Below are 144,179 nucleotides of genomic sequence, written 5' to 3' on the forward strand. Positions count from 1 at the left end.
TAACTAAAAGACGCCCTGGACATGGCTCTGTTTCAGGCTGGTCAAAGATTGCTGATAAGAGCAGCAGTAAACAATCGAATAACCACATTACTAGAACAACGGCAGCCATGTATGCAGAAACAATGGAAAGCATATGCTACAGGAAGGCACAGACATTTTCTCATACATTACACAGAAGCTAACATGTTGAGATCCACTTGGACCTTTTTAAAGGATTTCTATTCGAATAAGACAAAACTCTAGCTTTTCAGGATTTAAAATATCTGAGAGTGCTGTTTCTCTCAGTCACTGGGACAAAAAGAGTTCATCAGTATCACAGACGAACAGAATGGCTGAGGTTGGAAGGGACCTCTGGAGGTCATCCAGTCCAACTCCCCTGCTAAGCAGGGTGACCAGGATCATGTCCAGGCAAGTTTTGAGTATTTCCAGAGAAGGAAACTCTACAGTTTCTGTGGGCAACCTGTTCCGGTGCTCTGTCACCCTCACAGCAAATTGTACTGTCTCACTGTTTTGAAAAGTGTGTCTGCAGAAAGGCTATGGCTAAGTCAAATTTTATTTTTCAGACCATTTCACCTGTTCTTTTCCAATGCTAGAAAGCTAATTGACAGCTAAGATGAATTTTGGCGTCTCAAGACTTTTATGCATGAGGAAGTAAAATGTTTTGCACAAGGAAATGAACAGAATGTTATTTGTGTTCAAAGAATAACACATAATGCAGAAAGTAACACTTAGATCAAGAATGAGATGAGAATATGATTTATAAATCTTACATCAACCTGTCTTTGTCTGTGTGTGTGTGTGCGTGCATGTATACATACACAAACCTGTATGTCCACATATGTATTCACCTCTAATTATGTAATACTTCTGGTTTACAATCTACAGTATTACAGAGCTGCAGGGTATAACTTAAAGAAAACAGCTTCCCAAAATAAAAAATAATGGAACACTACACCTTGAAATATTACTATTAGCAATTTTATTCCCTTTCATTATTTTCCCCACCCTCTTCTTTTGAAAGACCACATTTTAAACATGTAAAACAGGTCCTACAGTAGATGCACAACTGACTTTTGCCACATAGACAGTGGGGGACAGGCACATATTTACAAGACAGATATTCAGAGGATATAGGGCATATTTTATAGGTTAGAATACATGCAGTATTATCAGAGATAAATGCAAGATGACGAATCTAGCTGTAGACAACATGAAACTCGGACAATATGTAAGATACTGACCTCTTACACTTGCAATGAGTTATGAGTGCTGTCCGTTAGCAGCAGGTACCTTCAACTTGCTTGGACAGAACTATTGGTAAAAACTGAGTGGCAGGTGGTAGATGTCCAGAACTGGACAGTAAGACAGTGAGCAAAAACATGGACTGTGGCAAGAGTGATGAAACACAGACTGCCAGCAATTTTTCTCTCTCACTTGCAGACTGATGTGTCTAGCTATAGCTCAGATGAAGGTGTTGAGATCCAGCATATGAGTGAGATCTCTGCAGATCCTCTCAGTTATGTGGCATTAAAATGTGTATTCATGAATATTCTCAGTGGAAGGGACAATATTATTTTGTGTAAGGCAAATAACTTCATTGGTAAGTAGCTTCTTTCTTTGTTTTGTTTTTTGGACTGTGCATAGGTAAGGAGCAAACAATATGGTTTAGGTCTTTGTCGGGCAAAGAGTGTCATTAACACTGTAAACACAGACAGCAATTACACCTGTATTTTTTCCCATTCCGGGGAGTACTTTCGTTCTACTCATGTTTCTTGTGTGTGTTGTGAGAGTAGACTGCCAATAATTAATGTTTTATTCATTTTTATTTAGAGAGGATGTACTCCATGGCCTAGGAAGTGTGGCTATCTATTACAGGCCAACATCTTTGGAGATGACTCAACCTAACAACATATCAGAAAAAAAATATTTTTCAGGTTCAGTTTGTCCTTTTCTTGTTTCTGACATGCTTAATCACTGCATCAAAGAAAGGTCCTGACTGCACATGAAGTTCTAAGAAAGGTCCTGAATGTGCACAATGGTCTATCTGATAATCTTACAGCTTTAGAGTATGATTAAATATTGAAGCATCTTTCCTTTGCATGAAGAAATAGGGTATTCACCATGGCAAGAAAGGCAGATAATAATTGATAAAGAAAATAAATTTGTATCACCTAGTTCATTTGAGTAAGATGTAAGAATACTAGAATAAGAGTAGAAGAAAGCAAGTGAGGCTGATTTCATCGTATGGTGTGACTCAACGAAGGTAAGTGAAGGTAAAAGAGATCTGTGGGTAGCATTATAAATTGGTGTTTTCTGTTTAATTCAGGTCCTGAGCTAAGTTCCAGATTCACTAATATGTCTTTGCTAATTCCACATCACTGCTTGATCCCTGTCTTGCCAATCTACATACAGAAGTCTGTCTTTTCATACTCTTTTTCCAAAACTAACAGCCTTGGAAAGTACTAATTCAGGCAAATACTTAATATTTTACAGTGAGTTTAATGAACAAGTGTGCAGGGAATGCAGAGGAAAAACAGTCTTTCAGACTAGCTTTCTTCTGGAATATGGTTACTGAACATGTGTTTTCTTTCAAGACTCTGGAGGAAGTGCAGCATTTCTGTTTTCACTTCTTGTATCTTTAACCCCCTGAGTGCAAGGATTCATTTTTAACCTTCTGATTGAAATTTCAATTGCATTTCCAGGTTACTAAACAGGAAACATGGCTTGTAGCTATATTAGAATGATCTTTTTAGGATCATCTTTTTTAGGTAAAGAGGTGTGACTGGATGTAAGCATCACTTCCTGACTTATGACGATCATTTTAAAACTCACAGTAAGGAAGAGAATATAAATCTAGCACACAGAGTCTGTTTGTTTGAGGCGCTGAGGACTATACTATACTGCTAAGAATTGGAATTAGCAGTAATGTTCCAAGAGTATGCCCAGGGAGTTATGTGAAGTTAAGGCTACATTGTAGAAAAAGAAAAGAGAAGAGAATAATATTTCCTTCAAAAGGAGCTGAGCTAAGTTCACAAACAAGCAGATTCCTCCATATTTCTACACACTGAACTGAAACAGCTGAAGGAGCCAAAAAAGGACCATTCTTAGAGGAGATTCCTCCTACATGTATTAGTTCAGCCTTCTGGATATGTAGGGAAATGTGGAGTCTCATTCCCTCAAAACAAACAAACAAACAAACAAACAAACAAATATATATGTATAATTGCCTGAAGGAGTTTGTTTTCCACTTTTTTTTTTTTTTTTTTTTTTTTTAAAGAGATTACCAAATCCTAATGGTGAGTGTCAAATCTTATTGCTGAATGTTACTATGAAGCTAGAAGCAAGAGCATGAGCATTGAATTTTAACTATTTGTAGTTGGCCTTTGGGTAAGAAATGCAGTTTCAGATAAAAGGAATGGAATGGCAAGAGAAGAAAGGTAGCAAAGGTTGACTTAGCAGCCATGGCTGCCCCACTCTTCTGAGAGGATTACTAGAGGATCCATCAGGAAGGAAGTCTAATGCTTTTTCATCTGTAGCTAGTGTTGTGGTACATGCCTTTAGAAGGGCACCAGCTAAAATCAAACACAAAAGAAGAAGGCTTCCCCATATATCATCCATTAGCAATTCCTTTGAGCACTCCAGAAACCATGAAACTCCTGGTTCCCTTTTTAGGAATCTGTACTCAGCAATCAATGCAATGCATACCAAGTGTTGTAGTGCATGCTCCTAACTGACAAGGTACTAACATGACTATAGCCAACCTTGTTAAAGGGTGCAAACACAACGAATAACATGCTTTCAAGAAAAAAAAAAGAAAAAATTAAAAAAAAAAAGTCTGGTAAGTGAAGATTTTCTATCAACCTGTCTCGAGTAAAACTAATAAAAATAAAATCTGGCAAAAATCAAAACATGTGGTCTGTTTTGCTGTCAGTTTTAAAACAGCTGACCATCATAGTAAGTACCATTATAAATGCTATCCAGTTTCTTTGTCATTAGGGTATATTGTACTTTTTGTCATTGCTGTCACAGGCATGAGTTATTTCAGATTTACAGGAGAAGGACATTGGACCCTGTGTCTGACTTCAATTTACTTAACTAATTTTAACTAATTTAACTAACTTTAACTAATTTTCCTGTTAGAGGTCAGTCAGTCAATTATGTGTGGTTGTTAGCTCTGATACACAAATACTGTCAAGTTCAGTTCTCTGTGTGTATATAACACAGTTATGTTGCCATATAAGGCAGTATACGGTATTCTCTTTTGAAGGTATATGCAAATGACCTCTTAATTATAGGTGCATCAAGGGTATATATAGGCCACTAAGTGACTTTTTGTGTGAGATATAAATGAACAGACATAGAAAGCAAGTGAAATTCCTACTGTCCAATGTGTATTACCTGAGATCACTTCAGAAGCTGCAAAAAAGATGCATTCCCTTAAGACCAGACAGCTCACTTCTGCTTATAATTTACATAACATTTGCATTCAGATCTCCAGGGATCATATTTTTCTGTTTCAGACTGTGGAGTACAAGCATCTTACCAAGTATTTATAACTTGAAATCACATTCACTCCTTTTGTCTTTATGGGATAAATCTTAATTGCATTCAAGCCCAAACCACTTGATTGTTCAAACAGCTTTCATGCTGGCTCACACATCATTTCAAATGTGTTGAGCCAACTGGCTAATCAATTATTGAGATTCTAGTTTTAGTTTTAATATGGTGGAAATATTTGTGGATTTTTTCATTTTGTTCTCTTCTGTTTACTTTTTCTCCTCTTTCCTAACCAGTATTCTCTTTAATCCATTTTCCTACCTTTGAACATTCCCTCTAATCCTGGACCATGCAAGGTCCACATTGCTGGGCACTTTGTCTTTACTAATCTCCTCTGTTGCTATATTCCAAGTACAATGCAGGTTTTCAGGCTGCTCACTTCACTATATCCAGACTTAATCATATACTTACGATGTGGCCAGGAATTAGGATAAGAACCAGCATTGCAAACAGCATAATTTTACAAGTAATGAGATTTTAGTGCATTAACCTTGAACTAGAACCTTCAAGAGTTGAGTCTTATTGTTCTGTGGACCACTTCCTCCACACTGATCAGGTGGCACAATGCATTGGATCTGGATGTTCTTCTATATTATATACAGAGTTGGACAGACTATACTACTTGAAGTGGACAGTGCACACAGCAAGACAATGTAATATTACCATTGCTGTTGATTTTCACTCAGGATATGTACAGAGGCTTCAGATTTCAAAATAAGATGTAAAGTAAACACAAGGAGGTGGACATATACAACTAATGAATGGCACAGAGAAGTGGGGCCAAAGTCAAATACGATTCTTACTAGGGAAAACAGCCTTGAAATAATAAGACGCTGACTAGTGGACAAAAGCCACAGGTGCAAAAGTAAGGCCCATGTTTTATTCTTAACCTGGAACATGGCGAAAAATAATTCTTCCTCCCCCTTTTTAAACATCATTTAGAAATTTAAAATACATCTTTTAAATCATGGTTGGATATACAATATTTTATGTCAGACATTTTGACTGTGTATGTTGTAAAATAAACATACTTCTTAAACGTTCTTTTTTTTTTAATTGTTTTTGTTTTTGTTTCTGTTTCTTTACCATATTTTATTTATTAACATCAAAAAATGCCTAGTAATTTTCAATATTTATGCTTTTTAAATTAAGCCCATTTTCTCATTTGTTAATACTAGAAACCACACCCTGGGCTAATTTTTTGTGCTACAATATATAGCACAGGCATTTGTTCAAAATCAAAAAACGTAACTTCCACATTTAGTAAATAAATAGTGAACCTTAAATGTAATAAATCATCTTGTATAGACTGTCTTTTACTGACTCTTTCAACACAACTAAAAAGACAACTGACAAAATGCAGAGATGGATATTACTACCCAAAAGTAAGTAGTTCTTACATATGAGAAAGAGAAAACAAAAGTGAAAAAATCTATCTTACTATATACGTTGACTTTATCTGAAAGCCTAATTTCTTTGGTAATAATTCAGCCACCTAATAAAAGTTTTTCTTTAAAACTTGAAACTTTAGATAGTTCATCAGCTGATAGAGACTGTCTTAGCTTCAGTGAAAGCAAAGCCAGTTTCTGTAATCAGCAGATCTGTCCCTTTTGTCTAATAATATTATAGATGAATCTACATTTAACTTTTAATGCTAACACTTTAAAGAGATCTAATAACATTTTTACAGGGCAGTAGGACAGGTGGGGATGTCTTTATTGCAATCCATGACAATTCATAGCATATGGCTTAGAAGGAACATATATACTAACATTTACTCTCCATCCTTACACTTGGTCTCATAAAGATATGACCATTGCCTACAGCCTTGGCATGGTTTCTTAATGGCTTTTCCAAGAGCTGTTTGAAAGTGTTAAATGGTGAGATATCTCTATGATATTAAAAATCAGCTGAGTAAACGGTTGTATGAAGGAATGTATAAACTATGAAAATAATTCAGGTTTTTATTATTGCTTTTCTTTGTTTTGATATTGTTTAGAAAATGTTTTGAGAGATTTTAATTACACTATACTCTATGTTGAAGTTATGACCTGACTAAATTCAATAGGTGGCATTCTGTGACAGAGAAATATGTATTAGAATTGTAAATACCAAACAAAAGTGTACCAAACAAGCTTCTCTGACAGCATGTTACTTTTCATGGAGTCTACTGGCTTGATTCTTCCCTTATTCATACTTACAATAACGTAAACACTGGTTTGTATTGATCTACACCTGGAACAAGACACATTCACAGTTTTAAAATGGCAAAATATTCCAGATGCCACAAAGGAGAAGAAAAAAATTGTTTGTTTTATTTTGAGGACCAGCTACAAAGAGTACTGATGCAATCTATACAGTTTCCTGATTAATGCTGCATGCATTGATACATATAAGAACAATATTTCTTGCACCAATACTGCTAAGTATTTGACTTGCATGTCTGCACTGTTACAAAAGCTCATAATGCCGTGACCAAATTGAACTTTTTTTTTTTTTTTTTAAATAACATGACCACTTGCATTTTAAATATCTAATTATCAGTATGATTTTTGTCTTCCTGGACATGTCACTGGAAGTGTTTTAAGAGGTAGCTTTGCAGTTTGAAGTTAAGTGAAGTGGTTTTAAATAGCAAAGTATGCAAGCAAATGAAAGTGAAATCTAAAACTTTCATACAGTATTTTCTAAATCTCTGCCACTCTTTTTCCATGTTTGATTTCTGCCATCAGAGCACTCTGATAAGCATTGAGAATCTGAAGCCTTTGCACCATCAAACAGTAGAGCTCACATTTTACAAATAAATAAATAAACAGTAAATGGCTTTTTCCGGTTACATCAACACCTGTGTTCTTGTGTCAGGAAGCCGAAGTCCTACCAGACCTCCACATACTAGAACAGTAGAAGCAAGGAGAATAGGGATTGCTTTGGTGATACCAACAAGGGAACCAAATATTAAGTTTCCAAGTACAGCTGCTGCTTTGCATAGCGCATTCAAAAAACCAAAGCCTGTTGCCCTAGAAGAAAAAACAGAATAAAGTTAAAATGAATGTAAGAGTAAAAACCTTTGAAACAAATCCTCAGTGGGAATAAATCAGTATAGTCCTCTATTTTAAAGTGAATTTATTACAAGGATTCTGTACTTGATCTTTATAATGTGAAATCAAAACTCTACTGTAACAGCATTTTATTGAGACAAATTCATTCTGCTAACTTGGGGACAAAAATATGAAATGAATAAGTGAACAGGCGAGTTTGTACTTTCACACAACGACAAAGGACCTACAAACAGAAATTCAATAACATTTAAAATGGTGGATCAGTAGAGAGGAGGTGAGAAATCTTTCAAGAGCTACATAGTGATATCAGGAGGTCACCAAAATAAAAGGATGAGCATCATGGGGTACTGAATAAAAATTGTTTTCTTACAGATGATATGCATGTTCAATGCTTTCTCAAAAGGGTTATAAGACCTTTAATAATTACAAATGTCTGTCTCTTAGCGTCAAAGAGAATGAGGCTTTAAAAACAAAAAACAAAAAAGACCCTGCTTCATGCAGAAGAGATACCTAAGAAACTTCAGACAAAAGGGATTGCCAATAGAAAACACAATACGAGCAACTCAGAGGTGCTTATGCTTTGTGGAGGTATTATTTTAGAGGTCTAATTTTTGGTAGCGAGCACATAGATGTACTATGCAAACTGCTACCCTTTTAATTAAATGTGTTTTGACGTGACAGTATGATTCATAATTGCAAGAAAAATAATTGTCCTAAAAAAAGTGTCCTAAAAAAATCGTCTGTAAAATGGCAAAGTCTTTAACATTTCCCAAATCTCTAGGAAGTGAAAGGGAGAATAACTGTTTGAAGCTCACACTGTGCTCACTGGGACAAAATAATAAGAATCACAATGATATAAACTTCTTTTCAGAACAAACAATTTTTTTTATTGTTAATATTAATTATTGCCATTAGAAGGAAAAAGTTCCCCAGTCCAAACAGAAAGAATTGACAGAGAAACTAATGGACTGGGTGACTAAGAGGTTACTTAGTTATTGTAGTGAAATTCTTTGTAAAGGAATGGAAGGTCCTATACTCATATACAGTCTGTACTCAAAAGTAACTATGATGAACTTCTGCTACTGTAGCTCATAGAATTATAGAATTGTTTGAGTTGAATGGACCTTAAAGATCACCTAGTTCCAACTTCTCTGTCACTTGGAGGGATGCCACCCAGGTGATCAGGTAGTCCTGGGCCTCATCCAACCTGTTTTTGAACATTTCCAGGGATAGGGCATCCACAGCTTCTCTGGGCAACCTCTTCCAGTGACACACCACCCTCTGAGTAAAGAATTTCCTCCTAATCTCTAACCTAAATCTGCATTCTACCTTGTCTGACTGAGCAAAAAGTTGCCCTCCGTCTTTTATATAAGCCCTATTTAAGTATATAAAACTGCAATAAGATGGCCCTGGAGCCTTCTTTTCAGACCCGAGCCCTCTCAGCCTTTCTTCATAGGAGAGGTGCTCCAGCCCTCTGATTAACTTCATAGCCCTCCTCTGAACCCATTCTAATAAACCCACATCCTTCTTGTGCTGGGAGCCCCTGGATACACTGCTCCAAGTGGGGCCTCACAAAAATAGAACAGAGGGGGACAAACCCCTCCCTTGACCTCTTTCGATGCAGCCTAGGATTCTTAAAAGTATCCCAGAGAATCAACCTAAAGTAAGCAGACTTTATCCCAAATGACAACAAGGTTACAACTGAGAGGTTTCTCAAGGTTTTTCACAGAATTATTTTTATTTTGAAAAAGAAAGCCTAACAAGGGAGAAGACCCTCTACCTCAGGCAAACAATGGATGTAGCCACAGCCCACAGTGTCACTAGTTTATGTTTTCTTCTGCAAATCCAGTCACTGCATCTTAAGAGAATTGATCAGTCAGTCCCTTTGGTGTCCTACATCTAAGTCATATCTCCTGGGAAAGTTAAAATATCCTGTGTAGAAGAGCTCACCAGCATATTGGGGTTAGTAGCACTAGCCATGTCCTGAATTTACACAGAATCACAGAATTTCTAGGTTGGAAGAGGATGCTGTTGGCCTTCTTGGCCACCTTAGCACACTGCTGGCTAATATTCAGCCAACTATCAACCATCACTCCCAGGTCCTTCTCTGCCTGGCAGCTCTCCAACCACTCATCTCCCAGCCTGTAGCTCTGCTTGGGGTTGTTGCGCCCCAGGTGCAGGACCCGGCACTTGGCCTTGTTAAACTTCATGCAGTTGACCTCAGCCCATCAGTGCAGCCTATCCAGATCCTCCTGCAGAGCCTTCCTACACTCAAGCAGATCGACACACGCACCTAGCTTGGTGTCATCTGCAAACTTACTGAGGGTGCAAACATTTATTTATGTGATATGCTGTACTTCAGAATTGTACTGGTCCTGTTATATTTGAGGATGCTGCACCAAAGGAATAATGAAGGTGGATTGGTACCCTTCTGGTCTATTTCCATATATTTCTGGCCCTAGTTTGTTCTTAGATGCTGAAATCTAGTTAATCAACAGGGTCAACTTCAGAATCATTTGAAGTAATGGTATAAAGTAATGTTTATTTTTTGAGTAAACATAATTCCTTTTTGTGCAATATGTTGTACCCATGCAGATACTGCATGAAAAGAAACATTAATAATATCTAGGGAAGGAGAGGCAGGTCATTGGGATAGCAGAGCAGAAACTACACAGGAAATGAGCTGGGGAAAAAAAATAATAGCAAAAGGGTCTCTAATATGCCTCCTGAATGGTCAAATGGCTACTTTTTTTCTATGTTTGATTAAACCTGCATTACTTACGTAATACTCAGGGCCTAAAAAGGTAAACTTGCACATGGAGGTGAATATCTTCAAAACGACATGCTCTGCTGCCTGATGATGCAGACCAGTGAGGTCTGTCTGAGAGTGCACTGCTGAGAGCACCAGAGGAGGGACCTTTGGAAGAGTTGCTTGAGAGCCTTCCTGTCAGGGAAACATTTGCAGTAATTCCTTGAAAATGTTTCCTCAGAAGAGGACTGATTAACTTTTAGGAAGACTTTTGGAGAAATCCAGCCAAAGAAGGACTGAGAAATGTACTGAAGGAAGTAGCAAAGAGCCATCCTACTGGAGTAATTTTTCAAAGTCTGTGGTCAAGTGTCTACCACAGACAGATTTGTACTACCAGGCAGACTAAGCTGAGCATCAGAAGTGTACCTGTAAAAAACTGACCAGAATGTGAAAAAGGTCCTGACAGGGAAGACTGATACATAGCCATGCAATATATATGTTGCAATACGCAAACATGAGAGCAGAGTCTAATAAAACCTTTGCTGCAGTTTTTGGGAAAGTGCTAATGTACTGGAAGTCTGCAAATGATCAAGGACTTACAATGTGCCATCTCAGGATCACAAATGAGTTAAGTGAAAAAAAACACAGAAGTGCAAGGCCATTACTAAATACACTGATCTACACTAAGTTCATCAGTTACTGGGCAAAACACTGGCATAAGAATATCTTTCTGACTGTCAAAAATCTTTGGCAATAATTGTCAAGAAAGTCAGTAGAAAGAACCCCTTGTTCTTTTAGAGGATGTCAATAAACCCTTTGGGCAAATCAGTAAGACAGTCCTGGTGAATCACTGTGGGCTTGCCTTAAAGACAACAAAACAAAACGAAATAGAAAAAGCTATAGAATTTAGTATTAATAGGAAAAAATATTGAAGTCCTATAAAAGTGCCAGGTCTCACAGAAAGCTGAGTGTTAAAGAAAAAGAATTTTCCCAGTATTTTACTACTGGTGCTAGGAAACCTGTGACAAAGAAAAATACCGAGCTTCCTTTCACCCAAGTCTCACATAACAAATGGCAAGAATCCAAATGGTTAAAAATAAAGGGATTATCCAGGCCTTTAGATTAAATGCGCTTATTTCCTAGTTGCCAAATATGCTCCTTCTTAGACCAGGTGCTTGTGTTCTTAAATAAAGTAGTTCGGGTCCACTTTTGTGTTGCTTATGGAGCACCTACCTCATAACTTCATTTTCATGCTGTAGAGTTCTACTGAATGTGTAACACAGTCATTTGATATCCCTCTTGCCAGACCTAGTGCTAAACTAGCAGCACTTTACAAAAGACTCTGAGTAAAATTTTTGTGGGTTTTGATGACTTGCAAATCCTATGAAAACAGTAAGTTTCTGAATGTGCTATGGATAATTTTCTAATCGCCTGAGGATTAATTTTTCTAATCCTCCTTTTCAAAAATAAATACACAGGTCATAGTCTTGCCAATTACACCATATAATGTGCAAGTAAAATCAAAGAATGTGCCTTCCTGCCTTAGACTTGCTTGAGAAACTTCATAGGTGTGGTATTTCATGCCTTTAAAACACCAGCATGCAATTTCAGCAAAGTGCAGTTGAACTGCATCCACAGGATGGCAGTAGAAAATAGCTGCCAGAAAGTCTGCTATAAGTTGATGACTGCTGTTATGACTCAAACGACTAGAATACTTCTCTTCTGACAGCCACAACAATAAAAAGTTGGATTTAAGATAACCTATGAATAGGTTTTATTACTCTCGGGACTCAGAAAGAGGAGGAGAAGATAAATATAATGAACTGAAGATAGGTGACTTAATTCTTAATTATGACCAAACCTTTATGAACTTCTTTCAAAGGTATGAAAAAAGGCAAAACAGAATGAAATCATTTTATAGCACACCTTGAATTCTAAATATTCCTGGCCATGTTTCAAACCCTGATGCCTGGCAGCCTTAGCAAAACTGAAGAATTGTTGGTTATCTGATGTAATCTGATTTTGATTTACTCTGCGGGAGATACAAGGATTCCACTTTCTGCTTATTTGGCTTATTTGTTGTAACCATTGTTTGACAAGAGTCTTGGCTTATAAAGTCAATTCTTCCCAAGTTAGCTCACAAGAAGACACTTAATACTTATAGAAATGTAAAAATTCCATTTAAATGTCATACAAATCTCCTGTTACTTTTTTTTTTTTTTTTTCCAGAGAATTTTAAATCTCTTCTATTCATATTTGTATTACAGGCATAGCTAGAAAATTATGCAATGTTGTTTCAGGTCCCTTTGGCACAAAAATTACAACACAATCTGTAATTACATCATCATACAATATATTTTTTTCCACATTACTCTGCCAATGCACAGAACAAAGGCAGCTTGAGGGATCAAGCATGATGTAGTGAAGGAAACTTGGTTTCCCTCATGTTGCAGAATTTGGAAGGTACACAGATGGGATTGGGACTGCAAGATGAAAAAGCAGAGTCTCATGATTAAGCTAGTTGAATGCTGTCAGAAGAACAGTTACAAACCCCATTCCCATAACAGAATTTCTATATGATGCTAGCAAGTCATTTAAGCTAACTAAATAGTCATTAAGTATGTAATTCACATTTTATGTCTGCTCAGCTTAGCACCTTCAGGTTTGTGTCATTGAAGTGCTGAGCAGGGGAATTTATATTTTTAGCCCATTCCCTCTTCTGAAATTCTCAGTGATTGGGTTTCCAGGTCCCACATGAAATAAATCAGGCACCTAACATCATTTTTGACAACATTATCATTTTCCTCAGTGCCTTAATTCCTGCATCACCTCCTTCCAAAGAACAGCTCTGAAAATACAGAAAGTTTTTGAGAGTAGAAAATCACTCTATAAACACTCAAAAATGTTCACAAGATTATTAATAATTCTTCTTTAGAGGAGAGCTTTCAAATACATGAAATAATTTGGTTTGGCTCTCAAGAGGGCCACAACTGACCAAAAACTTCTCAGAACCTGCTGACTGTTGAGCATTCCAGAATCACACAAGCCATTAAGAAGATAGACAAAAGCCGAGATAAACGGTAAGGACAAAAGATGAGATAATACTAGTATTTATTATTATTATTAATTATTATTATTATTATTATTTTGTATTATAGAACAGGATTAAATTACTGGTTTATTAGAAATGAGCTTACTTATAACTGCTCATCATCAGTGTCCTTTAAAATCTTTGTATTGAAAAGTAAGTAATAAATTAAATACTGTTTTACAATGATTATTCATTACTAAATGTTTTATGTGAAAGACTGAAACATACCTATAACCAGGATTTGTAATGTATTTTCTACTTTCTAATGCAACTTCCTCTCCCTGAAAACCACTTGACATGTATACAGTCTCCAACATGTCTTATTTTATTAGTTCCACAGATTAACTCAGGTTTTCTAAAGAACATTTAGATAAAAAAAAAAAAAAAAAAAAAAAAAAAGTGACAATGGCATAAAATATAGAATTCTAGAATCATCCAGGTTGGAAAACACATATGACTTAGCAAGTCCCACCACTAAACTATGTCTCTCAGTATCATGCCTACATGTCTCTTAAACACCTCCAGGGATGGGGACTCCATGACTTCCTGGGAAACCTTTTTCAACAAATTATTCCTAATGTCCAATCTAAACCTCTCCTGATGCAACATGAGGTGATTTCCTTGCATCCTATTACTTGTCACCCAAGAAAAAGAGATGAACGTTCTCGTTGCTGCAACGACACCCTCCTCACTGCAACTTCCTTTCAGGTAGTTGTAGACAGAGCTGTCTCCAATCAGTTTCCTTTTCTCTAGACAAAGCAATTCCAATTCCCTGAGATACTCCTTGTAAGTCTTGGTTTTAGTCCCATTATCAGCTTTCTACTTATCAAGAATTTAGGACAAGCTACAGAATTACTGCAAATACAGATATTAGATTGTTAAATAAATTTATAAAATTTATAAATAATGAGGTGATTTTGAATGCATTTGAAGCCCAAATCTGTTAAGATTTTGAAGCAACCTTACCTCTGCCCTGTGGGCAGCTAATGAAGAGGAAACCAGAATGTGTCCTGTGTATCACATACACCATGCATTTCCAAGTTTCTCACCACACCCCTACCTGACAGAAAGCCAGTATGATTTTCCAAAAATAACCTGGGGTACGACTTATGAAACACTTTCTGTATTACCCTGCAAATTACTGGCAAAGCCCCAGCAGTTTGGCTATTGGCTAGATTCCAAGGGGAGTTTTGTGGTAGGAAAAGGAGGGGCTGCGCAGCCTGATCTCTTGTGCGTGTTAGTATGAACTGGCCTCCTTACACACACATTTCTTTCAGCCCAGACTCTAGCTTCTATTTGCTGCTCATTTCACTCATTTCACTTCTATTTGTGGTCATTTCACGGGTGAGTAAGCAAAAATTATTTATTGGAATAATAAAAGAATGATGCACCTTTGCCTCAACCTTAAAAATTATGGGAAGGAACAAACTTCCAGAATTATAATCCCAAAAGTCAAAAAGTGGCTATGATGGAACCAGAACTTTTGGAAAACTCATCTTTAGTATATGCCAGCAATGTTTGTCCTGAACTAAGATGACTTGACCAATCAGGCTGTTTACATAGATAATATGAAATGACAAGTTCTCTATCTGAGTTGTTGCAAAAATACCCTAAAAATTCAGCTGCAAGTACATTTTTCTAATTTGGTTCCATAGTTATTATTGCATGCATATTTTTTTTTTTTTTTAAGAAAAAAAGAAAAATTTTCTACAATCTCATAGTTACCAGAAACTACTAAAAAAATATTAGCTGCAAATATGGATACCCTAAAACAGATATCAGTAGCATACTGATAATTTAATCATTCCTAGTGATGATTTTTTTTCATTAACACCGATGGGTTTTCCAATTATTTTTTTCTTAAAACAAAACAAAAACAAACAAACAAACAAACAATAACAACAACAAAAAACAAAAACAGTGACTAGTACATTCAGGAATGTCAATAGAATAACTACTTAGAAAGGACATTTATTAGAATTATATCATAGCATTTGATTGACGGAATAATTCTTGCCAGAAGATTTCTGAGGTGTAATAAAAACTGTAGTGCTTAAACCTTAGTGCTTTAGATTCATGAGTAGCTTAGTATGGTTATGTTGATATAACCACAACAATGGATATAACCACAACAGTTTACTCTGTAAAGAAGCACTTATTTAAAAAATAATAATATGAAAAGAAAGCATATTCAACCAGTCTACTGTCTTTCTGTCTTAATGGACAGTACCAAATTTAGTTGAATCTGTGTCCAAAAACTAAGACTTTACAGCCAGTCATCAGACATTTATAAAATTCTGGACCTTTTTTTTTTATTTCTTATGCCACTGGGTGGCATAAGAAATAGCACTGTGATAGAGAAGAGACACTCCATACCTTAGAGAGAACAGGGCAGTTTTACTGTTTTTTTTAGAGAGAAAGAGAGAGAGAGAGGAGAGAGAGAGAGAGAAAGAGAGAGAGAGAGAGAGACAGAGAAAGAAAGAGAGAGAAAGAGAGAAAGAAAGAGAGAAAGAGAGAAAGAGAGAAAGAAAGAAAGAGAGAGAGAGAGAGAGACAGAGAAAGAAAGAGAGAGAAAGAGAGAAAGAAAGAGAGAAAGAGAGAAAGAGAGAAAGAGAGAGAGAGAGACAGAGAGAGAGAAAGAAAGAGAGAAAGAAAGAAAGAGAAAGAAAGAGAGAAAGAGAGAAAGAGAGAGAGAAAGAGAAGAAAGAGAAGAAAGAGAGAGAGAGAGAAAGAAAGAGAGAAAGAGAAAGAGAGAAAGAAAGAGAGAGAGAGAAAGAGAGAAAGAGCGAAAGAGCGAAAGAGAGAAAGAGAGAAAGAGAAAGAGAGAAAGAGAGAGAGAAAGAGAGAGAGAGAGAGAGAGAGAGAAAGAAAGAAAGAAAGAAAGAAAGAAAGAAAGAAAGAAAGAAAGAAAGAAAGAAAGAAAGAAAGAAAGAAAGAAAGAAAGAAAGAAAGAAAGAAAGAGAAAGAAAAGAGAAAGGGAAAAAAAAGAAAGGGAAAAAGAGGGAGGGAGAGAAGGAAGGAAGGAAGGAAGGAAGGAAGGAAGGAAGGAAGGAAGGAAGGAAGGAAGGAAGGAAGGAAGGAAGGAAGGAAGGAAAAAAAAAAAAAAAAAGAAGATACAAGTCTATTCAATAGGTTGTGGCTTTTATGATTTTACCTCTGACATATTGCTGTTGAACTACACTTCTTCCTTCTGTTAATTCAGTGGCATAAAGTCATCATTGGAGAGTATCTTAACATTAGAGGAAAAATGTCTTCTAGCAGCAGTGCTTGCAGGACATCAAAGCTGCCCAGAGCATCTTTGCAGAAAGGGTCAGGAGCAATGCCTGAGACACTTATGTATCTGTTTAATGTAGATACTAGTCTATGTATGATGCTAGTCTGTATGTACAGACTCCTAGTGACCCTGCATACAAACTTGCTGCAGGCTGAATAACAGCTCAGTGTGGTTCAAGCCCTAAATCTCTTATAACAGATGCTGTTGAGCTCCAGAGAGTGATTTTCATTATCATCTCTACCATTCCATGAACAAGAGACAAATGCAACAATTTTTCTATTTTTGGACCAAATTCATAACTAATAGCTAGCTGCACTAGGGGAAACCCCAAAATATTCTATTACTATTTTCAACTATTTTCAGAAAAAATGATAATTTTCATTGTTTTAAATAAGAGCAGCAGTTATAACTTTTTTTTTTTTTTTTTTCCTTTTCATATGAAACTACATTAGTGTTATTTTCCTGATTAGGTGATATTTGACAAGAAAGATAAACCCAAGAGGTTAAAAAAATCTCTCTCTCTCTTTTTTTTTTTTTTTTCCTTGCTATTCTTAAGACAAACTGTGAGTACAGCTCACCTAAAACTTCACTATTTCTGTAAACAATACAGCATTAATTATTTCTATTACCATATCTGGTGGTACAGAGAGATGGAGTCAAAAAAATTAATAGAGATGTATCTGCACATACCTTCTGTCTGTAGGATACAACTCCACAGTAATGACATCAAGAGAGTTCCAAGCTGAGATGGTGAGACCGTTGTAGAGGCACAGCATACCTATCATCATGGATTCACTGGTCCCAAACCACAGGAAAAAACAGCTTATGCCAGAAAGAACCATGGAACCACCTATGCAAGAGTCAGACAAAATGAGTGCTAAGTGAGGCTGAATTTAAAAGAATGATTGCTGTTTGTTTTGTCTAACATTTCTATTCACACAGTGAAACAAAATAAGTCGCCCATATACTTGAGTTAAAAAATGAAGAGATATTCTTTGCCGGTAGACCATTCAGGCAGACAAATGTTAGAAGGCTATTGAGGAAAAAATGTAATTCCTTTATATTCTTTATGGATATACCATAAAGTATTAAGCTGGAACCCTTTCTGAACTCCCAAAAGAAACTGCAAGGAAAACTATCCCTGTTCTTCCTCAACATCTGAATTACATGAAACTCATTCATATAATGTGGTAATAAGAACATGGAGTAGGAAATGTATTTATATACAGTTTCCTAGAAAATGAATATAATGGACTATATTTAGCTACTTAAGTAAAACAAAAACCTATCTGTCTTTGCTGATAATCCACAGTAGGTGTCTTTCAGCTGTGTTACCTTGCAAAATAGATAGCAGGCAAAGGACTGCTAACTTTTCCTAGGAGATACTCTAGTAGCTGAGGATCACCTGCACACATCCCACTCTCTTTCTTTTTTTTTTTATAGAAAGAGAAGAAGAGAGAGAGAAAGAGAGAGAGAAAGAAAGAAAAAGAAAGAAGAAAGAAAGGAAGAAAAAGAAAGAAAGAAAGAACATTTTTTTTTCTCTTTTTTTTTTTTTTTTTTTCTGTTTTAAAGTGAAGTCCATACCTAACATTGTTAAACGTCCAATTCTATCCATCAGAAGAGCAGACACAATGTTCCCTGGTAACACTGCCAAAGTTCCCAGAAAATTAACGAAATAAATCCAGTAGGCACTGTAGTCATCATCAAAAGAAATTTGGCATCCTGTCCTGATGTGGAAAAATGTGCAATTTATAAAATCACTGTCAACAAATTTATATTGCTCGAGATCTGTGGAAAGAAGAAAAAGTAAGATTTCAGCTAACAGTTGACTCCATGTGCAGGTTTTGATTAAAACTTTTGAAGTTTATGCAATCTTGATGACAACTAGGAGCTTTTACTGCTTCATAAACAGCACTAATTATTGCTTTTACTTCTGATAGCCTTTTATCTTAAGAGAAAAATATGTGAAGGCTATAATAAAGAGCAACTAAGACATCAAATAAAGCAGATTATATTAATGTATTTCAGCTCTATTTGGATCCTATTTGGTTCAAACCTCTCATATCAGGCTTGTTGTGCACTGGATTTCTGCAAGTTTTTATCAGCCAGCATTGCTGTTGTTCCTATGGTTCCTATGTCTTGCTCGGTGTTAGGCTTTTTTTTTTTTTTTTTGACTTGTTTTTAGTTATTTCCATACCAGAGAGCCTTTCAGATGAGACTGTTGATCATGCTCAGCTTGACTTCCTTTAAAGGGAAATGTTCACACAGAATTCAGAATTCAGATTAATTTATTTTCATTTCTGAGCAGACTGCAAGCAGTCTTCAGCTCAGTTCAAGTCTGAAAAAATATACTAAGAAATGTATCTGACCCAGTGTTTAGAAATGCAATAAGTTGTTTTTTTTTTTTTACTAAACTTTTCACCAATTGTGAGTTCTGTAAACTCAGTGTCTGTTTTAATATTTATCATTAAAGCACAAATAATCACAGATATATCTTCCATTTTTTATAATTACGCATCTAATCATTTTGAAAATTATCAGTCAGATCTTGCTAGGATCTGGTATGATATTGGCACCAATGTATCTTGACAATGGTGACATTTTCATGCATTCATTATTAAAAAGGGATGCAGATGAATTACTATATGTAACAGTCCAGACTGTTCTATTTCAAATAACATTTTAGAGATCTCTCCTTATACTTTCCCCCTTATTTCTGTTTCTTCCATCAGCCTTAAAGTCATTTCTCAGGAATATTGAAAGCTGGACATTGCTTGTTATGTATAGCCTAACTCTGTAACTAATATGGTTATTTCAGTTACAGCAAAGAAGTAAAAAGTGCTGTATCTCTCTGGACACAATCTTAGTTTACATTGTTTTAAAATGAAAGAAAACAAACAAACAAACAAAAAACAATAACAATGACATAAACAAACCAGGTCTTCTGCTTAAACATGTGAAAGCACAAATTCCTATTTCTGGTAAAATACTTAGTAGATTGGGAATGATTATAGATGAGGAAGCATGAATCTTGAACTTACCTCCTATGTCTATGTAAGAAGAATAGAATAGTCCCATTTAGACCAAATTAAAATACACCTAATTAAAGCAACCAATTTCTCATCTCAAGACTGAATATCTTTAGGGATGATTTAAATGAAAGAAACATTTATTATCTGAGTTAATACTAGGCCTGCAGTATCTCAAATGGAAGAGTGATCCTTTCTCTTCTCTGGTATTACATCGTTGATTTTATAGATTTGTGTTCCCTTGAAGAAGGCTTCCTGTATGCTTCATTAGAAATTCAGAATCTATAATCAGTTGACAACAGTCAGATGATAACATGCAGATGCAAAATTGGTACTCAGGAATTTTCATGTAATACCTGTGTTGTAGAAGGTGGTATTCACAAAAGTGCAGTTCCTGAAGTATGTGTTCAGTGAAGTAATGTCTTCAAACACACAATTCTTAAAAAGGGAATCTTCAAAGGTTACTGATTTAAACTTCATCATAATAAACCTGTAAAATACAAATAATTTCTGTAACTCTACTTTCACAGGTTAGAAACAGCAACAGGTCAAGCTGATAAATCTTTATAGTTTTATTTAGTATGCTGAAGAACCTCAACCACAGAAACAGTGATCACTTAAGGACATTCCAGAGACATAACCAATGATACTATTTCTGTGGTAATATTTCAGTTATTACTTGTCTTTAATCATCAACCAAAAACAACGTCATAACATCCATGGAATAGCCTTGTAAAATGACCAGAACTCATAATTTGACATTACAGTCATAAATTGAGAGCTCAGACACCAGGAACCCAGCCTCTTGGAACAAAGAATCACCTGCTGGTACCAACAAGCTGGAAAGAAAGAATTTTTCAAAGAATGTTTATTTGTCCATATGAAAACACACTGGGCACTGTGTCAGGCTCAAATTCAAAAGAAACTTCTTGAAGATTTTAAAAATGATTTTTTAGTTGTTTTTACCATTATCACAACACTTACATTGGCAGTTATACAGCTAGGTATCAAACAGGAAGAATGTTTTTTTTCTAGCCCTGTGTTTGTGGATGCAATTGCAAATACTGTGTACATAAAATGTGCACAAATGAATTGTCATTAACTTTTCTTATTTTTGAACATCTTTATTCCTACTGACTTTTATTTAATTCCTAGGTCTTTGATCATGGCTGTCAATGAAGTCATTCATAGAAAAGGTTAAGGACAAAGTATATTACTAGCAGTAATTTTCTACCTCAACATTACTAGGCTAAAGCAATATTGTAAACTCTTTCCACTGTGCTCTTAACACAGATATCATTATGCTAACAACAACAACAAGGAAAAGACACATTTAAATAATAAATTTAAATAAATAAATAAACAAATATAACCAAAACAATGAATAAATGAATTTTAAAATATATAAAAATAAAATTAATAAAACAGCAATTTTGTGATGTTTCACCATTTGAGATTTCACATAAGGGTATGGAAAAAAAAAAAAAAGCTGTAACTAAAGAAGGGCAGTTTTGCTGGCAGACTGCATACAAAAGGAATAACTCTTTGGAAAGTAGTGCTTTAATTGCTACATGCCAATAAGAACTATTAAAATGGCAAAGCCTTCCAAACACAGATTGGCTCTACTCTGATCAAACCTGATATGTTTAGCTGCTTATTTTTCTTATACAGGACTGTTAGTAGGAATAGAAACACACAAAAATATGCTATATTTCAAATAGTAGAAATTATTCTCTCAGCAACACAGTTGATAGAATCACATCTTTATGAGAAAGTAGAACAAATGCTAATTATATTTATCATAAGAAAAGAATTACTAGCTAATGAATTCTTTTCCTGTATTGGCAATAATAATAATAATAATAATAATAATAATAATAATAATAATAATAATAATAATAATAATATGGTGTCCTCAGCCCATTAATTTTAGTTACTATATCATTTCTCATTTCTGACAGTCTCTGATTAAAATCAGGCTGGTGTTCTGTGTCAACGCATTATCATTTTTCATATAACACTCCCCATTTTAAAAAGTACTTCAATTTCAGAGCAGAGCAAAGAACATTTAGCAATTGGATTAGTCAGTTGTAATAGAAAAGGCAGACTATATTTACTAAATTCTCCTGATGCACTTTTCACCTTTGAACAGGAAATATGTTGTGACTAGATTAAAAATGGTATTGCAGTGATTTGAATTTAAACCCAACAGAAATGTAATGAAGTATAAAGTGAAGTATTAATGTATCTTCCAGTTAAGAAAAAACATGAAGGAAACAGTGAAACTAGGGGTGAGTGAAGTATTGAAACATTTGTCTAAGAAGAATATCAAAAGAGTTGATATTACTACAGAAAGTATTTTGTGAATCTCAAATAACTCCTAGAGGCCTATTGAATGTGCATATTTGAAAGTATTTTAGACTATATTAGTGTTAGACTTAGTGTTTTGCAGTAATTTTCAGTTCACTTTGATAAAATCTTGGTTGACAGAATATAAAACGTCTAAAACATATTGACAGTAAGTGGTTCTTTGCTTTTAGGAGAACATCTGTCTCCTGAAAATAAATTTACCTGGGAAGCAATAGCTAGTTTAAAAATGACAAAACTGCTCATTTTTTTGTCAATCCATAAACTGTGTCAAAGCTCAAGTTCATAGAATCATAGAGTCATTAAGGTTGGAAAAGACCTCCAAGATTATCTGGTCCAACTGTCCCCCAACCACCAGTATTACCCACTAAACCGTGTGGCTTAGTACCAAATCCAACCTTTTCTTAAACACCTTCAGGGACAGTGACTCCACCACCTCCCCAGGCAACCTGTTCCAGTGCCTAACCAACCAATGTTCACACGCAAGAGACCTGTATTACCAAAATCATTGATTTTGTTCACTTAGATATATGTATTCATATGGAAATAATAATAAATTATCACAATGTTATTCAGGAGACAATTCAGACCATTGTTCTCGATATCTCTTAAGAGAAACCAGACACCCAAAGCAGTTCTTAGTTTTTCCTTTAGTTATCTATTTATCTGTAAAATTCTAGCTAGGAACTTAATACATCTGCATTCATTAAAAAACATGATTGATATTGCCAAGGTGTTGTTTTCTTTTTTTAGAGCTCTTTGTACTTTTTGTTGACTCATGGTAGCATTTCACTTTTATATTTCCATGACCCTGTCCTTTCAATGTCTCACATTTTTATTGAAGTGTATTAAATAAATGCAAAGAAAAAAAAAAAAAAAAAAAAGAACACATAGATGAAAGTCCATCCTTCCTCAACCCCCTGCAATGTTATGGCATACACTGAGTCTGTTTGTATCCCACTGTGGAAAGAAGGATCATTATTTTGGACTTTTAGATATTTTTTTCAGGTGGGAAGTAGTGTTTGCATAAGGAATTTGGAACTGAGGCCACCAGGGCATATATAAGTCCACTTCTGCAGGGCACAATTCAACATTGAGTCATGACAAATTAAATTGAGGATAGAAACAAATTGCCATGGGGAAAAAAAAAAAAAGGCACAAAACCATACAAACTAACAAATCAACACTTATCCATTAATAGTTAATAGGGTAAAATATTAGATTATTAGGACTTGCTTGAACACATGCATTTATTTATTTCAGCCCCATCAGGATATTAGTACATCTCTAAACCTGTCATTGATGTATTCTCCATTGCTGTGAATTTGATTTTCCAATGTGAAGTTGAAGACGAAATGTGAAACCTCCTCATTGCGGAAATGTTTCACTCGGGACGCGTACTCATCTGACTGCAGATGCTTAATGACATCAGGAAACCAGACAGATAAGCCATAGTAGCTGTCAAAAACAGAAAATGCACAGTCACATCATGGGGCTTGTCACAGCAAGGCCATAGCAGTACCTGTCTCCAGCTCCCCACAGCCTTGCCCTCCCTAGCCACAGGCTTGATGTCTCGGCCTGTCCCTGTCCCTGTCCCCCATCGGCATCCCTGTCCCAAAGGGTGGTGCCCATATTTGCCCTGCTCCTGGCTGGGGTGCTAGTACAGGCCCAGATGCCAGGCCCTGCCCTGAAGGATGCAAGGAAGACCTGTGGCACCCAGACATGAAGAATGGATCTCTTCCTAGATGGCAGACTGTGGGAGCTGCAAAGAAATCTTTTCTAATGCCTGCTTTAAACTTTGCCTTTAAATGCAGACAGGTAGACTAACACATTCTAAACAGAGTATAAGTTAAGTCTAATTTGAAGACTTCCAGAATATGAGCTTCTGTTCAAGTTAAGGCAAATAGAGCACCAAGTTCATATTTTTAATATGGTGAGGCAAGAACATGTTCTCTGTATTTCCCAGTTGCTGGTATAAAAATACTAGAAGACACCTACACCAGAAGATGCTGGTATTCTGAACCAGTTATTTCTGAGTGATGCTTGTAGCCAAGAATAGACTAAATGATAAATACTATACTTGTGTGTAAGTATACTGAATAAAACTTTTCCAAAGAGAAATGATAATCATACTGAAAGAGATTTGCATGCAGATGATTCTTCTCTCTGTCAAGTCCATCAAAAATGGTTTAGGATCTCAAGAAATCTTACCCAAAAGACAGGGTGAACCACACAGCTGTAAGTTTGATGGTATTATCCTTCACTGGGTAGTTGAAACATCTCATGAAAGTCAACCAAATCTGAAAATTGTTAGGAAATAAATTTATTTTAAATTGTATTTTGAAAAGTTTTGCCAAATGACACAAGGTTTTTGATTCTGATTTGCTTGCTTCTTTAGGGAATCAGAGAGAGAGAGAGAGAGCAGGCCATCTCCTTGATATAGACCTAATAGCTGTATTTTTTATACAAGTCTATTAGCCTTTGACTATAACCAGGTTGTGCACATTCTCTACCTTCCTTGTTTCTTTTCATTGTGTCCATTAATTAATATGTACTCTGACTACATAAAAATTTCATCTTCTCTAGGCAACGTCATTTCACTTTCTCAGATAAATCAGCTGAAGTCTTTCCTAGAAGTGTTTCCTTCTCTCTTCCCAGTATTACACAGCCTTGAGTTTAGATGGATCTTATTCCACAATTCAACAGGGAGTTGTGCAGTATAAGCCATCATAATCTATAACGGGCAGAAATTGGTACTTTATGAGGAAAAGCTGGGACTACCGTCAGGTCAGAGATGCTACAACAGAGCTGACCAAGAATGGTATCTCCACACCCTCACCCCTTTCCCACACATTGAAGACAAGAGACCATATGTCCTAGGAAATTTTAGCATACATCATGCAACAGGGAGACTCTGGCCCAGTGGCTAGTCCAGTGTAATAACAAGGATGTGAAACAACCAAGTTGTGGTTCCTTTAAAGCTGCCGTAGTAACAAAGCCAAAACTTAACATTTCCATATTCAGCTTCTCCATTTTTGAACAAACAAGTTTAAAAGTAGACACTTTCACTTTTGTTTTATCTTTCATAAAAAAGAGAACATTTTTCCAAGAAAATCAATTTTGATTGGAAATATGTGGCAAAACTTATTTTACAACACAGTTTTATTTGTTGTTTGTTGTTGGTGGTTTTTGTTTGTTTGCTTGTTTGCCAGATTTTTAACAGCTGTGAAAACCTTCTTTTGACGTGTTTAGTGTTGGTGAGGTTTTTTGTTTGTTTTTCATCATGAATAAGCTTTAGCTCAATTTTCATTGAACAGCTTGAAGGTACTGCATAATTTTTGATTTTACAAAAAAAGGAAAAAAAAAAAAAAAAAAAAAAAAGATGTGGAGCAAAGTCCCAGTGAACTTGTCTTAATCCCTTTAAAATATCTCTGAAGTAGTTTTCCAGTAAAACATTTGACATCTAATGACAAGACATGCAGATTCAATGCCTTGTAAAGGTTATACTGACATTCATTTACACATGTTATTCATTACTTTACGATTTGCAGGTAAAGTGATAATTTTTAATCTCTGCATGTGTCACCTCTTTACAATGGTAGATATCAATACGTATTCTCAGTACAAACTGTATTGTGGTGCTTGGGCATATGGCTGTATAACTGTCAATCATTACTTGTGTAAATGCTAATGCAACATTTTTCTCCTCAGAAGTTGAAACCAACTGTCTGTGATTCACCTGCACCTCTTTTGCTCAAAAACTAGGTTCTTACACTGGTTCTTGAATCTTCCAGTTGCATAGCCAAAGTAGCATTGCAATTATCGTCATCATGAGCTCAATAAATCCATCCCATTTTTGAATGCTTATTAAAAAAAAGTAATTGCAGAACAGAGATGTTTTTACTTACACCATATAGCTCTGTGCGAATTCTAACTAAACACCTTCTGTACCAAGTTCCTGTATCGCTCTCTATTTCTATGAGCTCATCTATCTGCTTTGGAGTTTTGATTCTGTTAACCTAGAAATAAAAACAAAAGAGCAAATAATTGCACTTTCTTGAAGCATTCAGCTGCATATTATGACATATTAGAAACTTTTAATAAATACCGTAACTAAAAATGAACAGGTATTAAACCTCTGTCTAAATTATGAACGTTTAATATCTGAAGGAATATAAACACTTTAATAACAAAGTTCATTACGGAGGCAACTGTATTGAAAAAACTCTACTTTCAAATCATGTGGGAAATCCATTTCTTATGCACAAAACAAGCTGATACTGTCAGGTTTTGCTCAAATGCTGCTGTACTCATCTCTAATGCCACAAATGATAAAACATTATTTAAAACCTCAGTTAAGTATGTCCAGAGTTTCCTTCCTTCCTTCCTTCCTTCCTTCCTTCCTTCCTTCCTTCCTTCCTTCCTTCCTTCCTTCCTTCCTTCCTTCCTTCCTTCCTTCCTTCCTTCCTTCCTTCCTTCCTTCCTTCCTTCCTTCTCTCTCTCTCTTTCTCTCTTTCTCTCTTTCTCTCTTTCTCTCTTTCTCTCTTTCTCTCTTTCTCTCTTTCTCTCTCTCTCTTTCTCTCTTTCTCTCTTTCTCTCTTCCTTTCTCTATTTCTTTCTTTTCTGACTTCCTATCACCACATTATTGACAGACTATTGATTAAAAATACAATAATGACAATAGTAGCATTTGAAATGTCAAGAATTAATAGCTAAATAACATTTTTCTTCTTCTTTCTTGTAGCAATAGACAGGGAATCTCCTTGTGTTTTGGATGTAGATTTAAACTATCTTTTTTAATGAGGAGAGAAAAAAAAATAGGTGAAATGATCTGGAACTACAACACATTATTGCTGTTATGAACGATCATCTACTTCATCTAAAGTGAAATGAGATAAACAGATATAAAGGAAAAATATGGAAATACCAGTGACGGAGAGGGTGATGTTGTATATTTTGCAAGTTATCACTTGCACAATAGTGTGTGGCAGAACAAGAATGTGCTGTATGGTCTTCTTAGCTCCTTCAGGACCTGATAAACATACCACTTTGTATGCTTTTGGTTTCCTCTCTCTGAATTATACCAAAAGGCAGTGTATTCATCCACAGTTTATTTAAAAAGATGACAAATAGAAAGAGAATGAAAAGGTAATAAGTAAAATGGAGAACTGGACTGACCCATAAAGAAGGAACAGTCCATGCCTTCAATGTTTGGCTGCTGCTGTTTCTGAAAGTAGCAATAGCTCCCGTTTTTGCGTAACAAACTGAGCACACCACTATCCATATATGTATCAGAGTGGACTACAGGGAAATAGGCAATAGTAGCATTGATGGCAAAGTCTAGTTTTCAGCCCACTGCTTTTACAAATATATCCTGTTTATGGAAGACCAGCAGCCGCATCACATTAACAGAAAAAAAAAAAATAAATTAAAGAGAAAAGCCCAATAAATAGTTTTATCTGACTGCCTTCATTTTTTTAACTACTAAAGCTTACTGTCTTGAGAAAATGTATCAAAAGCCTGTAACCTTATAATACCTCTTCCAACAGCACAATCCTGTTCACATCATTTGATTTTACACTTTTTTTTTTTTTAATGAAATGTGTTCTGTGAAAGATGATTGAGATTTCCAGCTGAGTCCTCCAAGATCATTTAAAACCTTGTACTTACAGACAACCTCACATATGCCACACTTTTGAGCATAAAGGACATGTTTTTTGAATCATGTTGTGTGAGCAGGCACCACTCTTGTTGCCTGAGCTGCAACCTTTTGAGCTGCAACCTTTTAATTGTCTTGGCCACCTGGCTTGTTTGGAGCTGTGGAGGTTGGGCAATCACATATGTCCAGGACCACTGCATGTGACTGGGGACAAAAAGCGGATGGCTTTGATAGACCTTTAACATAATAAAGGTCCTATTGAACCAGGACAATGGTCCATCTGGACCATGCAAATTTAGCTGTCAATATATGAAAAAAAAAAAAAAAAAGTATTTAAATGAAAAGGGAACCTCTGTTTAATTTCTGCTTAATAGCAATGGCTAGAAATATGTGATATCTAAGGTTTTAAAAAATCAAGGCATGTAAAAGAAAACATTTGCAGAAAAAAAATATTTTTAGTACATAGCAATGAAAATGGACAGAATTTTGGTTTTATGTGTAATTTCTTATTTTATTTATTTATTTATTCATTTTTAACTTTAACATTTAAACTAATTGATCAAATGCATGTATATAGTTTAAGGACACAGAAAGGTAATTAACCATGTACATAAATGTTCAACATGAGTAGTCCCATAGTAGAAGATACTATCATTTTACATTAAGTCTGTTACTGCCACTGCTTTCAGAAGATGTATTCAAAAGTATTAAGAGCCATCACCTCCACAATTCTGTCACTAGAATACATCCACTTTGGAGTTTCTAACTCTTAAATGAATGATTCATCAATTGTTTCATTTTCTATTCGGTAGTTTTGAATAAAAAATCCTCAATAAAATGACTAATAAGAATAAATTTGACTTGGAAAGAAAGCTTCTAGGGTAAGATTATATCAATATAATTAGGAAAATATATCAAATAAAAGTACATTGAAACTATACTAATAACAGAGAAAAAGTTATATCAGCTGTAGAAGCAGAAAGAATACTATCAAAGTATATCTGTTTGATGTAACTAGTAACACAAAGCAGAGGAAATTATTAATACTTAAATGACAGAATGTTACTGGCAGACACCAGCTGAAGCCGTAGGGCACAGGAGAGCTAAGCGAGTAAATTACTGGAACAAAAGTCACAATATCCAGTTCTAACTTAAATGGCTTAAATGAGAGGAGGAGAGGAGTGTGTCCTAAACAGAATATGCAAAAGTGTTTTTTGTTTGTTTGTTTGTTCGTTTTATTTTTTTTTTTCTTCTTTTTTTTTTACACTGTGGACTTAGTAAGATAAAGTGTTAATATTGTCCAATGTATTTGCAATCATATTACCACAATTTTACATTAGGGAGCATAGGGACTTCTATCAACATGTACCCTTGACATACAATGCACTATTTCTAATCTTTCAGGTGTCATGTTTGCTCAATGTTCATGGCAGAAGCTGGCAAAAATCACCAAATAGTTCTGTCATGCTTTATTCATGGGTGAAAATTTAACAAAAATAGCTATAAATAAACCACTGAGTTTAACATGGTTCAGTGCTACCTTTTAAGAACCACAGAGACAAAGACTTGTTAGATCACTGTTTTCTTCTTTGCGGCTGCATTTGGATGTGAATATGTCAAGCTGATGTGAGACTACAGTAAATTATTTCTCATATCTGTAATCTTAGCTAATTTCTGTCTTCCCAGTGCCTAAACTAATGTCATAGGTGGACAGAAACTATGCTATAGCTAACTGTCCAATAAATCAATGAAAATCCATGCTGGCAGAAGAAAACCAAAAGGTGACAGGGAGCAGCAGTACTTTGGACAGCAGCTCAGATCAGCATGAATCGACTGTGAAATTACACTGTAATCGTACAATATGAGTAAAGGCAAATCCCTTTACTTATAAATGAAATTAAAATAAATAAGTAAATAAATAAAATGAACTCATAGAATCATAGAATGGTTTGGGTTCAAAGGGACATTAAGGATCATGTAACTTTACCCCCCTGCCATACTCAGGGACACCTCCCACTAGACCAGGTTGCCCAAAGCCCCATCCAACCTGGCTTTGAACACTCCCAGGGATGGGCTGTCCACAGCTTCTCTGGGCAACCTGCTCCAGTGACTCAGCACCCTCCAAGTGAATAATTTCCTCCTTATATCTACTATAAACCTACCCTCTTTTACTTTAAAGTCATTCCCCCTTGTCCTAGCCCTACAGTGCCTGACAAGAGTCCCTCCCCTGCTTTCCTGCAGGCCCCCTTTAAGTACTGGAAAGTGCTCTAAGGTCTCCCTGGTGCCTTTTCTTCTCCAAAGTGATCAAACCCAACTCTCTCAGCCTGTCTTCATAAGTGAGGTGCTCCAGACCCTTATTCTCTTTGTGGTCCTCCTCTGGGCTCATTCTAACACTTCCATGTCCTTCTTGTTTTGGGAGCCCCAGAACTGAATGCAATACTCCAGGTGGGGTCTCACGAGGGCAAAGGAGAGGGGGGTGATAACCTAAATAATATTATTATTGTTGTATATTATTAGGGTTATGTTACTGGTATACCAGTAAATTAAGCTCTAAGTGCTAACCAGCCTTCCTTCAGGCTGAATTTTGTAGCAAGATCAAGAACTACAAAATTCAGCCTGAAGGAAGGCTGGTTTAACAAAGAATGTTAAAAACAATAAATAAATAAACATAGGCAATGGAAACTACATCTCAAACAATAAGTTGCAGTTCTCAGTGGAATAAAATTATATGGTCAGATATTCCTTAGACTGCCTGCAAAAGTGGAACCTATAAGAAGATATTTAATTGAGTTATATATGTATTAGTGCAAAAAAAAAAAAAAAAAAAAAAAAAAAGTCCAAGGAAGAGGAATAAAATCCCACATATGGTTCTGAGGGGTAACAAGAGTACCAGCATTCCCATGGCACAGCACAAACTGGAAAGGGAAGCAAGATTTCAAAACAAACAAAAAAAAATTGTATATTCTTTATAAATAATAATATATACATAATAAATAAATAATATAAATAATAAATAAATAATAATACAAGAAAAAGTCTCAGCTGAAGACAAAATTTCTCTTCCAAATAGAAACAATCCTTCAGTATAATATGGCCTTATCTTTTGAATTGCAAGGTAACAAGAAGATGCGGTTTAGCTTGCAAGATATTGTGAGAAAATTAAATGTATGTAAAATTAATATTTAGTTTAAATGAAAATAAATTATTAAAATTATCATTTTAATGATGATTGGATCATTATTTTTTTGTATTTTTTATGATAATTTCAAAAGCTTTGAAGACAAAACCTTAACTAACTTAGACTTCTACTTGTGTTTTCTGAAGTAAACTTAAAAAATAGAGCTGGAGTTTATTGATTATCTCCATGCAACAGAGAAAATTATCACACTATAGGTTTGTATGCTCAAGGATATGATGGCCAAAGCTTGAATATGCTGGTCAAAGCATATTCAAAAATATGCAAAAAAAAAGCATATTTCAAAAAATATCGTAAAATTTGCTCAATATATAGCAATTTCAGTAGGATTTTAATTCTTATATGTAGGTATTTATAGTGCAAATGATTTGTTTTGTCATGCGGAGTAATAATAATGATTGTTTAAGTGCTCAAGATCTCACCAGTCAGCAATGCAGCTGATGTGCTAAGTGTGCTAAGTTTTAAGAGTAATACTCACTGTGAAGACTTTCTCAGGCTGACCCCGAGCTCGCATGTTTGTGTCATGAATTTGCTTGAGTATCATCCAAGCTTCATCATGTTTTCCAACCTAAAAGTTGGATGAAAGTATTTAAACAAAACATATATTCAGATAGTTACTGAACAATTTTAAAACATATGTAACGATCGTATACAGATGTCATGATGTATAATATTAAGTAAATAATTAAAATTATTTAGTAATTTTAACACCTTCTCCCCCTCCCCCCCCCCCCAAAAAAAAATAAATAAAAGAAAAATTTTTGAAAGTTATACCTCCAACAAAAAACGTGGACTTTCTGGCATAAAGGTGAGGGCTACCACAGAAGAGACACAGGGCAGTGCACAGACGATCACAAATACTCGCCAACTGTGAAACTGATAAGCAGATCCCATGCTGAAACTCCATCCTATGAAAGAAGAAATTCAAGAAATGATGTATTCCCACAAATATCAATGATTTCAGAAAGAGTCTTATGCTTTGAATTTCAGTCTCTTGCATATGAGTAGTCATTCTGGAAAATGTTTGTAGTATGCATCATGAAAGTATTTGTCTAGCTTCTTGGCAACACCTGTATAAAGGTAATTACATGAAACAAACATGGACACCACCATCACACATAACACTAAACATAGGAATAAATAGTTTTGTTTGAATACTGGAAGAAGGGAGAATTTAAAGTCTCATAAATACTAAGAAGATCTACTTTATGGAATTTTACAACTCTGCAAATGCTGCATCAGTGTGTCTGTTAAATGGAAGACTAAAAAATCCATGAAAAAATCTATCATCTTTCACCAACACTGACAAAATCAAAATGTAAGTGGCTTCTTCAAGTCCTTCTCTTAGAATCTATTTTAAGTATTAATGAATACTGGGTATTGAATTCTAATATCAAATCATTAGAAATCAACAGGAAAGGAAGAAACAAAAATGTGAGAAAAGCATTCAGGCAACAATGCAGTCAAGTCTACAGCAGCATGCTTTTAGACTGCTAGTAGGAGAAAAACTAAAACAAGAATACCTCATAATCTCTATGCTCTTGGACCTTCTTTAGAAAAGCATCCTGTAACACAGCACTGTGTTACTGGCATATGATTTACATCTGACCTATTTATTTATTTATTTATTTATTTATTTATTTATTTATTTTTGTCAAGATGTTTCTGAATTAGAGTTTGCATTCTATTAGTTGTGTTTATTGTTGAGGTCATTGTTTCCTTAATGTGTGGATGATTGGTATTTCAGAGTTTTGAAAGTTGTTTTTATTTGGATATTCACTGTGCTATTTCATAAAAATGAATATTGTAGGAATATTAATTAGTTATCTATTACATTACAAGATACAAGTAGAATTTCAAGGTTTGCAATTCTGTCCTTATCATTAGCTTTTTCTATAAGGAGTTAATTTCTGTACTCTTCATAACAGTGTCTTGTAATATAGTACAACATATAAGACATTTACAGTGCCTAATTTCTATTTTCATCTTGTTCCACGGTACTATACCATTCAACTCTGTTGAATGTAAATTGCCCTCAACCCTCATTGCATAACTGGAAAAAAAATATGTTAAAATGCAGGGTTGGTAGTTCAGCTTTTAAATAAAATATCTGACTGGGTGTTGTTATGATGAGACTATTGAAATTATAGAATTTTAAGAAAACAAACAAACAAAAAATCTTAAGAAAAAGTAAAATATGATTTGGGTAGTTATTTGGCCTTTCATTCTGGCTTCAATACAGCAAAATATTTCAAGCAACATTTTGAAGAAAATATCATTAAAAGCAGAGTAGTAGATAATAGTAACAATAATAATTTAAGTGGTTGTCAGAAGAAAATTAAAACCTGGCTAATGAAGATCCTGATGCTGGATTCATGTGAAATATTTCTTTGCTACCTGATTTTTCTGGATAAAATACACATGAAATCAAATATTTCTACATGTCACTAAACAACTAATACGACATAGCACCAAACATCCTATTAAAAATTTCTTCAAATGAGGTATTAATCTTTTAAACACTCAGTACATTTTGGAATTTAAATATCTCAAGCCATGGATTATAAATAGATGTTATAAATACATACATACATACATACATTCATACATACGTATGCATTCTGCTATTAAAGTACTTATATGTTACAATATGAAAACTCATTATGTATTTTTGCCCTACATCAACAGCTCTGTGAAAATGAGTTGTAGAATTGGGAACCTCTTTTCTCATTTCCTTCATATTTTCTGTATTTCAGAAGTAATGTCAGCTTGCTTTATGGACCCATTTAGCCCTGAGATCTTTATCCCAGAGAGACAGGGGTAAAATTGGTGGCAGTATTGGGAATAATTTTTGAATGACGTGTTATTTTTTTATAAGGTTCCAGATAACTATACTTTCCCCCTTGGAAATTGCCTTCAGCAAAAAGATGTCTACAATTTTAAGCTAAATTTGATGTTAATTTTAATTCCAAAATAGAAATATGAATGAAAACTCAAGACTAAAAACAAAACAAAACCTGAAAAGGTGTAAAAGGGCATTTAAAAAGTACTGACTTACAAAAACTTCCAATCCTATAGAATTTCAATCCTATAGAATTGTGTAACTTAAATAGTACAGGCATACTTTTCATCCATAGTGGGAAAAGGAAGAAAATAAATTAGGAAAAACTTAGGGTGAGATAATGAGGCCATTAGAAAATATAACTGTGTTTTGGGTATTGTGTACACATTGTATCATAATAATTAGAAATATACTCTTCATTATATATTTTAAAGTATAATACAAAACCACCTGATATAGAATTTTCAAAACTGTTTCCTTTTATTTTGGTTAACTTTCAGTCAGACCAATCAGAGAGCAGTTCCACCAGCTAATTTCACCAGAAATGAGATAAAGAAAACACGATTTCATCTTTTAGAACAAGACAGTCAGAATACTGGCAGCTCTTGTCATTTGAGACTGTCCCAAAAATAAATACAGGCATAACTATATTTACACAATCTGCCTTTTATCACTATGGCTTGTGTTTTGTGTGATTTAACTGCTCAAATATTACTTCTGTGTTAAAAGATTTTAAGCTGGCTTTATACCTGTTGTAAAACAACAGCAATATCTTGTGCTTTGTAGCCAGAAAAAATTATGGTAATAATTTATTTTAAAGTGTGATTTATTAATGTAAGTGAACCATACTACCCTTAATTAAAAGCAACAACTGCACTGTTCATCCTGTTGTCATCCTCACAACCTGCAAATATATTTTTTTGTTCCTCAAAATGTCCAAGAGCTTGTTAAGTGAAATGTTCATTATGGTTTCTGTTGCTCTTATTACATCTTTTAACACTGTATTAGCTGATGCAATTAATCTCACAATTTATTATGTTTGCTGAATTAATGATAACAGTGATTATGAGAATTACAAGAATTTGTAGAAAAAGCACCAGCTGTAACACAGCTTTCTTAAGCTTGCTTTCCTCTCTGTTCCACCACCCCATGATCAGCAAAACAAACATATATTTTAAATGCAGAGTAAGTTTAGATTTATTCTTATGTTTACCATCCCACTCTCCTAGATCATGAGCTAATCTAGAAAATGGAGACATTAGAGTAGTTCTGAATTTAGCTCTTAAAGTAGCTCTCATTCCCACTATTTGTAAGTCTTGAAACCAGATGGAAGTGTGTTCTTGGCTGTTTGCCTCTCCTTTCCCTGATTTATGACACAATAGCAAAGATGGAGGAACTCCACTCAGTACTCAGACGCATTCAGTGCACTGCACAGCAGCCCTTGAGCTCTGAGCCCAGAGCTCAGCTTCACCCTTGTTCCCTGGCTATGCTTTATTCCATAGGTATTAATTTTGAAATAGAACTCTTGCCTTTCATTTGATTAGAGTATTAATTTTGAAAACAGTGCCAAGCTCCGATGTTTTATGAATTGCTGAAACACTTGGCCCAAATGCATCTTGGGAACAATTCACTGTAGAGTGACATGAAATCTGCAATAATACAAAGCCACTGCAGCAGCCTTCTTGCTGAATATTCTCACTGTACTGATTACTTGAAGAGACCAAGCTAATCACAGACACGGCAATTACTGATTACAGAGCCACAGCAGCATGTAGCAGAGCAAAAGTAAAATGTGCCAAGATGCTACCTATATACAACCACCAATTTATGTGTTAAGTTTAATGTCAACAATATCTTCCTGCCAACAAAGAATTTCTTCTACTCCATTGTCATAATAAGTGAAAAGGATATTACGAATAGATTCTTGCTCCAAACTAAAGAAAGAACAACTCTGTAATAGACTTTCTGAATATACATAGAAGTAAACCTGTGCACATTAAGCTGAATTCTATCAACGTATGTTACCTAAGAAACAGCAGGTATTTTCAAGGCCACCTACCATTTACAGTGGTTAGGTGATGATTGAGTCCACCTTATGAGAGCAGACTAAGGGATATAGTTTGCTTAACTTTTCAAGATGAGAGCTGAAAGGGAACTTAGTTCTCTACGGGTCAATAAAGTGCAATGTAGGCAATGAAAAAAAAAAAGGGGGTGGGGGGGGAGGAGGAGAGCAGAAGGGCAGATGCTTACAGTATCTGTACAAATACTGACAGGCAAAGAGAAGTTTCCTAAATATGAGAAAAATAAAGTTGTGGAGCATCTTTCAAAGATACTTATACGGGCAAAGAAATCCTAAATTAATATAGGGATTTTATGTCATGGTTAGCTAAAGTCTGATCAGTCATAATACTAATTTTCATTAGTCAGAAGGTAGGAGTTAGAGAAATTTGATGACAATGACAGAAATCATCAAAAGCCAAGTTTGCATAAACTCTTGACTTTTGGTACAGAGGAGTAAAGCAAGAACATCCCTAAAATTAGGGCTAGAGGAGAAACATAGACAACGAATTTACAGGAATTCATATTCTACGTAGATTCTTCTGCAGAATCCTTTCTATGACTTTATAATATTATTTCTGTTCACTGATCACCTCTCAGTTCTATTGCCTCATTTTTTTATCTTTTGAATTTGAGACTTTTCCAGTAAATGTGTGATTGATTTAGCATGCCACTTGGTGGCACTGCTACAGCACCTAGTACAATAATCACTTAAAAAATCTGCACAAATAGTTCTCTTATTAAATGTTCGCTTTTGTTGTTGTTGTTTGTTTATTTTGTTTTGGTTGCTGTTGTTTGTTTTTCTTTGTTGAGTATTTACAAATTCTAAGCCAAATCAAAATTATAAGGTGAACTAGAATTTTTTGCAGATGGCAGAACTGAAATGCACTGTTACTGAATTTACATTTAGTATGTCCTGACATTACTAACTTTAACTGCGAATGACGTCTAGGATTGAATCCATGTATCTTCGCGGTACTGATTGGAATAATGGTAAAACATCACCGAAACTGAAGAAAGCAAGTTCAGGTAAGTTATACACCTTAGGAATCTCAGTTAGACACTTTTAGGAACCTGGGTGAAATATATGGTTTCTAACAAAAACAGAAATAATTCTCTCAAAATTATTCTGTAAGTATATTGATGTGAAATTCTGGCAATATAAAATAGAACTCTTGCCTTTCATTTGATCAGATTATTAATATAACATGGGAAAGGCATATTTTTAGTCTGTATGGATAGATATTCTTTAAATCCACTGGCTCAGCAAATAATTTTGGCAGAAGAATTCTGAAAGTAAAGTAACTAAAGTGTGTCAGGCCATGATTGAGTTACCTTGACTGAGATGCATCTAGAAGACTGTTTAATTCTCATCCACATCTGCCTGGCTCTCCTGTCAATGCTATTAGTCCTTGAGAGCCATAAGGATCAACAGTTCAATGAAAAAAAGAAAGTAATGTTGTTAAACAAATGTATTTTATGACATATTAAACTTAGACTTGGACTGCTGTCACTTAAGACTGTGATTAAAAGGAAGAAGGCATTTTCTAAAGACACATTTCCACAGAGGATGAGACTGTCAAGCAATGACATTCTTCACTTGCCTGTGCTAGCATCTGAAAACCTGAGATTATCAGGCCTCCAATCTCTCTGGTAACATTAGTCTGCCATTTAGACAAGCCCCAGGTCAGCTACAAGCAGTGCTGACCTCACCTAGAAAATCATCTGCTGTCCAATAACAAAAGACACAAGTTCTCTATCCATTGTATGGTACTGTAGGCCTCTACAGAATTATAGAAATCACAGAATAGCTTGGGTGAAAAAGACCTTAAATATCATCTAATGCCAACACCTTGCCATGGGTGTGGACACCTCCCACTAGATCAAGTTGCTCAAAGTCCCATCCAACGTGGGGCTTGAACACTTCCAGGGATGGGGCACCCACAGCTTCTTTGGGAAACCTGCTCCCGTGCCTCACCATGGTAAAGAATTTCCTTCTTATATCTACTCTAAACCTACTCTCTTTTAGTTTAGTCATTTCTCTTTGCCTTATCCCTACAATCCTGGACAAAGAGTCTCTCCCCAGCTTTTCTGTAGGTACCCTACATATGTCAGTCTTTCACTTATATACGTGTGTGTGTGCAGAACATGGACCTATGAATGGACTAATTTTCTGTTTCTCTGCTATGGAAATGATAGCATACCTGATGCAATAAACATTTAAACACTTGAAAACAAAACACAAACAAAAACACTTTTTAGTCAGAATATCTAACAAGGGGGGAGGGAGGGGAGAGCAAGGGTGGTGGTGGTGGAGATGGACAAGGATCCAAAGGAAGCACTGCACATGTGGATTGCAACGGTCTGTCTGAAATCTAAATTTCCCTTGTCCCAAGTGGATCAAGGTGCTGTGACTCACAGGAAAAAATAAAGACAAGAAATTCATCTCTGAAAAGGGAATTAGTTTTGCCTCTTCTGTACTTAATAAGTGAGAAAAGTAGGAAAACAATAGGATTCCTGTGCACTTTTCAGAGATGGACAAATTAACCTTTTCCTCATATAAAGCAGTGCTGCAACAAATAGATTTTAATGGTTATCTGTACAAAACAAAAAAAAAAATTGTTGAAGAGAGGGAAAAAAATATCTTGAGTAACTGTACTTTACCGGGAATGTTCTGGATTTAATGGCAGCTGTAAGAGTCAACTGATAGCAAAACAGCTGACATGAGATGAAGATTTCTGACCTTCTTACATTATTTTATACAGAAACATACAACTTTTTTTACTCACTTCAGTTAATCTCGAACACTCCACTGTTCCTAACATCATCCAATTACATGACAAATTATTGGCAATCTGTAGAGTTTTATTGTGCTTTTGTATGTCTATTTATATGCTTCAACATTGTCCTATATAAAACAGAAACAGTAGCATTTACACAGGTTAAATACTAACTCAGTGCTGGAAACTCTCAGGAAAACTGAAGAAGCACAAAAACGAGACGAAAAATATCAGAGCCAAAATATACTTAGGTTGGTAGAAGACTGTACTGTCCAAATTCAGAAAGAAAGACATGGCTATGGGATGCAGGGCCTTTATCCCATGTAGGATCTACCCAAGGGTACTGAAGGAGCTGGCAGAACTGCTCAGCAAGCCACTTGCAATAATTTATCAGTACTCCTGGGTCTCTAGTGAATGTGGAGCTCATCTATAAGAAGGGCAGGAAAGAAGATCTGGGGAATTCCAGGCCTGTCAGTCTGACAGTCGATGCCAGGAAATGTCATGGAGCAGATAATCTTGGGTACTATCACATGGCACATACAAGACAACCAAGTGACCAGGCCCAGTCAGAGTAGGTTTCTGAAAGGTAGGTCCTGCCTGACTAACAGAGTCTTCTTCTATGAAAGTGTGTCCCACTTATTGGTTGAGGAAAAGGCTATGGATGTTGTTTACTGGGACTTTAGCAAGGCATTTGGTGTTGTTTCACACAGCATTCTCCTGGAGAAACTGATTGCTTCTAGCTTGGACAGGTGTATGACTCTCTCGTTAAAAATCTGGATGGATGGCCAGGACCAAAGGAACATTATCAATGGAATTAAATGTCACTGGTCACAAGTGGTATTCTCCAAAGCTCGGTATTGGCACTAGTTTTATTTAACATATTTATCAATGATCTTGATGAAAGAATTGAGTTAGCCCTCAGTAAGTATGCAGATGACACTGAGTTGCATGGAAATGTTAGCTTACTTGAAGGTAGAAGATTGTGCAGAAGGACGGAATAACCTAGGTCAATGGGCAATGTACAGTAGTATGATATTTCACAGGGCATAAATGCCAGGTACTAAATTTGGGTCGTAAAAATCCAAAGGAATGATATATGCTTGGGGAGGACTGGCTGGAAAGTTGTCTGGCAGAAAAAGACCTCATAGTGTTGGTCAACAGCCATCTGAACATGAGCCAGCTGTGTGCCCAGGGGACCAGGAAGGTCTATGGCATCTTAGCCTACATCAGAAATTGTGTGGCCAGTAAGAACAGGGAAGTGATCCTCCCTCTGTACTCAGCTCTGGTGAGGCCACACCTTGAGCACTCGGTTCATCTGGGGCCCCTCACCACAGGGAAGACATCACATTGCTGGAATGCATTCAGAGAATAGCAATGAAAATGGTGAAGGGACTAGAAAAGAAGAGTTAATGAGGAGTTGCTGAGGGAACTGTGGCTGTTTAGCCTGAAGTAAAGGAGGCTGAGGGGAGACCTCAGTGCTGTCTACAACTACCTGATAGGAGGTTGCAGCAAGGAGGGTGTTGGTCCCTTTTCTCAAGTGAGAAGTGATAGGATAAGGAAATGGACTTGCATTACACCAGGTGATGTTTAGATTAGATGTTAGGAAGAATTTCTTCATGCAAAGGCATTGAAACAGGCTTCCCAGGGAAGTGATGGTGTTACCATCCACAGAGGTATTTAAAAGACTTGGGCACTTAAGGACATAGTTTATTGGTGAACTTTGTAGCGTTAGGTGATGGTTGGACTTGATGATCTTCTGAGTCTTTTCCAACTTAAATGACTCTATGATTCTATGATTTTATGGCAAGAAGAAAGAGAAATATAAACATTAAATTTGCACAAAACAGCCCACACTGTTTCTTGATATATTTGCACTTCTTTCAAAAGGGGTTTAGGGTTGTTTTATGTTATCTGTTTGGTCCCAGAAAGTTTCTCAGCTAAAGTGAGATCATCACACAGAGCTTTTCTAGATAGATAACTTAATTTAAGTTACTCATCTCATCCCATCCATCAAGACGATACTTCAGGAAAAGGAAAAAAGGATACCCCAGCTAAGCAGTGGAGAGAACCTTGAAGTTCCCTACTTCTGTTTGTTCATCTTTGGTTGCTTAGAATTTTCTCTTTCCATATTACAGAGAAATAATGGAAATACACTTTCCAAAGTTGCACTGCAGTAAATTTCTCCACCTGGCCACCATCATGCAAGACTCTGTTTTGCATCTTAACAAGTGTGAATACAAAACACCTTATAGGGCTAGAATTTATTCAATCTCAAAGCATTTCTATACAGAAGTGAAGTGGTTAGACTTTGGTCACCACTAATACTGTTGGCTCTGTCCTGAGTCATCCTACCAGACTTTGGATGCTTAAGCATTCAAGGCCACTTAGCATGGGGTTTTGAGCAACCTGGTCTAGTGGGAGGTGTCCCTGCCCATGGCAGTGGGGTTGGAATTATTTAACTATTAAATATTTAAAGTCCCTTCCAACCCAACCCACTCAATGATTCTGTTATCAGGAATCAAGCTTGAATAATTTCTGTTAAGTCTTCATTCTGAAAGCAAATATCATTATGGTCCTTGGAAAGAGCATATGTACTCACTGATTACAGTCTGTGGATAATAAAACTAGTTTTTCAAAATATTCTAGGGGAACCTGTAATTTTCTGCTTAGATCGTAAATCAGATGTTTCTAAAACTTTCAAATCACTAGTAATTCTCTTAAAACCTGTTAATTGCATGTTTCTGAAATTTAAAATGAGAAATACTATTTTTCTCTTGAAATCATTAAGTAAGTAAGTATGCATTTTCCAGGTTATAATGTGCGTGTGCATCCCTTATGTGCACTTATTTCCCCTATTCAGAGAAAAGTGCTTGAAAATACTAGAAATTAATGTAGATCGACACAGGTCAAATTTTGCTCACAGTTCAGATACAAAGCATGAAAAGAGCTGTGATGCATAATCAAAAGGACAAGTATTGAATTTTCCTATACATTCCTGTAAATTATTGTTTTTATCAGATTTCTGTATTTAAATTGGCTTTGGATAATGTCCTTTCAATTTAAGCTTTTATGTAGAGCTACATCTACTTAAAAATAGAGATAGTAGCATTCATGTGGTACTCTCTTCAGTCACGTGGAAACCAATCCTTGCTATGACTGCTTTAATCTAAGATTCTTCCATACGTAGTGTTGGGATTTGCAATCCTCCCAATGTTCTATTAGTACTATGACTCCATAGTACTCTGGAGAATAGAAATAAAGAAAAGAAAAGAAAAAGAAAACAAAAACAAAACAACAACAGAAGAACAAAACAAAACAAGACAAAAAATAAAACAAAAAATATAGCTGGGATGCAGTAGATGAGTGGTTTGCAACCTTCATGAATTTTTCAAATGGATGTGCAGAGTTCTATATATAACTATGTTTATTTGTCTTAATTTTATGTATTTGTCTTAACTATTTTAACAGGCATATCACCTAGAAGCTGTCTATGAACTGCCTGTTACTGAAAAGCACAGCTATAGCTGATAGCATGTAGAAAGAAAACTAAATCAAAGAATGATCTAAGAATTTTCTTAGCTTAACAACCAGATAAACAGAGAATACAAAAATTGAAGTATATTTTTCTAATATGAGTAAGATCTAGTCAACGGTTATGCTGCATTTACCTTATGGTTCAAATCAGAATGGAGGCTGAATAACTGGAAAGATGATGCTCTAATTAGGCAGATGTTAAACAAAACAAAACAAAGCAGACAAAACAGAATGGACCACCAAGGGTTAATATTGTGCTGATACCACCAAAAATCTCATTACAAGCACTGTGGCACATAATTGATCTGGCTATTTGGCTGACTGAGTCTGTGACCCCAGAGATTTATATACTCACGTTGTTCTGTGAAGTCCTTGCTTGAGTGTGGCTCTGTGCAGCTGCTCACTTTACAACCCGCTATGTGTATTTGAGTGTGGCTCTGTGCAGGCACTTTACAACCCACAGAACAGACAAAGAGGTAAAATCTGCTACACATGTCTCTGAAAACAGCCTGGGCAACTTCAATATTGAATCTCTCTTGTAGCTTACAATCTTGTCTTTCTAAGAAGAAAAGGCCATATCAGGCTTTCCAGAGACCACAGATCAAGCAGATTCAACTAATGTTAAAAAGAAAAGGGGGTCAGCACATTTAAAAGAAGCTGCTGTCAGAGCTTAAAAATACGGTGTTCATTATACATTCTGAGACTATTCAATCAAATGGCAATGGAAAGTGTTTCAAATTTTGTTTGTATGACCTCATTTTTGATTTCTTGTTAAGATACCTCTCTGTAATCTTCAGCACATACTTAGATTTTTCCACTATTTTATTTTGCTACACCTAATAATAATTGATAAATTTATTGCATAAGAGGTTTGAAACATCTGTTTGGCCAGTGCTAGTAAGTATTGTAAAATCAAATCAACAGAAGATATGGTTTTATAAGTTGACAATGTAAAATTGTTAAATGCCTTGTGAAGTCGTCATTATGAACTGACTCTGAGATTTTTGCCTGTGACAGACAATGTAGCTGAATGGTGACTTTTTGACCAATATGACCAATGGTGGCCAATATGCAAAACAGTTCTAATAATCTCTACATGTTTTTGCATAGTGCCATCCATACCCAGTCAATAGCTCTAAGCTCAAAAAAATGTGGTGAAACATTATGGTTTTAAATATGCCTTTGGTTGGTGTGTGCAATCACTGAGAAAAATATTATTCAAAACTTGGCGTTACTTTACTGTGGAGTTGTAAAAACTGTCATTAAGTTAAACATTATATTTAGTTTGAGAAGTTGTTGCAGACACTGTTAACAGCAGCTGTTAAATGTGGACGCTAATTTAAAATGTAAGTGCTCCAGTCCTGGTCTGGGACTTCCAGTGATTTATGTGCATCAGGACTAAGGATATTTAAACAATGGGCTCATGGTGAGCAAGAAAAGAGAAGCAATTAATCAAAAAAGACAATCAGAAAAAAAAAAAAAAAAGACTATAAAAGACTGCAGTTTATGAAAAGACAATGGGTCTTATTTATCTAGTCTAACTTTTACAGACAAAGCAATCATTGAAATGCTGGAACATTTTCTGAAGAGGGGAAGGATCATTTACCAGTGACATGCATTACACCTCTTGTATTCTGCTGCAGTGTAACAACACAGCATCCACACAATTCAAAAAACTCTTTCAAAATATAACCCTACTATATTCTGTTTGCCTATGAAGTTTTGGCAAGAAAAATCTTTGTTTTTCAAGGGCACTTCAGTGCTGTGATTGCAGTCATTCACATTTCCTATTTTTCTATTTAATGTATGTATTATTACCTTTTATTTTTTTAATTACAAACAAATAAAAAAGGAACAATGTCTTATTACTAAAAGAGAGGAAGTTTATGTCATCTAATAATGTGATCCCATGTGCATTTTCAGAATTTTCTTCTAATCTGACAGCAACCAATTAAACAGCTGATAACTGACTACATGGAGTCTTTCTGTACCTACTATGAACAATGTAAGACCTACATTCAAACTTTGATCTGATGATCTGATACTTCTACACAAATATTATTTGCCCTCATAAATTAAATAGTAATGATGTCCAATTATAGTCTAGCCCAGATGTCCAAAGTCAAGAGGAGATTTTTGCCTATGGAGCCAGCTGAAATATTTAAAATATGGTTATCAACAGAATCACACAGAATCACAGAATCACAGAATTTCCTAGGTTGGAAGAGACCTCAAGGTCATCGAGTCCAACCTCCAACCTAACGCTAACAGCCCTCCACTAAACCATATCCCTAATCAAGCAAAATATAATATATTAAAAATCAGAGCATTGTATTGCATTTTTTTTGTTTGTTTTATAAAACTCTATGACTTCCTTACAAAGTCTAGAATTCTCAGAGATCATGAAAAAGTCAGATGTTTTCAGATTATGTCAGACTGAAATGCACAAGATTCCTCTCTGCCTGACAGGGTGAGGGTGGAATTTAACAGCCTTACTTTGATATCTTTAGCTGTGATTCCTGTCTTTTTTCTTATATGGTACTACTACCTTACAAAAGAGCTGGATGGTGGAGAAAACATTTAATTCCCCAAAACAAGTAGGTCTTGTACTCTAGAAAGGGAACAAGGTAATACAGACTCAAAAAACAAGAGAGGAATCAAGGGAGGTAAAAATCTTCTCACCTCAGTCAGTACCAATGCTGAGGAGTTGAGGTAGTGAGTTGACAGTCCTCACTACCAAATCTTGCTGTTTCTCTTTGATAATTTTGTAGTATTTTCTGATGGCATACTTGGAAAACATAAAAATACATGTTTGTTAGGACTCCCACAAATGCTATACGGGAAACAGAGAAGGTTTTTTTCCCTTATTTTTGTATGGATCCCTACCATAAAAATATGAGCAGAAAGAATAGAATTAGATGCTCTATTCAGGTTTTCATATATTTATATATTCACAAATGTTCCTTGATGGCATTATTTTCAGTGAAGTAGTTGTGATTTCCAAAAACAGTATTTAGTATTTTTCTTTGAGAAGACATATAAACATAATTCCCGAAAATGAATTGAAATGCCTTTCTGCAGTTGATTATATTATTAATAAATGAAACTTCACTGTAAATTGAAAAATGATCTTCCAGTTGCATATAAAACCCACAGACAGAATATATTATTGAAGAGAAAAGAAACTGTTGCTAAAAGGACAATCACTAACCTAGTCAGAGCAAACAGTTCTCTGAGCCAGACGAATAATAAGGAAGTATGGTGAACAAATTTGTACTGCTGTATTGTGTTAAAGACAAAATGAATATATTTAGGAACCTGAATAATCATAGAGCAAGACCAACAATCACTTCTTTTGCCCATTTGTACAAATTATGTGAATTTTTCTTCTGTTGTAGACTGATATGTTATGCATCCAATTTGCAGAAAGAACAATGAAAGCTGTTTGTCTTTATCATATAAAAAATAAATAAATTGAACAATAGAAATCTTATCAGAGCTAGCACCTCATTAATTTCGCAAAAGGAAAAGCAAGGATTACGTCTAATACGATAGACATTTCTATACTACTGTAGTTACTGGTCAGACTTTTAGGGCAGTTTCATTAATTTCAAGTCATCTTTCTTAATTTGTAATCAAGGCCAATTCATTGTATGAAATAAGTTTTAGCAAAATCTAGGCTGAGAAGATGCTGTTGTTTTATTTTCTTAAGAATGACTGACTGTAATTATGGCTTCTTTGGAAAATGATTTTTATGGCATAGATAGTGATGTTAACGGATGAGGTTTGTTCATCTGTCTGCTAGTTCTTCCAGGAAAAACGTTTAAAGCCATTAACCTACTTTCTTTAAATTTGACAGGAAGAAATAGCCTCAAAAATTACTGCATTCCCCAATGCTGCATGAAATATGCTGCCAGGCAGCAAGGACGGACCCTGTCAGTGCAGGGAGAAAAAGGCTCAAGTCAGTGGTCCACACACACTGAATGCCATGACTGCACTGTTGCCACACCACCAGCTCTGGCACTAACACAAGTCTGACCTGAGCCCAAAGGTGCTACCTCCTTCCTAAGGGCAGCTAAGCCGAAGAGGTGAACACAGAGGTGAACATGGTGAGTGCATGGAAAGTTGCAACTCTATTCAGCACTGGTGAGGCCACACCTGGAGTTCTGTGTCCAGTTCTGCCTTCCCCCTCTCCACCCTCCACCCTCCCCCCCCCAACTCCCCAGTACAATATGGCCATACTGGAAAGAGTCAGTCCAATATAATGCAACGAAGATGCTGAAGGGACTTGAACACCTACCCGATAAGGAAAGGCTGAGAGAGATGGGATTGTTCAGCCTGGAGAAGAGGAGGCTTGGGGGGGATCTTATCTACATCTATAAATATCTGAAGGGACAGTGAAAGAGGATAGAACCAGGCTCTTTTCAGTAGTGCCCAGTGCCCAGGTACAAACTGGAACTCAAGAAGTTCTGTCCTGAACACTGATGAAGTACTTGTGCAGATGACTGAGTGCAGGAACAGGCTGCCCAGAGAGGTTGTGGAGCATCTCCTTAGACATCTTTAAAAACCATCTGAACATAGTCACGGGCAGCATGCTCTGAGTGTCCCTGCTTGAACAGGGCGTTCAACCAGATGATCCCCAGAGGTTCTTTCCAGCCTAACACATTCTGTGATTCTGTGATATCTCTTGTAAAGGATATAGGGGAGGAGTGGAGAGAAAGGAGCTAGCCAATTTAACTGAAACATGGGCAGAAACCACTAGGAAACTAGGCTTTGTTACTTTCCAGCTCACAAAACATCTTGTTAGTTTTCTTACTGAACCTCCAGATAAACAAATTTTCTCTTTCACAGACAACCTAAACAGCCCAGCAAAAGGTTATATTTGAAGCTCACTAATGAGAATCCTTAGTGCTCATTAAGTAGATGTGCTAAAAGCTACTTAAGCTTCTAACACGTGTGAATATAAACATTTAAATGACCATATCAAACCCTGCATTAGGGCACAGAAAATAGCAAACTGATAAACAAAGTGATTTGTTTTGCTTTCCTAGCTGGATTTGCATAAGCAGCTGTTCCAAATTCTGCTGTGTTCTGCCATTCTTGTTGCTTTTAGAGATTAAGATTTTTTTTCAGTATATGCATTTAGTATAATCTAATTTCATAGGATTTTTTCAAACAGAGAGCTATTCATAAGTAGGAGTTGATAAATCAAGTTAACTTTAAAACTGCCTTGTACCCACTTTAATTAACTTCGATTTTAAAAGTATAGATATAGTTTCAGCCTGCAGGATACAAAATTAATGGAAAAGCACTAAGTATGGGGGAAGTACAGCGCATTGGGGATCATTTTGACTCTAGTGGAATACTAAGCAGATCAACAGATGTTGCATTATATACTACATGCCTTTATGTCTGATTTATTCCATTTGTGCAGCATTACAGTCTCATAGCAAATGCAGATTCAAAATTAGCAAAGCTCCAGCATCTTTTAAAACTCAGAAGTGTTTTCCACTGGCTAATGTGGAAATAGATTCACAGATTCTTAAGACAGAATTTGTATCACAAAGTCAGTTGTATGAAGAAGGTAAAATTGAAGAGACGCTCTTTGTTTTAAAATTTGGATTTTTCTTCTGAGTTAAAAAAACAAACAAACAAACAAAAATGCTTATATATTGATTTAAAATTCTGCAGATGCATTATTGCATTCACAGGCTTTCTACTACTGAGAAAAGACACAGGAACCTATTCCCCAAGCCATCTTCTTTGGCATCTCTTTGTTTTGGACTACTAATAAAAGTCAGAGATCTTCTGCAGAGAAGAGATCCTATGCAAAGAACAGAAACTACTGCATAACAGAGAAAGGAGTCTTGGTATCAGCTTTTTCCAGAACAGCTGCTGCTATGGCTTGGTTTTGTTCCGACCTATCATGAAAAGGTAGAGTAAGAGGGAAAGGTTTGAGAAGGTTATTTTTTTTTCTTTTAACTAAGTGTCCAGAATTTTTAATATAGAAAAAGATGGACTTTTTCACTTATTTTTGAGTCAGTGCGGGTTTATTCAAGATTTATTCAGCAGAAAAACCCTCTTTCTCTCTTGGAGCCGCCAGTTAAAAAATTTGGCAAACAGGCAGTTCCCTACTTGTGTTGGAATGTCAAATGTTGCTCTTTTATTAGTAAGTAAATAAATAAAAAATCTATTTTATTGCATTTAATTTCTGAGGTTCTTTCCTTTTTTTTCTTTTTTTGTTGTTTTCTTCATTTTCCTTCTTCCATACCCTCTGGATCAACAGTATCCATTTAATTGTTCTATGAAAACAGGGGTGGATGGTACCTTGAGGGGGATATTTAGAGTATCCATTTACGCCAGATTAGAACAAATGATGGCCCCTACAATATTGTCAGAATACATTTCACTGATACTTTCTTAAAGTCTTTTCTTAAACACTTAGAGTGACTGAGATTTTAATATTCCACAGGAGTTTCAGTCAGATGCTTTACTAATAGACAACTAGAAAGCTGGTTTTGTTTTTTATACTACCTCTCCTTTAAAGAAATTTCAGCTCATTACTTTTTGTCTTATCACCTATGAGTCATTCATTCCTTTTTCCCTTTGCAGCTAATCATGTTTTCTCCTATTTGCCTTCTGCAAGATTAGAGAAGACATCACTGGTACACCTCTTGCATGTCTAAATCAGCTATGACATCCTATTTCAGCACGTTCCAGCTTTGAACAAACATAACTATTTTTCCTATTTCCAGTTCACATTAATCAGATGTTGATGTACAATGGACTACAGTAAATCATCTCTGTAGATGTGACTACAGAGTATATTTTTCTCCCTAGATGTTTTGGCTGCAGTCACTGCAGTAATGCAGCAATATGAAATCAGTCAAGCGTGGCTCATTTTGTTATAAATCATGCAAGTACATTCTATTTTTTGATTGGACAGGTGCACTGCATCAGAGATGGTCAAGTTCCCCTTTGCAGACTACAACAGAGGAAAGGTGAAAGAAGGAACTTCCTCCTTTATTGGAAGATCCTTTGTTGAAGACAAAACCATGATTTTATAATACATTTACAATGTTCTCTGCAACTTGCTCCTGATAAAATGCTGGGAGCTGAAGAAAACACTGATGAAACAGGTATGAGAGAAACCAAGCTGTTTCTCTAATGTTCAGACCCACATCTAATGCATATTTTGGAATTCAGAAATGCTACAATAAATATCTGAAAAGCAGCAATATCTATAAAGTAAGAGCCACTTATTTACAGCACAATCATCAGCTTTGACACATTGAAGTTTATAGATTTCAACAGACAAAGTTGTTTTACAGGTATAAATCTCAATGTGGCGAATAGTTGTTTTTTTTTTCTTGCTTTTTTTTTTTTTTTTTTTTCTGTGTGTGTGTGCGTGTGTGTACAGACAAGTAACAATGAAGTTAAACTTTAATTTTTTCAAAGTAGTCAATAATTTGCTGTACTCATCCAGGTATACTCCCAAATACTTAATTAGAAATGAACCCAAAGAATACCCAAATTCATGGGTTATTTTTGAAGAAAAAAGAAAATGTTGCCCATACAAGTTACCTAGCAAAAAAGGTGGCTTGGTAAGCTCCCCCCAGCATTTCCATTCCCTTGGAAATAAATGCTGAAAAGAAGGAACATCTCTGTTTTTTCTTATATTATCTAAAGTACATACCATATAACATTTCAATACTGGATAACGATCTTGGAATTCACCTTGGAATAAATATTACAACAGAAGAGTTTCAACTTATTCATCAGTGACTTGGATGAAGGGACAGAGTGCAACCTCAGCAAGTTTGCTGACGATACAAAGCTTGGCATATTGGCTGAGACACCAGAGGCCTGTGCGGCCATTCAGTGGGATCTGGACAGGCTGGAGAGCTGGGCAGAGAAGAACCTCATGAGGTTCAATGAGGGCCAGTGCAGGGTCCTGCACCTAGGGAAGAATAACTCCAAGCACCAGTAGAGGCTGGGGGCTGACCTTCTGAGCAGCTCTGTAGAGAGGGACCTGGGAGACATGGTGGACAGCAGGCTGACCATGAGCCAGCACTGTGCCCTTGTAGCCAAGAAGGCCAATGGAATCCTAGCTTGCATCAGAAGTGTGGAGAGCAGGTCAAGAGAGGTGATTCTCCTTCTCTAATTAGCTCTGGTGATGCCACACCTGGAAAACTCTGTGCAGTTGTGGGCTTACCAGTACAAGAGGGATGTAGAGCTTCTAGAGAGGGTCCAGCATAGAGCCATGAAGATGATTAAGGGATTGGAGAATCTGTCTTTTAAGGAGAGACCAAGCAAGCCAGGACTGTTTAGCCTAGAGAAGAAGAGATTGATGAGAGGGGATCTTATCAATCTCTATAAATAAGTGAGGGGACAATGTAAAGAGGATGTGGCCAAACGCTTCTCAGTGGTCATTAGTGATATAGGACAAGGGGTAATAGGTATAATTTGAACCACATGCACTGACATTTGTCTTCTCTTAAAGCGAGGAGTCCAGCAGGCTAGACTGAAATCTCTGCACATCCATTATTGCAGTTGCCACTTCTCAGAAGGATCCAGATCTGTTCATCAGAAGTGCAAGAAGCTGCATGGTCACTAAGATCTTTTTGTTTTTATTGCTATTCAAGCATTTGCATGCCCTATAATTCCACAGGGGCTATATAACACTGGAACTGTTTTTTTATCCCAATAACACTGCTTCCATATGTCACTGACTAACCCTCAATCCCCTAGAAAGATTGAAGAAGGGAGTCAAAAGATTTTCTTTCTTCATTGCCAATGAATAATTTTAGTCCATCATATCCTCAGTTTAGTTTTATGCTGGCAGGTTGATTCTTCCATTACCACTGCCTGGTGCTGTGCATGCTGTGAGCTGCACATTGAGACTTTAGATCATCCACATTGTAGTAGCATCCAGCTCTGCCTACCTTCTAGTCTGTTTTATTACAATATTGTTCACAACAGCTTCATACATAAGGGGTGTTTATTGTAGTTTTAAGTGTGTGCTCACCATTTTTAACTCCACCTGGATGACAGAAGAACAAAGCAAGTACGACAGTAGAAAATATTATAGAAGTTACTGTAATACACCTATCAAAAAGATGATAAAATATCTTTTCAATTGTCAGTAATGTTAATCTCCTCAGGTGAGGAGATCTGCTTCACCTCCACAATCTTTGCTATGAACAAAGATATTTTTCAGACCACTTCACAAGCCATTGACTCAAAACAAAATAGATTTGTCCAGTATAGTAACAATTACATTCAACTTGAAATAAATGCTATTTATGGACTCCCGTGCCCATGCAAAGACTTTTCAGTATCAGTACAGCTATGAATGTTCAACAGGTCTCCAGCCGTGAGACAGTAGATGTTAGAATTTTATTACACTTAACTTTTGAGACTTAACTTTTTTCCTATCTAAACTAAATCCCAGTTCCTGCCATTTAAACTAATTTAAATATATTGACAAAAGAAAAGTAAAAGGCAAAGATCTTCAGAGTAAAGTAGGAGCAAATGTATTTTATAATATAGGAAAAGAAAACATTTTTTTTTTTTAATATGAGAGATAATTAAGTATTTTATGTATAGAAGTTACAGTTAAACTTCTGAATTCAATGTTCTACGAGTCTTAGGTTTGAGTCCCTAATTTGAAGACTTCTGTGTATGCATTTTTTAGATCTATGTTACTGTAAAACAGTGATTCTCTACAAATTAAATATATATCTTTATATAATTTATATATATAAATTGCTATGCTTATAGAATTTATATTTATTGTATATTTTTAATATGCTTGATTATATATATCAAGTATTCTGCAAAAATCTGCTTTCTGAATTTAATAAAAATCTAGTGAATGGAGTAGAGATACTTATTCTCTTTCATTCACAGGACAGGTTATCCGTTCTTTGCAGATGCAATGGAAATATTTGCTGAACACTTTATTTTTTTTTCCTGCTTACACCTAAGGAGAAACATTACAATTAGAAAAGAAATCTTACATTCTGAACTTAAATTCTTATTTCTTAGATTTCTTGTTTCACTTCTTTCTCCTCCAAATTTGTGTTTCCAGAATGGTGCTAAATACCTTTCTTACAAACACAAGTGGCTAATCCTTGTTAAGTAAAATAAAAATAAAAATAAAAATAAAAATAAAAATAAAAATAAAAATAAAAATAAAAATAAAAAATTCTACTTATGAAAAATGAATGGTCAGATGTTAGGTATTTAGACACTGATCTAAATAAAATGTATAATCTAAAGAATTATATCTGAGTTTTTGCACTGAGTGTTAGAAAGTTGTTTCCTATTTTCTTGATTCTGTATTATTAATAGAGTAATTTCATAGACTTTTAGTGGATAATTTACACTAATTTAATTGGAATTTGAATGATATCTCTCTCAGATCATACATGAAAACTGCTTGATATTGTTGTCTCCCCTCTCCCCAGTAAACACCAGAAGTGAGGGGCTAGCATGTGAGAAAACATATCCTGAACTCATCCCAAATACATAGAAAGACAATTTAGAAAGACAACTGTAAAGAGAGTTTTTGGGGCTAAGGATTTATGAAAGTAATTAGACCCATGTTGGTATTGCGCCCTTAGACCAGCATGAGGTTTTAATAGTTGTTTACTCTTCAAATGAAAAATCCCATGTGTTTCAAATCCTGTTTTTATTAGGACTTTATGACCTTAGTCAGTAGTGTAATCCAGGTTCTCCACTACAGAGGGCTGAATTTACAAATTAATCAGGTGGTGAATACTGTTGCTCTTGCACATATATGCTTGCAAATCTAGCTCCTAGCTAACTGGTTGTAGACATTTCCGTCAAGCTGTAAAATGCAACTAGTAATTAGATTTACTTGCTTTTACTAAGTAAAAACTAGTAACAATTAATGTTGATGAAGGCCCCTTCCCATAATTTAGAAATGTACTCAAAATATTATGAACATTTGATTAGCTTTGCTGATGTTTAAAACAGCAAAAGCAAATGACATTATTTTACAAACGCTATTAAAAAAAAAAAAAAAAAAAAAAAAAAAAAAGGAAAAAACAACTCATTTATACATGCTGCTGCTTCCTTCTAATTGCTGTCACATAATCCCTTGGCTCCTGAGCTTGAAATGTAAACTGCTGTTTACGTGCAGCAACCTTGATACCTGCGCCATCCTGGTCAGACACCCCATTATCTCCACTTCTCTGCCTTCCAATCTAGGTCATGTGTTTGCTCTCTTATTCAGTAATAAGATCTATAAATCAGTGAAGTCAACAGTTGTCTGTTGCTAAGCAAAAAATAAATAAATAAAAAATATAGGGAATTTTTCTGGTGTTTATGAAGTCAGAAAAGGATCCTCATATATGCCAAACATAAAACTGCACAGAATACCAAAACTAATAGCATAAATAAACTGAAAGCTTTACCCAACATCCCCTGGTTTTATTTTGGAGATATGACACAATAAAATACTAACCTTTTTTTTAAAATAAAATAACATCATGTATGGTAGGCAACATACTTTTTCAGAGAACTGCTAATTATATATATATATATAATTTTTTTTTTCAATGAAGGGATAAAATTGGCTAGGAAAACTTGGATGAATCCTTGGTTCCTATGCTTGAATGAAGAAATAAAAAGTGTAATGAAAGGGTAATATATCACTATTGGGATTTTACACTGAAATATGATCTCTCACTGTTAAGATTTTTCATTGTTTGGAAAATGAATATTTTAAAAAACATTGTGATAATGTATTTGATGCATTTGACAGTCTTGGAAGTAATCCACTTTGAATCATTATGCTAAATTTAAAGTTGCACTTGCAAAATGGTTTATAAAATGGTAATTATCCTTCCTATCAAGCCTGACCTACGTTGTGCATAAAGCCATCTATTTGCAGCAGCCTAGTCTGGGACTTTGTTAATTGGCTGCAATTAGAAGTGTTTCTCTGCAGATGTTTCTTCTAATAGATTATCTATGACCTCAACTCTTCTTTCAAGAACCCTGAGCAAGTCTGCATCCATTTTCAATTTTTAAACAGAAGCCAACAGCCATAGACTTAAAGAAGCTCTGAAACTTGCTTGCCTTCCAGATAAAACTAATCTTCCAGTATGTAGTCACTGCAGCACTACATCATCCTGATTCTTCTCAGGCTTTAGTCACTCCCATGTTGTTTGAATAGAAACAGATAAACTGTAACATGTAGGGAATGTAGACTTCATTTTCTCACAATAATAATAATAATAATAATAATAATAATAATAATAATAATAATAATAATAATAATAATAATAATAATAATAATAATAATAATAATAATAATAATAATAATAATAAATAAATCTTCAACAGGTGAAATAGTATAGCTTCACTGCCTGCCTTGGAGCTAGATACATGTAATGTATATCAGCTGCAAATCTGGGACTTTTTGAAGTACTTTAACAGAGAAAGGAAACAAAAAAATAAAAAATGAGTCTATACTGCTGATCTGGTACTTTTCCATTCATTTACAATAATTCCACTATGCTCAATGGCAGCTTATTGCTCTTCAATAGATAAAACTTCATTTATTGTCTTTGAGTAATTTCAGTGTTCAGCTAGGGAAATCGAACTCTTGTTTGCTCCTCAAGTGAGATCAGAATTTCCTGTGCACTATGAACCTTAGAAATAAGTGGATGCTTTGTTTATAATTATGTTTTGCTTCCTGGCCAGTGGAGATATGAATGATGAGAAGGACTGAAAGTGGTTTGGAGAAAAAGATATCTCGTTGCGTAATTTTGGCAAAATAATCATGTGGAAACCATGTAGAATTTCTAAAGGAGAAAATGGTCTTAAAGGAGTCCTCATGAATTCACTTGATACAAATGGTGAAATGACCAGAGCCTGCATTAACCTCTCCTGGAGTGTTTGCAGAAGGGTACAGTATTGTGTTAATGTATCCTCCCTAGTTCCAGAGCAGCATTTGCCCTGGGAACACTTGGCAGTGCCTGTAAACTCAGCATGCAATCATGAAAATGAAGCAGTTTATGACTGGTCCTGAGCAGAACAATCCCACACTTGTGCCAGGCAGTAAGACACAGACTTTAACCTTGACAACATAAAGAAGAGGTCTAATTTAAAGGAAAAATAATTATGAAAGACCTCATTCAAACCTATAAATATATTCTGATTAATTTTTCCAAAATCATGGGTAAGCTTATTTCTTTTCCTATGGGAAAGAATTGTGTCTGTTGTTTATAGCTTCCTTTTTTAGCCCTCCCTTTGGCTATTATGTCTTTTTTTCATATACTGCAAGGAGAGTGATTTATATGACTAAAGCTGAAGAATACAGTCTTTTAAAGTTGTTTTTTGTGTTATTCTGTCTGAAGTGATTTCCTAGATACTTTTGCAGGAATACACACACACAACACCAAAACAGCACAGCATGTGGTTTTTTTGTTTGTTTTTGTTTTTTGTTTGTTTGTTTGTTTTTTTTTCTGATACTTGTCCACTGCTAAAGAAAGAAGAAAATTATTCCCTTACGTGTCACTACTTTAATGTAAAGCTGTGTATTGTTATTCATTGAGATATATTGCCATGTGACATTTTTGAAAGCACCTCAGTAAAGGCTGTAGAGTTATTTATGAAATCTATGGTCAAATTATTCAAATCAATCTGTCATAATGTTTGTATTTTCCCCTGAAATATAAAGAAAATAAAAATATAAAGGAAAGAAAAAAAAAAAAGGCACCTAGAACAACCGACTAATCAAATATATATATATCTCCACATCATGCCTTGCCAGATAAGATTCCTCTCTGATTTCAGGAATTCAAAGCCAAAAGGCAAGGATAAAGACAGAGATTCAGGCTGTATGTCCAGTCTAAAATTAGTTTTCATGCTACAGTCTAGATATTTGATTAGTGTGTATGGTTATAATTTATTTCTGGGTCTTACTGTCTGTTAAATGTTCCAATCACTTTGGGCAAACCTTCTGAATTTTTCCTCTTTTGCATAATCCAACTTCAATAAATATCAACGCCTAGCTTAAGAAAACTGCTCTGCATGCTAGCTAACTCATGATGTTGCTCTATTTGTTTTGAAGAATGCCATCGACAAGTGCTTACAGAGCCTGATTTTTAAAAAACACTGCGCAGTCTCAGCCACCCTGGAGACCCATGAGCACTTAACTCTTCAAAACACAAGCCCAGGAGACTGATTCAAACCTGTATCTCTGTAAGTTTGACTATGTCAGGGCAGTAAAGAGTTATTTTGCAAAGCAGTATATATCTCATGTTCATATAATTTCAATCACTGTAAGCTTTTTGTCTTATTTGCATTCATTCATCCCTACAGTATTTATTATGTGCACTTTTTTTGATTTCTGTATTCCTACATCATTAAGAAGATCCACTAAGAACATTCAATATGGTTTTATATTTAGAAGTGCCACCACAAACATTAAGATGATCCTTACACTTTTTTCTCAAGAGTGTATAATTGACAATTAATTTCTGTTTCAAATAAATAAACAAAAAAGCTGCAGAACTTTTCTACTCAACATTTTAAAAACTATCTTCTTTAATTTCTTTAATTTATCCATGTCACTTATTTTCTCCAGTTTAAAAAAAAATACCAGTAACCATAGAATCATAGACTTACAGGATCATAGAAAGGTTTGGGCTAGAACAGACCTTAAAGGTCATCTAATTTTGCACACACACACACACACCCATCATAGGCAGGGATACATTCCACTCTCCCAGGTTACTCATACTTCTATTTGTCCATGTTTCTAGTAAATTTATAGAATCTGACTAAGCAAAGGTATTAGGTAATTTTTGTATTAATATATTAATTTCTTAACATGTTTTTATTTAGGGTATGATCTGTTCACTTAACTTCCCACAAAGGAATCATTTTTTCTCAATAGCAGGGTTAGCATTTCAAGAACAGACATATAGTACCATGTTTAAACTCTAATTGAAGAGCTTTACTTTCACAGTACAAGAATGAAAAATTGCAAGTTGTTTTTCTTACCATAATGAGGAATTATTGCCCAAGCCATTGCAGATGCATAGATACCGCCAATCATCCAAAACATACAGAGCCAACTCAGATGTTCACCTCGTTTCTCCCGAGCAAGAACTTCCGAAAAATAGGAGAAAACTATTGGCACAGCTCCACCAATCCTAAAATGAAATATACACCATACATTAAGGGAGAAAGTAACAACTATTTAAAGTTTGGATAAGGTCTTTTAAAACCCAAACTACAAGCAGCTTTCCTAGCAAGAGTGTTTTTGTCTCAAATAGCACGATGTACTGAAGAGCTATTTAGAAAACTGTCACCAGTTTGGATGCAATTTTTGTCAAAAATTTCATTGAAAACTCTATATACAATTCAACTTATTCAGTGATTCAAATGGATTGTCAATGTGCTGACTGCTGAAACAGAAACCAACACAATGCATTGACTTTCACCACTACAAAAATCCTGTAATCATAGCAATTTAATGACAAATGTCAAAATACATTCAATTTAACTGAAAATATTAGTAATTTTCCCAAAGAATAATAGATATTTCTCTAAGTTTAAACTCCAGTGTTTCAGTGCTCAAACAGGAAGTGACAAAATTCCAGGTATGTTGTTAATATATTTTATTTCATGCATATTTTAAAAATAAGTTATATTCATTTGCACCATATGATTTGCTAAGCCCATGATGGGCTTAAATTTTTTATGGGAGAGCCTATGCATTCATAAAATATCCACAGATCTTCACAGCATAAAAAAAAATAATAAAATAAATAATTTTTAAAAATAAGTGAACAAAAAACTTGGTTTTGCAAAATTTATTATAACTCAAATTTTGTATCATTGTCAGTACTAGGTTTCAAATAATCTTTTAGTGTCTTTAACTCTTCACTACCAATGCAAACTGTCAAATGTTCCACAACAGATTAAGTCTTTGTGGGCTTTAATTTCCTGCTGAAGAAAATACCTGTGAAGTTTGAACAGATCTTCCGATATACCAGATTACATCCTTTAAAGAAGTAATGACTTTCATGGTTGAAATTTTTAACTCAGCTTTAAAGATAAATGTGTATTTATGCTGCTGTTTCAGTGACTGCCAAACTGCGAGCAAAAAGAAGGAATTTAGAACAGATTAAAACAAATATAAAAAGTAAAAGATGAATACAGAAATGGTATTTCAGTGCTAAGAGAAATCAGTGCCATGTCAATGCAATATTGTTTACTTCAAGGTATCCTCAGGTATTGCAATGAAACACTGCATTGAAAAGTTAATTTGTTTAGGGGACTGCTGTTCTGTCATTTCCTTCTAGACAACTCTACACAAAGTACCGCCAGTCAACTGTTACCTTTAAAATTAATGTTTGCGATTGCTGAGGTTGCTAACATTCTCTGCAAGTTCTGCAGAGGTTCATATCTCTGTGATTTCTTGTTAGGTGTACGGATAGAGTTCCCATGTGAGAACTGTATCTTCTGTTCTTCTCATGGGTAAAAACACTAAAAAGTTTCACCAGGTTATTGCTCTCTCACAATGAGGGAGATTGTCCTGAGAGGTTGTCCTGGAAGCCCAGGATGAGAAACAGTGGGAGAGGTATGGCTGAGGGTGGAATCACAGCTCATTTTGCTGCAATGAAGAAGGCCTACTAGCTTAGTGGTGCTATAGAACCTGTAGACTCTCCAGTTCCCAAGGTTTAAGTGGCTTACAGCAATTAATTCTTACCCTCCAGGGCTTAGGCCACGCTTTTATAGTGTTACATGTATTTCTGTACACTTTCTATACAAATTTGTTCTGTGAACTTATTGGGAGAGGAAAATCAAAAGGAGATTTAAACGATGCACCCTAGGAGAATGGAATTTTAATGAAACAAACAATAAACTACAGTATATTTGCACTTATATTGTCACAAATAAATGCCTGCAAATCTACCTTAGAAGCCATGATTTGTCAAAACAGATTTTGGCAACTGCACAGTGTGACAGCTGGAAAATAAATAAATAAAAAACATACTGGAGCCTCTGGCTTCAGAGAGCCTTTGCTTATTGGCAGATAAGCAGATTAAGCAAAGTGTCTTGAAAAGCAAAAGTATATAAGGAAGAGACACAATGGAGTGGAAAGGAAGGGGGGATGTAAAAACCCACACCACCATATAGAATACTAACTGTACAAGGCAGAATGTTGTTCTGAAATATCTTGTCTTCTTCTTTTACAAATATGGATAAGATCTAGACTCAGAGTAAAGATTGCGTCTGTGCATTGACATTTGCAAGTTTTTTACTGGTGATTTGCTAAGTATCAGAGTTCTAAACACAGATTCACTGCTATGCTCCTGAGATTTGGAAGTAGCCCACCTTCTTTTGTCCACTTGCATCTACTTTTTCCTCTTCTTCTTAAACAGTTTCTTCTTTCACTTCCAAAAGTCTGATTAAAAACATCTTTGTTATTTTCCTCCCAGAACTTCCTCTAGATTGGCAAGATATGCAAAAGTACCCAGATCAACTTGTTCACCTTGCAAACTGCTGGGATAAGTCCTACAAAACAGCAGCATGCTGTAGGCTATGCATTGCTGATCATTCCACCTATTTTTAAATCCAAGTGCCTGATTGGAATATGCAAGCTAGAGAAATTGTCTTCTAGGTACACACATGACTTGTATGCTACCAATAGTGAGACTCCCTGTGATAGACTCATGTATGATTATTTACAGAACTCTAAAATACTGTTAGCTCTGAAGGAAACTGATGAGTAACTAATTAAGTCCACAAATTTTTATAACACTACTAAAAAAAAAAAAAAAAAAAAAAAGACAAGTCAAATTTGATGTCAAATACAAGCATATAATTGCAAAGAATTTGCTTGCTGTACTTATGCAGCTAGGTATGCCAGATAAGCTGCTTTCAGATGTGCCACCACTGGCAAGCACAGAATCATTTCTGCATCTACAGGAACATTACTAGCAGAGATACAGGTGTGATCATCACACTCTACTCAGCATTTGTCGGGTCACACCTGGTGCACTGTGTCTGGTTCTGGTTCCCAGAGTTCAAAAAGACACAGACAGACTGAAGAGTGTCCAAAGGAGGGCCACAAATATAATCAGAGGGCTGGAGAACCTGTCTCATGAGGAAAGGCTGAAGAGTTAGATTTTTTCACCCTGGAGAAAAGAAGACTCAGGGCAGATCTTATCACAGTGCTCCAGTACTTGAAGGGCAGACAGTACTTAATATGTGACTACAAAGAGGAAGGATCTTTTTCACAAGGATACACATGGAGAAGAAAAGGAATAATGGGTACAAACTGTACTGGAAGAGATTTCATCTTCATGTAAGAAAGTAATTTGTTACAGTGAAAACAATCAGTCACTGGAACAACCTCGCCAGAGGTATGATAGGATCCTCTTCATCAGAGGCTTTCAAGATATGAACGGGTAGGGTGCCAGATCATCTCATCTAATCTCCCTTTTCCCATTAAGGTTGTACATGATCTTTCAAAGTCCATTCCAGCCTGGGTTGTTCAATTCTATGATTGTTTATGAATTCTTGTTTTTTTGCAGATCTCTTCCTTTCTCTTTTTCATTTCTCTTTTCAAGTTTTTACTTTTTCTTTTGAGTTTTCTGTTGTATAGGCTCTACCTTATTTCTGTGTTTCACTTTTCTAGTCTTTCTCTTTCATATAATCTTCCTTTCACATTAAAATATTGTCCTCTTGTCTTCACAGTCTTAAGATAGACTCCCAGCTGTGTCAGGTTTACGTCAGTCAACCTTTAACCACAGAAGAGGAAGAAAGGCCTGGAATCAAAGCTATTTGGAAAGCTCATACCTTGCCAACTGCTTCCTTGGCTTGCCTGAGAAACATATTGGCCTTTTTGGCATACGCTATCAGCTTTGAAGCCAGTCACCTGCAGAGCTATTCATTAGCTCTCAGTGTACAACTACTGATAGCCATGGGTGGGAGGCAGCTGGAGTTTGCAGAGGAATTAAAGTCAGAAGGATTACAACCCTTTCAGGGTAAGAAGACACATGAGAAAGAAATAGAGCAAATAAGCGTAAAGAGGTAAAAGATAAGTACAGCATAATAATGAATACTAATGGCATATAATTATAAAAGCTGCCTGTTGGTCAAGATCTGAAGTCCTTGACAGCAACTGCTTGCATAGTTGTGTTGCAACTGTGCTGTGTTCACATGGTCCATATCTCTGCTGGAATCTTTTGAAAGTTGCTATGCATACAGACCACTAGCTGTCCTTCCTGTCTTGGTCATTTAGAGAAGGGCGGTATAAATGTCTGTAGGAGTTATTTGCTGCTACACACAACATGCAAAAATGGTAGTAAATGTCAGCTTGGTGACCTCAAAAATTGCTAGTTACAAAAAATCTCATCTACAGATCTGGATTTTTGGTAACTGTTGATCCCTACAAAGATGTGAGGGATTTTGGCAAGATCTAAACGATGAGTTTAATGCTACTGCATTGACACCAGTTCTTTATATGTTAGATCCCAGTAATGTAGAAGGACTACTGCAGGTGGCTTTGCAGAGAGATTTTCTGAGAAAGGGATAAAAAGGCTGTCTGAAGGTGAGTCTAGTCTAACATCTCGTGGAACATAAATACTATATGATAGTAAATATCAAGAAAGACTCTTATTCACAGGGTATGACAGGCTTTTTATTGGTTTTCGGTTATATAAATTCACCACATCTAAGCCAAGTTTACTAATATTTCTGTGGATCTTAAGAAGACATTTGGTCAAACTAGTCTTTATAGCAAATTAAAAGAAACCTCTATATTCTGGATATAATGCTTGGTTTGTAAATTATGACATGTTTGTTTAACCTTTCATAGTTCCCTCATGAAATAGAATCATTTCAGTGTTGGTTGAATAATTTTTAAACTTTAGTTGGCCTCAGGATATATATTTATTTCAGTTACCTTTATACAACATGAAAACTTTGATTACTTTTAGAAGCAGCATTTGGGCTAGATAAATATAGAATATCCTGAGTTGGAAGGGACCCTTAAGGATCATCAAGTCCAATATGATGCAGTTTGGGAAAATGTATCATCTCTCTGTTTATTTCAAGGCAACCTAAATGAAATTTGCTGGGCTAATACAAATGTATACTTTTAAGCATGTTATTCTAAACTAAGTTGTTGTACATGGAAAACTCTATCTAAAATTATCTAAAAGTACCCCCTCTCCCCTTCCCCCCCGCCCCGAAAAATAAACTTTCTGTAATAGACATTAGATAAAATTCTCTAGTTGAGATTAGTATTTCACTGTGCCAGTGTTGAATAGGCAACAGCTCCCTTTCCGTTCCATGTACTAGTGATATTATGAGTCATAATCTGGTATTAGAGAAAATTTACTTGGACAGTTTCAAAGATAGATCTAACAAGGTGCTTTTTGATGATAATTTTAGCACATTTCCCCCTTTCCTCCCCTTCTCCCCACTGACTAATGATGCTCACAGTTTCCTGTCTAGCTGTTTCTACATTGTAGGAAACCATGTCAAAAGCTCTGCTAGACCTTTATCTGACTTTGGGATTCAATTTCCTTTTGATTTTAGATTTTGGATTGATCAATGGAGGAATCACAATTATGATATTTTTTCCACAAACAGAAATGATTTTGCAGACTACCCAACATTTCTTTAGTCTTTTCACCAGCTTAAGTTTACCGTTGAGACTTTCATATCCCTCAACACCTTGTACCAACCAGTATCTTAATATTATTTACACTGTTCTTATTCCAAATAATTCTTCTTCTTGGGAGGAGGGGGGAGATGCAAAACTTCTAATAGTTTCAAGTTTTTCAGATGCAAAAACATGATCAGAAGGTGGACTGTTTGCTGCTGTTGCTATTGTTTGATTGTTTTTCCTGATCAGTTTACCTCTGTAAATATGTTTTTTCTACAAGAGAATCTGAGGATAATCTGTTTTATATTATTTTCTATAAATAAATTATTCTATCAGATACTGATTTTATTGTTCATGCTTATTCATATATTTATATATATTTTTGTATTTTCTAGAAGATAGAAGAGCAGTTTAAAATCCCTTCACCTTACATCTCATGATTTCATATCTCATGAATAGCTCTTAATATTTAATTGACTTTTAATTATCAGAAGTTGTCCAACAAAGGTCAAGTGCTGACTTCATGAACTAGGCAGACTAAGCAGGAATACAACTATCTTCTGGATGTTGAAAGGATCGTGAAAGAGAGAAAGTGTCATTCAACAAGGTCAAAGGTTGTTTTTTCAGAACAAAGATCCTTTAATCAGCTATAGAGATATAGGAACAAGGAACATCTTACTGTAGTGAAAACAGCTTTGTAAAAAGCTTCAGGGTTTTGATGAAAATGCAGAACTTTGGGTAGTCATAACATAAAACCTAGAAGTGATAGTGACCTATAAAAAGAAAAACATGTAGGGAAGCTGGATGGGATTATTATTATTCTTTTAAAAGAAGTAGAATCCTCATGACTCTAAAAAGAGTCGTATCTAAAAGTTTGGTGTTAGACTCTCCGGGCAAGAGGACATCCCACATCCCTTCCCTCAATCCTCTCCCCCTTTTAGACTCCTTCTTGAATCAGTTTAACAGTACTTAGTGCTATAGCAATTGTATTTTGGTGTCATTGTCTAGATCTACCCTGCTTCAGACCATTTGTGGTTTTTGAAACTGCAAACACCATACAACGGTGTTTTTGCACTATGGTCACATAAACCAGAGCCAACAAACCATACAAAAAATGGACTTCATGTGCACGGTTTTACTATACAGTGTTCTGTGCTCTTACTAGCTGTTTCACTTTGAGCATTCTAAAGAATGAAAGTGGTCAGCAATGGAATCATAAATGAGCGTTTTTGATCTGAATCATGTAAATACCAGAAATGCTAAACTACTCCAGAAAAAACTCTTCATTATCCAAGAGTGCAATAAAGGTACAATTAAGGTATGTCATGTTAATTAGCTTGGGCATCTCAATCTCAGCTTAAGTTTAAAATGATAAACTTAATGAACCATGACCAATATCTTAAACATTTTCACCAAGTAAGAAGTTATTTAAATTAAAAGAAAAGTAAAGCAAATACAGGGCCACAAACCTTCTCCTTATGGAAAGAGCAATAACATTTGGCAAGATATAAGGCCCAATTTTAAATTTGACAGTCTTGACTACAGTGGTGCTATAAATATTTGACACACAAAGGCACTAGAAAATTTATAAATATTACTGAAATCTTACACTTATGAGGGGAGTATTATACTGCTTAATGAACAGACAATACATAAAGAAGCTGAGATATAAAACAGTTAAGCAAGTTAAGCAAATTCCCAAAGCAAGTCTGTTGCAGAATGAGAACAGATCTCAATTTCACACTTTTCAGTCTGCATCTTTCTCCTAAGATCATTCTTCTTCTCCTCCTAGTTTTTGTTTACAATTTTAGTAGCTGCATTGATTAATTCCCTCACCCCTGACACAGGCTATATTCCTGCATTAAATAATGAACTTTTGCAAATAGAAGACTTTTATTAACACACACAATTGTAGAAATTAACAAAACCAGAGGAGCTTACCCAAATCCAGAAAACAATCGACAGAAGAGGAAGAAGCCATACCCCTGGACAAATGATGAAAGGAAGGCAAAGAATCCATTGACAGACATGCATATCAGGAGTGACTGTCTCCTTCCCACCTTGTCTGCCAAGCCTCCCCAGAAGAATGCCCCCACCATCATCCCAAGGTACACTATGCTACCTGTAATATACACAAAAAAAAAAAAAAAAAGGAAAGAAAGAAAAGAAAAAAAAGATGTTGTTTTGTGAGCTACAAGACTGACCACAATTGAACACACCGAAAATAGTTGTATGTATTTGAATGATTTGGTTTCAGCCATCGTCTCTCTTTCCAAAATAAGTAATATACAGATTAATTTATCTTTTTTCAATGAGTAGAATTTGTATGCATAGCTTTGCAAAAGTACCTAGGGAGAAAGATTTCCTATTGTTTCTGTGTCATCTGCTAGCAGAAACACTGAAGCTTAATATAACTATTAAATGAGATGCCTCTAGCTAAAACAATTAAAACACAAGCAAATAAGACTGAATAAGAGAAAAAATGTTATCATTTCCCCAGCAACAGGACTACATTCAGGTTAAATACTCCAAAAATTAAAACTTTCCTTACAGAGAGAAATAGTCTGAACATTACAAGAATATAAGCAATCCTGTAGGGGATTAATCACCGGCAGTAAGATGTGCTAAGTCTAAAAGAAACTGATTATGAAACAATGGACAATTTCCATTTGAGATCTACAGAACTGAAGGTGTCCAGCTTTGTCTTTTTTCTTCCTTCTGTTTCTGCTTCACTGTATAGTTTTATTTTAAATAGTGTTGTCCCATATACAAAATAAGTAAATAAACAACAACAAATCCAACACTAAAAATAGTTTTATTTACAAAGAATTTTGAACACAGACATGACAGTTTAGCTTTACATTAATCATACATCAGAATACATCATACATTAGAATGAGATGAGGACATATTATTTTGAGGTGATTTTTCTAAAGTTAATGTTTTAAAAGTGAAATACTTTCCAATGGAAAGTTAATCTGGAATAATTAACAACTTAACCATTGATTTCTTAGCATGTTATACATTATTTCTTTTCCAGGGACAACTCTTCCATGGGACAATGCATGAGGAAACACAACATACTGAGCAGACTGTCAGAAGCAGTAGTTCCCAAGCTTTGGGCAGGTCCAACCAGATTTATATTTTGTTTCACACACTTCCTGTTTCTTCTTCTACCCACTTGCTTTCTGAGCTTCCCAGATGAGTTTTAATTTAATTAATGGTAAGTCTTGTAAGTCTACTACTACTAAGAAGAATTTAAATATAAGGCAGTTGGAAGCAGCTAAAATATGAGTGAGCCCTTGTCCTGTGACCCTTTTCTATCAGCCATAAGAACTGACAAATTCCCCAGCTGCTCTGTTTATGGTCTCAAGAAGACTCACCTCTGCCTTGCAGAAGGTAAGTAAAACTGAGAAAAATAAATAAAATGCCTGGCCTTTGTTAACTGAACAAAGAGGTCATTCATCACTATTTCCTTGCTTGTAATTCCACATATCAATGTCTGAAGTACTAACACCTGTCTCATGCATCACAAAATGTCCCCCTGTACTCTCTAAGGTTCTGTACAAATAGTTTCCACTGTGCTGTTTCCTTATGAGACACCATGTTAAAACACTTGATACAACACACATTAAAATAAATATATATTAGCAGAGTTATACTTCAGCTAGGCAAGTATACTATTTCATTTATCATTTATTTATCATATTTATCATTCATTTTAGCACATTTATCACAACTGAATTCCTGTGTGTAGTTTCACATTGGATATTTCAGTGATATTTCAGTGATATACAAATGTTGGACTACACTCCCTGAAGGCTTTCTTATGTTTTAAGATTTTTGTAATAAAAAATGATGGTATTTATATTTCAATTATTACACAGAAAACAATAGTAAAAAGATGATCCATATCCATTAGTTTCTTGTAAATTCAAGGTCCCTACACAGTAACCTGACTGATGGTTGTCTCTGATGTTTTCTCTGAGTATTAATTTTACATTTTGAACTGTCAGTTACTGAGAAAGTTTTGTACAATCATATGGAGAAAACTCTTTTACATGTGATCTGTAAAAGGTATGTGCAGACTATCTAGTCAAAAACCATATGGAATATTCTCCTCTTCTGAGAAGCAGGTAGGCATAGTAATTTAGAAATATGAATGAGCATGAAACATCTACAGTGTATCTCAAAATTAACAGAAAAAAATACTTAAAAGCAAAAGCCAAATTTCTATCATTTGTATTTTTTCATTCTCTGCATGATTCAGATATCTTCTGAAATGAGAGAGCAGTACTTCCACCATGTAAAATGTAATCCCACATACATTTATGTATGTATGTATAAACTTCATATACAGAAGCAATAGCCAGAGCAGATTATTTTCATAGGTCTGTTCTTATGTCAACTTCTTTATTAAAACAAAACAAAAAACAAACAAACAACAAACAAACAAACAAACAAAACGCCTATGAAAGTCTCTCATTCAAATAATGAATTCCACATGCTTCAGTTGGCTGGACTAATATCTGAATATATGAATATCTGTCACTCATCAATGTGGGCAATTTGAGGTAGTGGAAAACAACTATTCCAATAGCCATCAGTTGAAACCAATACCAGAAAATAATTTTTTTCTTTAGCTACTTTCTTAGTTAATACAGAATCAGAACAGGATATTTCTAGACTGTCTTTTCCATGATTTTCTAAGGACTAGATGACAGATTCATTGTTTCTCATCATAGGAGCATCTCTTTATCTAAGCAAGACCTAAAAGCTCCTTTAGAAACTCCTTTCTCATATGGATGAGAATGTGGGTAAATTTAGAATTTGCAGAAGTCCTACAATGTTTTTGTTGTCTTTCATCTTACAGTTCAGTGCCTGAAGGACACAGACACTACAATATTCTCTTTAATTTAATGCAGACCTTTGCAGCAGACCTTTATCAGATAGTTGCTTTATTCTGATTATAAATTTTAAATACAGTACTTGGGTTATTACTGACAGTACATGCATTTTGTACATTTTCCAGTCCTAAAGATACAAAGCTTAGTCATTTTTGACATAACCACTCAACTGCTGTAAATTTCTCCTGTGGGCAGGACCACCATACCACACTTCAGGTAGGCCAGTACTCACAAGCAGTTTTGAAATTATACCCAGCAGATCTGGCACTTGTCTATATTAGTTGAAAGAACTTAGCAGAAATAGTTCAATAGCTGCAGTGACAGCAGAAATAGTTCAATAGCTGCAGTGACAGCAGATCAATTTCAGAAAGACAAATGAAATGGCTGATACAAACTCTTAAAATGAACATGACATACATAAAAGCCATTGGGCTCCCCCAGTCAACAATCTAATTTTAGAAATACTCACCAATGACCAAAGAAATGTATTGATATTTCTATACATTGATATATCTGAAATATTTTATGCACAGAACCTTAATTTACCAAGTACCTACATTCCTCATGATGTATAGAAATATGAAAATACTCTGAGCAATTAAAAAAGTTTCCAAGTCTTGAGGGTTTAAAAATATTAACCTTTCTTTGTGATTAAAAGTCTTCTGGTCATTGTACTGTGCTTTGGCTTCTCTTATACCTACATAATTCTCCTGAATAACATTCAAAATATAGCAGTTAATAAATAATATTTGTTTCCTATCAAACATAGAACCACAGAACCAAAGAATATCCTGATTTGTAAGGGACTCACAAGGATCATCAAGTACAACTACTGGCTTCATACAGGACCACCCAAAAATCAAACCTTTTCTCTGAGAGCATTGTCCAGACACTCTTGGAACTCTGACAGGCTCAGTGCTGTGACCACTGCCCTGGGGCGCCTGTTCCAGTGCCAGACCACCCTCTTGATGAGGCATGTTTTCCAAATAACGAACCTGAACCTTCTCTACCATAAGCTCATACTTTCCCATAATATTAACTTTGAATTTTTCTCCTAATTGTCTTGCAGACCCTCCACAGTTCCTCTCTCTCACTAAGGATGTATAACCTTTTTCCATCTTGAACCTTCTGCAGCTACTAAATGTAGAAGGTAGTAAATGTAGAAGGTACTAAATGTACCTGTTTCAGTGTATTTTCCCATCTTTCCTCCATTTCCTCTCTTCTGTCTCTCTTTATACAGAACTTACCTCTATTCAATGCCTATAAATATACTTCCCCTACTCTCAACATTCAAGTCATTTCTTAAGACCATTTTTTTTCCCCAGCAATATTCACAATAAGCCATAAAAATGACAAATGGAAAAGGAGAACTGTAAACAGTTGAAATAATGAATAGCCACTCAAAAAATGCAAGTAACCCGTGATATCAAAGTCCCTTCATCTACCTTTCATCATCCTCTCCTTACCAAACTTTGTAGCTTTTATCATGCCATGCCACTAATTAGAACATAAATCCCATAAGGAAAATGTTATTAATAAGTTAATTAATTAGTTTGCCTTTCATAAATCACATATTGTATTTTGCACATTTCAAAAATAGCAATTCTAAATACATAAAAATTAAATAGCCTCTTGTTGGCACACCTTGTTCCTTTCTCATTACCTTTATCACTGGTGATTAAAACAGTAATTGTATGGGTATACATACACAAACATAGATATTAATGTGACATGTCAGCTTGAGGGTGCTCATCCCTTTTTCAGCAACTACTACTGATTACAAAACTAGCTGCTTTTATTTTTCTTTTAAATAAAGCATACTAAAATAAAGGTGTGTCTAAAGAAATTAGCTCACACATCACAAGGCACACACAATATTTTCAGATCCAGTGTGATCACAGAAACATTCAAAAAAAAAAAAAAAAAAAAAAGTTTAATTTAAAATACAGAGACACATGCTATCTGTAACAGGTGTCTTTGATTTCCCCCATGAGCAATGAGTAATCTCAGCAAACTCCATCATCTCATCATTCAGCTATTTGGCTGAAAAGAAACTTATCCCATTCTAAACTGTATATTCTCCTCTATTGTTCTTTTACCAAGTTGTAAAATCCTGTATCTTCCTTCCACAATATAGCTTCTACATACTTCAATGATTTTTTCCATTGTACAAATGTACACAATGCACAAGTGTTTCCTCTTCAGATGGGGAGCTGTCTTTCAACATAACAGCTAACTGCCCAAGCATAAACTTTTCTAAAAGTACTTCAATTTTTATTCTAGGACACTGGTTGTTAGAAAGGACAATGTTAGAAAGGACAAAATCATCTATTAAAAGAAATTACTTAGTATGATTATTCCTTTTGCTTATGACAGCTGACAGGACTTGAGAGTGGAATTGGTTGACACCTTGTACAAATTTTGGCTACGAGGTGGCTAGAATTTTCATAAAAGGTTGTGCACAAAGCATCTTTCTGTCAACAAGTTTCTGTCAACAGTTAAAACTAACAAAGCAGCCAACCCACAAATCCCTCAGTGTCCAGCCTCCAGCTATGGTGAATTTAAAGCAATGGGCCTGGAATCCAAGCATGGCCAGTCACCAAGATTCAGCTGTTAAACAGTATTTTACTCCTTGTATTGTCACAACATTATTACCTGGAACGACCTGTTGTAGTTCATATTCTAGTATTTGAATGGTAGGCAAACTGTCCTGAAAAAAAGGAGTCTGTACATATGCTTCATTTGAGAAAAGGAAACCAATAAAAGTAAAGTAAGACTTCCTTGCAACAGAAAGACTCAAGCTATGGGACTCAATGGTGTTCATCTTTTGCATTAAAACACCTGTGGTAAAGTAGTGTCATAGTTTAACTCGGCCGGCAGCTAAACACCACACAGCCGTTCGCTCACCCTCCCCCCTCCCTCTCTGGGATGGGGGAGAGAAACGGAAAGTGAAGCCTGTGAGTTGAGATAAAGACAATTTAATAAGACAGGAAAAAAAATAATAACAATAACAATAACAATAACAATAATAATAATAATAACAATGATAATAATAGTACTACTACTAATAATGTGTACAAACAAGTGATGCACAATGCAATTGCTCACCACCCGCTGACCGATGCCCAGCCTAACCCCAAGCAGTCTGGCCCCCCTCCCCTGGCTAGCCACCCCTATATATTGTTTAGCAGGACGTCAGATGGTATGGAATACCCCTTTGGCTAGTTTGGGTTACCTGTCCTGGGTCTGTCCCCTCCCAGCTCTTGCTGCACCCCCAGCCTGCCCATTGGCAGGACACAGCAAGAAGCTGAGACACCCTTGGCTTAGTATAAGCACTGCTCTGCAACAATTAAAACATCAGGGTGTTATCAGCACTCTTCTCATCCTAAGCCAAAACATAGCATTCTATCAGCTACTAGGAAGAAAATTAACTCTGTTCTAACTGAAACCAGGACAAGTAGATATCTAACTAGTCTGAAGAAGGTGGTTTTTTGTTGTTGTTGTTTGTTTTGTTTGCTTGTTTTTTTATTTTGTTGTTTAAGTCATTTGTCTGAGTGAGGAACACATTTCATGGAACTAGAAAAAGTAGTAAAAAATAACTGCAAAAATAAGATTAAAGGATTTTTTTATACTTTGGAAAATATTATAAATGTCAGCCTAAGGAAGATCCAACATAACAATAACAATAAATTCTTCTTTTATCTGAGCAATGCCTGAAGTAGTGGAATAGCAAGGTATATGTATATGGACTGGTACTTTTATAAGGTTTAGATCTAAATGATTAAAGTAGCAAAACATTAACTGTTTGGCCATTTGGAGAAGATGATAGGCACTTCTTTCAAACAAATAAGCTAGCAGACCACATTAAACAAAATGAAAAATTTGCACAAGCCTTTGCAAGTTCAGAACTTCTACAGGCATGATTTCCTTTATCCAAAAGCTAGTTTGTGTCCTAACTTCAGATGCTAGACGATTTTTTTTTTTTTTTTTAACCTAACAGTATGCAATATATGAAAATCTCCATATGCCAGAACATAATGAGAGGGCACTTCTTTACTGTGAGGGTGACAGATCACTGGAACAGGTTGCCCAGAGAGGTTGTAGTCTCCTTCTCTGGAGATATCCAAAACATGACTGGATGTCATCCTGTGCAATGTGCTGTAGGTGACCTTGCTTGGCAGTGGGGTTGGACTAGATGATTTTCAGAGGTCCTTTCCAATCTCAACCATGCTGTGATTCTGTGATATCAGGCTCTTGGTTTGTTACTGCTCTGCAGACTAATCCACTCCTTCTGCATTTCCTCTCCAGACACCTGCAGACAGACTTCAATCTGCAGTTTTATAGCGTGTAGTGAAGATGCTCAATTACAATTTCATTTTGAATATTTTTGTTATTCTTTTTACTACGTGTCTGCAACAGTCAGTTCTTTCTTACCATTAAATTATTAGAATTATTTTAATAATGATCATAGTAACAGGATTTGTCTGTTTAAACTTATGAAAGATATAAAGATGAATGTAAAATGAACATTGAAGCTCTTCAGTTTCAATACAAAAGTTTATACAGTGCCAATCACAGTTTAGTGATTCTTGGATTTTGAGTGTGATTTGCAATTGAGTGACCTGTATGATTATTTCTCTAATAGTAATAATTACTTCCTAAGTGAAAAGTCATACAAGACAGATCATTTAGCTCTTTTCTTCCCCCCTCCCCTTTCTTTTTTTTTTTCTTTTCTTTTTTTTTTTTCTTTTCTTTTTTTTTTTTTTTTTTAATAAGACAATACAGATATCCTTCTCAGTCAATAAAATAGGACAATTTATCTCTGTGACAATTAAAGGAATTTTACACTCACTGAGAGGAAGGAAAATGCTGAATGCCAGGGACATCAAAAAAATAAAAATAACAATAAAAAAGGACAACATCATCTCCTCATCTGAAACATTCTGAGTAATAGATAAATGTCAATGTTTTCTTTGAAGAAGATAACTAAGAACCATTATTTCAATCCAAACCAATTTTTAAAACTATTAACTTCTAAAAGTCTGTTTTCCTAGTATTTACACAGGAAAACAGCTCAGAGAAATGCTCTTATATATAGGCTATGAAAAAGAAGTAGTATGTATTTCATAGTCTATCCAATCGTACAACAAATACAACAAATAGTCCATCTACTGCATCAATAGAAAGAAGAAAACAAGCACAGACTACCTCCTTACACAACTTTTAAAGATACCTACAAAACATCTGAAGACAATCAGTCTGGTACCAAACCAGAAACTTCACATAAATAGAAAACAAGTGATCATATTTGGTTCACAGACAAAATGATCCTGCTCTCAAACAATATTGATGATCTGCAGTATTTGATAGAGGAAGTCAGCCATGAAAGTCAGGAAAATAGGACTGAAGGCAAAGCTAAGCAAACGAAAGATCACAGCCAGTTAATCAGTGTTGGTGGGAAACTGAAAGAAAAAGTAACAGTACAGTTCTAATCAGTTCTAATTTCAGTTGTTTGCAGTCTCTAAGGTGTTATAAAAAAAAATAAAATAAAAAATCAGCAAACCAGAAAACTCGAAGCACACATAATGCTGTGACAGGCATAAACTGATGATTGAAATTGATTATTGAAATAATCAGAGGAAAACTGTCACAAGGTACCCAAGTACTGTACCTTTAAAGAGAGAATAAGAGAAATATCATGAATGCTTGAACAGTAAAACAAATAGAACACACATAAAACAGTGAAAATATATAAAATATTAAATGGTAATTAAAGCAAACAAACAAAACAAAACAAAACAAAAAATAACATGGTTTCCAAAAGGATCAAGTTCAAATTTGCCAGAGAACTGAATTCAGAAAAGGAAGTAGATGTAGAACACACTAGGGAACCTCCAAATATATGGAAGACAACCAGATATAAGTGAATGTGTCTCAAGGTATAGTCATAGGACAGAAAGAACATAATACAAGACAAAATTTGATGATATAAAATTTTAGATCAAAAACTTAAGTTTTTGGTAAATGGTTTTGGTAAAACATGAACGTGCTTCCCAGACAGGCACTGACATGTGTGTCAGTGTTCATGAGACATTGGGACTGCAGCTTCAATAATATGCTTTAACTTTTGGTTTTCTTTGAAGATGTCGGGTAGATGGCATCTTCATCTAGATGACTTTTGAAGTCCCCTTCAAACTGAACTATTGTATTGTATTGTGCTGTATTGCACTGTAATGTGTTGTAATGTGTTGTGTTGTGTTTTCTATTCTAAACACAGAAACTAAAATATGTTGCTGGGTCTTGCAGTATGGCTATCCAAACTCATCACCCAAGTGTGCACTTACAAAGTTCAAGGCTGAGACTGGAAAAAAATTATTTTGCTTGGGAGGAAGAGAAAAGTGAGGACAATTACATACATACGTACAAACACATATATATACATACATACACACATACACAGACACACAGACACACACACACACACACACAGTTTGCCCAGGAAAACAACTTGTATACATTTCCAAATCATGAATCTACTCTAGCATGTATTCACCCTGGGGGGGATTACAGAGATGAAAATTAATAGCTGGAAAGATTTTACTAAAGCTTTTCCAGTGCTATACCAGAAATATCACTCATGTAAATCAAATGTACAAAACAAATTTGCACAAATTTCATTATGATACATGTATTAATTGTTAACTTCTGCTTATGGATGTTATTGTGCCAATGACAGATTCTTAAAAAAATACAAACTACTATGAGGTGGTAATATAACTTTATTAATTCTATAACAGATTTCTCAGAATAGAAAGCAGATCAGAGCTGATCCATTTTCTTCACTAGGACCATTTACAAACTGTGTACTTGTAGTGGTTATTGCAGCAAAACACAGCACACTGCTATTTTATGCTACTATTACTTGGCTAGCTAAATCAATAATGCATTATAGATTAAAAAAACAATGCACTCTTTTCCTGATACTCACAACAGAAATAATTGATCAGCACTTACATTTAGCAACACAGCAACTATAAAAACCAGCCAATATGTGGCATTTTTCTTCCCATATATGGAGCATTTTTAAAAGACAGCTATTACCAACCTGGTGATGACATGAAGCTGTTGACAGATCTCCTAGGTGAACATATGATTTTTATGCTATCTTCTTCTTTGATCCAATAGTCCCATGTGGCATTAGGGAGAAAATCTTAACAGACAAGGCTCAGATAAAACACACCTATTTAAGCTGTTCTAATACCCCTAATTCCTGGTTGTCTTCCACTGCAACAGTGGAGGTTCCTCCAGATTTTGCTCTAATTTAGATTCTAACTTCAATGCTCTCTTCACCCAGCTCTGAATTGACACTGCCACAATAGAAATTACTGTGACTGTGCAATTTGAAACACAATTCCATGGCAATTGTGAGAATCAGAATGATTGTAAATGCTTCTTATGACTGAATGGTGCATTGCATTCGCTGCACAATCTGCCAATCTGATTAATTAAATTTCATAGAAAAAAAAAAATTACACTAAAAGTTTAAATTGCCCTCACAATCAACTACATTATCTTATTTTGTATCAAAACTTCATTTCGGCTACAAGTCTTATTGCCTGAATGTTAATTTCTTATTTGCCTAATCCTGCTTCTGACTCAAAACAGAGAGGAGTCCATGAATACCACTAATTAATAATTAGTGGTGAACTAAAAACAAAAAGCCCAAAGTATATATATCCATATTAATAACCGATCAATTCAACACAACAAATCAATATACGTGATACTAACAACTGATCAGTAAGACTACGCTCCTAGTGAAAGTATCTGTACAGCATTAATGCTAATTGTCAGTTATTTCTTCAGTGTCTAATCAGCCATTAAAGCTTCTTATTGCAACTATATTCCAGCCCTATGCAAAATATTTTCCTTGTAAATGGGAGTAAATATCTTTTTTATTTCTCTTCACTTATGCAGCAACTGTTAGCACCTTTTTTTTCCAATGAAGTGAAAAGATTGGAGTTAAAAAAAAGAAGCTGAAAAACAAAAACAGAAACAAACCCAAAACAAACAAAAAATAAATAAAACAAACCAACCAAAAACCAAACCAAACCAAACCAAACCAAAAAACACCAACCCTCATTCACTCATTCAAAATATCTGATTTACACGGGCTTGACAAAAAAAATCCAAACCAACAAAACAAACAAACAACAAAAGACACTGGATTAATCTTAAAATGATCAGGAACTTGGATTAAGTTTAAACTCACTGTTACTAAATTAGCAAGCATCTGAAACGTCTCCCAGAGCATCTGACAAGGGACAAAATCTCCTTCAGCTAGAATACAACCAACATATTAGCAAAAAAGGGAATTCCCTTTGCTCATGATTAAACCACTTTTTGCCTTCTCATGTAGTCAATGAAATAGATTAATTAATCCAATGTCAGAATGACTAATAATAGATCAGAATAATCCTCTGTGGAATGCCAATATACCTGCAGTGATGCTGAAAAGGCTTTTCAATTATGTATTTACAATATTGCCAGTAAGCAGAGTTATACTGTTTAAATGGAAAATTGTTTAAGTTGATTGCATCCATCAGTTCATAATCTCTACTTAAAAATACTTGTTCATGGCAACTTCAAAACTAACCTTGAATTTCACTGAATTCTAGTAGATTAGGAAAATATTTGCGCACCATTAAAATGAGTAGGTCTGACAAATGCCATGCAAAATTGGAAAGAAGGAAGTGGGACTGTTAGCCAAGGAAATTTCCTTTTTCAATCACATAATGTTGATTGAGAGATAAAGACCATGTCTGTTGTCAGATGCTGTGGGAGATGCATCAGCACAATGGATAGATAAAAACATCTGTCAGCCTCATAAACTAATTTTCATCACATATTTATCTTAAGAAAATATTTCTTGTTAAAAAAAAAAAAAAAAAAAAAAAAAAGGCAAGACCAACTTAATCGATGTAATGTGCCATTTAAAACTCTTAAATTTATTTCTCACTAACTGGAACAAAGACCAGTGGATGTTGGTTAAAAGGGTCATCAGTTTAAAAGAACTGGTGAACAATTCAATGAGCATTGTATGGTTAGTGGCATGAAAGAGGAGAAGAGTTCTATTGTTGCAAATGGCTATGAAAGTAGTGATATTCCAGATATTTAAAACAAAGCCAACTACTCTTTTAAGCAGGGGAAACAGGTGCAGACAGTGAGAACAGATGTACCCACAGGGAAAGAATTATGTCTGCAGTAAAATTCAGCCACAGTAGATGAAAAGGTTAACTGCATCCAGTACTTTTCATCAGTGACATTCACATAAACACGCTAAAGCTCTGGGATAAGTAGTTACTTCAAATCTTATACATCTCATTATACAAGTGGCTTCCAATAGTTTTCACTACTGATAATATAACATAAAATGCCCAGTAAGAATTTTGGAAAGGTTCTAAAATCCTTCAATGATTAAATGCATGGATAAAATGCATTGGAAGAAATTTAGCCAGCTGTGACAGAGTCATAGAATCATTAGGGTTAGAAAAGACCTCCAAGATCATCTATCTGGTCCAACCACCAGTATCACCCACTAAACCATGTCCCTAAGCACAAAATCCAACCTTTAAGTCATTAGATTATATTTGTTCTATATCTTAATGAAGTTCATTAACAACTTCTTTGTGAAAATAGGAGCTCCTCAGCAAAAAGAAATATGTCCTCTTCACTTCACAGCTTAAAATTTTATACGAGATGTGAAATTCAGAGCTACAAATACATAAATGATTATACATCTCAATAAATGAAAGCTTGTGGGTCATAACTTACTTATGCTGCAGATTTAACCAAACAGGAACCTTGAAGAAAGAACACCAACATACTTAAAATGTTCAGTTTAATTAAAAGACTGTATTTGACACATTGATTTAAGAAATGATGTATAATCACCCAGAGCAGTTGAGGGAGGGAAGAAAAAGTGGTGATGACAGTTAAATTAAATGTGCAAAATCACCATAGCCTTCAGGGTTTTCCTTTGGGAGGAAAATGTCCTTCTTTTGGAAATTTTTGTATGATTATAAATCTGTGTGTGACATGAATGGTAACGTCACAGATCTGTGATTGGACAGGCAGTGCCAGAAAATAACCTGCAGCGCCCCAAAAAAGCAGTCCAGTAATTTACAACTATTTTAGACACAATCGATTGTTCAGACAAAAGTTTCAAGATAACTGAAAGCACATAATTATTTAGCTTTATTTATATGTGAAAATAGGCATATTTGCACATGTTGCTGAAGCATGTTTATAACAGATCAGTTAAATACAGAAATATTTTAATTGCTAGTCATACAATCTTCACAAGTACATAAAATATCTGAATTGCAGACTGTTATTTTCATAATTTAAATTAAAAAAAAAAAAAAAAGTATTATTTTACTTATAGAGCTCTTAAAAGACAAGTCAGTTGAAACAGCATTTGGCTGTACTGAAATACATTGCACAACAGCTCTGCAATGCAGTCATTTTAAGTTGGCTTTTATTGGATTTGTTGCTCAAGTTGAATCTGCATAACTGAAACTGATTATTGAGCCAATAAAATACTGCATTTAACCCCCTCCTAAATGGAGAACCTCTTAAAAGCTAAGAGTGCACATGTAAATTGATGTTATCCAGCAGTTTGTAGTCCTCAGTAAATCTGCATGCAGCTTTAAAAATGGCTGACATGGTGCTGTTCTCCCTGTTAGTATGGTCTTCAACAGGGTGGTCTGGGGATGAGATCATTACACTCAGAAAAGGAGGGCAGCTGTGACCCACTTAAATTGCTGGTGTATAGCAGGAGCCTGCAACCACTCTAAGAACTGAATATGCTGCATTTCATTAATGTTTCAAACCTGTGTTCCCTCGCCTCTCTTGTGACCAGCCCGTGATATTCCATGTAATACGTATTTAGCCTAGTACCTAACAGACAAAAATCACACAGCATACTTTCCACTGTGCCTGCCTTCCCCTCAGAAAAGCAAAACATAGAGAAACACCATCTACAGTAGTCCAAATAGTATAGCTGGTTATAACAGATAAGAATGGGTCTCTTAATTTTCCACCCTCAAACAATTGTGTTTAGAAAGCAAGCAGAATAAGTGTGGCAATAGGAGTACTTCAATAATGACATTGTAAGGGAACTGACCTGTACCAGAGGTCAACAACATGCATGATGGCATTTGTATTTCTCACATCTTCTTCTGAAGAAATAAGGCATTAATCCTACAAGCCAGTTTTTGCCTTCCTCTGGAATATTTAGTGCACATTTCAATGACTGCAGGTCTATTTTCAAATATTTATATTGCTGTAAAGATTTATTACTACTATTAACTGTAAGTGCAATGGACTCTCGCTGTTATTTCAGTGAGATTTCTCATGCTCAAAGGTTACAATGGTTACAATAACTATTCTTAACCTAGATGCATTTCTTGCGCGTGCAGCAATTTTTGGAACTACTTATAAATACCTAAGATTTTGACACCAGTGTGACCTTCAATAAAATTTATACCACAGCAAAGAGTCCACAGTAAGTAGTAATAATAATAATAATAATAACAATAATAATAGAACTGAATTTCTTCCTTTATTCCTGAAGCCTAAAAATTATTATTTTTTAAATTATAACAATATTTTTAACACGTTCTCCATAATAAAACTAAACAAATTCCCCTGTAAGTTTCAACTAAATAGGAGCACATCTAGTAGCTGCACACAACAGTAAAATATAGAGTAGCAGAGCCTGGTTTTCCTTTACATCACTAGCAGTCTGTTATATCATCTGGTATTATATCAATAATAGCCTGCTACATACTGATACATAACCAGAAAATGCTCGCTTACCTTCTCCTACTGTGTTCTGTGCAGGAACACAAAATAACTCTCACCTGTATATACTAACCTATAACAATATTTAACAATAAGCAGCAGGAATGAATTTTACTAACTGCTATGTAAGGAAAATCCAGGCTCTTTAATAAATAAACATCCAATGAGCCTTCCTGTCTTTCACATGGAGAAATAATGTTGTCAAAACTGGCACTGGAATAGAACTGAGTAGACAAGAGAAAACCGTAATACTTGAAGAAGACGTTTTCTGAAATATATCATTATTACAGAATCACTGGATGGCCAGGAATCACAGAAAGGACCTCTGGCAACCTCAATTGCCAAGGTTAGAAGGGACCTCTGGAGATCATCTGGTCCAACCTCTCTGCTGAGCAGGATCATCTAGAGCACATTGTGCAGGATGGCATCCAACTGGGATTTGAACATCTCCAGGGAAGGAGACTCCACAATCTTTCTGGGCAACCTCCTTCAGTGATCTGGCACCCTCACAGTAAAGATTTGTCCTCTCATATTCAGCCAGAAAAACTGTATGTCTGAATTTTAAGAAATGGAAAACACAAAATCAGGTAATCAGTATTACACTTCCATAATGTTTGATCATTGAATTCTGGACTTGGCCCTGAAGACAGAATTTCAGTTAAGTAACACATGTAACATAACCTAGAATAAACGAGGCTGGTAAAAACAGTTTTAATGAATTAACAGACAGGAGTAATATCAGATCACTAAGATCAATACATTCAATTTTCATGCACTTTTTTTTTTTTTTTTCAAGCTTTAAAAATTATTTATTTATAATTGGCAAAAAAGAAAATTCTTGTGATAAAACGCTTACTTAACTGTCATCTAGCAAAGTCAATATTTTTAGCTTCCATACTAAATTACAAATCACAATGTCACCAGGTATCTGACCAACACAGGGTGCATATAGCTGCTACTACAGATTGGGAAGACAAAAGAATACCACAATCACTGAAGATCAAAGAATACTCGATGTAAATTTCTGTTTAAGTGCATTTTAGTCTAATCTCCACAGCAAGAGAAACATCTGTAAAACAGGTTTGCTCATTCAGCAACAAGTTACATGAAGAAAAGCTACCCAAACCTTTTAAAGAGTAACTACAGTCTGAGAATAACTACAGTCTGAGAATAACTATACCATTCCAGATCTATACATATACATGTATTTATTCTTCTAAGGATATTTACAGGGTGTCAATGGATTTAGTGAGATGCCTAGACACTTTGGAGAAATCCGCCTGGCATGTAGATGCATGAATATTTAGAAAATGGTCCTTTCAGACCCGGCTCCTGCAGGCCTTTATTTATGATTCACAGTTGTACACTTCAGATTTCTGCCAAAACCAGAGAAAGCCCATACAGGCTCAGGAAGAAAATAATTTTCTCAAGATATATGGTCTTGTCCAAATGAACTTAGGCTCTACTTTTCGTATAAACTAGTAAGTCTGTGCACAACCCGTGAATTCAGAACCACCTTCCCTTTAATTTTTTTAGTCAAATGTAACAACTGCAATGTCTCTTTTATTATAGACAGATAAAAGTGTTGTAAGTAATGATGCATTTACAGGCAGTTATGTTTTTTAGAATCAGAAAAAAATTAGGTTGAAAGGGACCTTTGAAGGTCTCTAGTCCACACTTCTGCCAAAATCAGGACTACCTCCAGATCTAGATTACGTTGCTCAGGGCCATTTACAGTCAACTCTTTGAAAATCTCTAGTAGATCCTGCAGCTTCCCTGGGCAATTACTCCCAGGGGTTGACCACACATGAACTTTCTTTATTATATATGATCAGAAGTTTCCTGGTTGCAACTTGTGATCTGTGTTTCTCTACGAAAAGTTTGACTCCACCTTCTCTATGCCCTCCCTCCATTACATAACTGAATACTCCAGTCAGTTTGCCTCTTAGACCTCTCTTCTCTGAGCTAGGCAAGACCAGTTACCTTAGCTGCTTCTTTTATGCAATGTACTCAAGCCCTCTAAACACCTTAGTGGTGCATTACTCTACTTGCTTTAAATGTGTTTATCTCTTCTACCAGGTGGTAGAAGCTGTCCCACAGCTGGACACAGTACCCATGTGAAGTCTCGTCAGTGTTGGGAAGGGAAAACCATTTCCCTCTATCACCTCTTCTACAGTCTTGCCAATGCAGTCCAGAAGGCAGTTAGCCTTCATCACTGCAAGGCACTGCTGATTCATGGCCCATTTGTTTTCTGCTAGGAAAAGCCCCTTTTCTTTAGAGGTACCTAGCATGTCAGTACCAGTCACTGGGTCATTCTGTCTGAGGTGTAGGACTTGTATTTGCCATTAATAAATTCTACAGAATGTATTTGTTGGTGAATATATATACATATATGTATATATAAGTTGTTCCAAAAGAGAAGTGAAACAAACAAACAAACAAACAAACAAAAACAAAAATCAGACAATGAAATTAGAGTGTATTACTAAGTAGCAAAGATTTAGCAAGACCAATACTCTTTTAAACTATGAGGAAACAATTTTCAATAATAATTTAGTATTGTTTAACAAAGCTTATAAGCACTTCATACCAACTACTGAGTGCTCTGGGGGCACTTCCTCCCATGTAAGAGGAATAACTGTCTGAAACAGTGTTAGATTATGCTGAGTAGGTTTTAGTAGATATACAGGAGGTATAAAACATTTCTTCAAGCTGCCTAATATGCAAACTGGTAATCAATGCAGAAGTGTTAGGTACATGCCTGTTGTCCTAAACTGAAAACTACTTCAGTACAATGAGTTAAAACCTCCGACGCCCTTCTTCCTGCAAATATTATTCATAATATAATTATTACATTATGGCAATATCTGAGAAAAAAATACATCTAGGCAATAAATGACACTAAACATGTAGACTGTCAGGAAATCCTTTGAATCCTAAAGTAAGTTGTCTATTGCTATTCATATTCAAAATACCTAAAATATCAGCCCAGTGATTTAACATGATACTTGAGTTTTTTGGATAGCGGAAACCATGTCTGTATGGTTAACCGACTAAAAACACATTTTACAAATAAAGATTATTTCTGTTTTTGTTACTGTACTATCCCGTACACCCAGCTGGAAAGCAGCTTTGCAGAAAAGAGACTGTGAGTCCTGGTGGACATTAATTTGAGCGTGAGTCAGCAGTGTCTACTCAGTGCTCGTGAGGCCATACCTGGAATACTGTATTCAGTTCTGGGCCAAAGATACATACTCAAAGATATATACAAGACACAAAGATACATATCTGGAAACATATTCTCACACTTAATGACAAGTCACTATAATCTTGCAAGAGTTTAAGCAAGTCCACATTCTTTTTTTTAAGGAAACATCTATTTAAAGAACAACCACAAAAATAAATAAATAAATAAATAAAATGTTATAGGCAGTTATTATTTAAACCAAAGACATCAAGAAAATGAATCATGATTCTGGTCAGAACTTCCGTCGTGTAACCTTACAGGCTGTGAAGTGCTGACAATGATCAACAAATCGAAATCTCAAGCTCATACAACGATCGATATGGAGGGAATTTGGAAATTTGCCATGTTGCAAGTTAAAACAAACAAACAAAAAAAAAATGCAACAAGGTGGTTTTATGGATATTGCCACATGCTTTTAATCAGCTCATGTTTCCTGTAAAGCCATTGTGGCATGAGGTATGGGAAATAATTTTTTACAATTTGAGCCAGTGAGTCCTTTATCAATGACAAATTAGGGTGCTTTTAGGTTGTTTCTTAATAGTCTAGAAAAATACCTTAAAAATAAATATTACATATGTGTACCAATTCCACCTTATAACTCCTAGCACTGGTCTCATGGTTTTTGTATTTTAACAACATTAAAGCCCTCTAGATTATGGAATTATAATCATGAAAAAAAATATGCCTGTCTAGAAGACCCCAGTCAGGATGTAATTATGATGTGAAATCACAACAGCAAAGTAATTGAAATGCATGACTGTGTGGACCTAGTTATGATCATATTAAAATGCTTTCAATAAACATTCACCATCCTGATGAATATTTTGTATCACTGGAATTATGGTTATGCTATCTGCAAGGGCTACATATCTATATTAGTTATAAGTATTATAGTCATCACCGTACAGAAGGATTGCAAATTATAGTTTCTATCAGCAATGGGCAAATAATATAATTTTTGTGAAAGTTGTCGTGGTTTAACCCGACCGGCAGCTAAACACCACGCAGCCGTTCGCTCACCCTCCCCCCTCCCTCTCTGGGACGGGGGAGAGAAATGGAAAGTGAAGCCCGTGAGTTGAGATAAAGACAGTTTAATAAGACAGGAAAAAAAATAACAAAAATAATAATAACAATAATAATAATGATGATACAATGGTGATAATACGAAAGTAATAATAGTATGTACAAACAAGTGATGCACAATGCAATTGCTCACCACCCGCTGACCGATGCCCAGCCTAACCCCGAGCAGTCCGGCCCCCTCCCCCCGGCTAGCCACCCCTATATATTGTTTAGCATGACGTCAGATGGTATGGAATACCCCTTTGGCTAGTTTGGGTCACCTGTCCTGGGTCTGTCCCCTCCCAGCTCTTACTGCACCCCCCAGCCTGCCCGTTGGCAGGACAGAGCAAAGGCTGAGATGTCCTTGGCTTAGTATAAGCACTGCTCTGCAACAATTAAAGCATCGGGGTGTTATCAGCACTCTTCTCATTCTAAGCCAAAACACAGCATTCCACCAGCTACTAGGAAGAAAATTAATTCTGTGCTAACTGAAACCAGGACATCTATCCACCCCTTATTCCATACCATTTATGTCATGCTCAGGTTACACTCTTTTCCATACATTCTAATTAGTCACCTATAGTAATCATGGTAGTGATAACATACAGTATAATATACTATTTAACATGGTGCAATTCAGTTCATGGGCTATTCTCACCCAGTATTAAATCTCCTTGAGGTACACACCGGACCTCTCCGTTCTTTTGCATCACCCACCAAGTATATCCAGGTCCCTGAGCGAAAACAATTCCACGAATAGGTTTGCCTTTTCCTGAGGCAGGAGTAGCCCAGACTGTTTTACCCAGCATATTTTTTACATGCACTACAGGAACTTTATCCCCATCTACAGTACGTAACAGGTTTGATTGGGCAGGTCCAGCTCGGTTGGTAGATCCCCTAGTATTGACTAACCAGGTGGCCTTTGCCAAATGCGTATCCCAGTTTTTGAACGTCCCAGCGCCCATTGCTTTCAAGGTAGTCTTTAACAGGCCATTGTATCGTTCAACTTTCCCGGAGGCTGGTGCATGATAGGGGATGTGATACACCCATTCAATACCATGTTCTTTGGCCCAAGTGTCTATAAGGTTGTTTCGGAAGTGAGTCCCATTGTCTGATTCTATTCTTTCTGGGGTGCCATGTCGCCATAGGACTTGCTTTTCAAGGCCCAGGATGGTGTTCCGGGCGGTAGCATGAGGCACAGGATATGTTTCCAGCCATCCGGTGGTTGCTTCCACCATTGTAAGTACGTGGCGCTTGCCATTGCGAGTTTGAGGGAGTGTGATGTAATCAATCTGCCAGGCTTCTCCATATTTATATTTCAGCCATCGTCCTCCATACCAAAGAGGCTTTGACCGTTTGGCTTGCTTGATTGCAGCACATGTTTCACAGTCATGAATAACCTGTGCTATAGCGTCCATGGTCAAGTCCACCCCTCGATCACGAGCCCATCTGTATGTTGCATCTCTACCTTGATGGCCTGAGGTGTCATGGGCCCATCGGGCTATAAATAATTCACCTTTATGCTGCCAATCCAGGTCCACCTGAGCTACTTCAATCTTAGCAGCCTGATCCACCTGCTGGTTGTTTTGATGTTCTTCAGTAGCCCGATTCTTGGGCACATGAGCATCTACGTGACGTACTTTCACAGCCAGGTTCTCTACCCGAGCAGCAATATCTTGCCACAATGCAGCAGCCCAGATAGGTTTGCCCCTACGCTGCCAGTTGTTTTGCTTCCATTGCTGTAACCATCCCCACAGGGCATTTGCTACCATCCATGAATCGGTGTAGAGATAGAGAACTGGCCATTTTTCTCGTTCAGCAATGTCTAAAGCCAGCTGAATGGCTTTCACTTCTGCAAACTGACTCGATTCACCTTCTCCCTCAGCAGCTTCTGCAACTCGTCGCGTAGGACTCCATACAGCAGCCTTCCATCTCCGATGCTTCCCCACAATACGACAGGACCCATCAGTGAACAGGGCATATTTCTTTTCATTCTCTGGCAACTGGTTGTACAGTGGGGCTTCTTCAGCACGACCCACCTCCTCCTCTGATGATATCCCAAAGTATTTGCCTTCTGGCCAGTCCATGATCACTTCCAATATTCCTGGGCGACTGGGGTTTCCTATTCGAGCCCGCTGAGTAATCAGTGCAACCCACTTGCTCCATGTAGCATCAGTTGCATGATGCGTAGAGGGGACCCTTCCCTTGAACATCCAGCCTAGTACCGGTAATCGGGGTGCTAGGAGGAGCTGCGCTTCAGTACCGACCACCTCCGAAGCAGATCGAACTCCTTCATATGCTGCCAATATCTCCTTTTCAGTTGGAGTATAGCGGGCCTCAGATCCTCTGTATCCCCGACTCCAAAACCCCAGAGGCCGACCTCGAGTTTCCCCAGGTTCTTTCTGCCAGAGGCTCCAGGTGGGGCCGTTCTCCCCGGCTGCAGTGTAGAGCACATTCTTTACATCTGGTCCTGTTCGAACTGGCCCAAGGGCTACTGCATGGACTATTTCCTGCTTGATTTGTTCAAAGGCTTGTCGTTGTTCAGGGCCCCATTCAAACTCATTCTTCTTACGAGTTACTTGGTAGAGTGGGTTTACAATCAGACTGTAATTTGGGATGTGCATTCTCCAAAACCCCACAACACCTAGGAAAGTCTGTGTTTCTTTTTTGTTAGTTGGTGGAGACATAGCTGTTATTTTGTTGATCACATCCATTGGGATTTGACGACGTCCATCTTGCCATTTTATTCCTAAAAACTGGATCTCCCGTGCAGGTCCTTTGACTTTATTTTGTTTTATGGCAAAACCGGCTTTCAGAAGGATTTGGACTATTTTCTTCCCTTTCTCGAAAACTTCCTCTGCTGTGTCACCCCACACAATAATGTCATCGATGTACTGCAGGTGTTCAGGAGCTTCCCCCTGCTCTAGTGCAGACTGGATCAGCCCATGGCAAATGGTAGGGCTGTGTTTCCACCCCTGGGGCAGCCTATTCCAAGTATATTGGACTCCCCTCCAAATGAAGGCAAATTGTGGCCTGCACTCTGCTGCTAGAGGGATGGAGAAAAATGCATTAGCGATATCAATTGTGGCGTACCACTTGGCTGCCTTCGATTCAAGTTCATACTGAAGTTCCAGAATGTCCGGCACTGCAGCACTCAGTGGTGGCGTGACTTCGTTCAGGCCGCGATAGTCCACTGTTAGTCTCCACTCGCCATTAGACTTTCGCACTGGCCATATGGGACTATTGAAAGGTGAATGAGTCTTGCTGATCACTCCTTGGCTCTCCAATTGACGAATTAGCTTATGGATGGGAATCAGGGAGTCTCGGTTGGTGCGATATTGCCGCCGGTGCACAGTTGTGGTAGCAATTGGCACTTGCTGTTCTTCGACCCTCAGCAACCCCACAACAGAGGGGTCCTCTGAGAGACCAGGCAAGGTAGATAATTGTTTAATGCCCTCTGTCTCTAAGGCAGCAATACCAAAAGCCCACCGGAACCCTTTTGGGTCCTTGCAGTATCCTCTTCTAAGATAGTCTATGCCAAGGATACATGGAGCATCCGGACCAGTCACAATGCGGTGCTTTTCCCACTCATTCCCAGTCAGACTCACTTCAGCCTCCAATACAGTCAACTGCTGAGATCCCCCTGTCACTCCACAAATATAGATGGGCTCTGGTCCTTTATAGCTCGATGGCATTATAGTACATTGTGCACCGGTGTCTACTAAAGCCTTATACTTCTGTGCGCGTGATGTGCCAGGCCATCGAATCCACACAGTCCAATAAACTCGATTGTCCCTTTCCTCCCCCTGGCTGGAGGCAGGGCCCCCCTAATCCTGGTCAGAATCTTCCTCGTTTCTGTGTTTGAAGGACTGTCTGCTGGAAGTTGGAGCAGCAAACTTTTCGGAGAATCCCTTTTTCCTGATTGTTTTCTTTTGCAACTCACGTACCCGTGCCTCTAGGGTCGCGGTAGATTTTCCATCCCACTTTCTCATGTCCTCTCCATGGTCTCGTAAGTAAAACCACAGGGTGGCACGGGGTGAGTACCCACCATATCGTCTTCCTTGTGTGGGTGAACGCCTACCCCTGACAGCTGAGACACTGCTTTGTACAGGTGCGAAGGAGAATAATCTCTCTTCAAGTTGGTGAACCTTTTCAGAAAGTTTCTCCCAAGTGTTCTCCTTTGGTCGGTGGGCACTGGTTGGTTCAGGTGGGGAGGACAATAGATTCTCTTCAAGTTGGTGAACCTTTTCAGAAAGTTTCTCCACAGCTGAGACGCAGGCCTGTAAGGAAGAGGAGAGACTTTCTTCGTACTGCCGGAGTTGTTTAGCCGCTTCACCCACTGTGGGTTCCTCATCCTCTTTCCAGGCCATTATTGCCAATGAGCTGGCATATGATGATGGTGCACTCCGTACAAACTTCCGCCACATGGGTCGTGTACACTTGACTTCATCTGGATCTGTGGATGTTTGTTTGAGGTCTGGATCCTCATAAATCACTTCCCGTACGGCTAATTCCCTCAGGTACTGGATTCCCTTCTCCATAGTGGTCCACTTGCCTGGTAGACATAAAATATCTTCCTTGAAGGGATACCTTTCCCTCACAGCTGAGAGGAGACGCCTCCAGAGGCTGGTGGGTCGTGCTCCATCTGCAATTGCTTTGTCAATGCCGGCGTCTCGAGCAAGGGATCCCAGCCGCTTGGCTTCCCTGCCGTCTAATTCCACACAATTGGCTCCAGAGTCCCAGCACCGGAGCAGCCAGGTGACAAGCTGCTCACCTATACAGCGACCAAAATCTTTTCGCACATCTCGTAGCTCGCGCTCGTTTAGGCTTCGGGTAGTTACTGTTGCTCTTTCGGCATCCTCATCTTCCTCCTCCTGAATCCTTGACGGCCCAGCGTCGTCATCATCTTCGTCATCTCTATACTTAGTTTTGGCAGAAGCCTTACCTGGATTGGCAGAAGACTCTCTGCGTTCTAAACGACTTGAATTTCTATACCATATTTTCACCTTCTCTACAGGGGCAGCTTGCACTGCTACTGCTCGTTTCTCTGACTTTGTTACAGGGTCTGCCACAGGGGTTGGAATGCCCTCTGCAGGGTCAACTTGCACTGCTACAGCTCGTTTCTCTGACACGGCCACAGGAGCTGGAGCGGCTACAGGAGCTGGAGCAGTTGCAGGAACCGGAGCTGTAGCGGCTACAGGAGCTGGAGCTGGAGCTGGAGCAGTTGCAGGAGCTGGGACTGGAGCAGCAGTAGGAGCTGGAGCTGGAGCGGCTTCAGGAGCTGGAGCTGGAGCGGCTGCAGGAGCTGGGACTGGAGCGGCTGCAGGAGCTGGGACTGGAGCGGCTGCAGAATCCACCGTAGGGGTCACAGTGGCCGTTGGATCTGTCACAGGGTTTGGAGTGGCCGCAGGGTCTGTCACTAAGTTGACAGCAGTATCAATGGCAGCTCGATAGGCATGAGCCAGGCCCCAGCACGTTACAATGATTTGTGTTACTTTGGAACTGCCAGAATCATTACACCTTTTTTTCAAGCATTCTGCCAGTTTTTGAGGATTTTGCCATTGTTCAGGGGTGAATTTCCAACACACTGGGGGTGCCAACTGCTCTAGATGCCTGCCCATATCCACCCATACTCCCTGCCACCCACAACTATACTGCCTCCGGGCAGATCTCCGGATGAGCTTCATAAGTAGTTGTTTAACTTTAAGCAGAATCTGAAGTGCATTTATGAGGCAGAACAACAAGACTATGGTATTCTGAGTATTCCAGAAATATTCAATATCTTGGAGAGCTATTGTGACAAGCTCAGGGGATAAGAGGGTGGTGAAGGAGGAAGGCAGAGTGACCCAGGAGGATACAGGGGTGGTGAAGGAGAAAGGGAGAGTAAGCAAGTAAGGAAAAATATCCTCCCCTTTCCCCTCCACAGATTGACTCTCTAATGGAGAAAAACAATAGGTATAATTGCTAATAGTTCCCAAGATGCTGTTTCCAAAGTACAGAGTCCACGATGTTACTGAGTATAAATACCAAGTTAGAGTCATGACCAGATATCTTATCGTCTCATAAGCCATTGCTATAACACTTAGTACCATAATGGTCTGAAACCAGGGCCCGGAGAGGAGAAACAACACTACAGAGAGCAAATACGGAAAATAATGTACTATAATACTCAATTTGGAAAACAGGCGCAGCAGAGTTGTGATTAAAGCAATCAGCATCATGACAAGTGACTATTAAGCAGGTCTAATCCTTCCACCAATTTTAGTTTAACACACTCTGATCAGATCTGCCGTTATCTCAACCTTTCGGGCCCCACGTTGGGCGCCAAAAAGACTGTCGTGGTTTAACCCGACCGGCAGCTAAACACCACGCAGCCGTTCGCTCACCCTCCCCCCTCCCTCTCTGGGACGGGGGAGAGAAATGGAAAGTGAAGCCCGTGAGTTGAGATAAAGACAGTTTAATAAGACAGGAAAAAAAATAACAAAAATAATAATAACAATAATAATAATGATGATACAATGGTGATAATACGAAAGTAATAATAGTATGTACAAACAAGTGATGCACAATGCAATTGCTCACCACCCGCTGACCGATGCCCAGCCTAACCCCGAGCAGTCCGGCCCCCTCCCCCCGGCTAGCCACCCCTATATATTGTTTAGCATGACGTCAGATGGTATGGAATACCCCTTTGGCTAGTTTGGGTCACCTGTCCTGGGTCTGTCCCCTCCCAGCTCTTACTGCACCCCCCAGCCTGCCCGTTGGCAGGACAGAGCAAAGGCTGAGATGTCCTTGGCTTAGTATAAGCACTGCTCTGCAACAATTAAAGCATCGGGGTGTTATCAGCACTCTTCTCATTCTAAGCCAAAACACAGCATTCCACCAGCTACTAGGAAGAAAATTAATTCTGTGCTAACTGAAACCAGGACAAAGTGTTGATAAAACCACCATGTTTTCATGCTTTCAATACACTATTGGAAAGAAAAGACTGATTAGCCCTGTTTTTTCCTAGTTTTGTATTTTAATCTTTTAATGTAGAATTATATCTTTGTTAATATCCTAACACGGAGGCTAGTGTTCTGCTATTATAAAAATAAGAAATGGGGATAACTATCACAGTTTCCATATTTCAGTTATGAGGAGACATTGCTTGCATACCTAAGGCTTCCAGAGTTGTTTCCTTAATTTCGTCAGCAAGTTATATATATATACATATATATAACATGAGGGATTTAACAGCTTCTGTACTGAATTTCATTTAAGCACTGGTGAATTCATTCCAATATGTTTCAAGACAACATCATAAGAAGTTTAGTGACTGAGGAATTCTCTACCCTTAAGTCACATCTTAACAAACATCGGAAAACCCACATAGGTGCCTGCTACTCATGGGACAATACTCACCGTTCTCAATCACAGACATCCCACCATTCTTACAGAAACTGTTTAAATAAAATGCAATTTTTAGAAAATGTTTCTCCCACCATGTTCTGTAGTCTGTGTTATAATCTGCACCGACACAGTAACATTTATCTGTAATAACTTTTTTGGTTTGTTTTCATTTCTCTTCTTTCTCTCTACTCTTTGAATTGTTTATAGAGCTCAAAAAAAAAAAAAAAATATATATATATATATATATATATATATGTAAATAGACAAGCTTATGCACCTTCTTTCTGTAAAAAGTAGATCTGAAAACCCACAGGTCCAAGCAAGACAAATGTAATGTTTATGAGTTTGTGTAAACAAGCGGTACCAAACAAATTATTTGCATGCAGCCTCTTTAGCCATAACAACTTAGATAATTTAATTTCTTTTAGTGGAATTTCAATCACTGCATTGTACAGATAACTGGAACAGTTTGTTTCTAACAAGAAATTATCAAACGGCAAGGAATTTCTTGAAGCATCCAGACAGGTGAGAACTCAGCACCTATTTCCACTCATGACCTTCTGACATGGAGGGGGTTTCAGAAATATAAATGAAGAGTAATTTTTTCCACTGACTGGAAAGGGGAGTCTTTCCCACTGACTGGAAGAGGATAAACATTACCCCCATTTTTAAAAAGGGAAAGAAGGAAGACCGGAGAACTACAGGCCTGTCAGTCTCACCTCTGTGCCCAGCAAAATCATGGAGCAGATCCTCTTGGAAAGTGTGCTAAGGCACATGGAAAACAAGGAGGTGATTGGCGACAGCCAGCATGGCTTCACTAAGAGCATATCATGCCTAACAAATCTGGTGGCCTTCTACGATGGGGCTACAGCATTGGTGGATATGGGGAGAGCAACTGACATCATCTACCTGGACTTGTGCAAAGCATTTGATACTGTCCCCCATGATATCCTTGTCTCTAAGTTGCAAAGACATAGATAAGAAAGATGAACCAATCAGTGGGTAAGAAATTTGCTGGATGGTCAAACTCAAAGAGTTGTGGTCAATGATTCAATGTCCAGGTGGAAATCAGTAATGAGTGGTGTTCCTCAAGGGTTTGTTTTGGGACCAGCACTGTTTAACATCTTTGTTGTTGACGTGAACAGTGAAACCGAGTGCACCCTCAGCAAGTTTGCCAATGATATCAAGCTGTGTCAACATGCTGGAGGGAAGGGATACCATCCAGAGGGATATGGATAGGCCTGAGAGGTTGGCCACTGCAAACCTCATGAGGTTCAACATGGCCAAGTGCAAGCTCCTGCATCTGGGCTAGGGTAATTCCAAGCACCGGCTGGATGGAGAATGTCAATCAAGCATCTCAATCAAATGGATTGAGAGCTGCCCTGAGGAGAAGGACATGGGGGTACTGGTGGGTGAGAAGCTCACCATGAGCCAGCGATGTGCACTTGCAGCCTAGAAAGCCGACGGTATCCTGGGCTGAATCAAAAGAAGTATGGCCAGCAGGGTGAGGGAGGTGATTCTCACCCTCTGCTCTCATAAGACCCCACCTGGAGTCCTGCACCCAGCTCTGGGACCCACAGCACAAGAAGGACATGAGCGTATTAGAATGAGTCTAGAGGAGGGCCATGAAAATGGTCAAGCGGGTAGAGCACAACTCCTAGGAAGACAGACTGAAGGAGTTGGAGTTATTCAACCTGGAGAAGAGAAGGCTCCAGGGATAATTTATAATGACTTTAGCAGATGAGGATTTGAGCAACCTGGTCTAGTGGGAGGTGTACCTGCCCACAGCAGAGGGGTTATTAGATGGATTTAGATGATCTTTAAGGTCCTTTCCAACCCAAACTATTCTATGATTCTAATACAATCAACTTTATTTAAACCGATAGAGCCAAATTGCAAATATGTCAGGAGTCCAATCTGACATGGGCTTAATTGCCTACCAGGAATGTTTCTGCCAGTTTGTGTTATTTAAAGTTCCGAATCTGCTTTTTTTCACAGTTGACATCTTAGGGTCCTTACAATTGATTGTGAGCCAAGAGGAGAAAAGTGAAGCTTAAGTTAAAATGACAGTGTTGTGAAAGAACCATGAACTGTAAAACTACCAGAAATGAACAGTATACCTGCTATAAGACAAAGGTTCTTAAAAATTTTAGATGAAGATCATCTGTTCTGCAATAGCCTGGGCCTTTTCAGATCCAAATCCCTTGTATGATACATATATTTTATTTGCTGCCATGTCATAACCCCTACAGTATTACCTTCCATTTTCCTAGGGTAACCACTTCTACTTTGTCTCTTCAGTGTTCTGCCCTATGAAAACTTAGCTTTATCTGCTGTACTGAGGCATACTCAGGAAGCACAAGTAGAGACTGGCTTGCATTGCTGTTGCTCTCACCAAGGTCCACAAGGCTGGATCAGCTTGTTTCTTCATTATGCCTCCCGAGGGGAAGAGGCAACAGGGTGAGATGCAGCCCTTCCCCACCAACCAGCCAGACACAAAATGCATAACCTATGCGCAGCTTCAGCCATTCGTCCCTCTGGCTTCTGTCTCCATGATTCAAAATAAACCTTATACTTTTTGGAGGGCTAGAGGACAGTCATTGGGAGAAAAGGAAAAAAACGAGACAAAAGGGAGAAAAAAATCTAGACAGCATTTTCCCTGGATTTCCTGTATTCCCTATATTGTATACCACCTCACCATTGGGAATGCTCCCATACAGTTGTGTGTAATCTATTCTCTATTACACCTGCACAAATCTTGAAGAACTCTAGTAATTCACAGTTTGTGTTTTCAGTTTTGTTTTGTTTTTAATATAATACATCTGGATAACTACTCTTGTAAACAAGAAAAAAAACACCACACCCTTCTGCTCTTAAATTTTATTGTGCAGTCTTCTGCCTCATTGATTTATTTATATGTACTGACTGAAGAAGAAAATGACTGTTTAAAAAATAAAATTATAAGCTTCTTATTATCTGTATTAGCTATTAATGTGATATACTGATTTATATTCAATACAAAATATCTGTATATAAGCATTAACATTAATATAATTCATATTTAGGCATACTGCAAGTGACAGTTTTGATAGCACAAACACAGAGCAAAGGTTTCACTCACCAAGCCATCCTGATCCAGAATTGGGTATACACATATCTGTTTCAGCACTGGGTAACACAAATCCAACCACAAAAACTTCGACCCCATCAGCCATTAGGGCCATTCCCAAAACAAAGAAGAGTGCCCACTGAAATCGACCATGGCCACATTCTTGTATTATCAGTTCATACTGCTGTGCTAGCTCTTCTTCATCAGCTTTCCTCTCTGTTTCCAGTTCACGACGATCCTTATATTCATCATGCATAGACTGCCCTAAGGCCACCATGCCATCCTTGCCCTGCCCCATACTGGGGATTCCTTGATATTCCCCTTCATAAATTTCATCATCTTCATCATGCCCTTCGGTTGCTTCACTTGACCCTTCATCATCATTAGCTTCTACACCATAATTTCCTCCTTGAACATAATCATCATCATCATCTTCCTCATCCTGGAATCGGTTGTATGACCTCTGTGTGTAGCCGTCCTGAGCTTTGTCAACAGCTTTATTCATTTTTTTCACTGCTTGCCTCTTCACCTCTTTAGCAATATCTTTTGCCCCTTTCACTAAAGAAGTCCTGTCTTTGTATGATTCCTCCATCTTGTCTCAAAGAAAGACTGCTGTTCTACTGGAGAAGCACCTGTCAAACACTGTTTGGAAAATCTATTGTGAGCTGGACATCAGCAGAAACTGTGAAGCTGTAATATACTACCTGAAAAATATGAGACAAAAAAGAAAAAAAGTTTATATTTTGCCTCTTTTCATTTTCTTCTTCACACTGGACACCATAGTTCAGTACAAAAACATACAAAAACATAGTACAAAAACATACAAATATACCATGTTACAAGGAAGATACTCTAAAGAAAAATCTAACATACCTACATGTTTTCAGAATAAGATTTATTACATTTTAGTTTTTCAGTGGATACTGGGTTTTGTCCTGAATGAAAACAAGCAATTTCATGAGCCATATTTCACATTGACTCTGTCTCCACTGTTCTTCTTCATTTGAGCTCACTGCTATATAATAAAAGGCTAAAAATATCAGCTTTTCTCTCAGTGAGTTGCTATTAAGTCTCAGTAATACACCCAGCACCCCAAAGTTGATTGAACATGGCTAATACATTACACTGAGCAATACTTAACAATGTTATTGGTATAACCTCACACTACAGTAAGGGAGATACAAGGAGATAGGTACATTTAAGTGTTGGCTTTTTCACACTTTGGCAATTTCCAGTCCCTAAATCATGGCTGATACATCCCACTCTCCCGTGTCCATAGTGAGAGGCAGTTTGGAGGATATACATGTATATCCTCAGCTAATACACCCAACAGTGTTAGTCCAGCATGAGCTCATGCCAATCTACCCGTGTGAAAGCACCAGGATGTTTCATCCTGGCCACCCTTCCTGCTCCCCCGCTGTAGCTTTCCATCTCTTCCTCTGTGTCAGCATTTGTGATCCTGCAGCTACAGAAGCTCCTTACTTGACTGAAGACATAACCATTTCCTTTTTTCTGCTCAGACCTCAGGCATATCAGCAAGGCAATTTGGCTCATCACACACCTGTACAATCACTAGGGGACTGCACAATTGCTAAGGGTAGTAGAAAGAAATGGTGGCAGTGTGCAAGCAGAGGTACGAAAGAAATACAGACTCCTTCTTTGGCAAAGGTCCATAGTTAGAACAGCTGAAATTGATTACAGAACTGCACCATTATTCATATGTTTGAGGGAAGGGGAGGATGAATCTGGGCACTGCAACAGGGCTGCAGAAGCCTCACCTCTGGGAAAAAGCAGGCACAAATTTCTGTATCAGTGGTTCCAGAAAAACTTTGTCTGCTTCCAGCTTGGCGAAGGGGTTATTTTTAACTATGATAATTTTAATGATCCATTTTCCAACATAACCTCAGAAAAAGCTGCAGTTGTAATACTAAACAGGCAGTGGGATGTAAAACAGGAGTAAGAATAAATGGCTGCAGATTTCTGAAGAAAATCCTGTACCTCCTGAGGTATTGTGGATCTGTCCTGTGAGCTCCATGGGAGCCTGGAGAAGCTTTCATTCAGTTGAAAACACTGTCCCCAGAAGTATATTTCAGACATCAGTTTTCAGACTAATATTGTTTTGAGGGATCAGAATTACATACTGCATCACATAAACTACGAGTGTGGTGTCCTTTTGTTAGAAGAAAACCAAACTGAAACATCACACAAACATGCAGGTAACATATTTTAAGAAGCCAGAAGATATTTCCCTAGTTTTTTTGATTGCTTGTTTGTTTAACAATGACTGTAGAAATTCATCTATATTAGATAATGTTTTTATTTTCAGTTTCTTCCTCTAGATTAATTTCAAACAGCCTGAATGTTTGTCAAAGAAATCAGGTGTGGTGGTACTATTCAATTTTTCAAAGCAAACTGGAACATTTACTGGGAAAGAAATGCAGCCTTAAAGAAAAAAAAACGCTATGTAATATTCACAACTGAAAACTGTAGCCTGCTTTTAGGTACACGATGATCTTTCTAAGTAGGTCATCTCACTGAATTGTCTATGCTAAGGCAATTTCTCTAATTGCAGCTTTTCAGTTTTCAAGGTGCTCCTCAGATGTCACTGACAGTATTGAATTAGACATCTCATCCTATGTGTGGACTGCAGTATCTACTAGCTGTTATTGAACATTCAATGCATAAAAACATTCACTGAGTCTACTGTAGCCTCCCACAGATACCACCAAGAATTTAATGAGTTCCTAATAGGTATTCTTCTGAGTGTGAATGATTACAAAGTGTTACTAGATTGTTTTGGTCATTTTAGATTATTTTTGGTCATTTTAGATTATTTTAGGTTGTGCAGGCGTAGTATATTTAATGAAAACTCTGAACGACTCTGATTCTTAGATTTTTATTTTTTTCAGTAGTTACAGCCTTCTTTTAAAGATTTTCAGCTGATATTGATATTGATATTGTCAAATTCAATTTTACTGTAGAGTCTGTCTATGGAGGTAAAACAGTTTAAGTTTACAATAAAAGTAAAGTGCAAATGCCAAAACTGGCAAAACAGTGATTGCGCTTCTACAGTACACCGACCTCATGAGTTCAGCAGACTACACTCTGAAAACACAAATCTTCAAAAGTAATTGAGCTTATTTTGTAGTTTACAATTGAGCAGGTATGTCAATAAGAATTTATACCTGTTCAAACTCATTAACAGCCTAACTCTGCCAGCTAAAAAAATCTATACATAGACTAAATCAAATTTTTACCTAGCCAGACAGAAAAGACATACTGAGTGTAAAAAGCAAAATTTCTATTTTATCGTTCCAACTTTCCAAGCAGCATATCTCGTTGGAACACTATTCTTTTTAAGAACTTCACTTTCTCAGTGAACTGAAATCCCTGTCCTAAGGGTGAGAAGCATATAGAGAAATTATTTATAGATCATGCATGATAGCTCCCCACCCTTTTAATTATGTCAGACTGATTGATTACAAATAAGCATCTGGAAAGTCTGAAAGAGTGAGGATTAACAACTATCTGATAGCATAAAACAGCTAAAGCATATCTGAGAGCCTAGACACTCTTGTTAGTATGAACTATCTTACCTAAAAAGCCAGCATGGTTTAACTGAAGACAACATTACAATTCAATTCCTTTAATTCTAATAATAATGATAATGTTTCCTAGGAAAACAGTGGTTTCAAGTAATACTAGCAAATATTTTTTTTTCAAAACATTCAAAGATACGTACACAAACAAAACAAATTATTTGGTTGCTCTATTTTTTTTTTTTCATCCTATTTTCATTCTATTATATTGATTAAGTGGTATGGTTACCAGTTGGTACTTATTGTGCTACATCCAATATCAAAAGCTGGGACCAGTTTAGGAGGTGGCTCACTCTTCATTTTATACTTGCTCTGAGTACTCCTCCCTACATTATTTCAATGTTCTAAACATGTTTCAGAGAATATCCTGAACAGTGACAGAATGTGGAAAACAGTTTTTATGAGCATCATCATCCTTTTAAGAAATGATATAACTATGTGTAATTCAGCTGGCTGTCACTAAGTATACTCAGGCTTCTAATCCCCTCTGCTCAACATTTCCATCTAAGGTAAGAGTGTGGATTTAGGATTCATCTATGTTCCACCCTCACTCATTAAGCTGTTTTTGTTCTCACTTTTCACATAGAACTATTTTCTTCATTATTGAAAGCAAAGGTATATATTTTATCTGCTCTTTCATTGTAATACCAAGCCATTTAACTCCTTAAAACAATCAGTTCAGTTCACCAAGTTTCTTCAGTGACAGCTGATGAAGTTGCACATTGTACCATAGTACTTGAAATGACTATTCAAACCTAGGGAAAAGTGGTATTTCGCTATTTTCAAACTTTTTATTTTAACCAAGCATGTTTAAACATAATTTTGCACTTCTCAGACTTCTGCAGTTAAAGAAAATTGTATTTCCCATTCGAGCCAAGAGTTATCTTCCTTCTCATACCTCTCTTGAAAACTCATTTTCTTAATTAGTGCATACACAAGCCATAATTTTTGTCATTTTCAGGTGTCAGAACTAAGTGAAAACAATCACCCTGCATTTCAGTAGAGAATGGAGAGGAAATAGCAGAAAGCTAGTGTACCAGCTGAGTTCTGGGATTGGCCCCGGAACAGTTCTTTACATTTCAGGAGAAAATACAAGGTCACAGTCTCAGTTCCACTGTGAAAAACATTTTGAAAAGACTTAGCCTTGTGTGTCCCTCTGCAGGGGCGCATAGCCTCTGAGATGGACGCATCTGAGCTCCCAGACTGCCCTCACTTCTGAGCTAACACTATCTGTCAGTTCCATCCATCTCTGTTGCTTGCCCTCATATTGTCCTCCTTGGGAATCAGCTGTTGCTGCCACTAAACCATAATAAGAGGGTAATGCATCCTTGGCATAATGTTAATTAATATTTTAACACCTTGTTTTTCTAACCCTTCCAGATATTTTGCAACTCTCTCAATGTGCATATTCTTTTTCATCTTTATTATTGTATGTTACTTTTTATAGTTTGTAACAGAATATAAAAAGTTGGGAAAGACATGTAAAATCCTTTTTATGATTTCATAATTCTCATTTCTTGAATATTTTATTTTGCCATATTTTCATCATGGAAGTTGCTGAACTCACTACATCAATTTTACTTCTCTTTCCCAAGCTCAACTTCAGACTGATCACAGAATCACAGAACTGTAGGGGTTGGAAGGGACCTCAAAAGATCATCAGGTCCAACGAACCCCAGAGTCCTGGCTGTGCACATTGACCTGCTCCTCCTTGAATGAAAGGTGTTTGCATTGTCTCTGCCTGGGGAAAAAAAAAAAAAAAAAAATAATAATAATAATAATAATAAAAAGTGATAAGCTCTCTATATAGTTTTCTGTGATTGAAAGCCCATTTCTTTATTGGTATTCATCCAGTATTCTTGCCAAAATATCTCTTAAAAACAGACCAGTAATAAAAGCAAGAATGACATACTATGCTTTTCTGGTGGGATACTGCTTCACTGCTTCAGCTGTGGGAATCTGAGGAGAAACTGAGCATTCATCAATTTGACCTAAATAATGAGAGGGAAAAAGAGGAAGATTTCCTGCTGTATAGTAAAATTAAATGAGCTTGGATGGAAAGAATTAAATGCTACAGTGAATCTGGGGGGGGGGGGGGGAAAGCCATCATACATACATATGTACAGATATGTATATTTCTCTGAATAAATACATATTATATATATATTAGGTGTAGGTAGCACATACATACCAAGAGGTCGCAAAGCCTAAATGATTAGCTAAAACTGCTTAAACAATCATTGTCTTTATAAGAAAACGAAAACAATCTTCAGTTTTTATACTAATTTGGTCTTGGAGAAGCATTTGGAAATATCAGATCTGAAGAGTAATTAAATATGTATCAGGTATTTGCCACTCCCCTGCCACATGCCTTTGACTAGCAACATTATTCTGATTTTGCTGTAGTTAAAAAGATTGATCTCTGGTGATTTCAGTTTGGTTGAACATACCTACTATTTTAGCTCTGTTTCCAAAAGCAAAATTAGATGGCATATAGCCTCTAGTATAATATAACATAGCTGTTGAAAATGGATTAGGATATACAATATGGTATATAGTATGTAACAAATGCTTTAGACTATAAATGTTAAGAAACACAAGAATTTACTTTTAGATGAATACCTTAGACAAACTAATTAATCAAATACAGAATATTTAATCATTTATTTTCTCTTTCTTGCTTTGAAGTAGTGAAAACTGAGAGAAGAGACAGAAAAGTTGGGTCACTTGCTCTACTTGACATGGGTGGGTATCAAAATGTCTTAAAATGAATATGTGGTAGTTTTCCCCCATTTCTCTTTGAATCGTAGATTATTTCTTCTTTGTGTTATTCTGCACGCTTGCTGACGGTATACAATTCCAAATCAAAATTAAAACAGAAAACTACCTACCTATGGAGGAAAAATCTGAAAACATCAGGAACAGATCATTATGAAAAAAAAAAAAAAAAGGCAAAAAAAAAAAAAAGCACAGTTGATAAGAAGTGTTCTTGCACATAAAAAGTAACAATGGCTTTCAGAGCCTGTGACATGGTGATTCATCAATATGGGAAATCGGCTATGATCAGGAATGACAGGAAGAACATTCATAGAGGACTGCAAGGAAAAAAAAAAGTGGGAAAAAAAAAAGTCTGATAATATACAGCTAACAGGTACCTTGGCAAAATGCATTTTTAGTGCTTTAAAAATACATTTGTAAATAGCGTTTTTTTCCTGTATATTTCAGTATGAATTCAATTTCAAAGCTTGTATACTTTTAACTTTATTTAAAATCTGAAATAATTAAAAGTTGATAATGTCTTAAAATGTCATCTTATTCATCATTTTCATACCATTTTTAATAGTAATTCTAACATGTTGATGGGAGCATTACAGATTGTTATCTTACTTGCTAGACTCTTAGGTCTAAAACAGCAAATATACCTGAAAGAAAGGAAGGAGGTTACTGAACAGATTATTTTATTTTAAAAATAGCTTGCATGCCTAAGTTCTTCCCAAACATTTTTTTGCAAGTACAAGCAAGACTGCTAAATTTCTTCTGCAAAGTAATTTGGTTTCATACCCACCTTAGTTTTCCTCTGCTTCTTTTAAATAATAAGGTACTTTGTAAATTCTTTGGTTGAAAAACATACTGTACATATTCCAAATAACGTACACTAACCTCTCTTATTTCATCTTGTTCATTTCAGGGTTTTCCTAGGACTGTTTCCTGTATTTTGGCTGGCTACTCTGTCACATGCAGTGTTTTTACTGTAACATCTTAAGCTAATATTCAAATGGCAAAAAATAAAAAATGACACAGAAAATATCATTGATGTATGTCAAACAAACACAGAAAGAAATTAACCAGCAGACTGACTGGAAGGAGTTAACAATATTATTCCCAAAGCAAACGCTACAATTCAAGACAAATAATGGCAACATTACTATATGTGATTAGTTTGTTTCATAATGTAAAGTAAAATATAAAAGCATCAGTCATTTTAAAATTTGATTCCAATGTCTGCAAACTATCTGTATTACTCGTACTGTCAGCAAAACTCTGCATAAAGGATTTAATTGCTGTGGTAGGAAAACATTTGTAAATTACCATAAATGACACAAGTATGGCAAGCATAAACTAACAAGATATCATATTGTTCCCCAAAATGTTTAATTCTCACTATTCACAGCATAATACATATCAGTATTCTGGGAAGTGACTATATGTGTAATAAACATAAAAAAAAATATGTAAGAAAGGAAACCCGATGAAAGTAAATCAACACAAAGCAGAAGATGCATCCATTGTTTTTCTGTTTGAGTAAATTAAGCCCTCTCCAGGCAGACCAACAGCTAGCTTCCTGTTCCTTCAACACTTTATTTTTAAAGATAAACACAGAATATTGTAAATAAAAAGCCTTTAAAGACACTTCCAGAGATCAGACTGAGACTTAGGATGTTTCTTTCTAAGGTCATTATCAGAAAACCTTTGTGATGAAAAGAACATTTTCATCAAAGAAAATGAAAAGAACATTTTTCAAAAAGAACATTTTTCAAAAAGTTACCTTTAGCCTGTGAGCTAATGAAAACCAGTAAATTGTGTATTAAAATCCCATGATTGCAGTAAGGTACATCTGAAGCATCTTTGCTTCAGATGAACCTCAGACATTAAAGATTATGGAAAGTGCTATCTAAATACTGTAGTAGTACCATTGCATTGAAAAAAAGTGATTTCATACAGTCATAAAATTTTACCTCTCCCTGGGGGAAAATTTAACAGTTTCAGGTGGAAAATCTTTTACAATTAAGTCTGACTCATTGGCTTCCTGGTCTTAACCTTCAGACAAGAAATAACAAGTTCTCTATAACGCTGACAAAAAAAGTGTTGCTACTAAAAATCCATTCACATAATTTTAAGCTTCACTGATTTGTAATTATACAAATTGTTTACATTATTGCAGTCCACTGTGGAAAACAAAGACTTCCTAAAGATTCTGATAAACTCAGATTTTAGCCACATTCAAAATGGATCATCTTCTAAGAACATGTTTAATTAGGTCTGTTCAGTTAGTTAACCTGAACCACACTATTATTGCAAGTTGCACAGTACACATGTGCCATATAGCACGTGCAATTTTTCATCAACTACAGGAAAAATTAAGTCCTAAAGTAAATAGTTAATCTAGCTGTTTGTAGATGTATAGCTTCCATTAACTTGCAGATTTAATATTTTAGAACTTATACTTTATATCCCTACCTGGTTCACTAAACATCATAAGCCTTTATTTTGTAGTCTTGATTATGGGCCAGAAATGAGCACAGGAAGAGTAAAATAAAGGACTGAGGAATACACTCTATACTGGGAAGGCAGTAGTCCCTAGCTTTCCAGATTCTGCAACCTATACCCCTGTTAAAGCAGGATCTATCTGCATCTTAGAGTGCATTATGTAATCAGAACTCTACCTCAGTGTGGCTTTCTCCCCTTGGGTAGTATATGTAGAGGTGGACAGCACAACTGAACAAACACAGTGCTCTGTCACTTAAAGCATAGAGTAGGCAGAACATGAAGATAGGAGAGCTGGAAAATATATATTTTTTTCAATTTCATTAAGTTTCCTTCAGTTTATTTGGAAAGTAGACTGGTTGCCAACCTGAAAAATTTTCTGTTCCTTGTGTTTAACTGCTCACAACAACAAGGCTTGGTGAGCTGAAGCATCTCAGAAATAAATTTTGCCATGTGGAACCATTTTTATTTTATTTTAAAGCACGATGACACCTGACATTTTTCTGTGTGTGCTTTAAAGGCATGTGCAGCACTTCTGATCACTGAGATCTTCAATATTCTCATTTATTCTTATCCTAATTCTTAGTCTGGTTCTTGAAAGACTCGATACCCAAAACTAAAGTTGACCATCTTCCTGCAGTTTCTCTACTTTGTAATTGGTTTTCCTTCTTCTGACTGAGAGTTTTAATTGACTAGGTCATACAAATTGGCAGAGTCCTTAGTGCCCCAATAGGCCTTAGTGACCCTGAACAGCCTCATCTGGGACTCCCCACACACTCATTTCACAACCTCTGACATGTGCTCAGGAGATCTCAGACCTGGGCACCCCATCTGTGCCTGAGCTACAGGGGATGTTACCTTTCTTCTGTCCCCTGCTGATCCTGAATTGCAGACTGGACATCTTTGGCAGATCTTGAATGTAACACAACTTCACCTTGTCTGGTAGGCACCAGCTTGTTGATGGGGAACTGTTGTTCTCACCACCTCTCCTCACCTTGCTCAGGCACCATATCCCATCAGTCATGGTGCTGCCCAGCCTGACCTGTGGTCCCCCTGGCTTATACCTCCTCTTTATTCCTGGAGCAGCATCATGGTTCCTGCACCTTGGTAGATGTCACACACACTGAAGCCTGAGTTTAAACGGAGCTCTGGGATGATCAAGCAGACATTGCCTCAGTGAGCTGTCTGGGTGAGACATGGGAGGGCAAACAAAGTCTACTGGGGCACTCAGGGTCCTCACAGAGACTCAGAGTATGTTCCTGACTTGCAGACCACACTTTAGACAGTCAAAGTTCACTAAGAGCAAGTATTAATACTACTGCCTCCAGGCACAAATTCTCAACAAGGGGTTCCCTATCTCCCTGGGAAAATCTGTAGGCCTCTCTAAACCCCAGAAGATTGAAAACTACCATATACATACAGAAATTTATATTCAAATATATGATGTCTGAAGTTTCTTGTGACCAAAACAACCATCCACAAAATCTCCAGTAACAACTAGATAAAGGCAAACATTGGATAATAGGACAATATTTTTCATTAGTAATTGCTGATTATAGTTCTTATCAGAACAGCTAGTAGAAAGCTCACTTTTGGCATATGTAGCAGATTTAGTCTATAAACAGACTTTGCCTTAGTTCTCCTTTCTGGCGAGACATAGGGAACACACACTGCAATTTTTGCTGCCAAACTGCCAGTTTTAGCATCAAGCTTCTATTATCTGTCTGTGATCTCATTCTTCTGCCACATAAAGCAGCAACACACTCCTGAAGTCTGAAAAGGCTGTTTGCAAGGAATGATAATGGTGAACATTTGGGACTGGATTAGAACTAATTAAAATGCTCTCAATGAAACCATTGGGATTTATTCAGAATATGTACCACCTTTTATAGAACTAATATCTTTAACATTTACTAGGAGCACATGTTAAAAACATGTAAGAAAAAAAAAAAAAGAAAAAAAAAGAAAAAAAATCTGCATAACTTTTAATATTAACTGGGATTATGAATTTGTAAACATTCATCCTTTTTAAATTATAAGTGAATACATAAGGAGAAAAACATAATTGAAAGGAAACTCTTGAAAGAACAGAAGGCTGAATGAACAATAACTCTGGGAAGCTGGTGCACTTGGGGACTATGGGTTTGATATCCTGTGCTGCCACTCAACTAACTTATTAGAAATATTACCAAAGCATACGATATTCTATCACATATAACACAAGGGCAGGAAGGGGTGATGTCATAAATCTTCAATTGGTTGAATCATTATTATAGCAACGTGCACTGGAGTACCTTAGGCAGACAGAGAGGTAGACAGTCATTTTAATGATTCCCTTCTAATCTGCAAGGTTCAGTATAATTAGATAAAACAAACATTTAGGAGAGAGAGTACACAGCAGGCTTGTTTACTTTTTCATATTACCTCCATATTTTTTTTTTATTTTTTATTTTTAATGGAGTATCAGTAGTATTTTGAGCACCTAATGTGCCTGTCATGTGCCCAGAATACATGTTACAAAACAAAAACTATCTGGTAATTTCCTGAAATCCATCCTCAGAGTGGTTCAATCCCTCAAACATATGCATTCCCCAAATTTCTCTAAGCTTTTCACCAAGTTACGTTTATCTGTGCTAGATTTATAGACACAATGTTCTTGCTCTCTGACACCTAAAATGTAAAGCACCCACCATCCTGGCTGAGCTAGAGTCTGAAGACATTTACTTTGAGTTTCTGTCTCCAACTCAATTAATTGCTATCCCTGTTTTGCACCTTGGCTTTTTACTGATATTGCCCTTGAATGAAACCAATACTGACTCAAGCTGTTACTCAAATATAGGACTGCCTAGTGGTACCATGCTCACTTGTGCTTTCAGTGTAACTAAAGACATTGCTAGTATCAGTAAATCAAGGAAACAGTGCCACATAAATAATGTCTCCTGAATGCCACAGATAAGGTGGACCATCTCCTTATCAACACCTCAATTACACACACTCTCAAAGTACATTGAAGTACCACTAGTCACACTTGGCAGGCTCATCTGATGTCTTCTCTAGCAATTGGGCTGCAAAGTATTTAAATGTTCCACATTACTAATACCAATGTATTTCCATCTTTCTTCTTTTCAGGCTTGGTCTATTATTATCACTTTTCATATTCCAAAGAGACATTAAGACTCCCTCACTCACCCACAAGAGGGCACCTAGATGACTCATATCAATTTTTTGGATTCAAAGACAGAAAATGTTTCATACACTACCAGTGCCAGCTGACTAATAATGGAAATTGGTTTCCTGCTGCAAGCAGTACTCTTACCTACTCCATGGCTGGGGGAGCATATACTCAATATTCTGTAGAGAGTATAAGAACAAACAATTCACCTGTGTTTGTATAGACGCATAATTTTAATTTAGGCAAAATAAACAAATTAAGTCCCACTGAAACGCAGCAACCAAGCTCTAAAAGTAATTTTCCCTTTTCAGAAAGCAACAACAAAAACAATAAAACACATACAAAAAGCAATCAGATGTCATAAATGTTTAAATTTAATAAGCAAATAAATTAAAAAAAAAATCTTGCTTCATCACCCAATTAGTTCTTTATTATAGCCTACAATTAGCTTTTAAAAGCATCACATTTTGGTGGCCTCAGGATATACATCACATTGATTAAGTGCTCAGCTCCTTGAATGCATGTGTATTAGCCTCACTGAAAAAAAACTAATTATATAGTAATGCAAATAGTAATGCTGGGTCAATACTCTGTGCTTGCACCCTGAGAACAAGGGGCATTCCTGTAAAGGAAAGGCAGCTTTTAATTTAATTCAAAATTTTACAGGAATTTGAATCAACATACTTTTTCTGCCCACTGCATATACTCTTCACCTCCTGACCTCCACTCAACAGCAAAATTCACAGCCGTAGTATATAACCCTTCCACTCTGTGTTGTTACAGAACTACTAAACCAACAGGTAAGAGTGTTTTTTAATTGTGCTTTTGACACTTGCCTGGATCTTTAAAAAAAACAACTCTTGATATTTACAAAGCTGTTATGAAGTACATCCACAGTTCCCATTGCATCAATCATACCCCAGTTATGCCACACAAATTCTTGGAAAGTTTTAGTGAACTAAAAGGTTTCCTAATTAAAAATACACATTACTAAAGTATTAAAGATCAACAGCAACACAGATTTTTTAGTTCAACTGTTTCAGATTATTAAATAAAATTGAGTTTCATACTTAAACAAATGTGTGTTTCTGTCAGCGTGTTTTTTCATTGAGTGGACATTGCAGTTCTTTTCTGAAAGACCAAGATGGACTAAGCTCTAGAAGAGCCTAGAACAGTCAGCAAACATTTTATTCCTATCCCACCAAAATAACACATATCCCTTAAAACATTAAGTGGGATATTAATACTTATCAGCTCATGCCATTAAGCTATTCATGTGTCAGCAAATATACTGAGTAAAATTATTTTGGTGATTTCTACAAGGAATATTTACTTTGAGAGAAGTCACAGCACTGACAGATTGAAAGACTTTGTACAACAGTTTCTCAAATAATGGAAATAGCTTTGCTTCCTCTGGACTATAGAGCAGGGATTCACCAAACCCGTTTGTTGCTATAAATACAAAAATTAGCAAGCATTTGTTCTTCTCAGAGATGCTTAATTCCCCTGGAAGAAACATTTTCTATATACAGAGTGCCATTCTACTTAATTACTTTGTACAGCTGGTCACAACAAGGAAATTTCTATATTATGCTCCAAGAAAATATGAAGGATAAATGAAGGATAAATGAAGAGAGAAAGAGAGAAAGAGAGAGAGAGAGAGAGAGAGAGAGAGAGAGAGAGAGAGAGAGAGAGAGAGAGAGAGAGAGAGAGAGAGAGAGAGAGAGAAAGAGAAAGAAGAGAAGAAAGAAAGAAAGAAAGAAAGAAAGAAAGAAAGAAAGAAAGAAAGAAAGAAAGAAAGAAAGAAAGAAAGAAAGAAAGAAAGAAAAAGAAAGAAAGAAAGAAAGAAAGAAAGAAAGAAAGAAAGAAAGAAAGAAAGAAAGAAAGAAAGAAAGAAAGAAAGAAAGAAAGAAAGAAAGAAAGAAAGAAAGAAAGAAAGAAAGAAGAAAGAAAGAGAGAGAAAGAGAGAAGGAAGGAAGGAAGGAAGGAAGGAAGGAAGGAAGGAAGGAAGGAAGGAAGGAAGGAAGGAAGGAAGGAAGGAAGGAAGGAAGGAAGGAAGGAAGGAAGGAAGGAAGGAAGGAAGGAAGGAAGGAAGGAAGGAAGGAGAGGGAGGGAGGGAGGGAGGAGTGGAGGTTAAACAGAAACCCTACCAGGTGCAAAGTTTGTCATCAGTATTACTAACACTTATGTATCATCTCTACAACAATCTTCACTGTATCTCAGGTGGTAAGATTGTCCAAGTACTTTATAGATGATATGTATCATTTATAAGTTATTACAAAGTCATAGAAAGTTTTCCATGTCAGAAAAGGAGCATCACACAAGTGGCAATTCAGTTTTCCTTATAAAGAGAATAGAATTCGGCAAAATAGAGAAACAAATATGAGAAATAACAATTACTCAGAGTTTTTGTTGTTGTTGTTGTTGTTGTTGTTTTTATGAATTGCAGTCCCAGAAAGGGATTTGAGCAAGATTTCCTGAAATTACACAAATACTGAAAAGTCAAAGGTATGACTACCTTAATATTTTCTAAAATGACTGATAAGCCAAAGAAAGGCTTTAGTACAATAAAAGGCACCAACATGGGTTATTATTGAATTGCTCCTTAGTCACTTCATTTAAAAGATGTCTCAGAAAATTGTTAAAGTTCTTCCATTTTCTAATCTAAATTATAACGCTGTTTTACAACAGAATTAAAGTGCAATGTGCAATTTTAAATGCTATACAAATGTGAACCAGAGAATTTCTGGGGAGTCTCACTATTTCTACAAAGTTAGTCAGTCCAAAATAAATCAGCACCCCAAATAAAACTTCCTGGAAGGGGTATTGTGGTTTAACCCAGTGAGAAGCTAAGCGCTACAAAGGCTCACCCCTCATTCCTGCAGTGGGATAGGGAATAGAATTGAAAAGAAGAAGGAAAAAAAAAAAAAGAGAGAGAGAAAAGAGAAAGAAAGGGAAAGGGAAAGGGAAAGGGAAAGGGAAAGGGAAAGGGAAAGGGAAAGGGAAAGGGAAAGAGAAAGAGAAAGAGAAAGAGAAAGAGAAAGAGAAAGAGAAAGAGAAAGAGAAAGAGAAAGAGAAAGAGAAAGAGAAAGAGAAAGAGAAAGAGAAAGAGAAAGAGAAAGAGAAAGAGAGAAAGGATACGTGTCATTATCCTTTAATCTCCAAGATAAAGACAGTTTAAAGAAGGGGAGGAAAAATTAGAGATGCAGAATACCATCAGTTTACCACCAGCTGACGATGCTCAGCCAGTCCACAAGCAACAGAAGCCTCCCCAGCCAATTCCCTCTATTTTATGCTAGAGCGTGATGCCATATGGTTTGGGCCAGCTGTCCTGGCAGTGTCTCCCTCCCAGCAATTTGTATACCCCCAGCCTCGTCACTGGCAGGGCATGAGAAGCTGAGAAGTCCTTGACTTCTCAGCAACAACTCAGCAACAAGTGAAACATCAGCATGTTAGCAGCATTATTCTCATCCTAAGCACAGTGTTGTACAGATACAAGGAAGAAAATTTACTCTATCCCAGCCAAAACCAGGGAAAGATATGAGCTGTCCAATACCCTAGTGTTAGGGTTGTTTATAGACTAATATTAAATAGCACATTGAACACAGTGGTTTTCTCCATGAACAGACAACTGCATGACCAGAGAGCCAATAGCCAAGCTGTAACTGCAGCACATAATGTAGGAGATGTTTATGCTTTGTTGATTTTGATTTTAGTGATTAAGTTTCTCAAGGTAGAAGCATGTTTTACTCTGTTTCCACATAGGGCCAGATAAATAATGTTCTTTCACAAGGACTCATTTTAGCTGATTAACACCCATGTTATTTTATATTGGTTCCTAAACTATGTTTGGATGATTGGTATTTTTTTTTTTTCTGGCCTTGTACTTTATCTGAGCAAACACAGATAACAATGCCGATGCAATTGTCTTTTAATCTCTGTGTATTTGCTATTGTTTGGTTCCAGATGTTCAAGTACTGGTATCTTAATCAGAAACTCATTTGATAGTTTAGAACACAAAAAAATGTATTATGAATGAAATATGTTTCACTTGCTGTCAGCCATAGGAACCATTCCCTCTTTATGCAAATGTGGACATCTCAACTCATTTAAAAATTTGAATGTTGTGCACTTACAAAAGGTGAATATTCTTTAAGTCAGAGTGATTTGACTTGATATTTTCTTTTTTTTTTTTTTTTTTTTTTTTTACACAGTAATGACATATAAATATGTACAAAACAAATGAAATTCCTTCTTTACATTGTGTATTCTTAAATTTAAAAAATGACTGTTATGGTACAAAACTTTTATTCTTTCGACTACTCACTCTGTGTAGTGATTATGCTATATGGAAAAGTGTAAAAAGTGTACCTAGAAATAGTCATATTATGCAAGCAAAAGGAGTAACACCTCATAAATTCGAATAAGGCCACATGAGACCATCATGGCAAATGGGACAAAAGGTATGCCATCAATGAGAACAATATTCTATGATTCTAAGATTCTGTTTTTAAAAACATTTGAAAGTGATTGCCAATATATCACTTTTTTTTTGTTGTTAATGCTTTTCTCCTATATTTACTTCCGATTTTTTTGAATGCAGAATGTTTCTAAATTACAAGATTTCTGTGAAAATAGCTATATATGAATAGTGCACAAATAATAAAATATACGGAAAAGGTTTTTAATTCCTCTAAAGTTCATTCTTCTTTTGGTCATTTTCAACTTTATTCTTTTAGATGTAATAAACAAATGCAAAAGGATAAAAAGGGACATATAGAAAGCATATTGTTTCCTCTTTAGAGCTGAAGGTATGCTTTTATAACTTTTATAAGTTTTTATAAATACAGACCCATAGACACAATGTGTTTTTTTATTATTTATTACTTATTGTACTGAGAAACACACCCATCTGAGTTTTTCTGTGACTATGAACATGACAATATCTGCAATAGCTAATCATGTAAATTCTGTTTAAATGCAAGTTTTAAGTATCTCTTAGTATATGGAATATTAGGAGGATATACATTTTCTGGTCAAATGATTAATTCTTAAAGTAGTTAAGACATTATTTAGGATCAAAGAGAAAATAATCACCAGAGAAAAAGTATCATTAATTTATACAGCTCTTTTTATCCAACAAAATCTCTATACTGACAGATTCTGAGCCAAACGCACACAGAATGTCATTTTGTTCAGCTTGTTGGAATTTCTGAGGTGTATATTGGGGCTTAAGTTAGTGAATAAATGTATGTACATAGAATTGTAATAATTTCATATTTTTTTCCTCCTCTCACAACTGAGATGCAAACAGCTGTAGAGGACATCTTTGGAAACTGACACTGAGCCCTTATACACACTTGTTAGCCCACTTATCTTCATGCTGTTTATAGGCATTCGGTATTATATGTCTCAAAATATTTTGCATGGATTAATACACTCCAAAAATCAAGCACAGTAACATCTCTGTAAGAGAGAAAATGTTTTCTAGAAGAAAAATTAAAGGTCTTTCTCTGCCAATGCCAGTATTATGACAAAATGGACCCGAGTTTAACTTAGACTGCTATTGTGAACCTTGTGGTGATGAAGGATAACAATGCTCCAGGATGTATTATCAACAGCTTCACCAGCAATAATTATTCCCTTCTGCTTTAAAATTACATCAATATTAGTACAGAAAATTCTGCTTCTCTCACCACTGCCACTTTGTAATAGAAATGAAATTCACAGTGAAGGTGGTAAAGAATTGGAACAGCTGCACAGAAAGCTCTGGGTTGATTAAGGAGGTATTGGGGAGGCATTGGGGAGGCAAGGGCAATCCCCAGACATGGACTGTATATCTCGAAACAAGACACTGAAACTCATGATAAGGAAGCGGCAGACGGACAGAGAAACAAACGTAAGGACTATAAATCTCAAAACTGGACATTGGAATTCATTATAAAGATACAACAAACGGAAGAATTGGCAACAACCAGCTCTCGCAATTAAGAAACATGCCAATTCAGCAGATTCCTGACCAAAGGTGAAAAGTACACTGTGAGGAAGACTCAGGGTCTTCCTCCCAAAGACCCCTGCCCACGTCCCAAAGACCCCTGCCCACAATTCTTGGAAGGCTCTACGCAGGCGCAAGGTGCCAAAAGGCTAATTAGCATGAGAAGCGAGGGAAGGTGGGGATAGGTAATGCATATGTATAGGTGCTTGTAGAATATTGATAGATTGATTGTATAAATTCAAGACTGCTTTTTGCTTTGGGTATGCACGATAGGTGGAGAGATCCCCTGTGCATCCAGCGCTGCAATAAAGAATATACCACTTAAAGGAATTTCGGCTTCGATCTTTGAATCAGGGTTTCTCATTCCAGGAGATACACAAACTTGACTGGACATGCCCTGAGAAACTTTATCTAACTATAAAAGTTGCCGCTGCTTTTAGAAGTAGGCTGGATAAAAGTTGCCGCTGCTTTTAGAAGTAGGCTGGACAAAATGACCAGAAGGACTCCCTTCAGATGTGAATTACTCCATTGTTTGTTTGTAGTAGTACTGTGCAGAAAATCTCTTGCAAATGTTAAAATAGGTTTGAATGAAGGGTAATCTACAGTCCACAATCCCAGTCCACAATGTACGATAATCTCAGTCATGTTTGTGATTCATTCAGAGCATCGTACTGATGTACTAGACTGCAACAGAAACCAGCTATTGTAAACATCTTTGTTTCATTTATAGTATTCTGCAGCCAGTGATGAGAAGCCATACTGATGGAAAGAAAGACAGGCTCCATATGCATAGCAGAGGCTTTCATAAGCCTTAATACTCCTTCTTTGTTAATGTTGTTGTTTTATCCTGAACAGATCACAGTTACAAGATTTCCAGACCCAGTAATGAGAGTACTGGTCATTTGTCTGGCATCATTAGGTGCATTTTTCTTTGATGCTCTCCCTATCATCAGAGCTTAATTTTTTTAAGAAAACTGAAAGGAATTAACTGCTAAGTTACTTGAAAATCAGATGTTGCTCATGCACTGAGAATGAATGCTATAAAGATAAGTGAATCTGGTGTTAGTGGCAGCCTGTGCACCAGCTACACTTCAAGAAAGACAGTGAGTCCAGCTCATGAGAGCTGATGTCTAGACACCCACAATATTGTCCAAAAGCAAAAGTCATCATAACTTGCATATCTATATGCTGATACGATAAGTAGACGGCCAGGACATGTGACTTTAACACTGACTTTAGGTGCATTTACCCACTGCATTTAGAATTTAATATTGATTAAAAACAGGGAAAAACAAAACAAAACAAAACAAAAAACAGAGAGAGAGAGAGAGAACTTTGCTCTGTAAAATAAAGTACATGCATTTTCTAGAACCACAGGAGACCATTGCAATACTTCATCTTACCTTTCCTTTTCAGGACCAACAAAGTCTGCCTTGCAAAGAAGCACCCCAATCATTCACAGATCCATAAATCCCCTCAAAGAGAGCTAACAAGCCTGTGCTATTGGATCTTCTATAATCTGTACCAAACAAATTACTTTGGATGAGTGTTAAAAAGCAAAAATCAAAATAGCATCTGTTTCCTTCATATCTACACAAAAAAGAGATTACAAAGGCCCTTCAGGGATCTTTTAACATGATCAGGAAACAGAAAAATATACTGTTGATCTTATCTTTATTGTTAGTAGTGCTTGGATATATTTTGTGATGGAATTTTCAAGTGCCTTGTTTCTTAATGAAAATAAATATGAATTTGGTCCTGTTTTTACAAACAGGGATCCGAGACATACAGTCAGTTGACAAAGAGGCAGGATTAAAAGAACCCATCTAGATAAAAAAGAAACAACAGAAACCTACGTCAGAAAGCAGCGACTTCCAGCTTGAAGTGTTGTTCCAAGGAAGCACCCATTTCTTTGCCTTAGGAGTGGCTGGGAGGACCACTTATTTTGTAAGGCTGTAGCAATGTCTGGCTGACATGGGGGAAATACAGTCACCGAAAACAGCTCTTTGGGAGCACTGTTACTCTTACAGAAAGGAAAGTTTGTTCTCCAGCTTTACATGGCATGAAAATGGTGCCACTTAAAGACCCAGAGGCACTATAACATTCTGCAAGCAAAGTCACCTCTGGGATTCATGGTTACCTGTATTTCTAAATAATCAGCTTCCATGATGTGTTTCCCAGAGTTCTTCCCTACATACAACTTGTATTGGTATTAATGGGGAAAAAAGATTATAGGATGGTTTAGTGCTACTACCAACTGCATTCATTGTAACTTGTATTTTCAGTCAAAAACCTACATGTGCTCATGTGACGCAGACTCCTGTCCTAGAGCAAAGCACATAACTAGACCCACAGGTCCATGACCACAAAAACAGTCTGCTAATAAGGAGGTAGCCAGCTACAGGGATGATGCTTTGTTTTAAAAATATCTTGCTTCTGGCAAACTAACATGAAGCTGCAGCAACACCATATTTTTCATGAATCTCAGATCAATATGGAGCTATATGCCCTGCGTACTAGAATGGCAACATGATATGTAAGGTATTATTCATGTTTTTGCTATTGTGCATTTTTAGTTCAGTTGGAAGGAATGCCCATCTAATCGTGAAAATCTGATGTTTTATTGACGGGTATCAAGGCTTCGTTGACAGCAGATGCGTTGCAGAAATGCGGACAAAGGTAAGGGTCCAGTCTTGGGAATGAAACAGTATTACATTATTAATTAGTAAAATGTATTACGCCATAAGGAACTCAACTTTTATGCCTGCAGCATTTAAACATTTAGTAGCCTCTCTTGGTGGGGAAGTTGACTGAGAGTTCAAATCACAGATAAGGAAATTACATGTTTTATGTTGCTTTACCCTATCTGTTTTTATTTATTTATTTATTTATTTATAGAAATTGAACATTTCAATAATACTAAAGAAATCAGCTTTTGATGGTATTAAATGTGTACATATTTATCTCTCACTGACACAAAAATGGTATTTTGAGACCAAGCCTGACTAGCGCATCACAGGCTGCCAACCTATGTATTTACAGGAGAATAGTTACTTTGCATTTTTGGCATGTCTCTGAAAGAACAACATAGTGATACACAAAATCAAGGGTACATTAAAAGCCTGTTACAGTTGTTTTTGCAGCTATGAGAAAAAAAAAAAAAAAAAAAAGAAAAAAAAAAAGGAAAAAAAAAAAGGCCAATCATGTTTTGTAATGCAGATAATAGGGAATCTATCACATTTAATTCAAGACTTAAACACTGCTAATTTTGAAGAGAAATTTAAATATCTGTTTTCTTACTGGTGTCAATACTTTGAGCACACTTTCAATTATATTTTTTTTCCATTTAGCTGCTTAAAAACATTTAAAAGAAAACAAGCTCTAAATTCAGCCCTCCAACCCTCTGTATCACTTTTAAAAAGATGCTGATCTATTCTAAGATGAAAATATTATGCACTACATAATACAAGGGCGGTGGCAGCAGCTGTGGGTTCCCTATCATAGGTTTGCAAACACATTTAATCTAATTGATGAGCTTTTGCTTAAGCACGCATTGATATGCATCCTGTGACGCATACAGGTTGCAAAGATTCACAGCAACATGCAGCCCAGGTGATCTGTCACTGAGGCTAAAACAACTTTTATATACCTGAGGATGTAAAATGCATTAATATTATTTTCATACAACACATATTGTATAATTATACAGCTGGATTCATTCGGTTTCCAACTGAAATCTACTATGTGATTCACGCTAATTTTAACAAGGAGAATCAGGACTACTGTGGATAAACATTTGTCCTCTGTGCTTTGGACACATCATTTTAAGAATTAATTTGACGTCATGCATTAGTGCAAGCAACTTATGCAATCTTATGTAAATAAACAGGTACATAAAATCTCAGTTACAAATTTCACGTTATCACCCATGATAACACTAATAACACTGTATTTTACACATATAACTGAATGCTTCATGTGATCTTCCTTTGTAGCAAACATCTTTCTTGCATACTCTTAGGAACTGAGGAGAAAAAAGAAAAAAAAAAGAAAAAAAAAAAAGCACTCTTGTGTTTTACTATTATTAAAAATTAACTAGAGTTCTGAAACATAGAATCAGTGAACACTTGTCTTGACCTCATTTGGCGAAATAACAATCTATTCTTCCAGAATGCAATGACATGTGATTTTACATCAAGTTGCCATTAGAGAAAGCCTATGTCTTGTCTGCGTCGCTGATATTCAGGGCCATCTTTATTGAATTAAAAATAGGAATACAGCTTCAGAAATATAGACATTGAACCATTGTGTGTGGTTTCTTTCTTTCTTTCTATCTCTCTTTCTTTCTTTCTTTTCTTTCTTTCTTTCTTTCACATCATTTAAAGATGTTTGGAGGCACCATGTATGTCAATAACATTAATTGACAGACTGTCTTTTTGTCAGTAGTTGGCCTATGGTAAGCTTTCCTCCAAATACATGCATTTAAGTCCACTTGGAACATATTATGACTATATTTTAGAGAATTCTACATTCCTGTGGAATTTAGAAAAGAAACGTTTCCTGTTCTCACATGACAAAAACAGATGTTTAAAGAAAGAAACAAAGAAAGAGAGAGAGAGAAATAAAGAAAGAAGGAAGGAAAACACATGCAAAATAATCACTGAAATGGTTTAAGGCAAGCTATCATTCAGTAAAATTACAGAAAATGACTAGGTGAGGGGGAAGGAATGGAGTCTCTGCTTTATTATGGTTCCTTCTTCTTTATGAAAATGCTGAAAAAAAATGCTTAGTTACAGAGAAAATTATGAATATTATACAAACTATCATAATGATAGTTTTCCTTCCTGCAAGGTCCTCAATCCATGAAATGAAAATCCATTGTAAAACTTCAGTAATTCAGAAGGACATATGGCATAGTAAACCAGGGCTCTTTCCCTTAGAGAACTCATAAGAAAAACACTTCCAACGTAAGCATACCATTCACAATGTTTCTAACTGGAGAACTTTATTTGGTTTTAGTTTTGTTTGTTTGTTTTTCTTGAAATCCTTTGTGGTTAATTGTAAATTCATCAGGAACTTCCTTCCAAAATCTCCTTATGGTTCATCTTCTAATACTATCCACAATTCTCTCAATAGTCTTTGGCATGGTTTGTGCCACCTCTACAGATCAGTTTAGCTTCTCCCCCTCTTTCCTAAGGCAGAAGCTGCTGTGAGCTCCCTGCACTGCAGTGCAATGCAGCCCAAGTACCAGCAGTATCAATTGTGTTTGTCTGTGTAGGTTTCCCTTGTGTTGTACTAACCTCTGCAATCCCCCCCATCCCTATCAGAGATACACACTCAGCAGCCTCCTAACTCTTTACGGGAAGGAGCAGGATACTATGAATCACTGAGGAGACTCTGGATGATCTCAACATCTTTTGATGAGACAATCTCCCTCCTCCATGCCTATTTTATATGTATCTTCCTCATTTCTTCCTTCTCTTCTCGCCCCCCCTTTTTGCACAGATGTGCTGTGGCCACCCCAGCCCCATGACTCAGCTCCCACTCCCCCATGTACTGTGCACGCACGGTGCTTCACAAGTTTAGGCACCTAAGACTCATCATTGCCCTCCATGCTCAATTACCCCTGTGTCTCCTCGCCCTGAGGTCCCTGGAGTGTCCTGTCACTGCTCAGGGCTACCAGACTAGCTCTTCTTTTGTTTGTATCTCTCAGGCTCTTCTTCCCTGCAGTCCCCCTCAAAAGCCCTCACTATCCCATCAGTCGTCCTAACCCCAGGACCTGCACTTCAGTGTGGATTTTGTCCAAGAAACAAACTCCATGCTTCTTTTGCGTGTACTGCCTGGACACCTCTCAGGATCTAAATCCCCAAAGTGGTAGAAAAGCAGTAACTTTGTGTGCTTTGGAAAACTCCTTTCCTGAAGCTGTAAGGAAGGGAGCCCTCCCCCTTTCCCCTTATGGGTGTTGAGTGCTAAACTATTTTCCCAGCGTAGTCAATCACGACCCTTACAGGCAGCCTACAGTAAAAAAAAGGAACATAGTTTTCCAAAGCACTCAAACTGTTTTTTTTTTGTTTTGTTTTGTTTTGTTTTTGTTTTTTTTGTTTTTTTTTTTGTTTTTTTTTCCTTTCTGTTGCATAGTCTGAAACCATCCAGCTTCCCTCCTAAATATATCTTAGAAAGAGTTGGCTTCCAAAGGAGCTGGAATCTCTATTCACCTCCTGCATCTTTGATTTTTCTTGCCATCCTTACCACTAGGACATTTGCAGGCTTGTTTTCTTCAAGCATCTGGAGTATCTGCAAACCTAAACCTCCCTGGTTTCTGCTCCCCTAGTGTGTAAAAGTTGTGTTAGCCTTAACATGTTACTCAGCTTCAAAAAGCCGAGATGAGATACTCACACAGCCTCGCATCTGTGCGACCAGGTCTCTGTGCAAAAATAAAATAAAAATTAAATAAAAATTAAAAATAAAAAAACAAGCGAGCTCTGGATACAGCTGAAGTGAGCGGCAGACGGGAAGACTCAGGAATCCCCGCACTCCCTTTAACACCCGACCTGCCCAAAGCAGAGCTCCCCCCCAGTCCCAGTTTGCAGGCAAGCAAACCCCCTCTTACGTCCTGTGGAAAAGTTGAAGTCCTCCCCTGCCGCAAGCGTGCGAAAAGAAAAAATAATAATAATAATAGTAAAATAAAATAAATGAAATTAAATAGAGAAGGAAAAGTTGACCGGCGGCTGCAGTGGTCCCGCTGCCCGGAGCATCACCACCACTCACCGGTTCTTCCCGGTGGCTCCTCTCGCTGCCCGCCGCCTCCTGCCTCCCGCTGGCGGTGTGATGCTGCGGGAGGGACGGAGGGAAGGAGGGAAGGAGGGAGGGAGCCAGGAGCCTCCCGCAGGTGCCGCCGAGCGTGACGGGCCGGAGGAGGGGCGGAATGGAGCTGGGCGCTGCAGCGCAGCCTGTGCTGCAGTGCCGGCGGCAGGGGGAGCGGCGCGGAGGCGCGGCGCGGCGGGCGGCAGCCGCCGCCGGCGGTGGAAGGCGTGGGGAAGACGGGGAGGGGGAGACCCCCCTGCAGGCAGCAGGCTGGCCCGGGGGAGAGGGTGGCACGGGAATCCCCCCCACTCCGCGGGCGAGGTGGCAGGGAGGCAGGGGCGAGCCCCGTTTTGCCGGTAGAAGGGGAAAAGGGAGGGAGTGACACCCCTGCATGCACTTTGCTCCAGAAGATGGGGTTTCGGGAGAGGCAACAGGGGAGGATGTGCGAAACGGTGTGTTTCTTAAGGGTTGCAGCAGGCCCCGTGGCCACCCGAGGACCACGGCATCCTTGCTCCTTGCTGTCCTCCCATAGCGTGCGCCCTGAGCACTTCTCGGCAACAGTGCGAGGCTGCGTGCGCTCTGCATGCAGAGACCACAAGTTGATGTATCAAGGTGGCAAAAAATACAGTGGGTGCAGGGGGGCTCACAGGCGGGACTCACCTTCAGGAGCGCAAAAATACCTGGCTATGAGAACAGCGAAGCATCAGAACAGACAGCCTTGGGCGATGGCGACATCCCCAGCATTGATTCCTTTTAAGAAAAAAGCCAGATAAAAATTCATTTCAGGACGATTGCTCTGTCTTGGGAGAAATGGATAAACTAGATATTCTACTGAACTCTTTCTTTGGACTTAGATTCTATGAATAGTAGCAGGTTACCATGTTTATTACTGTTATCACCAACACTTTTAATGCTGTGGCATCAAAGACCATAAATGATATTATTACTTTGCTGCACTAGATGCTAATACCCACTAATGAACAAAGAACATTAAGAGCTCCTCCTTCATGACTTCTTTATACATTTACAAGCAATTCCACTGGCAGCTCATGTGCAAAGTGACAAATACAGTGGTATTACCAAAGCAAAGGCATGAGAGAAGGTGAAGACAGTAGATAGGGCTTTGTATTAAAATTACTTTTCAAAATGAGCAAATATTCCACCAGTTCTACTAATGAATAATGTAATTGGGTTTCTCTCTCCAAAATGCATTAAACTACAAACTTTACCCATGCATAGAAGGAAGTGGGGTAACGAGCAGATACAGCCAGGCCCCATCCCTTGTCTTGTACTCTGCACATGCCTAGTGTGTGGCTTCTGCAGGGTTGTAAGTGATTTCTGACAGGTGGCCTGCCTTTAAGTCTTCTGTTAATATTTGTGAGTTTATATACATGTTTTCCTACACTCTAAAATGCTTTTATTTTCCTCTGTTGTTCAGTAAAAGATTCAAACTGCAAGGGAAACTGACTTATTGATTAGTGACCCAGGGGAAAACCAGAATGAACTATGCATAGAGTGCTGTCAAGTGTGAAATGCAAACATAAGAATAGAAAAGAAATACCTATTACTTTTCTGTCCCTTTCAGTAATCCTCGTGTTAGAAAATTGCATCCCGTGTTAGAAAACAGCACCTTCTTGCTAATAAACTAAACTGGCTGTGTACAATACACATGGAAAACAAAGATTAAAAAATTATCATATGACAAAATAAAAGGCTATGTGTGCAACCCAGGCAAGAATGATAGCAAAGTGTCCCTTTAAAAAAATCCATTTAATGTTGACTGTCTAATTAAAATAGGAACATTTCACTACACAAGTACACATTGAAGTATCCCAACTGTATGTTATTGAAATGAACTGATTAGGAAAAATAACACGTCCCTTTTGAGTTCTTGAGTAAAAACACAAATTTATTCTGAAAAACAAACAAATAACAACAACAAAAAACAGTCATATTCAGGTTTTGAGCAGATGGACTACAATTCTAAAGAAAATAAATCATTTTAATTAAATCACAAAGGATGGATTCAAGAACATTTTTAAGTTTACCTTAAGATTCCACCAAGAAAGAGCTACTACAGCAGCCACCTTCTTCCTTACCATCTGCATTAGAGAAAGGGAGGTTTTCAGGAGAGGTTTAGAGGCATTTCATAGGAAACAGGCAGGTTGGTAGACTAAAAAATAAACACAAGGTTTTTGTCTACAGAAGTAAAATTTCTTGGTCATGTCATGACCAAGGCAGAAGAGCAGGGACCTGGGCTTATTTGGAATATAGAATCATAGAATCATTAACGTTGGAAAAGACCTTCAAGATCATCTGGTTCAACCATCACCTTACCCCTATGTCACCCACTAAACCATGTCCCTCAGCACCATGTCCAACCTTTTTTTGACTATCCCAGGGACGCTGATGTCACCACCGCCATGGGCAACCCATTCCAATGCCTGACTACTCTTTCTGGAAAGAAATGTCTCCTGATTTCCAATCTGAACCTCCCCCAGTGCAACTTGAGACCATTCCCTCTAGTCCTATCACTAGTTATCTGCAAGAAGAGGCCGACTCCCAGCTCCCCACAACTTCATTTCAAGTACTTGTAGAGAACAATAAGGTTTCCCCTGAGTCTCCTCCAGACCCCAGTACCCTCAGCTGCTCCTCAGAGTATTTGTATTCGAGGCCCTTCACCAGCTTCGTAGCCCTTCTCTGGACACATTCTAGGGCCTTGATGTCTTTCTGGTACTGAGGGATCCAAAGCTGAACACAGTACTCAAGGTGTGACCTCACCACAGCACAAAGGGATGATCACTTCCCTGCTCCTGCTCACTACACTATTCCTGATCCAAGCCAGGATGCCAGTGGCCTTCTTGGCCACCTGGGCATACTGCCAGCTCATGTTCAGGTGAGCATCGACCAACTCCCCCAGATCCTTTTCTTCTGCACAGCTTTCCAGCCACTCCACCCCAAACCTGTAGCACTGTGTGGGGTTGTTCTGACCAAAGTGCACAACCCATCACTTAGCCATGTTGAACCTCTTCCCAATGGCCTCTGCCCATCGACCCAACCTGTCCAGGCCCCTCTGCAGGGTCTTTCTACCCTCCGTCAGATCGACACTTCCTCCTAGGTTGGTGTTGTCTGCAAACTTTCTGAAGGTGCACTCAATTCCCTTGTCCACATGGATTGTGCAGTTTCATAATTGGATTAAACTGAAGTGATGCTGTATTAAGGGGAATAGTTTTTCCACTTTTCAGCATGCTCTGCCTCTTTCTTAGCATCCCCTTTATTGTTTGTGTGGCTTCAGTGTAAGATGGCTTGGTGAGTTGCTCTGACTCAAGAGTAATCCTGGAAATCCAAGTAAAGTACACCAAAGCCTGACGGGTTTTCAGTAGGACCAGTAACTGATTCAGTTGTCTCAAACCAGGTTAAGCTGATCCTGAAGCAGCATCATGTGTATGGGAATAACTGGATGAGTTTTGCAAGGTTTTAGTGAGAACATGAGGCACCATTTAAGAAAAAACATTTAGTGGTTCTTTGGTCTATTTTCTATGCATGAGGAGTATTTTTTTTGTATGACAGTAGAAAATTCCTATCAGCAATGTGTCCCCATTGCAGGTTGGCAGGAAGCAGGTCTACATCCCCACCAGTATGAAAGACATCCCGAGTTAATGGCCAGCACTCAGGCATCTCTGATGTAAATGACAACTCTCAAGCCTGAGAATTTCACACAGTCTCTGTCTTCCTTGCCCCTGGATCTGATGTCTTAGAGCTTCCTGAATTTGCCCTCAGGAGTACTCTTTTGTATCATACATAATATTTACTCTTTCTACATATTCAATTAAGCTCATGACATCTGCTGTTCTGTCAGCTTCCTGCAGTGAGTACATGACACGTCTGGACAGATTCATTTACAGCTAACACAGACCCAGTAACACAAGGTATTCTGCTAGCAAATGATCCTGGAATATTACCATGTATGCATTACATTCCTCTGCCTACTGGACACAAAGCAAAGACATTGTTTCTAGGAGGATGGAAAACAAACAAAACATTAGAAACATTAGTTCATAAGTGAACTGAAAAAGGCAGACCCTATAATCTTTCCAGTTACCGGTTCTATTCTAGTTTTAAAAGTACAAGGCAAATAAATGCCTGTGAACCTGTAACAAAATATTGCAGGATGGTGTCTGTTTTGGTTTTGGTGGTGTTTTTGTTGTTGCTTTTTTGTTTTGCTGTTGTTGTTTGGTTGTGGTTTTTGTTTTGTTTTTGGTTGGATTTTGTTTTAACTTGAACTTTAAATATTCATCAGTGAAACATCAGTTTAATTTTTTCACCTTTTCTGTTTCAGGACACAAATACAATTGCATATGTCTACTGAACCATGACTAACAATAGCAACCAGCAAAGATTTATGTTATTTCTCTTGGAATCAAAGTTAAAAGTTTCATAGAATAGAGGTTTTATTATATGCTCCTTCTGTACAAGTTCTATCTTTATTATGGATTCAATCTTGCAAGTATTTTTGTTGACTTAAATGTGACAGGTTATGGGAAATGAAGAAAATATATATGTAAAATGCATAGAAATTAACATTTGTATGAGCTAATTCTCAGCAAGAGGTCAGGAACCCACTGGGATCTTCAAACTGCTGTGGCAATCAGCCTTCTTCAGCCCCTGAAGCATTTCAGTATTCTACTGTATGCAGTGCATAAACAGTTGAGACTACATGCATTCACAGTGATCTAACACAGCAGGACCCAGTCCTGAGTGAGACATTTGGGCACTCCTTCATTTCAGATAAGTAACAGAAGGAAAATTGCACTTAAGTATACCAAAGGAATTCACTATAGTTTTAGGTGACAGAGACAGGAAGGGAAAAGAAGAAAAAAAAAAGAAAAGAAAAGAAAAGAAAAGAAAAGAAAAGAAAAGAAAAGAAAAGAAAAGAAAAGAAAAGAAAAGAAAAGAAAAGAAAAGAAAAGAAAAGAAAAGAAAAGAAAAGAAAAGAAAAGAAAAGAAAAGAAAAGAAAAGAAAAGAAAAGAAAAGAAAAGAAAAGAAAAGAAAAGAAAAGAAAAGAAAAGAAAAGAAAAGAAAAGAAAAAACCTACCGTTTGCCTAAGACAAAAAGAAGAATGTTTTCTTTATTTCCAGCTACGTTTTCTTCAAATATACACAAGATGCTTTTATGAATTTGACCCTATAGAATGTGTATAATAATATTTAACCTCACCTAATTGGAAGTGTTAGACAAATAAAAAGAATATTGCACTGAAAGGGAAAAATCTGACACTTCTTTCTTACAAATGAAAACTCCCTTTTTAAATCAGCATGTATGGTACTGACTCATACACATAAAATACCTCAGACCATGCTTTCCTATGGCCTCATAAAACAAAACCTGTGACAGGTAAAGGCTGCCATTCATCAAAAGATCTTTTACCTCTGCTAGAATTAAAGATAAAGAGTCACTAAATAATCTTCACATGATATGAGTAAGAGCAACGTAATCTGCTGATAACCAACAGCAAGACAACTAATACCTGAATCCTTCTGGTCATGATACAGATTTGGTAAAATCATCATCATGATCATCATCATCTCTCTCCTTTTTGTCATAGAATTCTCTTCTTTTGTCTCACTGGTGTCTAATTTGCAAAAATGGATTGGCAGGAATGAGTGGCTTCCTGGACAAGAAGGAAACCTTTAACACAGCTCTCCTAAATCCTAGTTTAGGGTCTTCTGCTGATTTGCTACATTGGCTTGAACAGATCATCTCCTAAAGCCACTTCTTCCTTTATTTTTCTTAGCCTGTCTTGTTTACTTAGATGTTAAATCCTTAGACATGAAGAATGATGGTGTAACACAGCATGTAGAACTAATAATTAGAACTGTAGTTGATACATCTCTGTTGCTAAAACTAATACTAAGAACATTTCTACTGGATGACTACATGATTTTAACTAAGCACTATATCCATTTGAAGCCCTGGGGAATGCTTCTTAGATAAAACAGTCCCAGCTAGTGCTGTAAATCTCTACTGGATCAAGGCTTAAATATACAACAAGATAAATTCCATTGTTCTTCACAGCAACAAAGAAATAAAACTATTTTACTAACCAGATAGATTTATTCATATATACATTGTATGTTTATGTACTTATTCTAGTTCATTGATACTGAGATGACTTCTTAATCAAATTTAGCATAATTGAAATTTGCTTCTCATTCAAACATCATATCACTTATGAGTTTGATTACTCTCATTAAACTGATTTCTGATGCTGCCATGTTGTCATTTGGAGAAGATTGTTCTATTAGGGTCCCACAGCACAAACCATATTAAAGTACAAACTATACTGAAATGCACTGTCCCCAGTATTGGAGATGACATGCAGATACTAGAAAGGAAATTTCTAATTCCAAAGAATTCCAATATGACTTAATTCAGAGCAGGGTGAGTTATTCAAAACCATAAAAGTGAAAGATAGCTGTTAAAAATACAGTATATTGCTCAACTTTCAGTTATTGGCTGATAATAAGCCACATGAGTGTAAAAGTTGATAAATACAAGTTAGTGTATATTGGGATAATAATCTATTATGATATGATCCAGAATAGCAATAATTACTATAATGTAACCTATGTTGTTAGTATGTTACATTAAGTATTCCATTCTGAACATCAGAGCTTTGTTTCTTACACATATCTGCTTCCTTAAAACAAAACAAAACAAAAACAAAACAAAACCAAACCAAAGCAATTTCTGTTGTGACATGTCTGACTGGTGAAAGCCAGTTTTAGAGCTGTTCTTTCAGCTATGATATAGCAGGTAAACTATGCCATGTTTCCATCTCAAGAAAAATTGTAACATGACTGTTTCTTTTCCCTGACAGCCAGTGCTGAATTGTCTAGGGAATGTGCAACAAATCCATATTTCTGTAGCTACACGTTTGTACTTGCAGTCTCTGAGGTGTGTTGTTTGAGACTAGATAAATGACAGAAGGACGTGAAATTATGCCACAAATACCTTTTAAATGAAGATATCCTCAGCAGTATCTCTTACAACTGAAAATCTGTAAATTAATTGTTTGAATAATTTGATCATTCAGTCATGCAATCAGACCTCTCCTGAAGGTATCACAACCACTTAACATTTGATACCCCAGAGTGTTGAACCTTGTGTATATATTGAAGGAATAACGACAAACTCTGTAAATCACTGAAAGTTTCCTATGTCCTGTCTGAGCATCTGAAGAGATTTACAAGCATAGTTTGTGGTACAAAGCTGGAACATATCACACAAGAAATGTGAGCTGATACACTACTTTCACAAAGAATTGTGGAACAATAACCAGTTTAATGGGCTATACTTGAAGTGATGTTTATTTATTATTTATTTTCTGAAATCTTTCAAAACAAGCAAGAGTAAAAGTGTGCTTGTCCCACCAAATTTCTGGAAGAAAACAAATTAATCCTGAGAACAATAAAAATTCCACAGAAGACTTTGGGGTTCTTTTTGTTACAAATATTGTATTCTTTGAAGCTGTGTATAATCTGATCAGGGATCAGAACAAGCTATAAGAAACTTAAATTCTGAAGACAGAATAATAGAGTGTTAACAAGTAGGTCTGAACTAAAAAACACATTAGTGCAAGTAGGTGACTAACTGCGGAATACAATAAAGGTTTTTTATAAGTAAAGGAAGAAAAAAAAAAATCAGAAAATATGCCAAATATGCTTCACACAGGCATTTCTCATTCTGGCTTAAGTTAATTTAAAGAACACGTTTTGTTGTTGTTGTTGTTTGTTTGTTTTCTGGAATTGTTGTAATCATCTCAGAAACTCTAGGAGACTTTCCTTGATTTTTTAACACCAAGCATAAAAAAATTCAAAATACAGCCCAGCTCATTTTCTACCTCCAGCACCAGCTGGATGTTTTCTGAACCTTCAAGAAATCATATATAAAGTCTTTTTAGTACTTTTTTTTTTTTTTTATTTCTTCAGTGAAGCGAAGTTTTAGATTGTAGTTCCCGGATATTTTCATTTATTTATTTGTGTGTTTATTTATTTATTTACTGACTTATTTATATTACTTCCTTCTGGGAAGTATTTTCATTAGGGCAACCTAATGTGAATCAGAAAGCAAATCATTTCATGATTATTTGATGCTTTAAGAATTAATAATCTCTTCTCCCTCTTCTCTCCTCTGTTCTTACCAAAGGCTAACACTGAGAAAGAATATATTATATTGCAATGTTTTTAAGAGTCAGAAACAGTACTGATAAAGAGAACATATTCTACTTGTTCATAAGCTTAAAAACATTAACACTTAAAATAAAAGATGCTCAATGAAACAACAAAACAAAAATAGAGTTCATGAGGTTAGTGAGTATCACAAGTATGTTGTGACTGGGCCATCTGGTCACTCAATGGACCACAGAAAATCTTTTGCTCTTAAAAATCTAAGTTAAATTTCCTCTGGAGTATCTCCATTGATACCAGAGGAATAGCTGATTCACACTGGTCCACAAAGGGGAAACTAGGATCAGTGTGTCTGCAGTGGAATGTATCTTCTTTGAACACTGCTTTTGTAAAAAAGGTTTTCTTCATTTCGTCCAAAGAACTAAAAATCACTTGCTCTCCTTAGACCTATTTATCATCTGGAACTGGAGGCAATTTCATGAAGGCTAAGATCTTATGGCTCTTCACACTGAAATTAATGGCAATACTCGAACAAACTGTAGTAGTCAAAAGATACAGAAAAGAATGGAAGATTTTGTTAAGGATTTCCAGATATAAGATTAAGGTGACTACTTAAAACAGACATTTAACTCTGCATTGTAACTGACAGTATTTATAGACCTTAATCATTCTTATTTTCTCAGTACAAAAGTTTAAAAAAAAAATGCACACAATAGTGCAATTAATGCAAGTCTAGCAGCCAAATTATCATTGAATGTTTATGCATATAAGTAAAGGCTGAAATCACAATGAAGCTGTAAGCAAGGGTCATCGCATCCAATTTTCATCCTTCCCAGTAGGAGATTTTGTGCTATCCTTCTTACTTGGTATGTCACAGCCACTTTGTAAACATCCAAAGTGCAGTCATGAGCTCCTGCTCCAGCTACTTTATAGCAAGCCAGGAGAAAGGCACATCAGTTTGCTGTTAAATTATGAGCAGGCCAAGCCAGGAGAAGGGCACATCAGTTTGCTGTTAAATTATGAGCAGGCTATGTGTAATGGAGAGCAACCCTTGAGCTGCTTTATAGTTAAGGATAGGGAGCCAAATCTTGATTTCACTGAAACTAGCAGAGATTTTGCATTTTGGCAGGCACAGATTTGAGCTGTAAATCTACTAAAGTGTATGGGTGGCTGTGTATGCAAATAACATGTTCCAAAAAAACTGTCTTATTTAAAATATATAATCTTTTTAAACATTTCAAAATTGAGTGAGGTTCTAAGTGCCTGTAGTGTCCATCCATTAAGCTACTTATGATTCATAGAAAAAGGTGGGATCTAGTGGTTTATCTAAAATTCTAGATGAGTCACCAACATAAATCCAAAATATTCAAATAACCTCTGTTATGAAGCAAATGTGGCCACAGCTGGAGAAGGCATAAGTCTAACTCTGGCTTTTTTTCCACCTATCCTAGTATTTGAATTAGCTATACCTAACACCTACGCACAAAGGGATATCATCTTGGTGATTTATAAACACTCACAAGCCCACAATTATCATGTAATCTTTGCAGGCCAGACTTAAAACACCCTGTTCCTCCCAATGATTGGTTATTCACATAAGGGGCTGTAATTAAATATTCACATGACTAACAGCTCACCAACATGACTAGATACTTCACACAGGCTTTCCAAAGGATGTTTGTTTTTCATTCTTCCTGATGTCTGGTTGTATCTATATTATAAAACTATATCCAGTCAAATAATTTGCAAAACAAATCTAAAAATGCTCTGCAAACCTTTTCCAATGTCAGTTTGTTAACTTTATCACAATATTCACAATAAGTGCATAAAGATTATTCTCTTCGCTGGGCAATATCATTTATTTGATGTTTGTTTTGAATATTTTTTTCCAATTGTCCTTTGCAGGTCTTCAATTCATTTTCTTTCTCTGATATTATTTTTAATATTAAGAATACTTAGTTCCCAGAATGAGACAACATGCATAAAAAAACTGCCAGAAGCCACATTTATTTTACCATTAGGGTGACATAGCTTTAAGAACCAAAACTAATCAACTTGTAATGGAGCACTAGAATTTTACAGATGTCTCTATTTTTAAAAAGTACATCAAAATACTTGTGCAAAACAATAAAAATTTGGACAGAAATAGACATATAGGAAATGTTCTCCTGAAAGATTTCTGACTTCCACTGTTGTATAAGTGATTAAATATTTTGATATAAATTAATCACTGTTTCTACAAAGAACTGTAGCTGTATTTCATCTTATCTTCTACTTACCAATTTAAACATTATTGATCTAATTTTAATTTTGCCTTATATCAAATATATAAAATATGGCAGAATACAAGGGAAGAGATGTAAAGAAGAAATTTGGGTTGGGTAGGATTGGATTGGATTGGACTGGACTAGACTAGACTAGACTAGACTAGCTTAGATTAGATCAGATTAGGTTAGAACAGCTCAGTTGTAAGGAACCTACAAAGATCATCTAGTCCAACTATCTGACCTTGTCAGAGCTAACCAAAATTTAAAGCACATTGCTGAGGGGATTGTCCAAATGCCTGTTGAGTACTGACAGGCATGGGGCATCAACTGCTACTCTAGGAAGCTTGTTCCAGTGTTTGACCATCCTCATGGTAAAGAATTTTTTCATAATGTCCAGTATGAACCTCCACTGGTGCAACCTTATGCTGTTCCTACATGTCCTGTCATTGGAGACCAGAGAGGAGAGACCAGCACCTCCCTCTCCACGTCTCCTCCTCAAGAAGTTGCAGAGAGCAGTGAGGTCGCCTCTCAGCCTCCTTTTCTCTAGACTAGAAAGCGCAAGTGTCCTCAGCTTCTGCTCACAGGACATGCCTTCCAGCGTTGTTAGGAGCAACAAGTGGAATTACAGAATCATAGAGAGGCTCAGGTTGGAATGGACCTTAAAGTTAATCTATCTCCAAACCCCCTGCCATAGGCAGGGATGCCACCCACTAGATCAGGTTGGCCAACAGCTTCTCTGGGCAACATGTTCCAGTGCCTCACCACCCTTACAGTGAAAAATTTCCTCTTGATGTCTAGTCTATATCTATCCTCTTTTACCTTAAGATTATCACCCCGTGTCCTATCATTATCTACCTGAGTAAAGAGTCCTTCTCCATTGCTTTTTATAAGATGAAAGGATTTGTTTCTTCATCTAATGATATTCTGCGGAATACATGTAATGATTACAGCCTCCAAATTGAGTATTGGGTTGCTAGGAACAGCGTACAAACTATTCTCCCAGCTGCCTCATTTACTAGAGCTCCATCTTCTTATTACTACATGTATTTATTACAAGTCATGTACTCAGTACTAGTTTTGCCCTCATATATTTCTAAGCCAACAATTTATTCCAGAAAACCCACAGAAATATCATTCAAAAGGTTGTTATCTTCCAGTAACCTATCTGGAAATAGGATGATGTCAGAGAAGAGAGTGATAGAAAATATCAGTATTTAGTTAATGCCAAATGTTGATTCCCAGGGTACTAAAGAGAGCACCTCTGTGTTTCCATTCAAAATTTTATGACTTAAACGTGAAGGAACTTTTGACCAACATTGGGCATGTTGGCAGACATGTTGCGAATGGGTTCAAGAGCTCATTGCATGAGTATGCAGAGACTGCCACTGTAAGAAAATGTGGAAAATGTGGAAAAGGAGGATGAAATCAGTAACAGATAAAAGGATGCCTTCAACTACCTGATTTATATCCTGCTATGAATTTATCTGAGAAGTTTGAGTATGTATGTCTTCAGATATATTAAAGGCTAGAACTTGGTCTAAATGGGATTTCCCATGTTTGGATACCCAAACTGAAATGCTTACAGAAATCTGATCATCAGACTGAGCACCCACAAATCCAAATTAAGGTCAATTATGTCTGTGTATAGTTCCAGATATAATAGTAATAATAACAATAACAATAACAATAACAATAACAATAACAATAACAATAACAATGAATTATTACTTGCCCGGGAACCAGCAGAAGCAGGCTGATTAGTGAGGAAGCTAAGTGATCTCACTGACAAGCAGGACAGGCACACAGCACTAAAACAAGGCGAGCAGAACAGGTTCTTTGATTGTAATGAGGCTCAGCCAAGAGTCCCAATACTCAAATAAGTTCACAGCCATAATGCCGGTCCAAGGTCAAGCCAGGAAGCGAAGTCAGCAAGTCAGTGGCAGGACCAGACTTGGAGACAGAAAACAAGATCAGCCACAGCCCAGTGACAACCAGACAAGCCCACAGAGATAAGCAGGTCTGAGATGAAGACAGGTCAGCAGGTCAGGTCTGGGGTCAGGGAGGCACTGCTAGGCTTGGGCACAGTTCCACAGTAGATACAGCAGAGATGAAGCCTGAGCTTGAAAGTAGTTCCCAAACTCTGGGGTCCAAGTCCCACTTTTCAGAGCTTTTGTCTTACATAGCAATTTCCATACAGATTCCTGATGCAAGGCGAGGCAGCAGCATGATAAAAGTTGTCCCTCAGCCCAAGCAGCCAAGCCCTGCAGAAGGAAGAGTGTGTTCAGGTCCCCAGCACCTAATTTCTATATCAGGAAAGTGGGATTTATACTAACCTACCGCACGCGGTGTATTCCTACATCTTTTATAATGTAAGGCTGCCCTGCTTGGCAGGCAAACTCCATCACAACCACTCCTTCACTCCCCCTCCTTGAAAGAAAAGCAGCAAAAAATATGATGGAAAGGGCTCAAGGGTTGAGATAAGAACAGGGAGATCACTGAGAAGTTACTCTCAGGGGCAAAACAGACTCAGCACAGGGAAAATAGCAACATTTATTGCCTATCACAAGCAGGCTACAACAGTGAGAAACTAAAGGGGCCGCAGTCAGTCCCTAATGCTTCAACGGATGCCATCCTTCACAAACTGATCCTGTGGGGGCTGCCCACAGGCAGCAGCTCTTCAAGCACTGCTCCCACACGGCTCCATACCACAGGGTCCATCCATCCCCCAGGAGCAAACTGCTGCAGCACAGGTCCCCCATGGGTGCTGGCAGCTCCCCCCAGACCCCCTGCTCCTGCGTGGGCTCCTCTCCACGGGCTGCAGCTCCGGCCCGGGGCCTGCTACTGCGGGGGCTCTCCATGGGCCGCAGCCTCCTCCAGGCCACATCCACCTGCTCCACCGGGGGCTCCTCCACCCATGGGGGGGCTGCAGCGTGGAGATCTGCTCCATGTGGGACCCATGGGCTGCAGGGGGACAGCCTGCTCCACCAGGGGCCCCTCCCTGCACAGCCCGCAGGGGAACTGCTGCTGCCTGCCTGCAGCACCTCCTGCCCTCCTGCTGCACTCACCTGGAGGCTGCAGGGCTGCTGCTCACTCCCCTCTCCCAGCTGCTGTTGCACAACATTTTTTTCCTTTTTCTTAAATTCTCCCACAGGCCCAACCAGCGTCGCTCCCTGGCTCGGCTCTGGCCAGCAGTGGGTCCCTTTTGGAGCTGTCCAGAGCTGGCTCTGATCTGGCATGGGGCAGCTGCTGGGCTCTGCTCACAGAGGCCACCCCCGCAGCTCCCCTGCTACTAAACTCTTGCCAATACACTTATGATCTACTGGCCTTATCACTGTAGGATGTGCATTTGAGTGAAAAAAAAGATGTGTACAGCAACAGACATGGACAATTTAGGGAGACATTTCAGAAGCACACTTACCTCTAGTAAGAGACACTAAGAATATATTGTCAGTTTTTATAACTGTGATAGATATCATCTTTATGTTCATTATACATGTATTACATATACATGAATATAAATACATAAATATATATGTTTTTATATGTTGCACTTTCAGACCTGTACACATACATGTATACACGCACATATCCATCCATAAACTCACATACTTGTGTTGAGGTTTATTCTCAATACTTAAAGTGGTTAAATGTTTTTACAATGTGAAGTCAACCCTTTGTTATACATGGAATCCAAAGCAGTATCCTTAAGCAGGAGGAAAGGTCAAAGCAAGGTTAATTGCATTTCTTGACATTTCACAGAAAATATGAGTTCTTTGCAAGTAGAAGCTTAAAGGAGCATCTGGCAGTACTGGCATAAAACTATAGAGTTGTGAAGAAACAATCAATATACCATCAGAAAAGAGGAAAGCTATCCTTTAAGTGTAATTAGTAAGGCATTGTAGAAGAGTAGGCATGTTATAATTGTAAGTACAACATTAGCTCAATACGGACAAAAATATCACAACTATTTGCTTTGTGACAGTGATCTTTTTTCCCTAAACATAGTCTGTTTAGAAACTGGAAAGAAGAAACAAAAACAGAATAAAGCATTACTAATGGCTTTCAAACTGTTATAGAATTCAAAAGTTAGATAGACAGAAATACATGTAATTAAAATGAATATGTGTATTTAAAGAATCTCTCATATTAAAATTTAATTTTGGTTACATTTTTTTCTACCATTTTCAACTTCATGAAGTTGAAATCAAAGAAAGAAAGACAAAGGCTAAGACTTGGAAATGGCTGTGAAAGATGTTATTTATAACAAAAGGGATCAAGCATGTTTTCTAGACTAAAAATAGAATAACATAAAGTGTCTCTTGAAGAATTTAGAAAAACACAGCCAACTGGATGTCTGCTCAGAGCACTGAATTGAACCACACACAGTTTCACACATAGCCAGTAAGGTCTCACATGTGTAAATTGGATGAATTTCTGATGTTTCTAAACATCTTTTTAAATTTTATTTCTCCAGCCTCAGTGGTGTCTGTCTCTGTTGTTTACCGTTTGCCAAATGGACAGTGGTTATGATAGCCAAGGGAAATTTTTTTTCCATTAACTCAGCTCTTAATGTTAGTAGCCTTGAAGCTGACCATTGTAAGTTAGTGGAAAGGCTACATGCAAACCCCTGAGAAGCCCAAATACCAGGATGTGGAGTAGCATTTCTTTGAGAAGGATTTCAGCAGAAGGAAAAGGAAGAGATGAGACCTGGGGGCACTGCAAAAGAATGGATTACAGAATTGAGGTTTGTCATCCAGTTTCAGAAACACAATAAAAATCACCCTGTCCACAAATTCTCTGTGGTACCTGACAAGTCTTCCTATCTACTCTGTGCCTCCAGAATAGAGACTTGAGGAAGCATAGGTGCTGTTATGACTGAGACACCCATATACCACAAAGTATGAGCTCTATAAGATAGAAGATATGAGACCAGATTCTAATTGTTTTGTACAGCTTTAACAAATCTACTAGCTTTGGACATGCCAAGTATGTTACTTCATCACAGAAAGAAACAATGTTTGATGGATTATAAAAGGCATAGGCAACTCCTATTCTCATTTTGGAATATTTAGAGACACCGTACTGAGAAAAAAAAAATCATATTTTTTGTATTATTGGCAGCTTTATCTTTTATTCTTATGTAATGCTGAAGACTGCTATTTTCATATGCCTTACATTTATGAACAAAAAATGTTGAAAAAATTTTTGAGAAAAAAATGAAGCCAAATATAGACCGAGGATCTTTCTTACTTCACCCTATTTTTGGTAAAATCATGCACTTTTCACAGCAGAGAAATTAACCCACCTCCCAATTTACACTTTTGCTGGAATAACAAACTTTTTTTTTCTAAATTTACTCAGATTTAATAGCTATTAACATATCATCCAGAGGTACTCTTAAAGAAACATTAATTACTGAATACGTTATGTAATGTTTACAAAGATATTTATATTTTTTATATATATACATATATATAAATATATACATATATATATATTATATATATAATAATATGTATAATATATATATACATATATATAAATATATACAACATATATATTTATATATTTATACATATCTGTAGAAAAAAAATAATCTATTGCAGTAAAAGCAATCTAGTAAAATCCATAAAGCAAAGCTGCAGAGTTTGTGGATATAGAGTAAGTGGTGTATGGGAGAATGGGCACACCTATACTTACATGTACATCAATGGAAAATACTGTAATTCAAATATGTTTATGTCTGGAGAACAGAACATTTATAAATCAATTAAAAAAAATTTTTTTAATGTAATTCTACTATAAAACAGTGAGCTTACCTATGCCCAGACACATGCTGTGTTCATCTTCTCAGAATCATCTACATAACTTAAGCATCATTGGATATTCAAAGTATATGTTATCTCGATTTAACTGTAGTTAAATTGTTGTGTCACCAGGCAACTAGGTCAAAACAGATGTGTTCATTGTGGACTACTAAGGTCTTGGTAACTTGACTCTTAATTACAACTTAATTACAAGTGTAACAGTTCTTCATAATTTATTAAGCTCATTCTGAAGGTGTCTTTTCCTAAAGATATTAATAACTTATTTGGTCTGTCTTAGAAGCTGATAGATATCTGAGATGACACCAAGAATAAATCAACACACTCTAATTTAACGTTATGGTATTCCTTCAATGATCATTCACTGTTTTTTGCATAGGATTGTTCATATCAAAGCACTGTCACAATACTTTTTCAACTTCTTGCCCTCCAGAAACTCAGTCTAATGCATTAAGTTGGAGTGAAGTTTGGTCCCAAAATATTAGAAATACTCACACTCTTGGAAACAAACAAAAATAAACAAACAACAAAAAGAATGCAGTAACACTGTTCTCAAGAAAACATAGTGAACCACTGTAAAATAAGCAGTGAGACTTCTTTGTAAAATCAGAATCAGCATAACTAACGTTGCCCACCTTAATGTCTTCTAAAAGGTTTTGAATAACATAAACTTATAAAGAAAATAAAACAGTAAATGCCATACATTTTAAATGTCAATGTATTATTTGAAGACTGTCTGGAAAATAATAATTCTACAACAATTAAAATTATAGATCATATTTTTAAATTGGCTTAGCAGGAAACCATTAAGTTTCCATCAACTTTTCCAGGTCGTCAATATCATGTTCCTCAGTCTAAGTTTTTTGTTTTTTGTTTTTTGTTTTTTTTTAAGCACTGAGCACACATATAACCGGTGTGTGTACATGTTCTTCAATCTTTGCTGAAGGTAATCTGCTTATGTTTACATGACTGTATGTAACCACCAACTTTCTGTCCTGTCATAAAACATCTTCGATGAACATAATGGCATTCAAAAGAGTTACCACATACTGAGAATAAATATCTGTGTACTGAAATACCATAAATAGGACCAGTGTTTAGAAAGTGCTGAATGTTAAAATATTGACATAACCAAATCATTAAACATTTCAAAAACCTTGTCATCCATGCTTTGAAGTAAAAGTAGCTTTAGTAGGAACTTTAGTGAGAATGTTCATTTTAAGGCTCCTCATAATGAGGAGCAGAAAGATACTGACATAATATCATTACTTAATATGAATATAACAATAAAACATTACTGTTATTTTTGGGGGTTTTGTTTTGTTTTTTACTTTCAAAATGGGCAGAATCACTGGAAGCATTTTAAGAGCCTAAATATAGAGACAATCAAGGTGACATTCATTTAATTTGGTTAATAACTGCTAGAACAGACTGAGAACGAAGTAAACTTCATGTTCTCCCCCATGCCTGCTTCAATGGCACTTTCTTTGATATGAAATTTCAGTGTGCTGAGGAACACTACAAGGATAAATTTTCATCACACTTCATTTTGCTCTCACTAAAAGTTGAATAAATTTGATACTGCTTTCCAGAAGACAGCAGTCAATGTTGCTCATGATAAACTAATCATAAAAACTATTTTTTTCTGCAACAAATAACATTTCCTGAGTCTAACAGCTCCCATTTTGATAGTCTTTTAATGTCATTTATTTATTTGTTGAATGAGCCAAAGTTACTACATACAAATAGAAACATAGTCTTTTCCTCAGAGATAGCAGAGATGAGTTGCTTACTCGAAAAGTAGTTCGGAAATCTAGAAAAGGAGGTCTGAAAGCATCCTCCAGAGTCTTGCCTACCATAGATCAGAATCAATTGTACCTATCTCATTACTGAAATATCCACGTAATTCTACTTTATTCATAAAGACCATCATTGACCCTCGTACTGTCCACAAAAGCTACTGGAGGGCTTCACTATCCTACCATTAAACAGTAAATCTGCGTAAAATACATCCCAAGCTGGTATGCTATACAAAAGTAACTAGAAAATTAGGTAAATATAATTTAGAGAAAGGCTAAGAACAAATGAGGTGTTGGGTTCAGAATGACATGTTTTGATGTAGCTACAAATATATTGCTTTTAATTACATGTAATTTGATGTTGTTCTTTGTGTCTTGTGTTTCTATAATTCATACAAATATACCCATATATACATGTAAATGCAAAAATATTTTTATTTATACATATTCAAACCAATTTTGTATAAGCCCTAAAGCTGTGGTCTGGTCAACTAGTTTTACAAATAGGTAAAGTGATTTCAATGAATCTAATTTCCCAGTTTAAAGTCTTTCTTTGTGTGCAGGAATTCTGCACTGAGCTTATCAGTCCCTTCTAGTACTTGAAATTACACTGATATGCCCAAATATTTCCCAGTAATGCTGATTTTAAGATTTTTTGCCAGTATTTTCCTATAGCTGACATTTAAAACACGAATCAAAATGCAGGGAGGAAGCACCACAACAAACTTCTGTTTTCTGACTTGAAATACACTGGGTTGTGTTTCTGTAAAGGTTTCTGAATTCATATAATCAGAATTACCATTTTGCCAATAGTTTCTAATATTTGCTTAATATTTGCTGCTTTCTAGAACATTATGGCCAGAAAGCTTACTTGCATAAACGCTTGCAGAAGCACATACAAAAAGAGTTTAAACTTTGTAACAATTCAGCTTTAAAAATATTTTATGTAATTGTGAAAATGTATTTACCTCTAACACCATGCCAGATTACAAATACTAGAAGAAATAATATAATCCTGAAGTAAAATAAAAATAATATAATGTAATACATAAGCAGAGGAATGATAATTATAACAATGAGGCAGAACTCAGAAAAGAACATTTAGCCTGATCTTTTTAAATTTATAATGAAGTCTGATGTACTGTGAAGCACTCTAGGGAAATCACTAAAAGTCACTGACATTGGACTTTCAGAACTATAGTATAAACACTATTGCTGGGCCCTGCATTTAACATGCAATAATTTTGCAGTGTACTTGAAATTTACCAGGCTTTCAAAAACAGTACAATAATCAAAAACCAAAGGGGTTATTCTTGCATCCCTCTAATTGCCCTTAATAAATGTTCTATGAATCAAACAAAAAGGCCTAGATAATGCATAGACAATGCTGGCTATAAAAATATTGAACCCTTGAGGCAGATTGTAGTCTTCCCACTAGCAGTATCATCATCATCAGAAATATTCACAGCTACACAACACAGTTGCTCTTCTTTTGCCCTTCATTAATGTTCTTGATAGACCTAAACCCATGCAAAGCCCAATGATGTTATTTATGTTCTTTTCAGTGGGTTAAAAAAAAGGAAAGAAAACACATCTTAGTATTTAAAGCCTGAAGTTATAACTCAGAATATACAGAAGGGGCAGATTAGATGATCTAAGAAGCTGCCAACTCTGCATAGTCACTCTTCAATTGGATTTTATGCTTTTAAGTGTTAGGCAACAGCAGTACTGTCACAACGCATTAACCCAAAGTATTACAAGAGCACTGATTAAATGGGGTTGCTATCCATCAGAGAGTGCCACATGTATTTACTATTAAACCGTAAGCACTGATTAGAGTTGTGAAGAACAGAATTTTGATTGGTTTCTACAATGACAGAAACTGAAAAAGTTCGTACTTGCTAATGATCTTTTACTGTCAAAGTGGGGAGGGTTAGTGCTGGAAATATAAGGAAGAAAAGTTGGTTTCTGAACTCTAAGATGTAGGTCACTTAAGAGACCTTCCTAACTTGCTACTTGCTTACAACAGAACTATCATTTATGTCATTGGAGAACTATTAGAACTGTGATTTATTGAAGTATTAAACTGAAGCCATATTCATGCATTTGATAGTTTTGTTTACAGTCATGATAATTTATGAGAAAAAGATTATAGGAAGCTAAAGGAAATTGTAGCCTCTTTTATCAGTTTTAACTGGTGAAATTGTATTGCATAGTTATCACAGATACAGTAACTCAATATTCTATGTACGTATAACTGTATGCACAATTTATACATGGAAGTTTCAGCTTTATTGGTCTAGACAATTTTTTTCCACAGTATCAGATTATTGCAGTATTAAACACAATTTGATATTATTCCAAAAAGCTGCTCTAAAATGTGATTTCTGATAAGCTAATAGCGAGTTTGAAATAAATAAATAAATAAATAAACAAACAGTTCTGTATTTGATCTGTAAATCGCATGCAAGAGAGAAAAGGTGGACACAGTATATCACAGAGACATTCAAGATTAGGGGGCAGCATGATGTATGAGAAAAAGAGGATCAATTTTAGAGTACTGAAGAGCTTTGATTAGAAGACCCTGTAGAGATTTCTTTTTTTCTTTGAACAAGTTGTATCTTTTCTTTACACTGCAAAGAAAAAATCTACCACAAAACATAACAAAGCAGAACATGTAATTGTCAGACCAAGGATGCATCTAAACCCATTAATTTGGGCAGTGGTTAGAAGTGGACACTTGGGAACTTTACAAATTTTGTTTATTTTTTTAAGTAAAAATTGTGTGGTGACTGAGCATGAGAATAGGTTTCCCAGAGATGATGTGGAGTCTCACTCCTTGGAGAACTTCAAAAGCCACCTGGATGTGATTATGGGCAACCTGCTCTGGATATCCCTGCTTGGGCAGTGGGGTTAGATCAGATGATCTCCAGAGGTCCCTTCCAACCTCAACCATTCTGTGATTCTGTGGGGGAGCAATATGCAAAAGTATGGTTATATGTCCTTTTAAAAGATAATTCCCACTCTAAGCCATCTGTGGTTTAGGCATCTTGAATTAGAGGTTGCCATTTTGCCTTTTTGTGGATGGTTGCTTTGAGAGATGTTTCCTTCTCAAATCTGTCCAACTGTTTTTTGAAGAAGAGGTCATACTGAGAATTCTTGTTGTGGCACTGTAAAGAGGCACTGAAATGTGTCATGCATGCAGGAAGGACTTACACAGAAAACAGCATTACTTTCTGACTCATATTTTGACTCTTTCCTTCCTCATAATGTCATCATACCCATCTTAGCACAAAATTTCACTTTATCATTAATAATCTTAAGACTTATCACATAACAGAAAAAAAGAATACCACTACCCCTCACCACCTGCCATTATTCATTGTAGCTCCTATTTGTTTTTCCCTACTTTTTTTTTCTTTTTTTTCCATTTATTTAATACAGTTTACCTATTTGGATTTTTCTCCTATGTCAGATTAGCCCACTCTTTCAAATAGAGTTCTTGCTTTACACATCAAGTTCTTCATCCCCTACATCTCAAAATAAGACTCAAAATACTTACTAATATGTTCTTGCTTAATCCTTGACTAAAGTTGCCAGGCAACGTAAGTATTATTAATAATAATAATGATAGTAATGCTATCACTTGTCTGCTGCATCAGTTATTGCTAATAAAAAACAAACAAACAAAACAACAAAAAAATGAAGTTAAGAGAAAATTGTGAGGAAATTACGATTAGCATTGCTGGCCCCCAGGTAGACAATGAAGGTACTGTCTGAGCACAGAATAGTTCTTTTTCTGAGGCTTTTACATGGAAAACATCAGGCAGGCACAGGGCATCTCTCATCCAGGTCTCCTCCCAGTGTTCCATCAGGAGGGAGGAGGGTATAGACCTGGAAGTGGGGAATAGCTCCTAAGATCATTCCATCCCAATTGCATATTACAGTATGTCATTATGATTTACTTCATCACCATAGCTCTGGAGGTCTTGTTGCTAATACCAATACAGCAGAGTTGGAAAACCAAGAAAGTCACAATGAAGGAGGCATTATACTTTCCTAGTGTTGCCCTACCACTGAATTTTTGAGAAGAATATAATAAAAAATCTAAATTGAATTTTCCAGTGTGCTTTTCTGAACAAGCATGTACAAAGCAAAATTGAAATTAGCTTCATTATATCTTTGCCAGTTGCTCCTTTATGTAGATGCTTGGTAATAGAAAAAGCAATGATATATGTAAATAGCTAGAGTTTACTTGCAAGAAACATTTAATCTTTTCAGAGCTATTTCACAAGCTATTCAAGTGCTGTAAAAAATGCAAAAGGAATTAATTCCAAATTCTCTTCCTCCAATGGTTTAGAGTATATCTGTCTGATGATGAATGCAAAAATTGCTTCAGTAATACCTTCAAATAAAAGGTATTTTTCACTAGCTTTCTAGTTATCACCTGTATTTTATCTTTTTTTTTTTTTTTAATTAGAGAATACATTTATAGATGTAATCAACATTCTGCATTCTATTCACTGTTTGAAATTGGCAGTACCTACTATATTAGCATTAATCCTTCAACTTTTCTCTTATACACATTCAGAAAGCTTAGATTTTGCATGGATTTGGTTTAATCATCATAAATATATAATAAATATGCTAATCTAAAAAACAGCCCCTGTGGGGGCTGGGAAAAATATTCTCTCCATACACTCAAAATAAGGAAAAAAAGTGCATCATTCTGTTTATCTTTTTTTTTTTTTTTTTCCATTTACCATGGAAAATTCCCATGGAGACAGAGTTCATAGGTCTTCCAAACCTAAAAGTCCTCTCTGAATTAGAGGACTGTAATCAGCAACATGTTGAGAAATAAGTGACTGCAGCAAATCTTAAGTGAAATCTGAAGTGTACCTCTTCAGAAACTTAATTTTATTCCTATTGTGATTACTAAAGTTTGATATTATGTCTGCCAAAACTCTCTGAAAACTTAATAAGTTAACACAATGAATCACAAGGATATGGCCTATGTCTCCATTACCTTCTTTCTCCTAGTGACTAACTCAAATTTCATGGAACTCATATACGTATATATGTATATATATATGTATTTAATAAAATCGACATTTAAGGAATGTACAAATTTATGGGGCCTTTTTTAACCCTCTTTTCCATTTTCAGGTTCTTGTGCTTTTTCTACTTGTTCATGAATATCAATATCAAAATTCTTGTGCTTTTTCTACTTGTTCATGAATATCAATATCAAAAAAAAAAAAAAAAAAAAAAAAAGTATATGAGGATTAGTTTTATATATGTTATGAAAAATACAGCAGACGGGGATTATAATTGCTAATTTGTCACTGAACTGGTATTACTGATCAGAGATCTGCACCTTGCTTTCAATCTTCCTTCAGCACATTCTGCCATTATCCTTTAATTGCCTCATTTAACATTAAAACTGATGCATACACTAGGATAAGCCACAGACACAGCAGAAATCAGGCCCACCAAAACTACACAAGAAATAGAACATCAATGGTTTCAAAGTAAACCAATTTCAGCTTCTGGAAGGCTCTGTCTTTTGAAGCAGTGGCTTCCTGAACTTCTCTGTGCATACCCTAATAATCAAATAGCATTTGACTAGTATTTCTTTAGGATGCACTGACCACCACAGTATTTACATGCCATTCCAACATTATCTGCAGTGTGGCATAGATGACTGGAAGATTTTCAGATTACTATCTGCTGACATACCCAAGAGATACACCATGGCATAGAGAAGAATTCTTCCTTTTGTTACAATGCATTGTGAGGATCAAGCATATAAGAAATTTTCCAATGCTAACTTTTGCTAACTTTTCATAGTTTCTCTTGCTTGCTGCATATCTGCACAACAGCTTATACTTTAGGCAAAAGCAGGCAAATCTTTGCAATCATTCCTACATTCTCACTGAAGACTTTCCTATTTCTGTATGCAGGGACATTATCTATACTGATGCCCATCCCATTATGTCTAAGGAGAGCAATTTCTGTCACTTCATTACCCTACTAATCTACATATCACAAAAGGATAGATAAAGGAGTGTCTTAAAGGTAACGACAAGCTTTTACTTAACATTAAAGTGATTTCTCATTATACTGTGAAGAATCAGCATGGAAAACATAGGTCAGGTATGATATGCTGCAGCTGTTAAAATGAAATTATTGCTGTGCATGTCACAAGGTCTGGTAACTTTAAAATCATAGAATCACTGAATGGCTTGGGTTGGAAGGGACCTTAAAGGTCATCTAATTCCAACTCCCCTGCCATGGGCAGGGACACTTCCCACTAGATGAGGTTGCTCAAAGCATCCAACCTGGCCTTGATCTTTCTACTATATTACTAAAATTTAGCTAGGAAATAGTAAAATTATATGTATCATTTAACTAGTCATTTTTCAAGATAGGATGCAGTCCACTCACTATTTACAGGTCATGCTACACTAAGGTCAGCAGAACAATGTTGATTGGTAAGCAAGAAACCAAGACGCTGATCATGTGATCATGGCTTTCTAGTTTGAAGGGAGAATCCTGTGGCCAAAATAAACTCTGATAGTCTTTTTTTTTTTTTTTTTTTTTTTTTTTTTTTTTGTAGCTTTTATTTTAACCAGTTGACCCTCCTTTTTTTCTTGGCATAGTATTGAGGTATATTGGTGAAGTGGTATCATCTGTGTTATGCAAGACAGAAAGTAGCATGCAAATGCACACTCTATTGTGCTGAATCGGTATTTTTTGTGTATATGAATGCTTAATAGGGCCAGGGAGCAAATTAATCCTGATGGGGCTCCAGAGGT

The 144,179-nt window shown here is 36.6% G+C and overlaps 1 protein-coding gene across 1 annotated transcript; it reads right to left on the reverse strand.

The window, feature by feature from the left end:
- Positions 1-7,387: 7,387 nt before the first annotated feature.
- Positions 7,388-95,037, reverse strand: SV2C (synaptic vesicle glycoprotein 2C; the record flags this gene model as incomplete). Its single annotated transcript, XM_082783713.1, has 12 exons — positions 7,388-7,571; positions 17,418-17,577; positions 18,312-18,515; positions 20,113-20,246; positions 23,417-23,581; positions 24,335-24,423; positions 26,032-26,142; positions 31,457-31,546; positions 31,753-31,886; positions 57,235-57,386; positions 64,802-64,978; positions 94,454-95,037. The coding sequence occupies 12 exons, from the start codon at positions 95,035-95,037 to the stop codon at positions 7,388-7,390; spliced, it is 2,184 nt and encodes a 727-aa protein (XP_082639839.1).
- Positions 95,038-144,179: the final 49,142 nt, after the last annotated feature.

The sequence above is a fragment of the Aythya marila genome, assembly GCF_965140915.1.
Source record: "Aythya marila genome assembly, chromosome: Z".
NCBI classification, from domain to species: Eukaryota; Metazoa; Chordata; class Aves; order Anseriformes; family Anatidae; genus Aythya; species Aythya marila.